The sequence below is a fragment of the Solanum verrucosum genome, unplaced genomic scaffold, assembly GCF_900185275.1.
Source record: "Solanum verrucosum unplaced genomic scaffold, falcon-dt-bn FXZP01000176.1, whole genome shotgun sequence".
NCBI lineage: Eukaryota > Viridiplantae > Streptophyta > Magnoliopsida > Solanales > Solanaceae > Solanum > Solanum verrucosum.
In genome coordinates, this window is record NW_026020412.1 from 2,459,247 (window position 1) to 2,603,425 (window position 144,179).

A 144,179-nucleotide genomic window follows, 5' to 3' on the forward strand; every position below is an offset into this window, starting at 1 on the left:
CACTAACAAAATAATTAAGCATCAACCTGCAGAGCATTTCCTTTTTAGTGTTATGTTAATTAGAAGTTGTGTTTCAAGAACAAATGTTCATGAGGAGAAGCTGGTCCAATTTCTTCTTCCAAACTTCTCAATCCATCAGTTCCATTTCCACAGTTCCTACTTTCTAAATTCTTTGCTTCAACATCTGCGTCCGATACTGAAGACTTTCTTCTCTGAGATGATGCTACACTTGGGAATGTAATCCACGAAGGAGCTCTGAATTCGACATACCTCTGATCCTCAGTTTCTGCAACATCTGTTGTTTCTGACGTTGATCGATTTGATGAGGACTTCTTGTGCATTCTGCTGCTTCCTAGAACAACCTCTGTTGGCAAGATAGGCTGGTCATTGCTTGGACTACCCATCAATTGAGCAAGTGCTCTCTCCAAAGCTGTTGTTACTTTATCCATTGACGGCCTCTCTTTCCCTCTCATCCTCACGCATTTGCTGGCTATATTAGCGATTCTTCTAAGAGCTTCAGCATCAGAAGGTGATTTCAAAACTGGATCCAGTATTGCTTCTATTTCACCAGCTTTGATTAATGGGACTGCCCATTCCACTATGTTCCCTTCATCGTATTGCATGTCAATAGCTTTCCGACCACTCAGAATTTCCAAAAGCAAAACACCAAAGCTATAGACATCAGATTTGGTTGTAAGATAATGTAGTCTGTAGTACTCGGGATCAAGGTACCCAAGTGTCCCTGCTGGTAACTCAGCTAATGGGGAACTGCTATTAGCAGGTCCAAGCAAGGAAAGCCCAAAATCAGCTACTCGAGCATTGTGTTCTTCATCTATAAGGATGTTTGAGGACTTGATGTCTCTGTGAATCACAGGTGGACATGCATAACCATGCAAATATTCGATTCCCCGAGCAGCTTGGACTGCAATGGTTACCCTTCTTATCCAATCCAATTGCTCCTTCTTTTTCCCGTGTAGATGTTCATGCAACGTGCCATTAGCCATGTACTCATAAACTAGAAGTCTCTCTCCACCTTCTTCACAATAACCTAGCAAATTGAGCAAATGAGCATGATTCAACCTGGACAGCAAGTCTAGCTCATTGTGGAACTCCTTTGAATTCTTCTTCATGTCAGATGACATTATAGCCCTCTTGACAGCAACCACAGTACCGTCCTTCAAAACGCCCTTGAACACACACGAAAAGCTACCCTTTCCAACTTGTGATTCTTCTTTGAATCCCTCAGTTGCTCTCTCAAGATCTTCATAAGTAAACATCTGAGCTCTCCTTATTTTAAGATCATCCAAATCAGCCCTATCTTTAGCAATTTCCTTTGGGAAAGTACCATTCTTCCTAGGACTAGGACCTTTCCCTGAACATCTACAGTTCCTTAATTTGTAGCGAACATATACGATCGAAGTTAGAGATACAACACTCACCAAGAATACTGCAAATGCAACCTCAGCAACAATTACTGGTAACTGGAGTGACCAAAATTTAGCGTTCTTCTTTCCAGAAATAGCAGTAGAACAGCTGTTTATGCAGTCAACAGAGATACAACTTGAACAATTATATGTGCACTGACTGTCTGTAGATGAAGTGCATTCAACCTGTTGATACATTTCAGCAGGGCAGCCATTGGTGCAGGGAAGGCAAATGCGAGAATCAGGAAACTTGCAAGTTGCACTTCCGTTGTTAAACTCATAGAAGCCAGATGCACAGGGTCTAGGCTTGCAGACTCCAGGAGAAACAGCGAGTGGTAGCGATGAGGGAAAACCAAACCCCCAACAAACAGGCAAAAGTGAAATTTCTGCAAGGATACCACAAGTGAAGTAGTCACCAGCTGCTATCTCATAAAGCCTAACTCCACTAGGAGGTGGTGTGCTTTTCTCAACTCTGTAACCCCAGCAAACGACATGACGGTCATAGCTCCTAATCCCACAAGCATGAAACTTACCACCAACAACCGATATAATCGGATCACTAGGGGCTGCCAATTCAACATTGAGTTGAGCAACAGAGAATTCTTCTTCAAGGTTCATGCTCCTTCCCCAGCAATACACTTGAGAATTCACCCCTTCTAGGATCCCACAAACATGATATCCCCCAGCTGCAATCTTAATAAATCTCAAATCTTTTGGTGCTAGGGTAATAACCTGGCTACTAGTTTCATCCCCCCAACATAAAACACTTTTATTGACAGAAAACAAAGCACAATTAAACTCAGAACCAGCTGAAATAGAGTGGATCTGACCTTCAAACTCATTGTTTGTAGTCATGTTATAACCCCAGCAATCAACAAGTGAAGTGTTCCTATGCTTCCCCATTAAAGGTTGCCTTAGTCCACACAAATGATTTTCACCTGCAGATATTTCCAAGTATTGAGACCCTTTGATCATAGGCTGAGGCACTCCCATTTGTACAAAATTACTTTTCCCCCAACAATAAGGCTGGTAAGAATCCATCAAAAGTCCACATACAAAGCCATTTCCAGCAGTAAGACCAATAAAAGGGAAATGAGCTGGAGTTGAATATATTATAGAAGAAGTAGAGCCATAGCAACTGACCAAATGAGATCCATCTGACTTCAACCCACAAAAAACAGAACCATATTCACCATATGAAATAGCAATTGAAGACATTGATCCAAACCCTGATACTTTTGAAAATACCACAAGGAGCATAAAAGCTCTTACAAAGTATCTACATTTCCACATCACCACACACCACTTATTAAACACGTCCATTACACAAATTAAAAATTAAACAAAGTACACAAACAGAAAGTCAGTGCTTTCTTTCACCTTTATCCTTTTTGATAGAACCAAAATACCACTCCTCCTTCTCCATAGTAGCTGACTTAATTTATGAAACACACAAAAAAAAAAAAAATAGTTCAAACATACCATGGGTGGGTAGATGAGATCAAAATTCACAACTTTCCTTCATCCCAAATAATTATAATACCCTCGTTATCAATACAACTAAATAAAATTTGTAACCAAGAAGCTGCATATTTCAGTTCAAGAAACACAAAAAAAGAGAAGATAATGACATTTTTTTTAGCCCCTTTTGTGTCAAAGTTATCGGTGCCCTCAAGAATGAAGTGGTGAAAGACAGCATAGGAGAAATAGAGAGAGAAAAGTGAGCATTAAATGCTTCAAAACTACATCTTCTCAAAATAAGAGCAGTGTAGGTGAAAGCATTTAATGAAAAATTTATTGCAAAATTGATATTTCAATGCCTGGATACCTGCACACATGTCCTCCCTTACTTTCTACAAATAACTACTACTTAATTTTATTCAAATTTTCTCTCTTCTTACAGAGTACACCATAATTAACTAAAATTTCCATTATAATTGTACCTACTTAGTACAATCATTATCATAATCCCCCCCTAATCATCCTAAAATTGCTTGCTTTAAAAATTTTGTTTCTACTTCCCCCGTCCAACAATAATTCTCCCTCCGCCTAATTATAGTTATCCATTATATTATTTTGGGATATTCAACAATACTCTATTTATCTAACAATAGTTATCCACTATACTAAAAATAGTTGTCCATCAATATTTGCCCAATCTAGAAAATTAAGAGATATAATTTACCTTTTGTGTTTGTTTTACTCTTGCTATTAAATACTCCCTTTGTTTCTAATTATTTGTCCACTTTTGAATTGACACACCTATTAAGAAATCAATAATTGACATAATGATTTTACCATTTTGCCCCTATTAATTATGAAGTGGATGAATTAAAAACTTAATATTTTCAAGAAGTTCTACTTTTTTTAAAGTAATTAATTGAGGGTATAATAGGTAAAAAAAAAATTGTCCTTTCTTGATTTGTCAAAATGAATAAGTAATTAGGAACAACTAAAAAAAGAAATGTGGACAAGTAATTAGGGACAGGGGGTATTACTTATCATCTAAAACATTTTTCAAAACATTAAATTTAATAAAGGCAAAGGATAATAAAGTAATATTACAATTTACAATATTATTTATTATTTTTTAAGGGGTGTGTCAGATCAATAGTGGACAACTATAATTGGACAGAGAGAGTATTTGTCTACTTTATGAAATCAATAAATAACTTTACACTTAGTTCATAATTTACTCATCATTAATTATAGTTATTTCTCTATTACATTTTTCAAGATATTGCATCTATTACTCCCTTTGTCCCTAATTATTTGTCCACTTTTGAATTGACACACTTATTAAGAAAACAATTATTGACATAGAAGTTTACCATTTTACCCCTATTAATTATGAAGTGGATAAATTAAAAACTTGAGATTTTCAAGAAGCTCTATAGTTTCAAAGTAATTTATTGAGGGTATAATAGGTAAAAAAAAATTTGTTATTTCTTGATTTGTTAAAATTGACAAGTAATTAGGGACAGAGAGAGTATATTCAAAAGGTGATATAGTAAATTACCATTCTATTTATAAATTCATAAAAAATGCGCAAGTGGACAACTATTATTAGATAGAGTGAATATTTATTTTATCCTCTGCGCCAGATTTCAAGAATAGTTCTGCAGACATTTATGTTCTCCTAAAGGAATTAATTTCATTTCACGCTCGGAGAATTAGTGATGATCTAATAGGTTTAATAAGGGTAATGCTAAATGGTCAGAAAATTTAATCAGAATTTGGTCAGAAATTTAAAAAAATTATAATATTTTTTATTTTAAAATAAACTGATCTTTTTTCTATTTTTTAATTAAAAGGTATTAAAGTTAAAAGGGGTAAAAATGTTCAAAAAGGTAAAATAACATAGGTAAAATATTATTCTGGCCAAATTATGGCTAAATTTTTTGGCCAAGAAAATTTTTCCGTTTAATAATTCGTCACTGATGATCTAAAAACACGAAATATGATTGTGGATCTATGTTGACGTGAGTTACATATTTGTTTTAGTGGATTATCTAAAAACACGAAATATATTTGTTAGACTATCTATAAACCAATTCTATTTTGCTCTCTATTTTTTTATATTTAGAGAGTAAAATAAAGAATGGACTCTCCAACCCCTCTTTATTTCACCATCTATCCTTCATTTATAGAGAGGTGAATAGTTGGAGAACTACTATTCACACTCTCTATTTCATTTTTAAAAAAATTATTTTATTAGTATTTCTAATATATTGTAAGTAACATATTATTTTTCATATAAGGTCATTAATTGAATCTCTAATATTTATATTTTTAAAAAATATAATTTAATATTTAAAAAAATATATTATTTAATATATTTTACTTTTATTCCGAGTTAATTATATTTCAATTTTTAAAATTTTCGTCACTTTAATATAATTTAATTTTATTATTAATTTCACTATAAAGAATGGACAAAATTAAATGATCTACAATTGTTCAAAGATCCACATTTTCAAAAGAAGAAATATTTCGTGATGAAACAAGAATCGTGTCAAAAAGATGTTGAACGTGCATGCGGAATTTTGCAATCACGTTTTTGCAATTATTGTAGGACCGTCATGTTTTTGGAGAAAGATGTGCTACATGATATAACGACTACATGTATTATACTACATAACATGATAATCAAGAACGAACATGATTTTAATGCACCAATTCAAGATGTCATAGATGCTCCAAATGCAACGACATAAATGGTGGTAGATGAAAATCTATGATTTGAACAATTTTAGCTAGATATAAGAAAATTAAGGACAAAAATGTTCATTTTGAACTCCATATATACATCAATAGAATATTTATGGGAGCAACGTAAATACGTAATAATCTTAAAAGTTGACTATTCATCTAATGTTTATGTCCTTGTATTTCATTAATGATTTCCCATATATTTGAATTGTCCATTAATTTGTATACTATATAATATTTGCTTGCAATTTATGTTATTTAAAATAAAATAATTTTTCTATTAAAAAAAGAATTGAAAAAATAAAATTTTATATCATACGAAATTATATAAAGTGATTATTGAAAAAAGGAAAGGATTTATATTATGAAATAAGAATGAAATAAAAATAATAATATAATATTGAAGAGAGAGAAGAAGATTCCTTTTTTAGAAAGTAAAAGAGAAAATTGGATTGAAGTTGATTATCTGAAAAAATAGAAAACTTTATATTTGAAGAGTAAAATAGAGTGTAGGGTTGGAGATGTCTGAACTATTAATACTATTAATTTCTTTTACTTCTTCTCCTTAATTTCATTATTAATGTTATTTATATCATTTTTTAAATCACTTCTTTTTATTTGTTTGTTTTTTTAATTATCATTATTATTTTTATTTATTCTTAAAAATTAGTTATTTTAACTTTATATATAAAGTTGTATATGATAATGATGAGTCCAGAGCCAAAATGACCACTTTTTTCTTTCAAAATGCATAAAGGGCTATTGAATTTTTTTTATACTAAAACGGACAACTCACTGCTGGGGCAACGAAATCCTTTCTCAATTTTAACACCGTTAGCAACATCTTTAAATCGATCTTTCTCGCTGCAGCTGCAGTTGAATTTTTTTTCGCAGCGATTTCATCAATTTATTTTTAGATAAAGGTTGATCCGGGGGCAACAATATGCTTATTTTTTAAAATTATGTGTTGTTGAGTAAGACAACATAATGTATTCTATTTATGAAGTAATAAAAACTGCCTATTAATATTGGATACCTTTCTTTAAAGGAAAAAAAAGATATTTTTCTTTAAAAAAAATAACTTAGGACATTATAAACTTGATTATTCATGCAGGCATAATTCAATTATCCTTAATGTCATATGTTTGTAGTAATGTAAATATTGATATATATATTTAAAATCATAATTTTATCATTTTTTTAATTTTAAAAAGCAGTTTTTTTTAAAAAAATAAATTATGTCGATCAATTTATAGCACATAAAATGAAATGCAAAAAATAAACGTATGTTTCTTGCTATATCGGCAGTACAATATAAGTTTCCTTAAAAGAAAAGTACATGTCTATTTTGTTATTATTAGTGCATTAATCATTATTTTTCCTTTGTCCCACAAAATTTTAATTTTAGTTGGAAAAATTTTCTTGACATTACTTAGCTTCATGTCATTGATTTAATTATTCAAAAAGTCTCTCATATACGGTTAAATTTTTTCATACGTTATTTGATTTTTTTTTTAATTAAAATAGAAAATTGTTATTATTGAGAATATAAAATATAATATAACATGAAAAAATTATTTACCAAAAAAATTGATTATTAATATATTGTAATATTATATTATTACAGGGAATGAATATTATAAAAGTAGATTTAAAGTTTGACTACTGACCAAAAAAAACATGTTACAATAAGAAGAAAACAATGCATGCATTTTTTTTTTTTATTTTGGATGAAATCGCTGCCCCTGCAGCGAGAAAGATCAAATTAACGGTGTTAGAATTGAGAAAAGATCTTGTTGCCAAGCAACGAGTTGTCTGTTTTAGTATAAATAAAATTTCAATAGCCCTTTATGTATTTTGAAAGAAAAAAATTGCCCTTGTGGCTTCGAACTCTGATAATGATGATGTGATATCTCTTAAAAGTCATGATTACTATTTATCTAACTTCTCAAATTTTTAGAATCTTTTTTGTCATACTAAATACAATAAAGCATAATTATATTCAATATATTAAGCATTATTTACATTGTAGGAAGGAAGGTTTAATTACAATTTTATTATAATTAAGTAATGAGAAAGATATTATTTCAATATCCTACAATCACATAACCTTAATTTTTTATTATATATATTTCCTTATAAATTATTATTAGTATTTATTACATTTATTCAAATTACTCCTATTAAATAGATTTGTTAAGAATTAGAAATTTATAGTTATTCCATTTATTTATTTCCTTATTAATACAGTATTATTACTTTCTTGGAATCTTTCTATTTTCCTTATGTTATTTTTAGTTTCTTCTTACTAATTAGATAAATTATCTCTCATTTACTTACTTCCTTATTATTATAATATCTGACTCCCCATTTGTCTTAGGTAACTTTCGTTTTCTTTTTACTAATTAGATAGATTAAATATCATCATTATGAGTATAAAAACATGAGAATTTTTTTGTCAATTTTTGCTTACAAATGCAAATGAAAGATACCATATTTCTTCTATCAAATATTGATTTCACTTTTATTTTTTTTGTAATCTCTATATCAACATTTAAGAAAAATAAAGGTTTGCAATGTAATAATAATGTAATAATAACTAAGGAGAGAGAAAATATTATTTTAATATCATAATTCAAAACTTTTGACTTTCTGCTCAATAGATGTTAAATTTGTTAAGCATTTTTTTTTTATCATTTAAAAGCAATTTTCATATATTATTAAAAGAAGTGATACCGATTAGACAATAGAATAAATATAAATTTAATCAAAAAATATTTTTTTACGATCGCGCGAAGTGTGACCAAGTTATCTAATCATAGCATATTATGATTAAATATTAAAACTGGAAAAGTGTTAAGTCAAATGAAGAAAGACCAAAACATCCATAGAAAGATATTAGATATTTTTATCCTTTTAAAAATTAAATAATTATATTTTTTTAATATTTTCCTTTACTGTAATTTATTTTCATTGCACTTAATATCATATGAACTAATGTGTTTTCTTTTCTTTATTTATTTATTATTTTTCTCCTTTATTTATTTTGAATTCATCTTCATGACTCATATTTAATTATTTATTTGATTGCTACTCTTAATATTTACAACTCTCATTCTTTTCATATTTATAACTTCCAATAATTAAGAGATGTTACCTATAAAAGTTCTTAAATACATTATTTGCGTTATAGTCTTTTCGTATTTCAACCTCATTTGTTTTATCCTTTGAGCTTCTACCTGTAATTAGTATTAATAATTATCTATTACTCATCTTTCTTATCTTGCTTGCACTATATAAAGGTGTACAAAAGAATAGTAAATTACGATTCTCTTCTTTCTGAAATTTGTTTATTGTTTTGGATTTTGCTCAATACTATCTGGACAATTTAAGAGCTTATATTTATAAGGTAACATGAAATTAATATTATTATTTACTATTTAGTTCATGTTTTAGTTTGACTCGGTGAAGAAGATTCTTGAATTTTGATTAATTGTGGAAGAAGGTGTGGATAAGAATCCAAAATATTATGTATTGATTTTGTATTTCTTCTTCCATCTATATTGTTATAATCAAAGTCGTAAGAAGGATGTGTATATTGTATTTTTTTTCTTTTATGTTTTTATTTGTTTTTTCTTATTATTAGACTTCTTTAATTTGATTTTCTAAGAATTTTCGAATATCGTAGTTCTGTAATTTTAATCATTTTATCGATCTATAAAAAATTACATGGGACACAAGCACATGTCCAGAGACTAGTATATATATATATATATATATACACACACGCTATGCATCCTTACCACCAAGGAAAAAAAAAAACTTCTCAAGAGTAGGGGTGTACAAAATCGAACCGAAAATTGAACCAAACCGCAAATCGAGTCAACCCGAAAAAAAACCCAACTAGTGGTTTGGTTTGACTTGATTTGGTTTTGAAAAAAAAACCCGACTATATTTGGGTTGGTTTGGTTTTAACTAAAAAAAACCAACCCGAAACCAAACCAACCCGAATTTATATATATAATTTTAAAATTTTATTTTATACATAAAAATATTTACTTTGATATAATTTTTAAATATTTCTTATACTTTTCCATAGTTTTTATCTTTTAATATATTATTTCAAGTTTGAAACTTAGAATTATGAATGAGCCAATAAAGATTATAGTCCACAGATGTTGGTAATTATAATAAAGCTTAAATCAAAATCAAATTAATACTAATGCAAAAAGAAAATCAATTCAACACTAAGAATGACAATAATATTGAATATTTGTTCTTTAGTTTTACATTGATTTAGACAATTAAAATACATAATCTAATTAATTTTCTTTAATATTTAGTCATGTAACTAATACTTATTAAACTTAATTTTAGCATGATTTAGTACTTTTAAATTATGATCATTTTCATTATGACTTGTTAATTTGCAATATTTGTTTTACGCGATTTCATTATTATTATTTTTGTTGGATATTTTAGTGTCATTATCATATCATATTGTGTTATATTTTTAAGAAACATCTTAGATAGTTGTATTTTGGTAGGATTAAAAAAATATTTGAAGTACAAGTAAATTATATGTTTGCAGGAATACTTTACTGGAAAAACCCGAAAAAACCCGAGGTTGAAAAACCCGAGTTTTTATTGGTTTGGTTTGGTTTATAAATTTAAAAATCTGACACAAATGGTTTAGTTTAATATTTGAAAAACCTGAACCAACCCGGCTATGTACACCCTTACTCAAGAGTAACAAGGAATGAGTTGACATCAAAGATGCCAAACATAACGTCTATAAAAACGAAAAAGAAAAAACTTCACTGAGCACCATCAGACCAAGTCCATCACAATAATAATCTGATCTTTCAAATTCAAAAATATCCAAAAATCATGCATCTACATAACAATTTTGCAGCGACACAAAAATAAGAATACTGCAGCAACTTTTAGATTCCAAAGAGCCCTTGTCCACCTGGTGCTTCTTGTTCCTAATGTAACTCCTTTTAAACTTAACTTTGCCACCCTAGTGCATGGAGTATTTAACGGCAAGTCAGCAGCGCGTGAACCAAGGTTCAGGTGCAACGATTGTCCCATCTTTCAAGGACGTGGAGAATTTCCAGGAATATTGATATCAAATTCTACTGCCATTCAAGTGTGCAACAGAATTCACTGCATCGGGAGAGTATGGCGACAAACGACATCATCTTGCATTTAGTTCTTCTAACCCTGTCCGATTAATTATTGTACATATCACAACATACCTACTTGTCTTGACGTTCCAAGGTGCCATTAGGTACTAGCTACCATCTGAGTTAAACACATTTGTGCAAGGATGCCCAAGCTCTCCCACAATTTTTCTGTAGATATTGAAGTGTGGAACACCATTAGGCAGATAATTTCGCTTCATCTCTTGCTAGGCCTGACAAGCCCATTAGTCACCTGGAAATGTGAGTTTTAACAGGGCCAAAAAACATTGAAAACTAATCAACTCTAGGTTCTTGCATGTTGTTACTAATGCCTTAGAGATAACATATTCAAAAGCTTGAATAGGTGTTGCAAACATAGATACAGACATAGCCAACTATGAATCATATTGTTCAAGGAAATGATACATCTATGACCAAATCATGACAAGTACTATATGTTGTCCCTCGGAGGATAATACCTGGAGATGAGATAACAAACCTTCCACACTCATATCTGACCTTCCGTCCTGAATATGTGAAATAAGATCTAAAGTTCAACAGATTGGATCATGGATGTTGAGACAATCTCAACACTCATTGTTGATTGTGTTTTGATTATCACACTATTTTGTTGTTGTTTTTGCTTTCTTCTGGTAGACCTTGCAATGTTTCCTTGTTACCTGCTATGTTTTCTTCACTTCACTGTCTCTTTCTTCTTTGTACCTAGATTTGCTGCACTTGAGCCAAGGGTCTTTCAGAAACAACCTATCTACCTTCATGAGGTAATGGTAAGGTTTGCGTACATTCTACCCTCCCCAGACCCCGCTTGTGGGATTTCACCGGGTATGTTGTTGTTCTCTACACTCGTTTCTCCATGTAAATAACATTACTACAATCTGACTAAAGTTGTATGTCATATTTGCTTCAATAAATTTAATGATTCATGAATAACACCAGATGTCCAATTGCTGAAGTGTCTAGCTTGGTCACTTTTAAAGAAGACTAACAGATGCAAAAAACTATGTGTCAACAAAATCGAAAAGCCAGAAAGTCAAAATGCAAGCGTAGTATATCAAAGGAATATGAACCAAAGTATATGTAGAGACCCTGAAAATTTCATAAGGTTCTAGAACTATAAAGTGCGCTAACGAGTAATAAAAATAATGTTGTGTGCCAAAGGTGACTTGGACTAGTATAATATCACTCAGTCATAATAATAAGTATACAAAGTGTATTAGAAGTGACTTAGGGTCTAATGAAAGCCCTAGGCCCAAGCTAAGTAGAATACCGCACAATGAACTAATGTTTCATACGAGCACCAATGGTCTTAACTTCAAATGAGATACCTATTCTTCTTTTCAGCTATCCCATTCAGCTGAGGGGTGTAGGAACAAGATGTCTGAATCAATAATTCCTTGGTGAGTCATAAACTCTTGAAACTGGGAGGATAAGTATTCTAAGACGTTAACACTATAAAAAGTATGAATGGAAACACCAATTGATTTTGTTTTTCTACACAAACTTTTGAATATAGAACAACTCAGAATGATCTTTCATTAAGAAAATCCAAGTACATCTTGAATAATCATCAATGAAACTAACAATATAACGACATTCTAAGGTGGAACAGACTCTACTAGTACCCCAAATATCAAAATGAACTAATGAAAAATAGACTCTAAACCCTCAGCACTACGTGAAAATGTAGTGTGGGTGTGTTTCCCAAGTTGACACAGCTCACAATACAATGTGGATAGACTAGACAAACTAGGCCCCATCTTATGTAGGACTCGGATGTCCCAAACGTTTGTGAATTAGGTCCGGGGGATCCGTAATGGAGCATGTTGTGGAGGAATTTGAAGAGGTAAGATAGTAAAGGCCTTGTAATTCATATCCTGTGTCAATCGTTTGTCCCATACTGCGGTCCTGCATGAGAAAAACATCGTCAAAAAATGTTATGGCATAGGGTAGGGCTTGTGTCAAATGACTAACAAATGCAAGATTAAAAGGACAACCAGGGACATAAAGAACAGAGTTTAGAATGACGAAGATAGGGGTTTGGCTTGTCCAACTCCATTTGGTTTTGTTTGGATCCCATTAGCTAAAGTAATAGCAGGAAGAGATTATGAATAATAAAATACCATACAAAGTGATTTATTACCATAAATATGATCAGAAAGCGTCTGAGTCCACAACTCATGATCCAAGTGTACTAGATTGTGAAACACAAGCAAAGGAATTACTAGCAACAGAAGCATCAAGCTGAGCAACTTAGGCTACTTGTGACGTATGCTTACTTGCTCGATACAGAAGGAACTCATCATATTGTGTCTAAGCAATATGAACATTATTGGATTGTTGACCAGGCTAAGAAACAAAGGCTACGAGTGGAGATGTCTACTTACTTGCTCGATACTAAAAGGAACTCATTATATTCCTTTTGAGCAATAGGATCATTATTAGGTTGTTGACCATGCAGAGTATAACATATGTTATGAGTGTGTCCAAACATATGGCAACAACTACACTTAGATTGAGATCTTCCAAAACGACCTCCTCCTCGTCGATTCTCCATAGATTGAGATTTTTCGTTTTTCTATGGTTTGAGATGCGAAGTCAATGGGGGTGATGGAGCCACTATGTGACTGGGAGGCGCGATAAGAAAAAGTAGACGAGAGAATAATTCATCAATTATAGGAACTATAGGACTAGCTAAAATCTTATCACGCACTGAATCACGGTTAGTAGGAAGTCCAGCAAGGGTAAGTACTAGAATCAATGCCCGTCTAAGACTCAATGTTGTTGTTGGTTATCCTTCGTTGTGACAAGCACCAACATTTCAAATTCCTCCATGACTGCCTATACCTGTCCCAAGTAGGCAGACATATGGGATTCTTGTTTCTTTAAGTTGGTCATCCGATATATCACATCATAGAAACGAGATATGTCACTAGTGTTTAACGCACGAGTTTTTTTCCAAACTGAATAACACATCAGGAATCGGCAAAACAAGGACATCAACTTGGAATCAACAGATCGCCAAAGAAGACTACATAATTGAGCGTCAATCTTCTCCCATTGAGTTTGCTTTTTTCATCTACCACACAAGCATTATTGGTTAAGTGGTCTTGGAAACCTTGACCCTTGTACCCTTGTACCTCAACTCAACTGAAAAAGCCCAAGCCAAATAGTTTAAGTTCCCAATAACGGTTTCAGAGTGATCATAGGGCTTAAACTTTTAATTCTTGTAATTTTGGAGCCAAAAATATCAACTTTGAAAGACATCTTGTGAAATCATAATTTTGTTGCCTAAAATCTGACAAAAATATAGAACCGTTGTCGGAATCATAAGAAAAACTTGTTTTTGTTGCTAGAAAAACAGATTTGACCACCCGAAAGTGGTCAAAATAAGGAAAAAACTATATGGGTAGGGTCGGAATGTTGGGCGACCCTACTGTATCTGCCAAAAAAGTGGCCAAATATTAACCGGGAATCGCCGAAAACAGTGGTTGGAGTACCATATTAGGGTTTCGGCGATCAAATATTAGCAATAACTTGATATTCTGGCTTGGAACATCCTCATGATCTCTAGTAAGCCAAATCTACAATAAAAAATTCACAAAAATCACCCTCAGGCACCAACGTGTGGATTTGACGCGTCGACGGTGTCGCAGCTTCAAGTAGCACATGGGATGTGCAGTGCCGGAGCGGTTAACTGGTTTGGTCAAAGGAGAGTGGGGACACTGTGGTAGTGTTGGTTTTCGCACAACACCGACGAAAGATGAAGAGAAAATAGTCACCAAAAATTTAAGGCACAGTGACTAGTGACTGACTGTGACTTTGTTTTCTTTCCTCATTGCTCTAATACCATGTGAAAAATATAACAGAAAAATATCATTGAATTGTCTATCTACATTATTACATTGATACCTACAATCCTTTTCCAAGTAGGATTTTATATATGATTCATGTTCCTAGTCCAATTCTAACGATGACCTTAACAAAGCCATTGAATCATTTGTAGCTAAATGAGAGGCAAACAACTAAGAATTTACTCGAATAGATGATGAGTGGTAGATTCCCACTCATTTGAGGCCTTTTTAGTTCAACAATTAGTGTCCTCAATGCCTAATTATGTCCTATTTTGATGATATTTTGATGTTTTGCAACTATGAAGGCTAAAGGACAAGGCAAGGATGAATACATGAAAAAATGCCAAAAACATTGAAAGAAGTATAAACTCCCAACTAGTAGTCGCCTAACCAAAAGGGGCGGATCGCCCAATTGGCCTAACCTCACCCAAAGTGACAGTGTGCACAATTGAAAATATTCAAGGCAGGTCGGCGGATTGAAGATGAAACGGCGATTCACAGAAGCTGAAAGGGCGAACTAGTAGACCATCGCCGAAGGTGACAATTCTAAGCAAAAATGAAAGATGAAAGGGCAAACAAAGTGGTAATTGGAGATCCGCCAAATGTGAAAGGCAGACCCAATTGAGTCCGTCAATTGAGGTTCAAACACCTGAAGCCTGAAACAAATAAAGGGCGAGCTGAGGAACAAATGGCGATCCGCCAAACATGTTTGGCGAGCCCGACTAATGTCGTCGAATTGTTCACGCATTGAATTTTGGGCCAAATTTTGGGAAACTACAAATAGTCCAAAAGAGAGATAAAATGCATCAGATATTTTTTTAGAAGACTTTTGGGATCACTTTTTAGATATCACCTTAGTATTACCTTTTAGAAAATACTCTTAGTTTTGGGGTTTTGTGAACAACCTTGTAATTGACAATTGAAGGTTCAAATTGAAATATGTCTTGAAGATTATTGCTTAATTTCAATTCCCTATGGCTGAAATCCTAATGGGTATACTTTCTTTTCCTTTTATGATGCTTGGCTAAAACCCAAATCTAGGGGTGTGATTATGGGGTTGGGTGTTGATTTATTGTAATGGGTTTTGTGTCTTGCTCTGTTTTATTGTTGTAGATTCATGGATTTAAGCTAATTAACATGGGCTTAATTCATGGGTTAGGGTTGCAAACTTAATCCTAGCCTAGATATTCGATTGATGTTGGAAAGAGATTATTTGAAGTGCGTAATTAGTTTAATGCCTGCAATTCAGATTTGTTTACTATAGTTTGCTTGAAAGAGAAATTGCGGTTCAATTCTAGTTGTCAAATCTACTCGAAAGAGAGATTCTAGTAAGGTTTTGGGTTGATTTGTGATTCACATAGATGAGACTGAAAGGAGATTCTATGATTTAATGCTATGACATCGAAAGAAAATTAGTGTTATTTAAGATTATTCAGCCTATCCATGATTTTTTAGTGATAATGAGCAAGCACAAGTACCCCTACTTGATATTGATACAAATCCACACACCCCTAGATCGTCTTTTACTTGTTTGAAATCCAAATTTTAGTTTAATTGTGCTACTTGATACCAAAATCCTTTGCGTAATTTTGGTGGAATCATCCAATCTCTTTTAGTTGTTACAAATGAATTGGTTTACACTCTTGATTTCTTAATTGAATTCCTTGCATTATATCACTCACTTCGGGATTCCACACCGACTCTTTTTGGGTAATTTTATTGCTAACGACCATGTATTCTCTTACTTGTTTTGAGGGTAACTTAAGCGTTATAAATAGAACATTTTGGTTGTTGGAGGCATATGAGATGAAATAGAGAGAAATGCAAGAAAAGTTGAGAATTAAACTGTTATGAGTTCATATTAACAAGGAGTTTTTGAATGAAGAGAGAAGGTGCTTAACTAAGATGTCACCAACATGGAAGGATTATGGAAATGTCGAATTTGAGCTTAAGTGTAAAATACTTTGTTGAACTAATTATTGCTGATGAACGTATATTTAATCATGTTGTTTGATTGGGTTGGAGATGTTTGGTCGTCAATTGAGTAGTTGGAGCTAACGGTGGTCATAAAAGGGAAACATTGAGGTATATTAGGTGTTTACCCTCCAGGTGAGCTTTGAACCATCTTATGAGGTTTTCTAATCTGTTTTTTCATTGGATGTTTCCGAAGGGAATAAGAGGTTTTCTAACAAACCTTACAAATTTTCAAATTAATGTTTTGAGTGAGAACCCATGTGCATGAGCGACAAGCTCGCATAGTTTGCTTCATTTCTTTAAATACATTGTATAAATTACTCAAGTGTTGACCTTGTAAAATTTTATGTTTTTGGTTATAACTGTTGGTGTCCGAGCAACTTGAGCAAACCTCAACTAATTCCACGATTCTTTATCCTTTCAAAGACAAGATTTTCAAATCTAATAATTTACGATCAATTCATTCAACATTTCCTTTTTTAGAAGACAATTTTTCACATCTAAATTTTGTATTAGATATACTAATACTCTACCCCTTTCATCTGGAAGTCTTGGTTCATACTCTTTGCGATTAAGTAAAAGATGCCTCTTCTTTACATTTAGAACGATTCTTTCTCCTCGAATATTGTAATTTGAATAGTCTTATCACTTCAAAGAAGCCCGGTTGATACCTGCTATCTCCCGCTAGTATAGGTACCGAGTAACTCTATCCATCAAGGCTTGGACAAATGGGAACAAATCACCTAGTGTCTTTGCGTTTGTTGGGATTAGAACTTGAGACATCATGGTGTTCAACCCACTTCATTGACTACTAGTTCATACACTTAGTGCTTTGTAAAATTTATGTTAAAAGAACTATTAAGGTTTGTGCAACACACTATGATTCTTAAATGATTTTTTGTACCTGCTACCTCGCACCAGTATAGGTAGTGGGTAACTCTGTGCATCACGGCTTGGACAAATGGAAACAAATCACCTAATGCTTTAGCCTCCGCTGGGATTTGAACCTAGACATCAGGTTCTCAACCCACTTCATTGACTAGTAGGCTACACTTTTGGTGCTTTGTAAAATTTATGTTCTTATAAGAACTAAATAAGGTTTGTGAAATGCACTATGATTCTTCAATAATTTTTTATTGAATTTGTTTTAGCTAAAAGTACAAGATGAGGGCTTTTGTACTAGTCGACTTCCAATTACTTTTGGGAGCTATCTCCCTCCTCTTTTTAGCTCCATTCCAGAAGAGGGGGAAGGAACATCGGCAGCTCCTCATGCGCCAATTCACCTTGACGCTTTTGGACCAATGGGTACAACTCCGGTGGTACGTCGTCTTCAATTCTCCACGATGACATTGGCTTCTGAAACGCCGGAGGAGAAACCAATTTTCAAAGAGCACAGGCTGCCTCAAAGGGGGAAGACGCTTGAGTACATTGCTCCTAGTTCTAATCAAGGGAAGCGTGTGGTAACACTTGTTGAAGCAGATCTCAAGCCCCAAGAGGACTATTAGAAGAATGCAATTATAGGGTCTGTGATGGGAGATACCCCTAATCGTAGAAACATGGAGCTCTTCATAACGAATGCATGGAGATTTTCCAAAAGCCACAGATTCTTGCTCATGATGACGGGTATTTCATTTTTTGGTTTGATTCAAGGGATGATTGTGACAAAGTTCTGATAGGGGGACTTACACGTATCGGAATAAGTCGTTTATGCTTCAGGTTCGGAAACGCGATTTTGAATTCAACCCAGACTACATCATAATTGTTCCACTATGGGTCACCATAACTAGCTTGCCAATAGGGTTCTGGTCCAACTAAGTTTTGGGTAAGATTACAAATGCACTAGGTAAACCCCTGTCTACTGATAGGGTTACGGAGACCATGAAGCGATTTCCTATGCTCGAGTATTGGTGGAAATTGATGTTGGCCAATTATTACATTAAAGACCCTATTTGCAGACACTACATTAGATTCCTTTTCCAACTAGGACACTACATTACAATCTTTTCCAATTAGGATTTTATATACTATTCCTATTCATATTCTAAATTGTATATATTATTCTTGTACCTATCCCTATTCTTATTCTAACAATGCTTATCATAATTGTTAGGCCATGGAGGGCAATTTTCTCAGTTTGAAACTCCATGTTTTGGGAAAGCTAATGAAACTGATGATACTTTATCTTTGTAAAAGATATTACACATGCTATGTTTAAAATGATATTGTTTTCATAACTGAAATAGTATATGGTGCATGAGGGCATGACTTGGGTAGAATTTTATATATTCACTTGGTGCACGTTAACGGCATCGGTTGTCTGCCACATCTCAATCGGGTGTCACAGTATAGCCATTAATAGATTTAAAAAGAACCAAGAAAAGAAAAGCCTAGAGATACTTCAAACGAGTTTACCTAGTTCCATATGGATGGGTTTCTAAACTGAGATGACATGGCCTCTAATAGAAACTTGATGAGGTTTCCTCTCTCCACTTCTTTTTCCTTCTTGAGCTCAAGATGTCGGACCTGGTCACATATGAATAGGAAAAAGTAAATCATTTTGGAGGTGGAAATGTAGGCTGTAAGAACGGTTACTCAGAATAGAGTTTCTGAAAATTAATGTTCCCTCAAAGGAAAAGTAGTGCTTTCTCCAAATAGACGATTATTCCTACATGAAATGATCTCTGAAAACTTCATCATTGTGCTAAGTCTTAAGCAACTAAGTAGAAGATATATCTTGGTAGGGAGTTCCACAATATTCCATCATTTGGAATGTCATTTCAAAATAAACATCCTTACATTCGGAAGCAATACCAGTAAGCATTTGAAAATTATTTCACCTCATTAGACATGATGGAACACGCTAAACAACTAAATCTGCTACATGTGTTAAGAATTACGATCATGAAGTGCAGAGATATTCCTGAACAGTCACTTTCCATCAAATATCAGTATTTCCCCTAGGATAAGTTCTATTCCCTATGCATCATTTTCTTTCACAACAGCTCTATATCTGAATATCCTCAGTCATTGTGGGAGACAACCATGGAAAGAGATAGTCGGGATTGCCATCTTACTGTTAGGTGGAGGCATTCACCAGAATAATGCATTTCAGTATTTGGCAACTTAACTAAGATCATCGAAGCAGAGAGTAGTTTAAACATATAATAGAGTCCTACCTTCACTGAATCCTTTTGGGATACACCAGTGTCAGTGATGATGACAAGGCATTTGATGTCATGCTCATTAGCATATTCATACTGTTCTGTAAGGCTTGGATCACATAGAGGAACAAATTCAGCCTGTAGAATGTTCAAAACTTAGTTCACATATCAAACACATTCAGGCAGAAGAGTGGTAATTGAACAGCTAACCCTGATATTTTCTTCCCAAAGCTCTGCCAAAAGTTCCATCCGCTCTGTTAACAGACCACCACCTCCTCTTGAACAAACAAGAACATTCGTGACAACATCATATCTGCATGTTATTACTGTAATTTTAGGTAACTTGCTGATTGGAAAGTGAGGAAGTAGGAATTAAGGGTAACGACAAAATAGTATCAATTTCATATTTCTACTTGATGAAAAGATGGAGAAAACAGCACCTGTGAGGTCTGCTATCCAGAGAAGCATGTTGCAAAATCGTCTCTAAGGCAAGACTGCTCCCTGCAGCTCCTGGAGGATTTGATTTCTGGAAATATTCATGCAGAAAATTACAAATTGAGACAGAAAAAGAATGACTCAAAATTAATAAGTCATAAAACCCTAGGAATTTGGAAAATTACGATGACACCACTTCATCTAGCTTATTCTATTAGACACAATTTGGCTACAGAATATGTTAAATAAATTACCTTTCACAAGATAGAATTAGAAGAATCAGACACAGGCATTTTAAAGTTTGACAAAGCAAACTCGTTTGATGCCATTGTTGGAATAGTTATTGCACTAAAGGTTCAAAAAATAGGAGACATGACATCCTTCATTACATGGACGGTCATCCTTGAACAGTAAACTGGTAAAGGATGTTGAAGAATGAAGAAAAACAAACAATTTTAAGACACCAAGAATTTTAGATTATAGAGAGAGAATCTCTCACCTCCCACTAAGATTTTTTAAAGATTTTATTACCGTTGGGACTTCGGCTCCGATCCATTTTCCTCACGGTGGACCTCCCAGCCCTCCGTGACCCACCGCTGAAGCATCATCCCCCAGATAGCCAAATGTAATCTTATTCAAATCTCTCCCAGAGCTAATTTCTCCCTCTTCCAATCCCAAAGTTCTGTTGGTCTTTTCCCCCTCCATGGAACCCTAACAATGCTCAAATCTCAGAAATCCCAAATGATAAAGAGATAATACAGAGGCCCTCAAGCTCTGTTCCGAAGCTTCTCTACCCCGTTGCGGAAGACCCAGTACCCTTTTCTTATGCTAATGCTACCGTCAATAGACTGGCAGGACAAAATCACAAAATCGAGTTCGATTAGCTATATGACCTACAAGATGGTAAACCAGTGGTGGTTTTTGTGAGAAATATATACGAAAAATATTATTGAATTGTGTATCTAAATAGTTACATTGAGACCCTATTTATAGACACTACATTGGAATCCTTTTCCAACTAGGATTCCTATTCTTATTCCTATTCCTATTCCTATTCTTATTTCTATTCTAAGTAGGAAATACTTATTTCTATTCTAACACTCCCCCTCAAGCTGGTGCATACAAATCATATGTACCTAGCTTGTTACAGATGTAATTAATACGAGGACATGTGAGGGACTTGGTGAAGATATCTGTAAGCTGATCATTTGACTTCACAAATTTCGTAACAATATCTCCCGAGAGTATCTTTTCTCTGACAAAGTGACAGTCAATCTCAATGTGCTTAGTCCTTTCATGAAACACTGGATTTGATGCGATATGAAGAGCCGCTTGATTATCACACACAAGTTCCATCTGATCAACTTTGCCAAATTTTAGTTCTCCCAGCAACTGTTTGATCCAAACTAGCTCACAAGTTGCTGTCGCCATTGCTCGATATTCTGATTCTGCACTAGTTCGAGCAACCACATTTTGTTTCTTACTCTTCCACGACACCAAATTACCTCCTACTAAAACACAATATCCGGATGTCGAACGTCTGTCAGAGGGTGATCCTGCCCAATCAGCGTCTGTATATCCAATGATATGCTCATGGCCTTGATCCTCAAAGAGTAGTCCTTTACCGGGAGCTGACTTTATATATCGCAGAATACGAACAACTGCTTCCCAATGACTATCACAAGGGGAAGTCATAAACTGACTTACAACACTCACAGGAAAAGAGATGTCAGGTCTAGTCACTGTGAGATAATTCAACTTTCCAACAAGTCGTCTATACCTTTCAGGATTACTAAGTGGCTCCCCCTGTCCTGGAAGGAGTTTAACATTCGGATCCATAGGAGTGTCAACAGGTCTACATCCCATCATTCCTGTCTCCTCAAGAATGTCTAAGGCATACTTGCGTTGAGAAATAACAATACCTGATCTAGACTGAGCAACCTCAATACCTAGAAAATACTTCAATCTGCCAAGGTCTTTAGTTTGGAAGTGCTTAAAGAGATGTTGCTTCAAATCGGTGATACCATCTTGATCATTACCGGTGATAACAATATCATCAACGTAAACAACCAAATAGATACATCGACTTGGTGCAGAATGCCGATAAAACACAGAGTGATCAGCTCCACTACGAGTCATGCCAAACTCCTGAATTACTGTGCTGAACTTCCCGAACCAAGCTCGAGGAGACTGTTTTAGACCATAGAGTGACCTGCGCAATCGACATACAAGGCTACTAGACTCCCCCTGAGCAACAAAACCAGGTGGTTGCTCCATATAGACTTCTTCCTCAAGATCACCATGCAGAAAAGCATTCTTAATGTCCAACTGATGAAGAGGCCAATGACGAACAGCAGCAGCCATAGATAGAAAAAGACGAACAGATGCAATTTTAGCCACAGGAGCGAAAGTGTCACTATAATCTAGCCCAAATATCTGAGTATACCCTTTGGCAACAAGGCGAGCCTTAAGTCGATCAACCTGACCGTCTGGACCAATTTTGACTGCATAAACCCAACGACAACCAACAGTAGATTTACCTGCAGGAAGGGAGACAAGCTCCCAAGTACCACTCTTATGTAAAGCAGACATTTCATCAACCATAGCCTGCCTCCATCCAGAATGAGAAAGTGCTTCACCTGTAGTCTTAGGAATGGAAATAGAGGACAAAGACGACACAAATGCATAATGGGGTGATGATAGACGATGATAACTTAAGAAGGTATAATGTGGGTTAGTATTTCGAGTGGATCGTATACCTTTTTGAAGTGCAAGCGGTTGGCTAGGAGGAGGCAAGTCCGCAGTAGGAGCAGGGTCCGGCGCATGACATGAATCATCTGGGACTAGGGTTGGACGTGGACGATGATGATAAGTTAGTAGTGGTGGCACTACAACTGGAGATGTAGAAGTAACCGTAGATTCCTCAAAGGTTGGCACAGGTAAAACCTGAGGTATGGGTAAGACCATAGAGACATCAGGATGATCAGAAGATGTATAGTAAGGCTGAGACTCAAAAAATGTAACATCAGCGGACATAAGGTATCGATGAAGATCATGTGAATAACAACGATACCCTTTTTGGACTCGAGAGTAACCAAGAAAGACACATTTGAGGGCACGAGGAGCTAATTTATCTTTTCCTGGGGCTAAGTTATGAACAAAGCATGTGCTCCCAAAGACACGAGGAGGGATAGGATAGAGATGTGACTGAGGAAACAGTATGGAATTGGGAACCTGATTCTGAATAGAAGAAGAGGGCATTCTATTTATCAAATAACAAGACGTAAGAACTGCATCTCCCCAAAAACGTAGTGGAACATTGGATTCAAGGAGAAGAGTACGAGCGGTCTCAATAAGATGCCGATTTTTTCTTTCAGCTACACCATTTTGTTGAGGGGTGTATGGACAAGTAGTCTGGTGAATAATGCCTTGGTGAGTCATAAACTCCTGAAATTGGGAGGATAAGTATTCTAAGGCATTATCACTACGAAAAGTACGAATAGAAACACCAAACTGATTTTGTATTTCAGCAAAGAAACTTTTGAAAATAGAAAATAACTCAGAACGATCTTTCATTAAGAAAACCCAAGTACATTTTGAATAATCATCAATGAAACTAACAAAATAACGAAATCCTAAGGTGGAACTGACTCTACTAGGACCCCAAATATCAGAATGAACTAATGAAAAAATAGACACTGAACGACCCTCAGTACTACGAGAAAACGTAGCACGAGTGTGTTTCCCAAGTTGACACGACTCACAATCTAATGTGGATAAACTAGACAAACTAGGCACCATCTTTTGCAGTTTGGATAGACTCGGATGTCCCAAACGTTTGTGAATTAGATCTGGGGAATCTGTAACAGAGCATGCTGCTAAGGAATTTGAAGAGGTAAGATAGTAAAGGCCTTGTGATTCATGTCCTGTTCCAATCATCTGTCCCGTACTGCGGTCCTGCATGAGAAAAAAATCATCGAAAAAAGTTATGCTACAATGTAGGGCTTTCGTCAAACGACTAACAGATGCTAGATTAAAAGGAGAACCAGGGACATAAAGAACAGAGTCTAGGGTGACAGAAGATAGGGGTTTGGCTTTTCCAACCCCTTTTGGTTTTGTTTGGATCCCATTGGCTAAAGTAATAGCTGGAAGAGATTGTGAATAAACAATATCGGATAAAAGTGATTTATTACCAGAGATATGATCAGAAGCCCCAGAGTCCATGACCCATGTTCCAAGAGTACTAGATTGCGACACACAAGCAAAAGAATTACTCGCAACAGAGACATCAGGTTGTGCAACCGAAACTACTTGTGGAGACGTTTGCTTATTTGCACGATACTGAAGGAACTCATCATATTCTGTCTGGGCAATATGAGCATTAGTGGATGGTTGATTAGGTTGAGCACCATATGCTACTGGTGGAGATGTCTGTTTACTTGCGCGATTTCGAAGGAACTCATTATATTCCTTTAGAACAATAGGATCATAACTGGGTGGTGGACCATGCAAAATATAACATATATCACGAGTGTGTCCAGGCTTATGACAATGACTACACTTGGATCGAGGTTTCCCAAAACGCCCTCCCCCTCGCCGATTCTCCATAGATTGATATGTACGCTTTTCAAAGGTTTGAGATGCGAGAATAGATGAGTCAACAGTGGGTGATGAAACTACCTTGTGACTGGGAGGTGCCGCAAGACGAAGGAGACGAGAGAATAATTCATCGATTGTAGGAACTGTAGGGCTAGCTAAAATCTGATCACGTATAGAATCATGATCAGGAGGAAGTCCAGCAAGAGTAAGAACTAGAAACAATGTTTGTCTGTGTTCTTGTTGTTTTTCCACGTTCGTAGTAACTGGCATTAATGTGTCAAATTCCTCCATGACTGCCTGTACCTGTCCCAAGTAAGTAGACATATCGGATTCTTGTTTCTTTAAGTTGGTCAATCGAGATATCACATCATAGAATCGAGATATGTCATTAGTGTATAAAGCACGAGCCTTTTCCCAAACTGTATAACACGTCTGGAATGGGCGAAACAAGGGCATCAACTTGGAATCAATAGAACGCCATAGGAGACTACATAATTGAGCATCTACTTTCTCCCATTGTGCTTTGGCTTTTGCATTTTCCTCACTAGTCTTTGCCTTTACATCTACCACATAAGCCTTGTTCGTTAAGTGATCTTGGACACCTTGACCCTTGCACCAAAGCTCAACCGAGGAAGCCCAAGATAAATAGTTTGAACTTCCCAATAAAAGTTCTGAAGTGATTATAGGGCTAGAACTTCCAATTCCCATATTTTTGGAACCAAAAACATCACACCCAAAAGACATTATGTTAAATTTGTCTCGGAAAATTCAAATCTTGAAGAAAAGTCGTCGGAAACTGCCTGGAAATAGCCGGAACCCTAATTCCGGCGATCGGATCTGGTCAAAAATAGTATGGGCCTGGTCGGAATGGCTGGACGACCCCAACTGTCAAAAAAAAGTTCAAAAAATATGCATAGAAAAGCCCTCACGCGCCGGCGCGTGAGACAGATCTCGCCGGAAAGTACCACCTCTGATCGGCGCGTGAGAGCGCGTGGGGTGGTGTTTTCCGGTGGTTTTGGCTGGGGTTTGGTCGCGGGGGCTTTCCGAGCCTCGTGGTGGTGTTGGTTTTCGCACAACACCCACAGAAAGAAAAAAGAATAACAAAATCAGACCCAATAGTCACCGGTAATTGACATAGACATACGGTGACTTGTTTGTTCTCACCAATGCTCTGATACCATGTGAGAAATATATACGAAAAATATTATTGAATTGTGTATCTAAATAGTTACATTGAGACCCTATTTATAGACACTACATTGGAATCCGTTTCCAACTAGGATTCCTATTCTTATTCCTATTCCTATTCTTATTCCTATTCTTATTTCTATTCTAAGTAGGAAATACTTATTTCTATTCTAACAGTTTTCACCACTCAAGAAAATGACCTGCTTGCTCAACCTGCAAATGGACTATTGTAGGTAAATTCTCGCACATCAGGCCTTCTATTGACATTACCTGAAAGGGATTTGCTAAAACGATTACTAGTAAAGGATGTGTTAAGATTGAGGCGTATGATATGCGTCATGTTTTTTTTGAATTTCGATAATGTGGATGATCATTTTATTGCGTACTCCAAGAATTTTCTTGCTTTCGGTGCGAATCACATCATGAAAATCCACAGATGGACATCTAATTTCAACCAGAAGTAGAAACCACCCTAGCCCCTATCTGGATTAATCTCCCCGACCTTCCTTGGCACTATTATGAATGGGATGCCATTTGCCGTATCTGTAAACATATTGGTACCCCTCTTGTCATGGACAAAGACACAATCTCCAAAACCAGACCTGCCACCACCAAAATTAGGACTAAAATTGACCTTACTAGGCCTCTTGTTAATGAGATCCTGGTTAAAATTAGGAATGATGAGGGTAATGCAGGGGTTTTTATCCAGAAGGCCGAATATGAAACTATACCAGCTTTCTTCTTCCACTGCATGATACAGGGGCACAGGGAAGACAAGTGTAGGAAACTACACCCGGAGTTGAGAAACGGTCAATGGAAGAACGACAAAAAGGGCAAGCAAGGGCAACAGAATAATACTATGCCAAATGATCACCAGAAGAACCAGGTAACAAATAAGGAGAAAGCAGGAAATATGAAGAAGACAAACCCAATTCCTGACTGCAACATACAAAATACAAAGAGAGCGGTAGAAACCTCTGGACAGAAAAGCCAATCAGATGATTGGTAAACAGTTGGAAAAAGGAAAGGGAATCACAAAAACAACTCTACTTCTCAAAGAACCAATCTGCACAAGAATGGAGTTGAGAATCCTGATGAAGCTGTTCAATTCTCAAAACCAACAATGGACAGAGCACAGTGACTATTACTCATAATATCAACAATGAAGAAAGTAGAATGGAGACGTTTGCAACCATAGCTGATACTGATCAACAAAGACAGATAAGTGAAGCTCCATTACTTCCGAATGTCCCTGAACTTAAGATGCATTTCCAACACTCCCCTGTATGTTTATTCTGGAGCAGCGGAAAGACTCAAAATTCAATATCATTTCCCCTGTTTATTCAAGAACCTATTGTCAACGAGAGAACTGATAAATTCAAAAGATTTCTGGGGTTTCATCACCGTGCTCACAACGTTTCCAATAAAATTCGGATATTTTGGTCAAATGACTACAACCTGGATATCTTGGAGGACAGGAAACAATAAACTCTAATTCATATCTCTCATACGCATCCATCTCTCTCTTTCCATCTCACTATTATTTATGCCAAGTGTGATGAACAATTGAAAAGAGAGCTTTGGGATGAATCGAGAACCACTGGGTGACTTCAATGTCATCACCAAACATGAGGAGAATCAGGTGGTCGACCTTACAGAATTGAATGAAAGTCTAGATTTCTTATCTTGCTTGTCGGATTGCAATGTACAAGGTGGGGTTATGTGGGCTCTAGGTTCACATGGAGTGATGATAGAGACCCTCCTAACATCATTTGGAGAAGACTTGACAGACTGGTTTGATATATTGGGGTACTACAGTCACCCACTTGTCCAGAACTTGCTCAGATCATGCTCCTCTTCTCATGCTAACCAATCTGGTCATATTAAGTATTTTAAATCTCGGAATTTATGGACCGACCATGAAGACTATTTATCTATTATGCAGCAGGCATGGTCTGATCCCCAAGCTGGCAATCCTTTTTATTCTTTGCAGCAGAACATTAAGAAAGTATGTCATAGTCTAAGCGTTTGGTCTAGAACAACTTTCGGGGTTATCTTTGATAAACCCAAAAAGTTGGAGATTCTTATTAAAATTTTTGAGGAAGCTGCAGTGGTTAATAATAGCCAGGAGAACAGAAAGATCCTGGCTAAAGCCAGAACAAACTTCACCAAGTACATTAAACTGCAAGACAATGTGGTAAGGCATAAAGCTGGCTCCAGGGGATGCCAACATTGCATTCTTCCATAGCATCATGAAAGACAAGAGAAAGAGGATTTCTATCCAAAAGTTAAAGGTGGTGAGGGTAACTGGGTGGAGGGTAATTCTAATATTGCCAATGTTGATTTTTTTGAGAAACTATTTAGTGCTGAAGATATTCTAGAGAACGATTCTATTTTTTGATATAGTCCACAGGGTAGTTAGTGATGAAGATAATATCTCCATTACTGCTACTCCTTTACAGGAGGTTAAAGACAGTGTTTTCTATAGATCCTAATAGTGCACCTGGACCTGATAGTCATAGTGGCAAATTCTATCAAAGTGCCTGGTCTATAATTTTTTATGATCTTCTCAAGGCTGTGGTGTCTTTCTTTCAAGGAGCTTCCCTCCCTAAATTCTATACCCACAACTGTGTGGTTATGCTCCCAAAAATAGATTGTCCTCAAGATTTCTCTGATCTCAGACCCATTAGTTTATGCAATGTGTTCAGCAAAATCATTGCTAAGTTCCTCAATGCTAGACTTAGTAATATTCTCCCCAAGATTATATGTCAAAATCAGTGTCGTGAAAGGTGCTCGCCTTTCGCCTTTGGCGACACGGCGAGGCGAGGCGAAGCACTATTGCCTATCTGCAGCGAGGCGAGGCGATTTGAAAATGGTGAGCTATGGCGACGAAAAGGCGATGGCGAGGCGAGGCGACTAGCTTCGCCTTTTGTTATTATTATTTTTTAAGGTCTGATTTGATAATTAAAAACCAAAATTAGGGTTTTTTTTGGGTATTTTTGCAAACTTTCACCTTCGCAACCTGCGCTCTTCTTCTCCTCAATCGCGACTCTCGAGCTTCTTCGCGACTGCTGCTCCTTCGTGATTGCTGCCATGTACGAGACGGGACCTCCTCTTTTCTTCTTCAGTTCTTCTTCTTCTCTTCTAGTTTTTTTTTTTTTTTTTTTTATGACAAGGGAAACCTGCAGCCGCTACCCTTTGGGTGCGCACAGGGTAAAACCCCCGCTCCTATGCAATAGCTCGCAAACCACATAGGAGAGGTAACCCGCACTAGGCAAGCCCGGTGCGACGAGCTCGACCTAGAAGGCAAACCCCTTGCTTTCGCTGGCAAGGGGTTTCGAACTTAAGACCTCCAACATGGAAGTCCCAAGCCCAAACCACTTCTTCTTCTCTTCTTCTTCGCAACCTCCTTTTCACTGTGCTCTGTTTACCAGTGGTAATGTAGTAGTGACCTGAGTCCTCTGTTTTCAGTTGTAGTGATAGAGTGCACTGTTCTGTTGCAGTGTTCACTGCTCACTGAAATCTGCCTATATTTTTTTTTTAAAGAAATTTAATCCTTCTATAATTATTTCTTCCCTACTTAATTTAGTTTTATACTAATTAATCTAATATTTAGAGTTCTAGTATTGCTTTTAGAGTTTCAGAGTTCTAGCATTGCTTGTCAATTGTCTTATGTATTATTGAGCGATTCAAGTTCTAGACTTTTAGTATCTACTATTAGTTTTTGAATTGAAATATTTGCTAATATAGGTTATTGCTATTAAGAATTTGGATATTTATATATGCAATTAAAATTTTAAATTTTTGGTATTAATTGGCGCCTTAATTCAAAAAGGCGAGCGCCTCGCCGCTTGCCTCGCCACGTGGCGAGGCAAGCCCTTGTCGCCTTTTGCCGTCTAAAACACTGGTCAAAATGGAAGTGGTTCTGTCAAGGGGAGAACTATTACTGACAATATAATGCTCACTCAAGAAACTGTCAATAATATTAAGAAATTTGTTCTTCATTCAAAACACATATTACTGATTCGCCTGATCTATTATATAGACGATTGGGACATCCTAGTTTATCAAAGCTTCAAAAATGGCATCTGACTTGTCTATTTTATAATATGAGTCGTCTTAGCTGGTAAGCATACTCATTCCTGGGTAATTGATCATAGTCTATTTTTTTCTTAGTTAATTCAGACATTCGAGGTCCTAGTCGAGCCAGTTCTATTTTGAAATTTCACAAATTTGTCAATTTCATTCATGATCATTCAAGGTGCACTTGGATATTCTTGATTACAAAATCAATTTGAATTGTTTCCCATTTTCCATACCTTATATGTTGTAATCCAAACAAATTAGGGGTTCCTATCCGCATTATTCGGAGTGCATGATAATGCACCAGAACATTTATCTGACTTTAGCAGTTCATGAACTCTTATGGGATCATTCCTTGTATATCATGCCCTTGGACCTCTCAACAAAATGGGATTGCTGAGAGGAAGGATAGACATTTCATTAAAACAGATCAAACCTTACTCATACAATCTCATGCTTCGTTACAGTTTTGGAAGATGCAGTTCTAGCATCCTGTTATCTTGTTAATCATGTCTTGCTTAAATTATTTTGAGATATGTATTATCGTTGCTTTTGACGGTTCTTAATCAATGGAGCATACCACATGCTGATAGCAACATGTAGAAAATAACAGGAGCTGCAATTGGCTAATGTTAGTATTTTCCTTTTTACCATTTTTGCAACTTTATGATTTATATAATGCGCAACACATAGGATGATGAGTACAAAACGCTCTGAACCTCAGTATATCTTAGTTAGTCCCTATTTTAGAAAGAAATTCACCGATAACAAGACAAGGTGCCAGTTCGCGATTACGAAGGTACCTGCATCACTTTCTCAAATAATTAGAAGTAGCAGGCAATTAATTCTACCCCAATCGTTGTGTACCCAGAGCAGAAAAGAGAGACATCAACAACTGCCCAAGGATTTCGATTTAATCTTTGGGAAAGAGCCAAAAATGATGATTCTGTCATACCAAAAGTACAGTATGTACCTAATATATGCAGACATGCAAAATCCTGTCCAATAAAAAGGGAAAAGAATTTTCTCTGCGCCCTATTATGGCAGAACATAAGTCCAGCCTAGAGAAATAAACATAGGAGTTCACCTTATCAAAAAAGAAAGAAAGAAAGAAGTATACATATGAGTTCATGTGCTGTATAAGATAGAAAGAAATAAATGCTGAGACAACTTTCCAGAAGCCTACTTACATATTCCAAATCTCCACTTTGGTGGAGCAGGTAGTCATATCGACCACCTACTGCAAGCAATGTTCCTTCCATTAGTGATCCAGGATTGTCATCTTTTCTTAAATATATCTACACAAATAAAACATTGCAATGAGTAGATGAAATATTGCAAGGAGCTCAGAGATTATTTTTGTTTTCTGGGAGGGTTTCATACATATAGATAGAGCTTCGTGAAAATTTTAAAATTCATAGAATTGCTATAACATATTTGCACATTGCAATTCAACAGAAGAGCTTGTGAACCATTGTGTCAGAAATACAAGTATTTATACAATTATAAGAGGCTTTATCAAAGGTACCAAAATGCTGATTGTGTTGATTAATAGGCATGTGTAGATCTTATTATTTTCTTTTCCAAGCGTAATTATAGGAACAGATTATTTCCTTTTATTGTTGATAGTCTTTCCTTAATTAGTTAGGATTCACTTGTCTAATAACCCTTCTCGTGGGATGTAAAGACATACGGAAATACAAAGAAGCCTTTTCTTCTTCCTCAAATTCGACATGGTATTAGAGTCATTGCTGCCTTTTGAGGTGAGTTATCCCCTCTGCAACACTAGGGTTCCTATTATATCAAAGAGGTCATGTTTTTTCTCCCTCCTGGTGGGTTGTCCGCAACTCAGACCTTTTCCAGTAGTTATTTTTAGAAAACTAACACTACCACAGGGTCCAGCAATCTCCAGAGACTAAACCAATCAAGTAGCACTGGCTGGCCGCCCGTCATGCGCATCCTAAAGTTTTGGGGCCGGCGACACATCAAACCCACGCACCGGCATGTCAAGCTCTTTTCGGCCATCTTTTGAAGAATTCCTTTGTAGTCTTCCAATTATTCCGTGCCTACTCACCAAGTTTCAAATTTTTCCAATCACCGGAACTAGGGTTCCAGCAAGGCAAACCTGGTTTTTTGACAGACAGATCTTCAAACAGAGATTCAACACCAGAATAAGTCAGAACTGAAAAGACGATGCTTAAGTTGTTAGACAGAGCACATTGTTATTTACTTAATTGTATCTCCAATACGCCCCTCGTGTGCGGGCTTTTTTATTTTCCATTAGCCAAACACGTGTGTGGGAAATATAGGAGAAAATATTATTGAATTATGCATCTACATTATTACACAAAGACCCTCTTTATAGACACTATAATACAATCCTTTACCAAGTAGGATTCGATATACTATTCTTATTCCTACTCCTATTCTAAGTGGGATTGTATATATTATTCTTGTTCTTATTCCAATCTAGCACTCCCCCTCAAGCAGGTGCATACAAGTCATACGTACCTAGCTTGTTACAAATGTAATTAATTTAAGGACCGGTGAGGGACTTGGTGAAGATATGTGCAAGTAGATCACTTGACTTCACAAATTTTGAAACAATATCTCCGAGTATCTTTTCTTAGACAACGTGTCAATCAATCTCAATGTGCTTAGTCCTCTCATGGAACATTGGATTTGATGTGATATGAAGGCATCTTGACTATAACACACAAGTTCCATTTGATCGATTTCTCCAAATTTTAGTTCTCTCAGCAACTGTTAGATCCAAACTAGCTCACAACTTGCTACAATCATTGCTCGATATTCTGCTTCTACACTAGATCGAGCAACCACACTTTGTTTCTTACTCTTCCACGACACCAAATTACCCCCTACTAAAAGAAAATATCTAGATGTAGAACGTCTTATCAAAGGGTGATCCTACCTAATCAGCATCTATATATCCACTGATATGCTCATGGCTTTACGGAAAAGATCAAGACATGGAGGCCGAGTTATAAGGTACATGGAAACCCACACTTCATCCTAGTACAAAAATTGAAGTTACTGAATAAAGACCTCATAAATTGGAAAAGGAGGTCTTGGGGAAGGTAGAAGCAAGAAGTACAAGGCTTTGGAAGACTTACTGGATCTACAACAGTCCATAAAAGGGAGAGTTAAATCAATGTAAGAGAAACAAAAGTTCTTGAGTCTACAGCTGGAGATTCCAAATATGGCAAAATCAGAAGAAGTTTGATAGAGGAAAAAATCCAGATGCCTTTGGTTGAAAGAAGGGGGTAAGAATACAAAGTTCTTTTGGCAGATGGCAAGCTCCAACAGAAGAGTATAGTGTACTCATGGATTGAAGGTTGGAGATGAAATAATTGAAAATAAAGATTTAATCTGGGGAAAATCTTAAGCTTCCACCAGCAGCTATACATTGTGAGGAATATATGAGAAGAATATTATTGAATTGTGTATCTACATTATTACACGGAGATCCTATTTATAGACACTACAATACATTTCTTTACCAAGTAGGAAACTACATACTATTCTTATTCCTTTTCCAAGTAGGATTGTATATATCTATTCTCATTCCAACACCCTCCCCTCAAGCTGGTGCATTCAAATCATATGTACCTAGCTTGTTACAAATGTAATTAATACGAGGACCGATCAGGGGCTTGGTCAGATACTTGCAAGTTGATCACTTGACTTCACAAAATTGACAGTCAATCTCAACGTGTTTAGTCTTCTCATGAAATACTAGATTTGATCCAGAATGCCGATAAAACACAAAGCAGTCAACTCCATTATGAGTCATGCCAAATTTCTAAATTATTGTGTTGAACTTCCCTTACCAAGCTTGAGAAAATTGTTTCAAACTAAAGAGTGACTTACGTAATCGACATACAAGGCTAATAAACTCCCCCTGAGCAACAAAATCAGGTGATTGCTCTGTATAGACCTCACAGTGCAGCGATCGCTAGAAAGTGCACAAAATTTGGTATAACATATATGGATCGCCTTGGAAGATGAGGTAATACTAAACAAGAAAGTCACTGAAAAATTAATCAAAACACGCTCATGCGTTGCGAGTATTAGATTTTATGGCTGAAAGTGCCCACAATATGAGAAATAGAATTATATGGGTAGGGTCGAAATGATGGCATGACCCTATTGGAAATATAAATTATATGGGTAGGATCAGATTGACGGCACGACCCAACTGAAAAAGAGAAATTATATGGATAGGGTCAGAATGATGGCACAACCCTACACAGATAAGAAAGTAGTCACCATAAAGAACAGTGCTACACAAATTAGATATGAAAAAGCAATCACCGAAAAGATGCACGGTGCTAGACAAATTGGATATGAGAAAGTAGTCACCGAAAAAATGGCACGGTGCTACACAAATAAAATATGACAAAGTAGTCACTGGAATAATGCAAATTGTTACGCAAATCGAATATGAGAAAGTTATTATCGGAAAGATGGCACAGTGTTACACAAATTAGCTATGAGAAAAGTCATTGAAAATATACACAATGACCCAACTTTTGTTAACATAATCATTGGCTAAATAGGCGACATATATGGGTAATAGCCACCCGCCGGCAGCGGAAACTCCTTGATTCTCCACCAAGATCGTAGAGGCTCATATACCACTTGTTAGGACCGAAATAATTAGGTGTCATGCGGAAGCTAGCAAAGCAAATCTCGAAAGATCATGAGTAAGAAGATCAACGAGAAATAAACCAAAAGAGACAAACATTTAACGTGGTTCGGTCAAACGACCTACATCCACAAGAAGAGATGAGCAATTCACTATATAAATATGACAGTACAAAAAATTGAGAGAAGTAACCTCACACAATTCACTCGGAATAAAAAGAGGTTCACACAAGTGATAACATATCATTCGTGTCTCAGCGTTTCTTCCCCTACACAACTCTCAAAGCCCCCTAGGACTATATTGTGAATGCTACCAAGTTAGAAGGAATGAGTGTGTATTAATAATGTCATAAACCTTTCCTTAAAAAAAAGAACTACTCAAATATGGAGACTTTTTGTTTTCCTTTTCCTAAAAGGAAAACCCAATTATGGTAAGAAACTCAGGGCAAATACCTAATAAATCTCCCCCTTAGCCTGAATTTCTAACGAAACAAAAAATTTGCTCTACCTTCTTCGCATAATCTTCAACAGGTTGCATCTCCATCTTACTAATCTCCTCCATTAAATCTGTCTTCACATAGAGTAACACTCCGATAAAATTTCTCCACCAAAAATCTTCATTACCGTCAAATAGGTTGCGGCTAGAACTGAATTTGCCAAGATGAACACCTATTTTTAACCTAGTTCAACCATTGGATCATTAGACCTAGCTCTGATATCATGTGAGAAATATATGAGAAGAATATTATTGAATTGTGTATCTACATTATTGCACACATATCGTATTTATAGAAACTACAATACAATCTTTTACCAAGCAGGAAACTATATACTATTCTTATTCTTATTCCTTTTCTTATTCTAAGTAAGATTGTATATACCTATTCCTATTCTAACAAGAATGAAACTTGGAGACCATCAGCTAGTTTTGAAGATGTAGCTTCAATCACATTGGAGGAAAAAGATTGGCAAAAAGAGACTTTGAAACAGAGGTCCCGACAGTCATAAAAGCAAGTGCCCCCTATGAAGCTCCGAGCCTGAATGGATATACGATAGCATATTTTAATGCTTTGGATTTGATCAAGTAAGACATTATGGAAGCTATTCATCACTTCCATCAAGCAGGACAATTGGTTAAATCGTGTAATGCATCATTCATAGCTCTTATCCCAAAAAAGAAAGGAATTGTGGAACTTAAGGACTATAGACTAATTAGCCTAATTGGTAGTTTCTATAAAGTTGTCCAAAGTCTTAGTTGAAAGACCGTAGGGGTGATCGGGAAGTTGGTTTCAGGACATCAAAATGCCTTTATAAAAACAAGACAGATCATTGATGCAACCTTGTTAGCTAATGAAGTCTTGGATTCTTGTTCAAGCTTGACATTGAGAAAGACATTTGACCAATTGAATTGGCCATACCTTATCAATATACTCGGGAAAATGGGGTTCGTGGAAGGTTGGATATGGTGGATCAAAACTGTATAACCACCATAAAGTATTCTATTTTGATCAATGGTGGACCTGTAGGTTTTTTCTTACCACAGAAAGGACTCAGACAAGGCGATATCACCATTTCTGTTTATTCTTGCAACGGAAGGCCACAACAGTATGTTAAATAAGGACAACCAACTTCACTAAAGTAGGGAGTACAGTAACTATTTCTCATTTACTGTATGTTGAGGCTAGGCGAAGCGCAGCTCTCTCGGGTTTTTCTGGCAAGGCGAGACTTAGGCAGAAAAGCAACCCTGAGGCAGTGAGGTGACGAGGTGGTAGCGAGAAGAAGTGTTGCTTTTTAAAGAAAAGAAAAAGACACTCTTCTTGCTTCTCCTGTCTTCTTTCTGTTTCTTCATCCCACTGTTTTCGTCCTCTCCTCTGTTACAGCTTCTTTGTTCTACCTCTGTTTCTGTTACAGTTTTTTAATTTCAATTGATTTTCGAGTTCTAGACATTCAATATCAACTATCTATTTTAAGTTTTTGAAATATTTACTAATGTGTTATTGCCATTGAGGTTTTTGTTATTTATATGTGCAAATTTAATATTTTAACTTTTTGTATTGCTTTGTGTTTCACTTCAATAAGACGAGGACTTCGCTTCTCACCTCAGTGAAGCAGGCTGTCATCGCTTTTTGTCACCCCTCACCTTCCAAAACACTGCAATGCAGCCTCTGAACTGGAGGAATTAGCTGAGCTGATGTGCTTCAATGTGGGGGCTTTCCCACTACTTATCGCCTTCCCTTGCGAGTAAAATACAAAAATCATGAGATCTGGAATTGTGTAACTGAGAAATTTGAAAAAAGGTTGGCATCATGGCAGAAACAGTCCCTATCCTTTTTGGGGCAGGTTAATTCCTATAATAGTGTGTTGGTCTGTTGGACAGCATTCCAAAATACTTTACGTCCCTTTCCCCCATTCCCAGACAATGTTTAGAAGAGACTTCTTATGGGAAGGTAATAGTAAGAGTCACAAATTTCACCTGATCAAGTAGCCTAGGCTGATACTACCAAAGGAATATGGAGGACTGGGTATACAAGACTGAAACTACACAACAAGAGCAAGATAATGAAATTGCATTGAAGATACTACATGGGAGCCCAGGGCTGTGGAAATCAGTGATTATAACAGTATATGGGGAAAATAGCAAATGATGCTTCAGATAAAGCAACATATGTCATGGAACAGGTCCTTAGAAACACATTTCTAAACCATGGAAAGAAGTGTATCTCAACTCCTAATTCAAGCTAGGGATGGATCGCATATTTCATTTTGGAAAGACATGGTTGCACTCAAGTGGTTTTGAAAGAGGAATTTCTTAATATGTACACACTGGGCAACTAAGATTCCAAGGTAGAGCACAACTGGAAGAACAACTCTTAGAACCCACAACTCATGAGAAATATTCAACACAGGTAGATGAACAAGCAATTGGAACTGCTTTCAAAGTTAGCTGGGGCTGCTGTCAATCCACAGGCAGAGGACAAGTTACTGTGGTGTGGTTCAGATAGGGAGAGCATCACTGTGAAGAAATGTTATTCTCATCTATGCTCCAACAAGAAGGTGATAGAAAGTTGGCCTTGGAAGCTTCATTCTGATCGCGACTTGGAAAAAGACAGAAGAGAAGGAACTTATCTGGAGAACTAAATTACCTACTAAAGTGATATGCTATAGCTGAGTAGCATTGTATGAAGTGTTAACACACCTCCAGACAGTCAACAAGTGTTACATGTGTCAAACAGAGTTGAAAAGTGTTAACACACCTCCTACTACATTGTTCAGTTGCAGCAGATATGTAGCACATGTTCCTCTCTATTTTGTCTAGCCTGGGTAATGCAATTCAGTATCAAAGAAGCATATGAAAGTTGGAGTTCATGAAGAGTTGGTAAATCCATCAAAAAACTTGGTTATTGGTGCCTGCTTCTATTTTTTGGTGCATCTGGAATGAGAGGAATTGTAGGTGTTTTGATGGGAATCCAACTCCAGTTCATGTTCTGAAGCTAAGTGCTTGCTTATTTTATTTAGCTGGCAAAGCCAGACCCCTGTACCTAGTTGTGAAGCTTTTTTGGAATGTGTCAGCTCCTTAGTTATAGACTACCCTTTGTACATAAGCAGACACATTTTCTTCCCCTGTATTCTTTTGTTGCATCTCCGTGATGCTTTTGAATTCGTCTACTCTTACTTCAACAAAGAAACAATTAAAAAAAACATCAAGTTCAGTTCACTGACTAAAAACAAAGAACTAGCATACTGCGCATTAACTATTCCGCTTATATATGCAATTATGGATTGCGCCAATAAAAGGATAGCTCAACTTTCCCGGAGTCTCAATTGACTCATGTTTAACTGATTGCCCTACATTATTTTGAAAGATGGAAGTCCAAAAGACAGTCAGCCTTATCAGCCTAACCCCCACCCCACCCTCAAAAGAAAACCTAAAAAGGGCCAGAGACTATCTTCACCAACCTCCTCTGTGGGAACATATACGCCTGACTCATAAAATGCACCACTCTCTGTGGGCACAGATACGCATGACTGATACAAATTACCATCACTTCTTCAGTATTCACTTAGAAATTCCTAATGTAAAAAGCATGGCCTGATGTCCATATCCTCCTTTTTTCCCTAGAAAATACTGGCATAAAATGTAGAATCAAATACAAATCTCCGAACACAGTAAAATAGCCATTGTTACTCTTCTTCCCTCTTTTCTAGTTGCAGGTTGGGGTTTGACCGTTTAACTTAATAAGCTAAAGATGACTGGGAAACAGAAAGTCCCAGAAACAAAGAAGGGACAGATACCTGGAAAAACAAGTTCCTGTGGTAACTCTCAGTTGGTGGCATAAGGGCATCTACATAGACACGTCGATCAAGTCTCCAAACTCGTAGGTAGTTAAAAAGTTCCGACAAATCATCAAGTGCCTTGCGGGTGGTTTTATCTGCATTAGTTAACCCAAAATTAAGTCTCCATATGCAACTAAAAGAAGAGGTAAACATGGCAATGAACGGCAATGTACCAGGAGGAAGAGCTCCCCTTAAACGAGGAAGAGCCTGGTCTGCAACTCCACAGAACCTCAACCCCACAGTTTGTAATCTATTTACAGCAGTTTCTGCAAGATTAAGTTCCTGAAAATACAAAGATTGGGGACCAATGTTCCAATCAAAGATCCAAATAAAATTCCAGCATGTATAAAATCCCCGTGAACTTGCTCATTCACTAGAGAACAAAGATTTATGTAATTTTCCCTTAAGTTAGTGACAGGATATTGAAGTTTTAATAGTCTATCCTAATTCATAATCCTATGAATAAGGAATGTAATTTGTTTGGAAAATATTTACTTGAATAACACTTTACTTCATGAATAATACCTTATGATCTCTCTCTCTCTCTCTATATATATATATATGTGTATATATATATTTTTTTTATTATTTTTTTTTATTTTTTTTGTCTTATTGTTTGATATCATTTCTCTATTCCTCTCCCGTTGCACCCTTCCCTCTTCTAGTGCTACATTACTGTAACGATCCGATCCACCGTTACTCAAGGGCATCTCGTGCGGAATCCAAAAATTCTGGAAATACGGTGCCAAATTTAAAAATTTGAACACACAAAGAAACTGGCTTATTTTAAAAATTGATTGAGCTTACGTCTGTCCGCCATAGCGGGAAGCCTCCCCCTATAGCGCATGCATGGCCGCTATAACAGGCTGAAGGGAAATCAAACCCTAGTTATACGACTTCTTTTATTTTCCTCCCACATTTGGAAGAGAGAAAATAGACGAGGGTTGCTCGAAAAACCCTCCCAAGGCACCCGGGGAATGGGAGCAATGGAGGGGAGAGATTACAACGCAAGGGAGGTGAAAACCCAAGGAATTTTGATCCTCATTCGTCACAGTTTTCTCTCACGGGGTCGAAAGTTCATAGGCTTGATTCAGGCTAGATTTTCTTTAATTGAGTAACTAGACTCGTTCTTAATGCATTATATCTTGTGGATTTTTGGAGATTGCATGGATAGGCCTTCGGGCACGACGTCTGGACGGTTAGGTTAGCGGCTAAGGTGGTTAGGGTGATAGTGGTTGTTAGCTAAAATGGTGGTTGTTCTATGGTATGACTGGGTGTTGTATGGGAACGGAATTGTGGGCAAGTTTAGAATTATCAGGAATTGGCTAGAGGTTACCTTTCGGTAAGCGACGGTTGTACGCTTTCCAATTTATGTATGTATGCATGTCTACTCCTTTATAGTATCATTCGTGCAATACATGTTGGGGAAATAAAAGGATATGAAATGACACCATGTTAATAATCTCATACAATGAACCTGTTTACTTTACTTATAGTTTCAAGTGTTACTGTTCATTGTGATTGTGCATCTTGTTTGTGATTGTTGGTTTGCTCGGGTACCACGCCGGTACAAGAATACTAACGGTTGGCTCGGATACCACGCCTGATATGAATACTTACATTGGTTGGCTCGAGAACCATGTTGGTACACTAACAAATTGTGTGTGGGTTCTATGAGAGGACAAAATTTACATGTTGGTTCCATTAGTGAACTGGGTTTACCTTTTCATAATGTGATCAATGCATGTTGGTCCATAAGTGGCTGGGATTTCTGTTTAAATGCTGGGATGGTTCTTGTATAGACTGGAATTGCATGTTAAACACTATAGATGATGTCTAAAGGATCCTGGAGTGGTCTGATTACTTGAAAGGTGAGTTGGACTCAGGTATGGGTTTGTGTGTGATCATGTGGGGCATGTGAAAGTTAATTCTGGGTGAGGACCTGGAGTCTGGGCTATGTTATACTTGTGATTATAATTGTAGGTTATTTGTTTTCCTAAGTTGTGGTTGTTAGGTCAGGCTGATAATCGAGGGTCTAGTGCATATTTTAAATGTTGGGACTAGATATGGTCGTTTAGTGTTTAGAACGCATCTAATAAGGGGGATTTGAGTCAAGGTGGTTTGCTAAAAATTCTTGCATGTGGTTTACTAGAATGGGTCAAAGGTCAGGGTGTTGGCATGAGAACTTGAGGGAGATTAATAGGTTGGTTAACATAGTTGGTCATGGTTCTGTGTTCGGGAAATCTCTATGTGATAAAAGGGTTAGGTTATGATCTGATATGAGGGTGGCATAACAGGTAGGCTTGGGAAGCCTTAGGGTGGCATAAAGGTAGGCTAGGGAAGCCTTAGAGTGGCCTAGATGGTGGAGTTGGCAGTGGAAGTAGGTGGGATGACTTGAGATAGAATGTATGAGTTCCAAGAAGTGTTGTCATATTAAGCATGGTAAATGGGTGGCTCAGGGTTGTAGTTAAATATAAGTTTCATGTTTCTTGATTATTTGCATTATATTATATGGTACGTTCGGGTCGACCGATGATGCCTACCCGTACATGTTTGTACTAATACTACTCTTGTTATGCCACTTGACATAGTCTGATTGCAGGATTCAATGATGTTTCGTAGGTGAAGACGAAGATGATCTCCGACAACTTCTACTCTTCCTTCCTTATGGGAGAGTTGTCTTATTTCTTTCATAAATTGTACTCTTTAGAAGCTCTTGTACCTGTTTAGACTAGTTCCTTGGGGGAGGGATCAATGTATTTTCTTTACAAAGGTATTTTAATTTGATGAATTGTGAGTATTTCAATATATAAATAGGTTGTTCAGATTATGTTTTATTTATTTTTCCGCATGTCATGATAGTTTTGGGGGTTGAGGGTTCTCCTATCTAGGTGTTAGAGTAGGTGCTCGCACGGCCCGGTGGGTTGGGTCGTGACAATTACTAATGTTGTCAAAGGCGCGCTTAAGCCCTAAATGAAGGCTCAAGGCGTGTTGAGTGCATCGCCTCGCTTAATGTGCGCTTCAGTATTGTCATCAAGGTTCTAAAGCATACTTTATCCTTGCCAATGAGGCTCATCTGAAGAGACAACACTAAACAATTTATTTTACACTTTATCGTATTTTTTTCAATTTCATTGTTCATATATTTATTCTTGCTTATAGTTATTAGTCTTCGACTAAACATATATAGTTGTATTTATTCTCCCTTTGTGCCTTTTATCAATAAAGCCCACGCTTTACTTGCGCTTTGCTCGTAAAGCCCCAACGGACCTTAGAGCTTTTTTGCACTTTTTGCTCTTGATAATAATAATGTATCTTGAGGGTTCATTATATCTACTTAATATATAAGAAATAATGTCTTTTACTATAGGTCCTCAACCCAGCTCATAAGAACAGGCTGATTCTTTCTTAGGACCAAGCACCTAAAAACATGTTGAGGGTAGGTGGGCGAAAGACAGACCCAAGGTCTTTATGTACTACAAACCATGTTAAGTTGTATAGTTCCAATTTTTTTGAGAGTTTAATTGCCATAGAGGTAAGAGCTTCATATATTTTAGAAGGTCTTTAACAGATTTTTGGGATTAAACCATAGTGGTGGAAACCTGTGAATTCATATGGATCAACCAATTTTCATAGACCTGAAACTTAGAAAGATCAGATGGACCTAATGTGCAATTATCACATTGCTCTTCATACTCCACCGAATCTGGCTTCACATGAAGTTCCACGCTCATAAAAATGATTTTTTCTAAGAAATTGATTGGCATTTTTCTCATAAGAAGATACTGTCATAAAATATTATCATAAAGTCATATAATCCTCTCATACATACATTCACCAAATTACTTTTAAGTCCTACAACTAGTTATATATGTAGCAAGTTTGATAAATACAATTCATATGCACCATTATTGTACTCCTATTTTAATACATGTGTATCACTATTTAAGTTTGTTGAATACAGCAGGGTAGCGGGCATGCAGCCCAGAACATCTAACAACATAGCATACTATGGGTACATCCCAACATTAACCCCCCAATAGCTTGAAGGCATAATCAAACTATGGATTCACTTATTCTTTCCCACGTATCTCATTTCTCAAAAAAGCAATACCTAAAGCAACAAGAGTTCCAGCATCTTATAAAAAAGCAGTGCTCTATGACAAAATTAACCACTTGTAAGTTCACATTCAGAAACTTAACTCAGACCTGTCGAAGTTGTCGCCTGATGACCACCCATTTCGTCTTTCTTTCAGAAGATTGAGGGCGCAAAGAACCCAAAAGGGAAAGAAGCTTCAAAATGGGAACAAGAGATCAATACATGCTCCAAAGTGAGTTCAGAGACACAATAAGCTATGCCACTCGACATGGCACTTCGATTCAATACCTCTGCAACTTTTTGTCTGTGCTCTGGTCTGATTCCAGCCCAAGTCCAAATTGCATCCAAAAGATCCGCATGATTCAAATGAATATCACATGATTCAGATTGAAAGTAATGAAGGATAATGTCCATCGTGGCCTGTGATTAAAGGGAAACTAAGTAGAATACAGATTGTACTTGTATTACAATGCTAGCTAGAATGAAGTGCAAGACAAGGGCAGATCAGGGAAAGTAAAGGATCTTGGTGACAAAGCAGTACCCATCAAGTGACTCAACATAGCAATATCAACCATGAAAATGTAGGAAATATCTTTACACCATCTCTGGTTAGGAATTTGGGATTCTTTGTCATCAGAAAAAATGAATCTTCTGAGGCTTTGGAAATGAGTATGGAGAAATTGGTCATGTTTCACAAGATTGAGACTAACAACACAAATGCTAAGATGAGTGTCTTACCTTAATTATCTCTGCTTCAGTTAGAGCCGTTTCCCCTCCAATAATATCAAAATCCCCCTACAGGTAATTTAATAACAAACTATAAAATTATGAGCTAAAATATCATCATTTCTCTATTCAGTCAAAGGAAACTGTTGAACGAAGTTAAAACCTGCAGATACCGGTTTGGGGGTGAATGACCAATCGCTCGCCTGTATACGTATGCAATTTCATAGCGTTTAAAGAATGATCTCTGAGGAGGATGAAGATTTAAAATATGTAAGTAGATGCTTATCTTTAACCACAAAAGATATTCTAAATTTCCATTATTCTTTTCAAATTTGAATGTCCAATATGAACACGTTGATGGAAACTAAAAAAGTGTCATATCAAAATGATGGACTCACTCCATCAGAAACGGAGGTTTTTTCACTTGGCACCGGTATGACGATAAGAGTTCAAGATGTGTACCACTTATTGTTAACCAAGGGAACATGTAGGGCATATTAATAACTTTCACTTATTTAAAAAATAACTGTGCAAGTGTACCAACAATAACTAAACCTTGATCCCGACTAGATGATTTCACCTATATGGCTACTTCGCTTCCAAAAGTATGAGACTTTACGGAAAAGATAGGAAAAAAGAAAATGCTTCCACAATTTATAAGAGAACCGAACATAAGCAAGAGAAGTTATGAATATGGAATACAATTCTATAAATAGAGATCTGTCAATGAGCTGATGACTTACCCGATTGGCAACGATCCATTTCACTAAAGGCAGTCGAAGTTCATGGCAAAGCTCAACCATGTCTCCTCCATGAGTCAAAAGCTTAACAGAGTTCCTTTCTCGACTGAACCAGCAGAGAGAAATTGAGAAAGAGAGAAGCAAATGTCAACCCATAAAATTAAAAATATAAAAAAGAAGGGTAAAATTATACTAAGTTAATGAGCAGGAAAACAGTGAAATGGACACCTATTTGGCAGTGGACATTCACCCAGCATTCGCACAGGTATAATCTCCAAATGCTTTGCACAATGTCGTCTGAAAACTTCTGTGGCAATCTCGATGACATGATCACGACTCTCAGTCTGTAGATCAGTGAACAGAATACACGAGGTATCCCTTCCAGACACCTTCGAACTTTCAAGATTTGTGTTATGGCCTTTTGTGTTTAAAGTGTCTTCATTGAAAACGGCATTTACAATTTTATCATAAACACCAGTGTCATCTGAAGTGTGAATTGTCCTAAGAATATCTGCAAGTACAGGAAAAGAAATTTACGCAAAGAAGAAAGCAACACTGTTAAACAAAATAGAGTTTAACCTAGTTCATAGTCTATACAGAAACAATTATGGGTCACACTTAAAAGAAAAAGAAGAGAGTGAAAGCTGGAAATATGGGAAACCTAGACTTCATCCAAGTATATGATCCACTCGTAATACTAACGCCATTTATACCTTTTGAAGTTATCATCGTCTATCATCACCCATTTATGCCTTTGTAGTTTGTATCATCTTTGTCCTCTGTTTCCATGCCCATCAATAAAATCACTTTTCGAGAAAATACGAGACATCTATGTCATAAAAGTAAAGAGATTTATTCATTTTTAAGGGGATACGGGATTGGATTGAATGATAAAATAGAATCCTGGGTCGCGAACAATGATTTGATTGAGGATGAATAATCCATCCCTAAATCTACGGGTAAACGACTTTCTCATCCTAGATGGTGAGAGACTATGACGGACGAGATGTTTGATTGACATGTGAGTGGTACTTGGGAGCTTATTCCAATTCTTTCATGTAAATCTATTGTCAGTATTTGTTGGTTTTATGAAGTCAAAGTTGGTCCGAATGGTCAAGTTGATAGGCTTAAGGCTCAACTTGTTGCCAAGGGCTACACTCAGATATTCAGGCTTTCAGACTTCATGACAGTGATACTTTCTCTCCCGTGGCTAAAATGTCATATGTCTGTCTTTTTCTATCCATGGTTGTTGTCCGTCATTGGCCTCTTTATCAGTTGGATATTGAGAATGTTTATCTCCACAGTCACCTTGAAAATGAAGTTAATATGGAGCAACCACCGAGTTTGGCTGCTTTGGGAAAGTCAATGAGCCTTTTAAGTTGATTGTGTCGGTCACTCTATGGTCTGAAACAGTATCCTCGAGGCCTGGTTTGGGAAGTTTAGCACAATAATTCGGGAGTTGACATGACTCCTTGTGATGCTGATCACTCAATGTTTTATTAGCTTTCTGCTCCAAATTTGTGTATTTATTTGGTGGTCTATGCCGACGATATTGATATCACTGACAATAATCAGGATGGTATCACTAATTTGAAGCAACATCTCTTTCAACACTTCAAGACTAAAGATCTCAGCCGACTGAACTATTTTGTCCAAATCAGGCATTGTTATTTCACAATGAAAGTATGTCTTCAGACACATTTCTTGAGGAAACATGAATGACGGGATGTAGATCCATTGACACTTCTATGGATCCAAAGGCTAAACACTTACAAGGACAGGAGAGTAACTTAGTGATCCTAGAATATATAAGAAGCCGGCAAGTAAGTTGAATTATCTCACAGTGACTAGACCTGACATTTCTTTTCCCATGGGCCATGAGTGTTGTAAATCAATTGAAATGTCCCATGGGCCATGAGTGTTGTAAATCAATTCATAGATTCTCCCTGTAATAGTCATTGGGATGCAGTTGTCCACATTCTACGACATATAAAGTGAGCTTCACGAAAAGGGACTCTACAGGGATCAAGGTCATGAGCAGATCGTTGGATATACAGACATTGATTGGGCAAGATCACCTTCTGATAAATGTTCTATATCTCGATATTGTGCTTTAGTAAGAGGTAAATTGATGTCATGGAAGAATAAGAAACAAAATGGGGTTGCTCGATCTAGCGGGCAAGTAGAATATCCAGCAATGGTTAGCAACTTGTGAGCTAGTCTCGGTCAAACAGTTGCTTAGAGAATTGAAATTTGGGGTAAACTGACAGATGGAACTTATGTGTAATAATCAAGCGGCCTTTCATATTGCGTCAAATCCGGCATTTCATGAGAGGATAAAGATTGAAATAAGCCTATTTTTCTCCAAATTTGACCAGTGAATTGAACAGTGATCAAGTTTTTCATTTCATAAAGTAAAAATGTGGTTCTAACCTTTAAACCTTTCAAGGTACATTATTGCATGTAAATGAATTGTGAAGCAAAAATATTCTTAGGAGATACTATTTAAAAATTGTGACGTCAAATGATCAGCTGACAAATATTTCCGTCAAGCCCTCACTAGTCCTCATTTTAGTTAGATCGTTAACAAGCTTGGTACATATGACTTATATGGACTGACTTGAGGGTGTGTGTTAGTATATTAATATATATAGTGTTTGATATGGAAAATGATAATGTATACAGTGTCCCACATGGAAAAGGATTACTATGTATTGTGTAGAATATAACTACAAATAGGGTTCAGTGTAATGATGTAGATACACATCTTAATAATATTTTCCCCATGTCTTTACTTCTCACAGTGTATATGGTGTGTGCTAATCCTTGTGCAGATGGGAGGAGTGGAGTGAAAAAGTGAAAGAAAATTGAAAATTTTGAAACTAAGTGAAAAAATGGCGATTCATCATAGAAATTCTGAGGTGACACTGATGTGTCATCTACATCAGCACGTTTCAGAAACACGCGATGTTCAAGAAGTTTAAGAAAGTAGTTTTGGCATCTGAATGAAACCCCATGGGGAACCGGAATGACAAAACGATACAAGTAGACGTGTCTATTATTCAAATATATAAAACTGTCCACAAAGTGTAACTGGTCATGCATTATCCTAATAGCTTTACAGGCCAAATCTCAAACAGATTGAATAGCAGAACACACATAGAGATATATAAAAATACTTAATATCACCCATTGTTTAGCTCAATGTGCTTAAGACCATCTCCAACCCCCCTCTATTTTATTCTCTATATTTGGAGAGTAAAATAGACAATACCCTCTCCAACCACACTCTATTTTAGACTCTACTCTCTATTTATAGAAAGGGTGAATAGTAGTTCTCCAAATTTAGAGAACTACTATTCATACTCTCTATTTCACTTTTTGATTATTTTATTATTATTTCTATTATATAATATTCGTAATTAACATATTACAAATCATATAAGACCATTAATTAAATCCTTAATATTCATAAATTATTTTTTAATTTTATATAACATTTTAAAAAATATATTATTTTTTATATACTACTTTCATATCGAAATAATAATATTTCAATTTTTTTAAATTTTCGTCACACAAAATATATAATTTAAAATTATAACTCCCTCCGTCCCATTTTATATGAGTTATTTTGACTTGCCGCGGAGTAAGAAAGAAATGAAGACTTTTGAAACTAGTGGTCAAAATAAGTGATAGATATTTGTGTAGTTGTAAATCACTTCATTATGGTAAAATGGGCATTGTAAAGTTAAATTGTTACATAATATAGAAATGTGTCATTCTTTTTGGAATTGACTAAAAAGGAAAGTAAGTCATATAAATTGGGATAAGGGAGTATTATTTTCTACTATGAAGAATGCACAAAATTTAAATGATAAGATGAAATCTTAATTTAAAAATACAATACATAACATAATAATTAAGGAAAAATGCTCATTTTGAACTCCGTAATGCAATATTAGAGCATTTATGGGAGCAACGTAATAATTTTGAATGTTGAGTATTTATGTAATGTTTATGTAATTGTATTTCATTAATGATTCCACTTTTTGAATTGTCATAAATATGTATAATATATAATATTTGCTTGCAATTTATGTTATTTAGAAATTTAGAATAAAATATAATTTTATATTAAATAAAAATTTGAAAAGAATAAAATTTTATATTACATGAAGATTATATAGGGTGATTATTTGAAAAAAGAAGAAAAGATTTATATTATGAAATAAGAAAATAAAAGTGAAATAGAAATAATAATATAATATCGATGAGAGAGAAGAAGATTCTTTTTTAGAGAGTAAAATAGAGAACTGGGTTGGAATTGGTTGTCCTGATCTCTATATTTGGAGAGTAAATAGAGAATAGGGTTTTAGAGAGAAACAGAGAACTAGGTTGGAGTTGATTGTCTTGATCTCTATATTTGGAGAGTAAATAGAGAATAGGGTTGGAGATGCCCTAAGTCTGTCAAAAATTAGATATTTTTTGTCTTCCAAAACTCTCGTCGTCTTCACACCTACTTTACGGACAATCTCCAATCATTTCTTTTGTTATCACTCCTTAGATCAGTGTACTTAGAAAAAGCAAGCTGGGGGATACACTCTACAAAAGAGCATTTTTTGAGTTTTGCTTATTTGATGCCGATTAAATATGCAACAACACACAACCATAGCATAATTCCTCTGTTGCTTTGTTTTATCTCATTTCAGATGTCAACTGTGAACTTATCTACTTAGAAGGAAGTCATAGAGGAGGAAATAAGAGTCAAAGAAAGCTATATCAACTACTTACTATCCAGCATCTCATACTCCATTCGAGGAGGAAAGGCATTTTGAAGAAGTTCGTCGGCTGATGGACGGTCTGATGGACTTGGAGACATTAAGCGGCTTAACAAGGATGCCTGCTCTGGAAATTCAGCAGCCCATGCAGGAGGAACCTCTCCTTTTTGTTTTAAATCAGAAAGAACGATATGTCGCTCCATTGCAGTGTCAAAAGGATGCCACAACTCAAAGAAAACAACTCCTAAACTGTACATATCAGCCTGAGGACTATGGAGTCAGAAGCAAACTAGTATGCTTTTTGTTAAGATCAAGCAAAACTTGCTCAAAGAAAAAAAATCTGACCTTCTCATTAATCTTTGGCCACATTTGCTCTATTTCAGGTGCAGTATAGAAATATGTACCAACTTGACCAGTGCCATCAACAGAAACTCCTATCATCTCGGAAGCATCCACATCCTGGTCCAGCTGCTCTAGTTTCAAGAATTTGGCTGAAATTTCAAAGAGTAAATACACCATATGTTTCAATTCAGATTCCTGCAACCAAGCAAAATAGAAGGACTACCAGGAATACCAGATATTTGTAGGACACTAGAGCAAATCGCAGTAACTGTAGATTGGTTGAACAGGGTAAAAGTTGTTGGTTGATTCAGAAAATACCCCAGAATATAAATTAATACAATAAAGGCATGGTCAATTTGTCTTACATACTGAACATAAAAGACACCCTATATACATGGGAAAAGATACCAGAACACTATAGAAAATTTCATTCCATGTCCAGACATGGATTTTCAAATTAGTGGAAAAGTTAGTGGTATCTCTCAGTGATCAAAAGTAACTTTACATCCAATTATAATCTCATGTGAGAGTCTGTATCAGTGTTATCAAAGGAGCGCTTTAAGCGCGCTTAAGCCCTAAAGCGAGGCTCAAAACGTGTTAAGCGCTTCGCCTCGCTTTATGTGCGCTTCAGTGCCGTCATCAAAGTTCTAAGACAAACTTTTCCTTGTCAATGAGCCTCTTATGAAGAAGTGACACTAAACAATTGATATTTCACTTTATCATTAAAAAAATTCAATTTCTTTGGTCACATATTTGTCATTCATGTTTATAATTATTAGTTTTGGACTAAACATACACATTTTATTTTTTTCTCCCTTTGCACCTTTTTTCATTAAAGCCCACGCTTTATTTGCACTTTGCACTTAAAGCCCCCATGGACCTTAGAGCTTTTTTGCGCTTTTCGCTTTTAATAACACTGGTCTGTATTAAGTGCAAAACTCGCATGCCTTATATTCTGAACAAATTTCAGATTTTCCTCTTGGGATCTGATAATAAGTAACCAGAATCAAAGATGGACACTTTCCACATTACTCACATGTCATATTTGCATATAAGGTTCTAGCAGAGCTTTTGGCTACTTCAGATTGGACAGAAAGAGTTTCACGAGGGAAGAGATTTTTTCGAAGTCAATCTTAGATGTAATTGTAAGAGTAATTTCACAGAAATGATATGATTGTAAGAATATTATCTGGCACCAATATGATGTGATAACACATTATATTATTTGTTGCTTGGCGATAAAAATATATCCACTTAATTTTTGTATCAATCTCTGATTCTAATGAAAAGATTTAGGGAATTCCTTTTGCTTCTTGATTAAAGAGCACAGATGCTTGAACATCGTCGTATAAATCATGAAGCAAAAGATAAATACCTGGTGAAACCAAAAAAGAAATACTTTTACAAGTTAAGAATATGAAGCAAATGCTTACCAAGACCAAAATCCCCGATTTTAATGTCGTTGCGAGCGTCAAAAAATATATTATTAGGTGTCAAGTCCCGATGAATAATGCCTTGTCCATGGATATGTGTCAAGCCTTCTACAATTTGTCGGAACAAATGCCATGCAAGTTCCCTGTCTAAATGACTATATGATTCAAACATTTGGCGGAGAGTCCTTCAAAAACATACATGAAGTCAGTTACTTCTGGCTGGGAAGAAAGGAATGACAGAAAGAGGAGAGAGAGAAATGTAGAGTAATGGTTATTTCCTCTATTTAGTAAGGAGAAAACAAGGGAGAAAGAGAACTCATGGAATTCTATGATTCAAACATCTAACTGGACTCCAAATGGAAATCTAAACATAGATTTGGGCTCGTGGGGTTATGGGTAACCAAATTTCAAATTTGTTTCGGGGTTTGACTGAGTTAAGTTAGGGTTGACTTTGACTTTGATTGAGTCTTAAATTATGGAATTGAGTTCAATGGCATTTTGATACCATTGAGTATTCTGTTTTTTTAAGAAAGCTAACAGTAGTATTGTAAAATCTCCAGTGGTTTGGGATTGGGACTTCCATGTTGGAGGTCTCAAGTTCGAAACCCCCTGCCAACGAAAGCAAGGGATTTGCCTTCTGGGTTGGGTGTGCAATTGCGGGTTTCCCTTGTCATCAAAAAAATAAATCTCCAGCGCAACAATATTTACAGTTCAAAAAGCAAACCAAAAGTGATCCTTAATCTTCTTACAGGGATTCGATAATGTCTAATAAAGATTCTGCTACTTCCGCGATTTCTTCTTTACACCAAAACTAAAACAAAAGAAACAATTCATGTTGATTTTCTGGATCAGGCTACTACTTTCTTCAAAACATCTTAAGTTCCTTCCCTTCCAAATTGTCCACCAAATACATGCAGGTACAGCTCCCCATCATAGTTTCTGCTACACAGTTCCTCCCATGTTGTTCCAACCAGATAGCAATTCTCCAGTGTCTTTGGGATATGCCATATGATCCCTTTCATACCTAAGAGCAATTTCTATAGTTGATCCGTGACTTTGCAGTGTAAAAATAAATGGTTGGTGTTCTCTGCATCCTTTTCACAAAGGTAACATTTTGAGCAAAGTTGCAAACCCCTCCTCCTCAAGTTATCTTGGGTTAGATATGCATCTTTAACCACCAGCCACAAGAAACAATCCACCTCGTATGGTATTTTGACCTTCCAAATGTGCTTCCAAGGCCAGATGATTTGTTGTCCAGTGTCACTTAGAGCTATGATGTTAATCATTACATTATGATCGGAAGAAGAATATAGTGGATCCAATCATCATATAATGACTACTTGTTAATCATTAATGATGATTGGATGAAGTAAAGATTGCAAAAGTAACAAGTTTCAGCCAAATGACGTAAGGATTGAAAATTAGAAGAGAAACACTAAGGCGATGTGCACGTTTGGCACAAGAAAGGCGCCAGTTGCCTGAACCAGGGAAAACCCGCAAACCCGATATGCACGCTTGGAGCAGGCATAGGGCCAATGTCAGGAATTTTTGGAGTAAAATGCATCCAATGTCGAGGCAAAGCGCCAAGAAAGGCCAGGAAGTCTGGAAATGTCATTTATTTTGCATGGCCCGGGGCTCTTCCAATTCGATTTTGGATTGACTTAGGACGTGTCTTACACCTATAAATATGCTCAAAACACGAGCTCTAAGAAACTTTTGATGCTGGGAGAGCAAGGAACAGCCGTGGAGCTTCATTGTTCATATTTTCTTCCGTCAAACTAGTTATTTTATGTTTCCTTGGATGAATTTTCGTTTTGCTACCATGTCTATGTGGAGCTAAACTTCACGTTCAGGGTTGTGGTTCTTTCATGATCATTGTTATTAAGATTGATTTTGGTTGATTAATTTATCGTAATTGAGTTATTTTTTCTCTTTTGATCTTAATTATTTGATCACCAATTGAACACTATCCATGACTCATTAGAACTTGAGAAAGGGAATTTTTTTTATTTTATTTTTTTATGACAAGGGAAACTCGCAGCCGCTACTCTTTGGGTGCGCACAGGGTAAAACTCCCGCTCCTATGCAATAGCTCGCAAACCACATAGGAGAGGTAACCCGCACTAGGCAAGCCTGGTGCGACGAGCTCGACCCAGAAGGCAAACCCCTTGCTTTTGCTGGCAAGGGGTTTCGAACTTGAGACCTCCAACATGGAAGTCCCAAGCACAATAAGAGTGCATAGAGCTTGTTCATGAACATACGCATCAGGGAATCGTTTGGAGTTTGAGGATAGAATATACCCTTTAGACTTGAATGTGTTCTGCTATTTTTTGACGACCATGGAAATATAGGCATTAGAGTAGTTTGAACAGACTTCTACACGATTCAGAAGATACTCATAAGTTGATAATAACATGCTGGAACAACCTCTTTCTCAAATATTCAATGGTATACATGGTTGTTATCCAATGATACTGACGGATACAATTATCATATGAAGTCAACAAGATTGAGAATGAAAGATGCGAGTAACAAGTTTGAGTTTGCTAGGCTCATTGTTGATAAATTTTTGGAGGTGGCCAGCATAGCCCTTAATGCTGAGGAATACAAATTACCAAGTAATGGTGTTTGTTAGAGAGAGCACACTTTTATTATTTAATTGTATTATCAACACACCCTCTCACGTGCGGGACTAATTCTTTTTCATGAGCCATGCATGTGGAAATTCTTTTTGAAATAGATGACAGTGAGATTCGATCTCAAGACCTGCATACTCTGATACCAAGTTGAAGTGTGTGACCATCTCATCTAAAAGCTTAAGCTGTTAGAGAGAGCACACTTATATTATTTAATTGTATTATCAATAGTAACCTTAGAGGAACCGTGAACATGGGAGAATGGGAGCAGAGTCAGTTCTTTGCAGAATCTGATAATTCTCTGCCTTTAAGTTGTAACTTTTATTTCTTTCCCAGATTTGTTTGTAGCATTTGTCCATTCTCTGGCTTTAAGATGTAACTTATTTCAATTTTCCCAGGTTTGTTGTGATACTAACGAGCATGACACTTGTGAGACCAACTTTATCTTCTTTATGAAAAATAGATCTCTAGTGGTTGCACGTACTATAGGCAAAAAAAGGCAGAGCTTAGCTAAAATGAGGAAGTCACTTGCTCTATTCAAGAAACAATAAGAATCCCAGAGAAAGGATATGAAAAGGCAGGAGATATAATTAAATCCTGCAAATGGAAGACAAGCAACACCATCTAAGTTAAAGAAAATAAGAGAAGGCGATGAGTACTGGAAGATTAGATGAAAATTCAAAAGAAAAACAAATGATTTGAAGGATTAAGGAAGATTACGAAGTAAAAACAGTACGCGTAGGCTCTCCCAGTTTTTTCTTAGTTTAACTCGGGTAGGCTCTTGATTCTCATCCCTTTAACTTTTTTTGGCTGATTTTAAGATAAGCGGACCTTTCCTTTAGAAAAGAAGGAAATGGGGAGGGGATGCAGAAAATCTAATAGATAAGAAAGGAAAGAAAGAACCTTGGGCAGTATTCCATTTGGATATATAGGTAAGTCGACTCAAGCTTATTCTCCTGTCCAAGATGGTCCGACACACTCCCATCCACATAGGTGAAACTAGAGCTTACTACTGTTCTGGAACCACAGCTAGAATCATCACAGGAGACAGTGATGCCTGTTTCAAACCATGCCTGAAATGTTTGAGTAATAGATCATTTAAACATCATAGGAGCCATTGAAATCGAACAATGGATTCCAAACGCTTGCACAAGATGAATTCTTTTATATCAGATACCTGGTAATAACGAACAATGTGTTGATGCTGCAACCGGGAAAGTGTGGCAACTTCCCTGAATAAATGAAAGGAGAAACTTCTTGAAATAACACAATGTCAAGTAATTAGCGAAAAAAAAAGATTTTGATTTTGGTATTCAGTAAAAGGAACTCTGCAACAAGCAGTTTCTACTGACATATAGAGCATGTGATGGACAACGATAAATACTGACAATGGCTAACATGAAACATCAAAGAGGATTATGTGAACATGCAGAAGGAATAAGATACAAAATAAGAACAAGAATCATATCAGAAAGTAATGTGGGTACTACCACATGCTTATTCATGATCACGAAACCATCTCATCAATAATCCCTTGGGAAATGGAAATGCATAAGAAAATCCGCATAGGGCTCATTGCTTATATTGCACAGTTAATACACCAAGAAGCACAAAAGCTTTTTCTTTTTTTCCCCTCACATACCAAGTCACAGCCAAAGTATCAAATTAATCATGAAGAGACTATGTAACAAACCTTGCTTTGCAAGTATAACGGAAACAAATGAAAAGTTGTAGGAACACTAGATTGTACGAAAGAAGAGAAGAAAGATATGGAAGAGAGTGTGCTTGTGTGTGTGTAAACATGAAACTGAAGATATAACCAAGATGGAAAAAGAAAATCAGCATAGCAGGAGCCATGTAGGTTATAGGAGGAACAGTCCCAGAAATGTTAAATTAGATAAGGCCAACTAGCTTCCAAGTACAAGCACTGCTGAGCTGTGTAAGAACAAAAGCAGACTAATCTATCTTCTATCTATATCTATCTATCTATCTATCTATCTATCTATATTATCTTAAAGGCATGAACTCCCTAACTTGAATGTTAAATTACTAGAACACCCCAACTTAAAACACCAAATTAGTATATCTTGTATATTGTATATTGTATTACATTTATTTATTTATTTATATTATAAAATATATTAAAAGCAGACACGTTTTCATATTGAAGGGTTATGACTTTTTTTAAAGGCTGTAACCTTTTCAAAAAGTTGTGACTTTTTCAATGAGTTGTGACTTTTCTGTAGGGTTGTGCCTTTTCTGATTAGGAACAATAAGCACTTATTCATACTACCCTTTATTGCTTATAAATAGAGGGGTTCCCTCACATTTTTAAACTACGAATTTCCTAAGTTTTCTATTCTTCTTCTTCAAACACACAATTTAGTACATCTTCTATATTTCATATCATATTATATTTATTTATTATATATTTATATTATATTAAAAGAAGACACCTTTTCACATTAAAGGGTTGTGACTTTTCCAAAGGATTTTCATTTTTCCAAAGAGTTGTGACTTTTTCGATGAGTTTTGACCTTTCTGAAGAGCTGTGACTTTTCTAAAGGTTTATGACTTTTTTGAGAACATGTTCATACTAACGACAAATTTTCTAAGTTTTCTACTCTTCTTAAAACACCCAATTTAGTACATATTCTATATTTCATACTATATTTATTTATATTATAAAATATATTTAAATAAGACACATTTTCACATTGAAGGATTGTGATTTTTCTGAAGGGTTGTGACCTTTTTAAAAGGTTGTGACTTTTCTGATGTATTCTGATTTTTTCAAAGCGTTGTGAATTTTCCAAAGGGTTGTGCCTTTCATGATAAGTCATAATAAGCACATATTCATACTATTCTTTGTTTTCTATAAACAGAGGGGTTCCCTCACTTTTTTAAACTACGAATTTCCTATTCTTCTTCTTAAAACACCCAATTTAGCACATCTTTTATATATATATATATATATATATATATATCAAAAGCATGCATCTTTTCACATTGAAGGTTGTGACTTCTAAAGAGTTGTCACTTTTTCGAAGGGTTGTATTTTTTTAAAGAGTTGTGACTTTTTCGAATTGTAACCTTTCTGAAGGGTTGTGACTTCTCCGAATGATTGTGATTTTTCTTAACACATGTTCATACTACCATTTGTTGGCTATAAATAGAGGGGTTCTCTCACAGAAATATCTAAGTTTTCTATTCTTCCTCTTCTTAAAACACCCAATTTTGCACATATTCTATATTTCATACTATATTTATTTATTTATATATTATATTATAACATATATTAAAAGAAAACATGTTTTCACATTGAAGGAATGTGATTTTTTCCAAGAGTTGTGACTTTTCTGACGGGTTCTAACTTTTCCGAAGAGTTGTGATTTTTTCAAAAAAATTTGACTTTTATGAAGGGTTGTTACTTTTACAAAGAGTTGTGACTTTTCCGAAGGCTTGTAACTTTTCAGAAAAGTTGTGACTTTTTCGAAGGGTTGAGGCTTTTCCTAAGAGTTGTGACTTTTCCGAAGAGTTATGACTTTTCCGAAGAGTTATAACTTTTCCAAAGAGTTATGACTTTTCCAATGAGTTATGATCTAGCTAAAGGGTTGGGACTTTTCTGAGGCACACTAATCACATGTTCATCCTATTCTATGTTGGTTACAAATAGAGGGATTCTCTCACATTTTTAAACTACAAATTTTCTAAGTTTTCTATTTTTCTTCTTCTTCTTAAAACACTAAATTCAATCATATTCTATATTGCATATTACATTTTTTATTTATATTATATATATTATATTAAACGAAGACACCTTTTCACGTTGAAGGGGTATGACTTTTCCAAAAGGTTGTGACATTTTTAAAGAGTTGTGACTTTTTTGAAGGATTGTCACTTTTCAAAGAGTTGTGACTTTTTCTATGAATTGTGACATTTCTGAAGGGTCGTGACTTTTCTGATAAGGCACAATAAGCACATGTTCATTCTACTCTTTGTTGGCTATAAATAGAGGGTGCCCTCACATTTTTAAACTACGAACTTTCTAAGTTTTCTATTCTTCTTCTAAAAACACCAAATTTAGTACATATACTATATTTCATATTAGATTATATTTATTTATTTATATATTATATTATATTACATTAAAAACAGACACCTTTTTACATTGAAGGGTTGTGACTTTTCCAAAGGGTTATAACTTGTGACATTTCCAAAAGATTGTGACTTTTTTTATAAGGCGTAATTAGCACATGTTTGTACTACTCTTTTGGCTATAAATTCAAGGGTTTCCTCACATTTTTAAACTATGAATTTGCTCAGATTTCTATTCTTATTCAAGTGTTATTTGTAGTTGTTCAGTGAGTTAAAAGTTCAGTGGAATTGGAACACCCCCTAACTTGAATGTTAAATTAATATAGTACTCAAACTGAAGACACTCAATTTATTATACTTTTATATTTTATATTTATATTTATATTTATTTATATTGTACTAAAAGTTGGAACTCCAATAATACAACAATAACTAAGCAATGAATTATGGGGAGGGAGGAGAAGGTATATTTAATAGGTGTAATTAAGAGATTGTAAGTCTCTTTTTTTATTTTTACACATCACAATTGATTTTAAAATGAGAAAACTGTCAAAAAGAAGGAAATGTAATTGGAGGTTATAGAAAACTGTCACGTCACCTTATTTATATCTAAGTTTTATATTATATTTAATTAATATTATAAATAGAATAGATATAAATGTTATTGGGATATTGATTTCACAAATTTCATTATGGACACACTTAGTAATCATAAGAAAGTTTACATCAATTATTCATATAAACTTATACTTTTTATCTCATTTATAATTGTTTACTTAAATAATTGGTTTAATAATATTGACATTATTTTAAAAATAATGTACTACATGCAATGCACGTGTATCAAAACTAGTATAAAAGAAAACAGACAGTCAAGAAGTAAGTGATTGACACCTATAAAGCTCACTTAACCTACCTAAAACCAAGCATTGGGGGATGCTCCCAAACAACCGATACCATCATATATAAACCATTCATGTGATCGATAGCTAAGAAGTGAGATACTAAAACTTGGAGCCTACAAGCCTTTCACCTCCAGTAAGTTCTTTCAGAGAATTTCTTAATACTTTATTCAAATTGTCTATTTAAAAAAGCTAATTTATGATTTTTTTTTATGACGAGGGAAACCCGCAGCCGCTACCCTTTGGGTGCGCACAGGTAATTTATGATGTCATATATAAAATATTTAATTAGTTTGTTAATCTATGTAAAATATGTATAAAACAATACTATACGTAGGACTCAAATTTTCCTCATTTGTGAGAATGACTCACCTCTTTATGTAATATTTTTATAGATTGACCATGCTAGTTGAATATTGAAAGTTTTCCATCAAGTCTTTATGCTCGGAAGGATATGAAGTAACTGGAGATCGAACCCTCTAATTTTGTTCCCTTCAAAATGCATATTTCCAAGTATTTGATGAAATGCACAAAAATATTTTTCAAGTGTTTGGTGACCTTTTGCAAATTGTATGTGGGGACAAGCATGTGCTTGCATTGCTTAGTTATGAATATTATCAAATGATATGTTGACTATGCAAATTACATTCTTTAGACTACTTTATGTTTTTCTGACGTTAATTTGATTTCGAAAGTGATTTTTTACATGTGTACACATGTTTATAAATAATTTAAAATGCTTATGTGTAAACAAAAGGTTAAATGAATGTTGGACGGCCCAAAGCCTTATAAAATTATGTTTTTTCAGGAGATACTATAGGTATCTAAGTTAGGTGTTCGCCTTCTGTTGAAGGACACTTTCATCCCCGAATCTGCTATGGCTGTTATTTTGATTTTCCAATCATAAAATTGTAATATTTTCTTAAAGCTTGTTAGTTATGAAAATTGCGCAAAGTTTTCTACTTATGGTTGAAGTCTGGCAAGAACTTGTGGCTGGCAATCCAATGTGCATATTACATCAGAACCTTTAAAGGACTATCAAAAGAATGAGTGTTTGGACTTTGGTCAAGACAGACATTTGGAGATACATATGAGGAGCCTAAGAGGGTGGAGAAACAGATTGCTGATTTGGAAATGGCTCTGATATCCAATAATTTTCTTGGTCAAACGGCTGCCTTGAATGAGGCTAAGGCCAAATATGTTCACTTCCTGAAGTTGCAAGATTCAGTCCTCAGACAGAAGGCTAAGGCAAGTTGGCTGAAGGATGGTGACAAAAAAGAAGGAAACAGATCGGGTGTGTGGGGTTTTGTTATTAAATTCGGGTTTAGATCTTGTGGTAGGTTGGATCTTTAGATAGATGTGGGTGGGTCATTTGATTTGATATTTGGTTAACGAAGGGCATTTTTAACCAAATCCAATATATCAGGGGCAGTTTTGGGATTTTCCATTTTATTTTAAATCGTCAGTTAGGCTTTAGGGCATTTTCAGGCCAAAAAAAGGGCAAGGGCATTTTTGGCTCAATAGGTGAACAGAGAACATTTTTATACCAAACCCAATAGATCCGAGGCAGTTTTGGCCCTTTTCGGTAATTTAAAAAAGCAGTTGTAAAGTAATTAATCAAAAGTTAATCAATTTCCACTAACTGAAAAATTGATTATCTACTAAAACAGTTTTTGTTCCTAACATAAACAGCAGTTCAATTATAATTACGATAATATAAATACCAGTTCAATTATAATAACGATTTAATCAGAATTACTGATCAAATCAGGTAAAAAAAAACTCAAAACAAGCCGTAAAAATAACAATTGCATTTGTAGAAAGGAATAAGCATGTAAACGAGCAATGACAATAACAAAGATGAAGCACAGTACTAACTTTCCAGCACCAAGGTTTAACATTGAATGCTAGTTAGTTTTCTGCACAAAAAGTCAGACTAATTTCAACAGAACAAACGTCGGATACAGACCTCACTATACGGTCATTTAAAGGCAGAATCTTGTCCTTTAATCGAATCTTCTTCATGGCATATTGCCTCCCATCAAGCTTATTCTTGCATAGCACAACGTGACCAAACCCACCCTGACCTAGAATGTAAATAATGAGGAGAACATTTTTATACCAGCACAAGTACGCACATGAAAGAATTGAATGGTTATTACGCATTTCAAACCAAGCAGCCTCAGAACTTTGAGTGTGCAACAACGCTGTGAATGATATTGTTAACTAAATCAAGTTATCCCAAACTCGACTCATTGCAGGCCACTATCTTTTGGTCCAGGTCTAAGCCTATTCCATTTGATATGATAAATGGGTATGAAATACCAAAAGGGACCTCATTCCCAAGTTTATTAAAAAAAATATTGTTGCAGAGACAAACTATTATTGGTGAAGCTTAACCAATCCTCTATACAAGGATGAATGTGCTTCTAAATCAAGGAAAAAGCAGACTACCAACATTCTGTTTTAGAATTACAAAAGAAACTGTACAACCCAGTCATGTATCCATCATTTAGTAGTGTCGAAAAAAAGGGTCTCTATGTAATAATGTAGATACAACAATCCAATAATATTTTTATCCTATATTTCTCACAACACAATTAAAGGAGGAAGATGAAAAGATTTCCGTTTCCAAAACTTTTCAAGTATCAAGAACTATTGATTTTTAAGACCTTTTAATAGGTCGCCGGTTCGAGCCCCAGCAGGGCCACTGGAGGCATTACAAACCGGCCGCGTCTCCAGGGCCCCGTGGAACTAACCGTGGTGGACCCGCCTTGAAACAGCGGGACCCGGTGGGTACAGCTAGTCGGGTTCGCAAAGCGACGCCCGGAAACCACGGTAAAAAAAAAAAAAAAAAAAAAAAAAGACCTTTTAATAAAGGACCATGTTAGTCTTGCAATGCATAAGGTAATTTATTGAGAATGTATTCGTCAACTCTTTTGGGATTCACAAATAGATATTATGCCATAGTAATTTGGCAGTTATAGTTCCTTCTTCCAAAACAAGATAGTAGTAGTGTATGTATATATATATATATATATGGGGAGACAACATGGTGAAGGTTGGGGAAGAAATGAATAGAAAGTCAACGATTATTTCGATCAACTTCTAAATTACTAGATGGATCAATCGTTGGATACTATTTCGTGAAAACATTCTTTATTTCTTTTTAATATTTTATTTATTAAATGAGTTGTATGGATGGTTTTGGATGTGTGTTCTCAGAAGGCACACTCATGCAATAAATTGAATGTGCCAATTAAGAAGAAATGGAGAGGGAAAGTGGATACATGCAAAAAGAAAAATAAAGAGGTAGAACCTCATATGACTAGAAGCAGTGGCGTAGTCAGGAATTTCACGAAGGGTGTTCATATTTTGAATCAGTAACAAAAAAATAATGCTTAGGTTTATCGAAAATTTATAAATCAAACTACTCAATACAAGTAAATTTTATTTTTTTTGAAATGGGTGCACCGAAATTTTTTTAAATCAAACTACACAATATTTAACTTTAATTATCATTAAAAAGAACGCAAAAACTATTCATATTTAATTTTAAATGAAGAGAACGTACATAGCCAAAAAAAATTACAGAGAAATTGACCTAGAATTGAATCACTTTTAGGTTTTACGCTTTCATCGGCCTCCATCAATGACAACACTAACAACAAGACACATAGAATGGAGAGTAGAACCAAAACATTATTCATGAGAGCTTTTTAGCTAACGATTTTGGTAAAATTGTTGAGAGCTTTGAGAATTTGCTTATAATTAACTTCAAATGAAACATTTGCTTTTAAGTTTTTGGTTTTTTTTTTTAAGAAAAAGTCAAAGATACGGGGAATCCAATTGGACATTGTGATTTTGATTTTTAAAAGGAAAAAAGTGGACTGGCTATACAGCCTTATAATTATAAGAATAGAACCTAAAAAAATTGCAACTACGGATCGAACCCGCGTCAAGCCCGCTCGTTTGCTGGCGATTGATAGCAATTTCTGAACACCCTCAACCACTAGGCTACCTCACCTAATCTTGTCCAGGGTGTTCAAAACGTAGTATATGTCCATCTAGAATAAGATTTTTATCTATATACACGGTACAATTTTTCGTCGAAGGGTGTTTGCCTGACCACCCTTAGAAGTTAGAACAATGTAGCTCCACCTCTAACTAGAAGAAATCTTCAGACACAATTTGACCTTCTGAGAATGAGACTGATGGTGATTATGGAAGTACAACATGGAGAAAACCTCCATTAGAGTTAGAGGAATCGATGTAGATATATGGATGGACATTTCTCTAACAGAAATAGTAGGCTTAGGACTTTGAGTCTGCTTATCATATGTTAAGATTGGAGAAGTGATAAAAGCAAGAAAACTAAGAGGTAAAGAGTGTTATCATTAACCAATGTTTTCTCTTGCCTTATGATTTTTATCAGTATTATTTTGCGTTTTTATGCAAGTATGTTTGCTTAGTGCTTTAGCAATCAGCAGTATGTTCATATGCTTGTAGCGTTCTTTAACCCTTCCTAATACTTTCTGAATAATTTCAACTATCAGCTGCAACAGAAGGAGATTGAAGAGACAGACAGTGATACAAGCGAAAAGGTTTTGTGGTATCATCCAACGGACATACCATCTCACACAGATATTTTTGTTACAGAAAGGCATTAAATTATTGTCCATTCATAACTGTAATGTACTAATGTTCCTCACATTGAAGATATTGTTGAATGTTCTTAGAGCTGTGCAGGCTTCTCTTTACAAATTGTTTCACAAAGAAGTCTCAAAGTCAATGAAGAAGTAAAATATTGTTCCGGGTGATGAGAATATAAGTCAACATGTTGTATCTATTCTGTCTGGACTCTGGACTTTTAAAACAAATACAAACCATATAACTAAATTGCAATATAGCATCTCCAAGGACTTCTGTGGGGCAGGATTTCTTCTTTCTCAACCTAGGACTAGAACTCATCAATTTCGGGAAATTACTTTTTATTATATAATATAATAACTAATATCTATGTCACTTTTAAAATTTTATAATCAGTGGTATAACGTCCATACACAAGGCAGTGTGCCCAGAGACTAATTAAATAATAAAAGTGCTGGCGAGTTGTTAGCTAGGATAGATCAACAAACTGGTTTTACAATCTAACCTCTAGAACATTTCTTATCATACTTGTAAGTTAGCATAACAATTAACTTGCCTATTTGGCATAACATGAGTTCCTTGTCTCCATATAACTTCTGTTACTGAGCTCCTATTCTTATTCTCAGAAAGTGTTTTTTTCTCTACTGCACAAAGTTGACAGTGGTTACGTTTTCCGCACACTTGGTTAGTCTTCAGATTTAAATAACTACTGTCATGTCATTCTAGCAATAGGCTTCCCTCATATAAAATGCAACACAATGCATACTAGGATGTCTATTAGGCATTTTTTATTGAAGACATCAATTGTAGAATGAGACTGCAGCTGTGCAGCAAATCGAATAAATATTTAAAGAAGATAAACAAGGGGAAATCACATGAGCGGGATTCTGAAAAAAAAAATACTCACCTAGGGGTTGGAGCTCCTCAAAGTCATTTAAATATCGTGAGTTTTGAGGAGGTGAAGAATTCTGCCCTTCGAATTCAGATGAAGCTTTCCAAAATTGTGACAGCTTTGATGACACCTATTTAATTCATTGTTTGAAATTATTATTACTGTCAATCACATGGGCGATCAACTGAAGCAGAAAAAAGCCACTCAAGAAAAGAACAATAAACCCTTACCTTATATGCTTGAAAAATATTATCAAAAGTCCCATCAAAGATTGAAGGTTTGGTTGCCAGATCTTGTACACGTTTGGAGACAATCTAAAAGATAAAATCATTTGCAGAGGCATCCATTTTTTCTATCAGATCTAATTGAGGTAGTAATGACCTAGTGACACAAAATTAAATGAGGAACAAAAAGTAAGCATAGAATAATAACAAAGAACTAGATTAAGATGATCATACACCAAGGTCAAAGAGCTCTGATGTTATTTCTGGCAAAGCATCGGATAGTGGTCCTTTAGGGCCGCAGGCAAGCCGAAGCAAGTGTGCCTTCAGAAGCAATGTTTAGAGCATTGTTATAGTTTATGTTGAAAGACTTCATAAAAAGCGGAAGACAGCTCAGGAAGAGAAGTTTAAACCAGGATCTTTTCATACTCTACCAAACCAAGAGTCAAATGTACTACCTATATTCCATTCTGTCCTGTTATCTTCCAAACCAAAACCATAAAATAACTAAAGATACTTTAGTTTTGTTTCCAGCTTTCAAAAATTCTCACCTGTACTATCAAAAGAATGCTAAGTAACTATTTAGAGGGAAGTACCAGAATGAGGTCTTTTTCTAGGGTGTTGGGCAAATGGTCATAAACCAGAGATCCAGAGGCCACCAGTTCTGACGGTTCAGGTTCAGTTTCCCGCTGAGCATCACCACAGTCTGATAGATTCCCTTCCAGAAAAATATTCTGTAAGACAGTCAGATGTTAGAGGGAAGATCCTTCAAGATGAACAAAATCTCCCTAACGTCAGCAATAGATTGAGCTAGCCCATAAAAATAAAATAGCTAGAAATGGATATTAGTACATTGATATCAAGAGATAGAAAAAGGAAAAAAGACTAATATGTCGGTGGTTTGAGCTGATTCTGTACAATCCTGAAAAAAACTATTCTGTCACTAATATGGATGAAATTTTCCATTTCAAAAATGAAACTTCTTTATTAATTTTACCTTGCACATGACATGGTCTTCGATTGATTCATCCGTATGACTTTTACTCAAATCACTACAACATTTACTTTCGCCTTCACTCTCCTCTTCAAGAGCATCTAATTTCATTTCAGCTTTACGCAAAGATTCTTGCTTAGCTGCTTGATTCAATGCTGGCTTCACAATTTGGTCAATTTTCTTCGGCTGATTGTCATATTCATGGTTGAGACCTGCTGATACATGCCACGACTCACCTGAGCCACTAAAAAGATCGACAAAGCCATATACAAATGGTCCACCAAAAGAACAGGTATCACCGGATGAAACTGTCCCATCCTTATACGTCAATTGGCTGGTAATATCTGCCGTCTGGCATGAAACCTAAAACAAATAAAATGCACTTGGTCAAATTCCAAGTATCTCTAGGATAATGGTATCAACCTTTTACGCATAATGAATTTCCAACTACAACGGAGTTGCATCAATAGGACCATCAGCTTATACAGCTAAAACAAACAGGAGAGAAGCTATGTTGCTTCCCATGCTCCTCTACTTTGGGGCAGTTATTAAAGGAATGCTGAAAGCAAGAAAGCTCACAGATCCATGCAGATGTTCCTGTGGAACAATTTCAGACAAGAATTCTTGAGCAGCTTCAACCAAATTGTAGATCATTACACGCCCTTCTCGAGCATTAGAACTGGCCTGGATAGTTTAAAAGTTATCAGTGACGTTCGTGCTCTGAAAGGTAAAACCGTTAAAAAGCATTCCAGATCCATTGAGACTTTAACCACTATTGAAGTGTGAGTTTTAGTTAACAAAGGCGCAACGAAGAAAAATTTCAAATACATAGGTAATGCAAGAAAAAAGTAACATCTTCATTCACAAGGATTTCCTTAACAACTAATATATCATTTTGCCAATCTTATGTAATGTTTAGTACCGCTCTAATGAAGATAGAACGTATGGGCAATGCGGCGCACACTTTAGTACCTTGCCTACACTGAAGCACAGCCTAAGCGAGGTCAAGCGCCTACCCTGAGCTTCAGGGCTTAACTCTTAAGCGCACCTTAAATGCACCCTTGACAACACTGAGTGAGATAACACAGAAGTTTTTAGGTATTAACCAAGCAACTCAGTGTATAATTAGAATAAAGGCCATAGAAAAAACATGAGCACGTCAAATACTTGTTAGTAGCCAACATTACTTTAGTAAAGCAAGAAAATTATTATTTACTTTAACCATGTATGTGAGTATAGGCCAGTAGAACATTCTGCATGAAATGATTCACAGAAAGTCACAAAGTCCATTATGCATTTGACTAAAGGGGACAATAAGTAGAGGGAAAGGTAACTGTAATAAAACATCCAGACTCATTGATCTACAAGCAGGAGTTTCACAGATTTAAGTACAGGAATGTTGTATAGAAATCTGTCAGTTGATATACTGAGAAAGGAATCTCCTTGGACCAATGAGAAACTAACCTTCACTAAGACAAATGTGAGCAATGAGAAACACCGGAATTGTGTCTATCCTACACAACACCATTTTTAGAACTGCATGATGTCTATGACTCTATGTTACGAGTAATAGAGTTCATGCTTCTCATTAAGTCTACTTTTTGTGATAACTGTGCTTATTATTGAGGCTACACAGCAATAGAAAATAGATCAAAGATTATCATCCTTGTTGATTTGTGAATATATGACTATGAATCAGATCTGATTTTGTAGGATCTAAATTGATCTGATATGCTATTAAATTGTTTAGGAAATTAGATCAAACAAAATCATCCCTTGATTCTCAAATCTCCTAGAATCAAAAACTTTGATTGCTAGTTTGTTTGTTTCTCTCTACTATAAATTTGTACTTCTACAGATGAATAAGACTGTACAATTTTGGTACCAAAACTTACAATCCTAATACAACCAACACATACCTAGAACAAGTACAAACACAGAAAAACATAGAATTGACACAATTAAGAAGCCACATTCAGTAGTCCTACAAAAAATGATATTAGCCTTAGAACCTAGACTGGTCGTGAGCACATAATATCACGATAAATTATCTCAAAATATTTTCATCAGAGTCGAAGTTTTCTTCGGAATTATAGTGACATTTGTACTAGGAAAGCCCGCGAAGAGGAGAGAAAGAAACCAGTCATCCAAATACAGACTAGAGAGAAAGCAATCAATCATCAGCTATAAGGTATGGTTGTTCTAGTTAGACTTAGATCATAAGTGGTAAGAAAGATGGACTTTGGGTCTAATTCTATCCCAAAAGCGAGCCTAGTGTGTGAGGATTGCTCTAAACCATATAAGACGACAACAGCTCATTTCCTCCACCAATGAGGGATACTTAACACCCTCACACCCAGGATTGGACATTTGGAGAAAACAACAACATACCCGATGAAATCCCACCAATAGGGTCTGAGGTGGGTAGAGTGTACGCATGTCTTACCACTACCTCGTGGAGGTAGAGAGATTGTTTCCAAAAAGACCTCGGAACAAGTGCAGCAAATCTAGGTATAAAGAAGAAGAAAACATAACAACTAATAAGAGAAGCAGTGTAAAGCCTACATGAAAGGACTACGAACAACAAAAAAAGTAGTGCAATAACCGAAACACAATAAATAGATGATGATAGATATCAAAAGCAAGAACTACAAGAATAAGGCTAGTACAACGACAGACACCAACAAGCCTAAACCCTTGAAAAGCAAGGCAACACTCCACTACCTACTAACCTTCTACCTAATACGCTACTAAAAACACCCTCCTATCTAAGGTCATGTCCTCGGTGATATGTAGTAGGCTCAGACCTAATCGACAAAGCCAAGTCTGGATATCGTTAAGAAAATATCCTATATTTTTAAAAAAAATGAAAGGTAAATATTTGAATAAGAACACGTGTGTTCTGCTAGAAAGAGAGGGCTTTGATTAAAAATAACGAAAAGAAAGACCTTTTCTGATTTGGAAAACCTTTTTTAAGTCTTTTTTTTTTGCTTATAATCGATGGAATCAGCCATTTCTTTACATAAGTCATTCCTCAAAATGACAAACCTCAACCAAAGTCCCTCAAATGTATCTTCTTGAGGTACTCCATAGGGCTACAAGTGCCTACAACTGTTATGATCCTACTACACATAAGTACATTGTCTCAGCAACTGTAATCTTTTCCAAGAAATCCTTACACATTTCACCAAGTACACTATATCAAAATGTCATCTTCACAGTTCATCCTATTCCGACTCTTTCAATTCCAAATCCTCCCAGTCCAGCACCTCCTCTTCAAGTCTACTCCAAACAATTCAAGCAAACCCTCCACTAACTAATTCAGTTGATGTGTGTGGTCATGATACAAGTACACAAAGTTCGCCAATGATTCATTGCCAACAGCAAAGATATCTCCTACTTCGGTTGAGCACTCATCAAATGAAATTGATCATCATGTTACTTTTCAAAAGGGTATTAGGACTACTCACAACACACATCATGTCTGTAACATCACGAGTTATCACTGTTTGTTGCCATCATATCATCCCTTTTATTAGCTACTTAACAACTCTCAAAGTATTTACAATTCTGAGTTGGTATCAGGCTATGATTGAGGAAATAATTACTTTACTGCCAATCAAAACAATAGTTGAAAGTCGTTACACTATCAAGATGGGTGTTGATGTGAAGATTGATTGTCTCAAAGCTAGTGTTAGGGGACAAGGTAAAACTAAAACAGATAGAAGAAAATTATCACAGAAGTCCTAAAATCTATAGAAATAAAAACAAAAATAGTGCAAAAGATCTGTATATGTGATACTAACTAGTCGAGATTAAGGTTTAGCTATTGTTGTTACACTTACATTACGTCTAAGGTTTGCATCCGAGGCGGCTCAATGTAATTGGGGGCCTAAAGCGAAATTTCAATTCGAAGCCTAAAATATAAGCAAACTTCATATTCTTTTTTTTTTTTGGTGTAAAGGTGGGCAAGAGCCCATTTCTTATTAACATAAAAGGAGCCAACAACAGGCCCAACTGAGATCCAGTCCAGCAAAACACTAAAGCAAAAAGAACCTAAACTAAATAAAGAAACTAAGAAGAAACCAAGTCTACACAAAAATCTGAGGCTTGATGCTTGTCGGAGCAGGTCGATTCGAGAGTTCGTTGAAGATAAGCTTAGGGAAGCGGATCCATTCTGGTAAGCTCAAGCATAAACCTCTTCTACTACAGCTTTGTCTAACCCTGATTCTCTATGCAACAGCCTCTCCATGACAAGCCAATGAACTGACGCATATCCCAAGTTGATTCCTAGAGGTAAGTAAATCAGAAAAACTTCTTTAAGGACTTCTTATCTAGTAATTATCAATTCCTGCTTTCTACAATCAGAAAAAAGGGGCTCGATCAACCTAGCTAATATTAGTAATCCCTCCCCTTCAATCCATATCTGATGGATTGAACCCCACATAGGATTAATACCACCATCTAGATTTGGATCTATGAGAAAAGATACTAAATGTACGAGATTGAATCTGAGCCTAAAACTGTATAGCACCAACACCAGACTCATATGTGATCAGCAGCACAATTGGGAGTCGGAATGTCCAGCTAAACTCACAGGTGAACTGGTCAATAAACTATCTAGCAGAACAGAAGTTAATACAAATTCACTCGTCCTGGTTTATTATCATAAGAGACACCTCAAAGCTCTCAAAGTCTCACCAGTTGCATGATACATAACCAATAGAATCTAATTCAGACGAGATGAAGAGTACATAACCAACTACTAAATGAATTTATTGACAACCATTGAACCTTCAGAGGTATAGAGTGAGCTAAAACAGGCTTAAATATACATCTTTATTCAAAATTTATTTTTCTTACACTATTTAGATTAAAATTATTATTTAATATTATTTTTTCAATTATTAGTTTGAGGTAAGATTTTATCAACTCAACATTGAAAAACATCCTTTTAGTGAGGCAAATATTTTATGAATTGTAACATAATTCTATAAGTAATAAGTTGACAAATTTTAAATGAAGATAAGATTTAGAACCATAGAATTTGATTCAAGAAGTTGATGGCTTGGTATACCCCATTTTAATATGCTTGTTGTAATGCTTGAAACTAAAATTTAAAAAGAAATAAAAAAAGAATTTGTAATTCACTTTGTTCAACACTTTTCACTATTAATTCTTATTTTTAACAAAGTACAAAAACTGTTAAAGTGGGTAAAATAATAGATTTTAAAAAATTATACTTTTTATCATAAATAATCAATTTTTCTACAAAAATTTAACACATAACTTATTCTTGATAAAAATTTGGGGCCCCAAAATTTGGAGGCCTAAGGCAAAAGCCTTAATTTCCTAAGCATAGAGTCAGCCCTGTTTGCATGTCATTGTAGAAATAAATGAGATTTAGAGAATCATTAATACAGAGAGAACCCTTTCAAAAAACAAATTATTTGTAAGAAAAGTAGCATTTTTTGAAGAATCTATTCCAATCCAGCAGATTCAGCTTCCATTTTAACAATTAACCAAGTTAACCTTTCAACTATGCACTACTATTCAAATTCGTTTGAACAAATAAATTGGAATGGTAACAGAGAATTCATGTAGTCAATCCCAACTTTATTAGGAGTTGTGGGGTAGTTTATCAATTCGGTTGATTGATCGTAGCTCACAGAACCTACAGCCCTTGAGCTCCCATTTTTTGGCATCTACTACGTCTATTCAGTAGAATATCGTCATGCAACCTATACTTATCTTTAGCTGCACAACTTAATAAAGTATAAACTCTAAGCCTATTAAATATGCCAATCATCAGCTTATTTCCACCTAGCTGGGAGTTGCAGTTTGAAATTCCTAACTGCAACAACTCCCAAGTAAGCATAGAAGAAAGGAGTCGGACTGAATCAACAATAACAAGGATAGTATAGGAGTGGCAAATATCATAGTGCTAGTACTACATTAAAAGTCATTCTCTACCTGATCATAAAGCAATGATAAAAGGTTGCTAGCATCAGCTTTGGATAAACCTTTTTCTGGTATTATCTGAAGCTTTGGGCACTTGTACGGATACCCTGGCAAACACCTAAAATGCAAAGGATGCAGACAGGATGAAATTAGGAGAAATGAATACCCAGAGAAGAATAGTCTATAGACAACAGAGCAACAAAAAGGTGCATAAAACTGCGGCCTGCTAACCTCACTGAAAGAAGAGCCGACACATCGGAATCTTCATAGCCAGCATCCTTAGAGTATGGCCTGTTAATTCATGTCTATAACTTTGGTATAAAATAAAGAAAGATAGTACAGAGGAGTTTTATCAGTATTTCTGATGTCCAAAAACCTGAGCTTGATATGAATCTGTGAAGGTGACTTTGAAACAATTTCACAATCTTCTTGAAATATGGCACACCTAAACATTTTATGAATCAATGAGATGCAAATTAAAACTTCTCTAGAATAATTATCAATTGAAGAATGGTTAGTGTTAAATATGGTAAAAGTATATACTATGTAAATAGTATTTATAGAATGATTCTCATATCCCGTTATTAGATAAATTAGAAAATTTTTTAGGAATGTAATTATAACCTAATATTTTCTTACTTTATGCATAATTCCTGTCAAGGTTATTTAAACCCCAATGGCTTGAGGGAATAATCAAGGAACATATCCTCATATTCTCTTCTTTTCTTATTTTACATGGTATCAAAGCTAGGATTTTAGTCTCTTCTCTAATTCTCCCTTTCTTTTCCAGACAAAAGAAGACAGTCTAATATCTGGTTGCTCAGATCGGCCATATCAAACTACTTCTAAATCACACCTCCCACTTGAATAGCGTACCCACCGACAGGCAACCCAAACTCACTGAAAAGGATGTCGAACGTGCCTCCACGCGCCGACAAGTCTGCAGTTTCCGGCGGCGCATTAGTTCATGCTCCTAGCGTGTCACGTTTGGGGAAATTTCCAGACACTTTTCAGCAAATATTTTCTTCTCTGGTTCGTCTCGTCAGCCCGACATCATCCATCAAACTTCTGTTGCATTCCAACCACCAAAGCACTATCCCAATGGGATTAGATCACTGTTCCGGTGAGATACACTGTTCCAGCAAAAATTTTCTGGTTTTTCTGGTTGCTGGTTACCTCTTCACACCTATTCTAGTACTCTGAAGATTTATTTCTGATTTCTCTAGTTTCTTCAAAGTGAGTTGGTTTCTGGTTTCTCTGCCTAGTTTACTCACTCATTTTATAAAGGATAAGTACTTTTCTTTTGTAATGGGTAAAAATAAGATAGTTGAAAATCATATTAAAGGAAAGTCAATCTTTTCTTCCACACCATCACCAACAATTACTACAATGAAATTAGATAGTAGTGCCAATTATGCTTTTGGGCGAATTATATACAATTTTGGTTTATAGGTCAAGGTTATGAAGATCACTTGGTCAAAAACAAAACCATACTGATATTGGATCATCTGATAGACCATCTTGGATTAAAATTGATGCGCAACTATGTAGCCTTCTACAGAATTCTCTTGACCCAAAGTTAATGTCCTTCCGTACATGTTGCAGAGTTTCAGTAAAATTGATACCCTAAAGTTCATCTCTTTTACATTATTGCTTGCTTGCATAGTTTTATATCATTTGCAGTTCGTTCCTTTTAGGTTACATTCAGTCCCACCATGGATAATATTCCCTCTTAAATAATCCTTATAAAAAAGTCAGACTAGCCGTGTGGTAAAATAACTACTCTTTGTTACATGACGACCACTGCACTTTCTAGGGCATTTAAGCCACATCAGAAAGACACTTGTTTATGTCCTAATACTACAGTTTTAATTCTTATAAAGGTATTGTTTTCAATAGGTCTATTCATTAGCAACCTTTAAGAACAGGTGATACATGTGATATTGACAAATTTACATGAGTGGAGTTTGGAATGTCGAAAAAGCTAGTTCAAAAGAAATATCATTAATTACAATCATTCCCTTTGATAATTGAGTTTGGTATACCAAAAATTTTTACATGATCATTGAGGAGTAACTACTAGAAGTTGTCCTACCCAAAATTACAAAATTCATTCTAAGGTTCATGGGGATTCATATATGAAGAATTCCATACTCATATATTTGATAGAAAAAATATCAAATCATTGACAATAATACACTCATGTATTTTACATCTATATTGCATGAACTTTTCCTTTGCCCTGATAGACCCATGTCATGTGTATAGGTACTCAGTGAAGATGTTTTAAAATACACTAGAAACTTATTGAAACATGAATATGTCTATACCAGATGCTAACCCCATATATTCACACCACATACAGACCCACAGTACCCATGTCCATGACTAGAAAGATGGCAATTACTGTAAATTGAATTAAATAGAGTGAAGTTGAAGAATGACTTACAATGCAGTGAGCTCTTCGGCCACCAATTCAGAATTATCTTCATCAATCGAGTTGTGATCTTTGGATGAAGTTCTTCCCTTGCTGCGCCGCCCCGCTCCAGTCTTCTTCTTCTTCTTTGAACTTTGCCCCATTCTTCTTCGCGCTTAAAACGATCACTCCTAAAACGAGCTGAAACTAAATTCGCCTAGATTTGATCCCAAAAAAAACTATTCAATCGGGCAGATAGGCAATCGGTAGCCCTTTCAATTTGTATGCCCTTCTTCTGAGATTTTGCATAGAAGGAAATGGGGGCGCGAGACAAACTAGAATGAAACCGTGAAAGAATGAGCAATTTTTAAAAAATTACAGAAAAGGGCCTAAAATTGCTTTAGACTATTTGAATTCATACAAAATTACTATTCATTCACCGTTTGGCTCAAATATCTAAATTTTAACTTTTTGGCTTAAAAATGCTCGTATTTCTAATAGCTCACACTTACAAGGTGAATGAAGTGTAAGTTTATATCAAGTATAACTTACATAAATTACATACGGTAAAGAATAAATTACATTATATCTCTACTTTTTTTCTAATTACAATAATCTCTTAAAATTTATACCTTTCGGATACATAAGTCACCATCCGAATACATTAATTATAATACAAGAAGAATCTTTCTGTTGAGCTAAATGGGGAATTAAATCTAAAAATCTAATTAAATCTCATAAATTACGTTTACGTTTCTTCTTACTCTCAATCATACAGAGGCAAATCCACAACGAAAAAATTTCAAATTTCAAATTGCTCCCCTCTATTCAGCGAATAAACCTTTCAGATTTGATTCAAAAACTGTTTTCCAAATTTTGGAATTGTTATAAAGGATACAAAAGTGATGGAATTGTTGTTGGACAAACGATTTCCTTTTGAATCTTCAAGTTCATCGAAGATCCTTTCCATTTTGATTCAAGTTGTTTGGATTTGTTATGTATATCCACTGCTTTTAAATTTTTGAATTTGTATATTCATATATAAGTCGTGATACATTACTGATTACAAATTGATACATTACTAGTTTGATGTATATGTAATGTGTTTTTAGATCCCAAAATTCTTCTTTCCATTCTTCCAAAAAAAATTTAAATTTTTGAATCAAACTTGTCGATAAATTGTATGGATACACCATGAACATGTCGATCTTGTTGAGACATTCCCGTATCTGAGAACGTGAGGTGGCATATGAACGATACAAAAAAGTGATGGAATTGTTGTTGGTCGAAATATTGGTTTGTGAATCTCAAATCAGTCATTGCAACTGAATTAGAGATCGATGAATTGAGGAAAAAATTGGATATCTGATACATCGTTGAGGTGAAGAAACAAGAGTTTGGATTTTTAATGTATATGTTATGCATTGATACAACAAACAAAAAGGCTAAAGAGATGCATAGCTTTGATGGATCATTCATACATTTTATAATGTTGTGTAATCGTTTTTTGAATTTCGTTTTCGAGATGGATAATTGTGTATTTGTTCATACATGATTTAATATATGTATTAATGTGCTCTATATTTATTGTATCAAATACATAGCTGCAAGATCTTCACATTTTGCGTTAAACAAAACAAACTTTTGATAATAACATTTATGTGTCACCATTTTATGAATTTGATACATATTTGTGTGACACTTTAATGCATCACATAAGTTAATAAGTTTCAGATGCATTGTTGTGTGTCAAAATCGCTATTATGTAGTCATGACATGCTGTTACGTATCAATTTTTTAATCATTTTTTTAGATGTCTATCTATAATAGAAAAAGGCAGTATCAACAAATTCAAATATGAATTTTTTTACTACACATGTTTAGCTATGAAAATAGTAAGGTTTATGTATCACACATATGATTTGGTACTGTGTACGGATACATATCCTTCTAAATTTGAATAAGGTAGAAGATACATTTTCACACCTAGATACATGATAAATGATACATTTGGTAGTAGTTTTGTATCAAGTATTAAAACTAATTAAGTTTATGTATCAAAACTAATATTTGAACATGATACACTATGCATGATAAAATTGTAATGTATCGCAGTGTTGAAACAAAAGCATTATACATTAATTAAGAAATAAAATTAATTAGATACATTAAAATCTAGTTAATGTATCCCAAACTATAGTCGTAAGATAATTTAGTAATTTGAACACAATACATTGTACATGATAAAATTGTAATGTATCATAATGTTGAAACAAAAGCATTATACATTAATTTAAGAAACAAAAACAACTAGATACATTAAAATTCTGAACACATATATATCAAAAAAGGATGAACAAGAAAAGATCGAAAAAAAAAATTCAAGAATTTGATCTGCTTTGACTTCTCCTTCTCAACATTAACTTTAGAACTTTAGAAGACAAATGTACATCCTTCTCCTCCTTATCCTTCTCAATGTTCACTCTTGTATTTCTTTTCACGGTTAACAATGACATCATCCATGAATCTCGATCACCAGAGCCACCAGTAGTTTGGCTTTTTCCGTTTTTTTGAGCGTTTTCCACAGTCGATTTAAAAGTCGAAGATGTTTCCTTCTTCGACTAATTGGGTAAGCCCAATATTGAAATATGGACCTTCATCCATATGTATCAACGATTTTTGAAGATGAAAAACTAAAAAAAAAAGCTGAAAACTGAAAACTGAAGTTATGGGAAAAGATCTACCTCTTGAATAACTTGAAATCATTAATTGGAAAGAGAAAAGATTTGAATTCAAAAATGGATTAATGGGGTAACTGTGGAGAGATTTGTGGCATGAAAAAGGGAGAAAAAATAGTGGAAATTATGTATCCGGCAGTTTTGTTGTCATGACCCAGGGTACCCCTTAGATGTAACACGACACATAGAACCCCGAAAGGCACCATGTAAGTCACTTAGCATATCATAACATAAAACATTAGAACAATAAAAGTAAAACATATTTCAAGTTTTAAAAAGTTTTTCATAAAGGCAAAGCGGAAGTCTAGACTTGTCTCAATATAGCCATCTATTACAATACTTGAATAAAAAATAGAGACACAGCCCATACTACATAATTCGAAAGGAAAATACATGAATGAAGCTACTAGGATAACATCCATCCTCGAATCATAAGGACTCACCAACAAGCAAGGAGAAATGATCAATTCCAAGCTCTATCCACAATGGGGACCACCTTGATAACCGGACCCTACACTTGGGGGAAAATGTAGGATAATATGGATTAGTATAAAGATGCACTAAGTATGATAGACATGCATAAAAACCTTAAAAACATGCTAAATGGGATATTTCATTTGAATGCATGCACTTTGCTGAGTTAAATCATCATTTTGAAAATAGTGGAAAAACACAAGTCATAAGCATAAGAGACATCATAATAAGACATAGGCTATAACATGGTAAACAATAATCATAACTAGTGAGCATAAGAGATATCATCATAGACATAGGCATAATAAATGCAATCTAGTTCAACATAACATAAGCGAAACACTTCATGAGCCACCTCAAGGCAAGCTTGTGCAATATATAGATAAAATCTCACAATCCCACCCATGCTAAGCTAGTCACTTTAGGTCTTCATTCATGTTTACCATCTTTTGATCTCATTCTTAGCTTAGTTCTCATAGACAAAAGAACATTCACTTTTAGTCAATCATATCAAGGAAAGCAACTTATAGCAACAACCCAAGTTAAGCATCCATCATTACAAGTAGCCCTCATATCAAACATACTTAACAATGGAGCCATAAGCATATTCACTACATAAATCATCATAACATAAGAGGAACATACCATAGATACCCTCAAAGCATACTTGTGCAATGCATGAATAAGATCCCATACTCTCACCCATACTAAGTAAAGTTTCTTAAATAACCATAGTTCATATTTCATATTCTTGTCATAGTGGGAAATTAGCCTTAACCGACATAGACCATGTGAGCTTAACATGTAATTCGGTGTCTACCCCACACCAAAAAGGGGTTGTCCTACTTGCCTAAGGTAGAACCATACTCTTAGTTTAGGTGGATCCACTAGCTAAATACCTATGAGAGCACATAGTTTATGAGATAAGGAGATTGCTACTAGAAACCCGGCCATACTAGGGAGAGCTTCCACCTCACACAATATTCACTCGGTTCTAAGCATTAAATTCCCACGGAATGTTAATTCTCTATTAACATCATTACTTATGAAAGGGTGCCCTTGGCTTACCGATTCAAGGTACATCATTAGAATAACTCATTGACTCCTTATGAAAGGGGTGCCATTGGCCTACCGATTCAAGACAGAGCCTTAGAATACTTCATTAGTCACTCATGAAAGGGTACCCTTAGCCTACCGATTCAAGGTATATCAATTAAGACAACTCTTTAGATCATGCATGAGCAACTATCACCATCCATGACCATTCTTATTCTTAGATTCATTTAGGTGAGAAAAGTCTTTCAACCTTAGAATCATCATTATGTGAGAAAACCTTTCACAACATATCATATTCATATATAGGTATGTAATTGAGAATAATCTTTCAACAACACTCAACAAGATCATAATCATAATCACTTTACTCTCAAAGTGTTCTTAAAGCATATACATTAACATCATAATCATGCATAATTCTTATACTTTGCCCTTCAAGAACCATAGATCATATTCAATTTACACATCTAGAATTACTACATTAGACATGAAAAATAACATTATTCAAATAACTCAATTACTACAAGCAAAATCTCATAATATCCTTCTTTCACCAATTCACCCACATCATAAGTCATAAATTGGGAATATGGAGATTTCATGGACTCTTGGGAGATTTCATCATAAAAACCATAATAATCATCAATTCAATCATAATATAAAGTAATTAAATCATTAAAATCGTTTTTGGAAAAGAATCCATGACTTGGACTCAAAATCCTAGCTTTTTAGGAATTTCTAACTTTGAAATTGGAAGTTTGAGGGGCTCCATGGATGAAAGATATCATGGATGAAAGACTACCATACCTTAGTTATGAATCTCCAAAGAAATTGAATAGAAAAACTTGATCCTTCAAACCCTAGCTTCAACTTCTTCTTCTTTGGAGTTCTAGAGAGGGGATTTTGGAGAGGATGAGTTCTTCTGGGATTTTAGAAATAATGATTTGGATGAGTTAGTTTAAGGGTCTAAAAGCCTTATATAGGTGTTTAAAAATAGGCTAAAACGACCTCACTTAATATTAATTAAAAATGGAAAACCCCAAAGTACCTCTAGACTTAACTACCAAAAGGTAGTTTCCAGGCCCCATCCACGACCCTCACTGACGGACCGTGGTTGGACCCACGACCCGTGCTGGTGAGGTGTGGGTTGAGTTATTGGAACTTGAAACTTGGCCCTTGACCCACGGGGTGTGGGTCCTGTCATAGGTCATGGTCTTGGGCCGTTTTCTCTTAGTCCTCCTCAAGGACCCACAGTTGGTCCCTTGGGGTTGGAACATTGACGTTCTAACACGAAAACATTTATTTTAAGTTACGGGAAGGTACATTCAAGGCTCTAACCCTAACGTCAAGCTCTAATTTAGTCTACTAGTTTTCGGGATGTTACATTTGTGTTGCGCTAAAAAATAAGGGATTTTGAAAAAATTTAGAACTTTTAGGGAATAATAAAATTTATGGGAAATATATAGGTAATTTTCCCTTATATCAAATCTCACAGTTTAAGGGCATTTTATGCCCTTCTATGTTAATTTTTTTTTTAAATTACTTAATTTATGGGATCGTATGATTAGCCTGATTTTGGATTTCATGGTAAATTAAAAACAAAAAAAAAGTAATCATCTACCGTCTACACTGATCTCCCCCCCCCCCTCCCTCTCTCTCTTCCACTTTTCTTCTTCTTGATTGTCCACCATTTTAAATTAAATTTGTTTTCAAGTAATGACGAATTAAACAAGGGAGAAAAAAATGACGACATTCATTTATAAATATTTAGCTCAATAGTAGGTGATTTAACCAAGCAACTATGTACATATAATACATTTTTTCTTTTGTTTGTATCCAAAATTCAAAACAAAAGAAAGAAAATAATTTATTTTCATAGCTCCACCCACCATACAAATTAAAATAATATGAATATGTAAGTCCATTTCAAGTTTAAATCCTTGATATCCTAATTAAGAATAAGAGACTGGGAAAAAAAAGAAATGAAAAAGGCAAATGTGTAATTGAAAGAAAAAATTATATTAATAAAAAATAATAATTTTTTTTTTGATTGACAATCATGCGGGGGCGTGTATCAATTTTAGTTAGCTCTCCAGTTATGAATTGTGTTATAATAAATTGAGATTGATTTAAAATAAGTCACTAGTAAGATATCATGAAATTAATATTTCTTTAACTATTATTTTCAAGCATATTGTGTCAAAATATGAATCATGTGTAGTTTTTATTATTTATTTGAGAAGGGTTTAAATTTAAACCAATCAGATTAGACAATGTAATAAATAAATATTTAATAATTTTACTTTAGAGGAGCTGTTAAAAATAAGGACAAATATTAGCCAAAAGTTTATATCAAGAATATTTTTGAGCCAAAAGGTTAACGTTAGGGATATTTGAGGGGCGAAAGGTGGATGGAGGATAATTTTGTACCAATTCAAATAATTGAGGAGCAATTTAGACCATTCTCCATCAATATATTTTTAGTGGTATTTTTTTACAAGAAATTTGAATATATATATATATATATATATATATATATATATATATATATATTTTAATTATAACACATAAATTCTTAATAAAAATAAAAATTCGGAGGGCTGAAGCAAAAACCTTATTTTTCAAAGCATAGAGTCGACCCTGATCATTGCCATAAACATAGTTGTTCATATATATATATATTTTTTTTTTATTTTTTTTTATTTTTTTTTATTTTTTTTATTTTTTTTAATTATAACACATAAATTCTTAATAAAAATAAAAATTCGGAGGGCTGAAGCAAAAACCTTATTTTTCAAAGCATAGAGTCGACCCTGATCATTGCCATAAACGTAGTTGTTCATGAAAAAAAAAGAAGAAACGTAGCCAACTATAAGAAATTTGACCAAAATAAATTTTGACTTTTGAGATAATTAAAAAGATATATAGATAATATTCCTGTTTTATATACTTAAATATAAATATATTTCCTAACAATACCATATCTATTTTGGGATAAGACTAATGAGGTCATTTGTAGTTTAGACACCCCAAGAGAATAACAAAAAGTTACTTGTGCTTTGGGGTTGCTTGGGGCCAAGAACTGTTCCGCTTTGACCTTATGTATTTGAACTTTGACGCATTTGAATTCAATCTGGCCCCACTCCAAAGCTAGTCCAATATACTATTATTTTGGAATGTCCATTTTATTAAATTAATGGATAATTTTACACTTAGTTTTTAATTTGTTACTTTCATTAATTATAGTTATTTTTTATTGCATTTTCAAGACATTGTATTTATTATATTCAAAGGATGATATAGTAAAATTATCCTTCTATGAGAAAGTAATATTTTATTTATTTTAGTTTGTTCTTTATGTTAAATTTTATTTTAAAAGATATTTATTTTCTTATTTTAATACTAATTTATCAATTTCAATTTTCCACATGACGTATTTAAAGTGATAAATTTAAAAATATTTAAATACATTCTACATTCTTCCTCCGTTCCTATTTAATCCTTTTCATTTTAGATTTGACGTCCCTTAAGAAACTAAATAAGTTTATTATTGTACTATTATTTAGTGTTTTCTTAAAATCAAGTTTTCAATCAATAGACATGAATTAGTTACTTAATTTTTCTACGTTGATCAAATGCATATAAATACATAGAATAATCTCATTTATAAATGAATTTTATGAAAAAACAAATATTTTTAATAAAAACAAAGAGTACACTCATTTTTTTTTATTTTGTTAGAATTTGCGTGAAATCAAAATAGTCATAATAACGGGAACGTGAAAGCCGGTGAGATTAGATTCCGTGTGTGTGAAATCAAGTCTGTGAAAGCGGCGTACCTAAGGCAGGTTTATTCCTTTTAAAATGAATGAAGAAGGATGTATAGTGGAGAAGCATGTTGGGTACTTAATAGGCTTCTTGTATGATATGTACTATAAGAATCTCATGGCCTGATTGATACATTTTTGCACTTATCCACTATGATGTGAATTATTCAAGTTGGATTTGAGTGTAAAGTGTGTATATATAGTTGAGGTCTTCAATCTATTACAATGTTCCAACAGATTGGATCCACAGTGGGTTCTTGGACTCACAAGAAGATCGTCGATCCTCTTCTCCAAATCCTCCGCAGGTAACCTTTCCTTTTCAACTGATAAGCCCTCTCATTATAATTTGATCTATCACAACATTTGCATTGACTTGCTGATTTATAGTTGATTTGCTTGTTTTTGGAAGGGGTGCAGAGCCAAAACAATTGGCATTCTCTGGGGCTCTTGGTGCTACATTGGGTCTCTTTCCCATCTGTGGTATGTTTTATTCACCAACATCTACTAATGGTATTATTTTGTCATGTTTTCATTATCACATTAACCTATTACTAACATACCGTGTCAAGTCAAACACTATCATACAAGGGAGACAGTAATAAATTTTGTCAAGATTGATGAAATGGAGTTGCTCTTTAATATCCCAGTTTTTTTTCCGCTGTTTCTATGAAAGCTTTACATTTTTACTACCTTGGGCTCAATTCGTTAGGATGTGAAGTTGCAAGAGGGGGACACAAAGATGTTCATAATGTTGTTGAGATGGATTGCCTCAGTTTGTTGACATTAGATGTATAGAATGCCAATTCAAAATCTACATTTGGTGCTTTACAAATCAAAACATGTCAAAAGTTGGACTTTGGTTGGGTCTTGAGCTCATATACTCGGTATAGTTGAATTGCTTTTGTATTAGACTTCTGATTTTTCTTAAGTTTCAGAGGTTTTTCAAAATAATTTTAAAACTAATTGTGAAGGAAAATATTAGTGATGGTGGTATTGGATATGACAATGCAGCTACCAACAGACACGAAGCAACATATGATCATTTATCAGCCGCACCTTTATCTCTCTAAATCAAGGGATGACATCAGGTCCTCCCAGGCTGTGTTGCTCGGACTCTTCAAAAATGTCGATGGGTGTGTATCGGATCCTCCAAAAATAGTGTATTTTCAAGGATCCAGCACGGGTGTGGCAACATCTTTCGAGCAACTTAGCTCCTGATATTGTCTACAAGTCAATTAAAAGCTTCCTTTTGCTTCATTAGTTAATGATATCCCTTTAAAATAAAGTTAGAATCTATGTGAAAATCTACATACAAAACAGAAGGATTTAGTAGTAATAGATCTTTGGAGTTGGGTGTGAAAATGGAGTCAAACGTGACCTTAGGAAAGATTTGGTAACAAATACTATCATCTACAGATGAGTAGTGGAAATTGCAACAGATGGGGATGCATGTGTAAATTTGAGTTATTCAAAGTTTCATTGCGTAAATCTAATTACTCATCAAGACGAAAGGACCTCAATGATGTCGACCTGTCAACGGAACCAACATAACCGATTTTAAGCATTAATATTGCAAGTTCTGATTGGTTTCTTAGCTTTCTGGCTAGAGGCTGTAAGTGATTAACTGGAATATCTTTTTTTGCTATGGTAGCCTGTCCTACAATCTACTTTACTTTGACAGGGGTTGCTGTGTTTCTATGTGGCGTAGCTATTGCAGTACTTGGATCCTTGTGTCATGCACCAACTGTGTTGTTGGTCAACTTCATTGTAACTCCCATTGAGCTCAGGTACTTAATAGAGGGGCTTTGTCTAATACATCTTTCTTTGGTCACAGAGACTGATGTACCCTCCCCCTCCTCCCTCCCCTCCTCAAACTTTAAAAAGTCAGTATCAAAGTACCTTTGATGATTGGACAGATATTCACCGAGCCTCAAATATTATGAAATACGGATTCCTATCGTGATTTGATTAATTGGTTATTCCATAGATGTTCTTGTTGCTCAGACTTCTTTTCATCATTTTCTGAGTTGATAGATACAAAAGAGTTCTGTGTTATCTAAGAGATTGAGGAATAAAATAAGAGAACTGGTATGTGCTGAAATGTTGCAAGTTTTGCTTCTGTTTCTGTTGGTTCATGCTTGAATGGAGAATCTGTTACTGTTCTTCATTAATATTCTATTTAGTAAAATGCAATATGCTGTTTTCATTTATATGAATTTAGCAAACACTTCAAGTTCAGAAGTGTTGGCATCTGTTCTAATTATTATATTTGATTCAGCAGTGAACCTGTATAATGGTGGGTGACAGAGAAGAAAGGACTTCTCATTAAATATACAAATGCCATAAATAACATGTATGAAGGAGTTATCACTACCGTGAGAACATTAGTAGGAGATACCAAAGAGTTTTTTTATAACAGTGGGTCTACACCAGGAATTGGCATTGAGTCCCTGCTTGTTTACCCTAGTTATGGATGAGCTAACTAATACGATACAAATGATGTCTTGCGGTGTATGCTATTTGTTGACAGTATTATGCTAATTGACGAAACCAACGAGTGTGTCAACCACACGCTGGAATTTTGGAGAAGCACCTTAGAGAGTATGAGTATTAGGATAAATAAAAGTAAGATCAATACATTTTTTTTTGATAATGGTAACTGTATATTCACACCAAAAGGTCCATCAGTTAAAAGCTGACGGGGTGGGATTTACAACTCTAGAGGGTATAATTAAGACCAAAGTCCAGATAGGAACTTTATAATTGTCCTATGAAATCAACTAGGCTATCTATCCCCGCCACTATATCTTGTTTACACCAAAAGTACAAAAAAACTTATACTCTTCATCTTGATCTTCTGGAGACTGCTCACTTTCCCATCATGGCTTCTTTCGTTTCTTTCTTTCTATAAGGTCCACCAAACACTTTCTCCACCAATCTTCTTGTGATCCTCTTCTCCCCACTTCTTCCCAACTTTGCAGCATTTCAAATGAGGTCCTTGGCATTACCCAGCTTATCCCAATTATACACAAGAACATGTTCCACAAATTTGCAGCTGTTTTGCCATGCATGAATAAATGACTATTTATCTCTGCCTCTTGCTCACACATAAAACACCTTGAGCAAATCCGGATACCTCTTCTCTGTACTACTTCGTGGGGTAAATAAGTTCTCTTAATCACCAACCAGATGAAGCATGAAACTTTATGTGATATTTTAACTTTCCAGACCAATTTCCATGGCCATTTTGCATTGCAAGTTTAGTTAGTATGAGAAGAGCGAAGTTGAGATGAGATTAGAAGGGTTGCAGCACTAACTGCAAACGATTTTGATAACTAGGCTTGTTGTTTTAAGAAATTGAATGATAGATGAAGATGTTACTTATACAATTAAAATCGGATGGTTGAAATGGAAAACTTTTATTGGGGCATTATGTGATAGAAGGATGCCTATCAAGGTGAAAGATGGGTTCTGCAAAATAGTTATAAGACCGACAATGTTATATGTAGTGAATGTTGCACTGCTAAAGTGTAATGTATCCACAATACGAGTGTTGCAGAGATACAAAGATACAAATACAGATATGGATGTGCGGCCATATAAGATCAGATAAAATTAAAAGTGACTACATATACCAAAAGGTGCTAATAGTACACATCGAGGATAAATGAGAGAACGTCGTTTGAGATGATTTGGTCATGTCCTGCTCGATTTACAGATGCACCATTTTATAGGTGTGAAACTATGATGAGTAGAGATGTTAAAAGGGAACGAGGTAGACCTAAAATTATATGGAAGAAAGTTGTCTTAAAAGAGCTTTAATTTTTTGGGAATCAATGTAGACTTGATTAAAGATAGGACACAATGGATGAAGAAGATTCATATATGTGATATCTACTACTCCCTCTATCCCATTTATGTGGCATAGTTGAGATTTAGAGATCAAACTTCTAAACTTTGACTGTGAATTCGAACATAGAATCGTTAACTTATTATGAGATAAAATTTTATATTTGACTAATTAATGACTTCAAATATTCATATAAAGAAATTTCGATCAAAGAAAAACTTAATTGACTCTCAAAATTCCAATTGTGCCACATAATTTGGGATGGAGAGAGTAGTTGAGAAAAAGTTTTAGTCTTGTTAGTTGGTTGATTTTGGACCTGTTGCTTTTATAGGAGTATTTTGGCCTTATTATAGATTTATATGAAAAGTAAAAATATAGAAATTTATTATTATTATTATTATTTTTACTATTATTTATATATATATTTAACATATCTTTGACTTTTATTATTTTATCTGGTAATGAGTTGAATTTAGATGAAAAAACATGTTCAATGAGGATTCAAATTCCCCGAATTACTTTGGGACTGTGGCATAGTTGTTATTGATGCAATATTGAACCAATTTGAGCTCCAACCTATCAAATCGAAAACAAATCTGAGCATTTAAGTGCGCTAACAAAGAAATTTGAGCATAGACATTCTGTACGTTCTCTCATTGTATATTAAGTTGTTACCTGTTTGCCAATAAAATTTGCACGCCGAAAAAGTTAAAGGGACAAAAATGTATAGATCTCTTTTTCTTGACTTGGGTGGAGGGATCAATATTTCCTGCCTATGATGTTTACAATCACGTTTTGTTCTCAAAAGCCTGAACCTGTGATGACTTCTTCAGCAGAACTTTTGGGGTTGGAGGGGAGGGAGATTCTTCCATCAGGGTAGATGCACGTTTACGTGCACACATTAGGTCTGCCTGTATGGGACAATAGCTGGTGTTAGTTTGAGGTCCACTCAGGAAAGGATTGCTTTTTAGCTTGTAGTACAATTAGGTTATGTTGAAGGGTTGTTTAACTGAGTAGTGAATTGTTATTTGCTTTCATCTGATTCTCGGTCTTCCTCTCACCATGTGTTGTCTATAATTAATATCATCATTTCTTTATGTGCCTCCCATTTTTGCAGTTTGGTGATTCCTTTCCTACGTTTAGGTGAATATGTGAGTGGTGGACCTCATTTTGCTTTGACCTCAGATGCATTAAAGAAGGTCTTCACTGGTAAAGCTTCGTGGGAAGTCTTGCTCAGCATTTACCATGCGGTGGGTAAACCAGTTCTCTCATTTGAAGCATCTTTTCCTCACTGTCTTTCTCTTATTCGTATTATCTTCTGATTGTTGCACTGTGATGGTCTACTTATTGAGACTTAAATCCATAGTGTAATAGTTCTAAGAAAGGATGTGCTAGGAAGTGGCAGTAATTATAACTTGCCAATGGATAACATGCAAATTTATCAGCATCTTTATGGCTGTGAATTTTACGCGATTACGCTGCATCCAAGAAAATATTACTGCAGTCAATTATTAGACAGGGTCTCTGCTGTAATCCCATGTTGCTTTCCCGTGTATTCCTTCGTATTTTTCCTCATTATTTGTAGATTAAGTGAGAGGCAAGATAGCATATGTTCTTTTACTGATTCTTCAATAGTGAACTATTTTACAGTTGTTGGGCTGGCTTGTTGCTGTACCATTCATCCTGGCAGGGCTTTATATACTATTTTTGCCATGTTTTACAATCTTGGTTCGTAAATTCAGTAGCCTTCCGCCAAGCAAAATCACAAGTGTTCCTTCAAGCCCCAAGAGAGCTGTTCCTCCAAGCCCAAGAAAAGTTGTTCAACCCCTTACAGAAGTCAGGGTTAAAGTGAGGGATGTTTAATGGACATAGAAATCAGTTTATTCTTAAATGGTAAATGAAACTTCAACGATTCCGGCATTTCTGTACATGTATCAAGTTCAGAGAAATTGACAGTGCAAACTGCTGCAAGTTATATCAAAATTATGTTTCTCTTATACAATTACCCTTCTACAGCAGGCAAGTATTTTCTTTGAATTTGGCAATATATTTGACAAGCATTTCTTGTCGTCGGTACAATTTGAAGAGATACATGCAATTTGGATCTAAGTTTTATTTATGATATTTGAATAGAACTTCAACTACAACTTGAAATTTTGATTTAAAATCCCAAGTTCACCTAAAAGAAGATCGATTCCAAGTTTTTTTCATTTTAATTTTTCTAAAATTTGAAACTTGATATACAAAAGAAGGCTCATGCTTGACATGAAGAGAATGTATCATGTGGGAGGATTATATAAAACAATAGCTAATTGGTACTGTTGTTCAGTTATTGGATCAATGAATCTTTGTAAAATTATGTGTATTTGAAAGTTTGTGATAACAGTAGAGTTGTTATTTGCCAAAACCGCACCAAAACCCTAAATTTAATTACCTTCTCCAGTGTGCATAGCTGCTATGGCCGTTGGACAGCCTCCGTCGGAGGCTACTCAACCACGAACAGTCACCAACAATCTACCATGCAACTACCTACTATCACATACGCCTCTGCACTATAATTCCCAGCACCACAATCTAAATCTGTTCTTTTGAAACCAATGTTATGTTTAAATGAAAGTGTTAGCATTTTGCCTTGATTTTCTCACTTTATTTGAAATTTATTTTTCTGTTGAAGAAAAATCAAAGTATTATCATAAATGTTTTAACTTTTCCCGAAAGGAAAATATAATTTTCTATTTACCAAGAGGAAAAGTTTGAAGATCTATAAATTGAAGATCCATATTCTCATAACATAACACAGGAACATCCACAATGTAATTCAATAAAGAGTTTTGTTTATGGAGAGATTTTCTCCTTTAACATAATTATGTTTTTCAATATTAGTTTTATAATATGTAGGTCGTTTGACCAAACTATATTAATAATATGTCTTTAGTATACTTTTATTTGTTGTTTGTCAATCATATGATTTGCAATTGTAAGCTTCCGCATGATGCCCTTTTGAACCCAACAAAAAGTTGTTTGGAAAGAGGAAGAAGTGTCCCAGATGATCATCAACAAAGACCTGCAGTATGTTGTAGTAGGGAAATTTGTATGGTTTACCTGATATTCAAGAGCTAGGTAAGTTGGATTCCAAACAATATGAATTAAAATGGGAGGTTAACATAGGATTTTTAAATAATCGCTACATGCATATTACAAGACTAAGTTAATCTATTGTCCAAACCACTTGTTTTACTTCACACATAAGTAATAAGAGCCCTTAAATGAGGAAGAAACTATGATTGCAATTGCTTGGATCTCATTCCCATCTTTGCCTCCAAATTTGTTATGGATGCATTATTCTCATTGGCATCGGTGATAGAAAGCCTTTGTAGGTTGATATGGCGACTCACAACAAAACAAGACCTAGTTGTGCTAGGGTTAGAGATAAAAGTGAATTTGCTAAGTGAATTTCCAAAACGCGTTAATGTTAGGAATGGAAGAGTAAATAAGGGAGAATTAATAAAAATCAACTATGACTACACCCAACTATTGCAAGAATTGTAAGTTGCAACGGCATTTTTCTTGCTTTATATTCATTATGTCTCATCATTATAGATAGTGATTCATTTCATTATTATTTTGTTCGTAAGATCTAACTCATGTGTCCTTAAACCACCTAACAAATTCAATTATATCATTTTCTGAGTGAACTTACAGGACATCAGAATAGGTATGGAACACTTCAATGCAAAATTTAGAGAAGTTGAGTCTTATACATTTTAGGGTGTCTCAATAACTTATACATTTTATAGGATGTAAGTGATTATCTTCAGATACGCCATTACAAGTCGTGTGATGTTTAGGTCAGCTTGTGCACACCCCGGTCAATACCACAGGATACATGTCAATCCCACCACCAACATGTACCAAATAATTGTTCACCAAAACAGAACAGATGAGAAGGTATTACCTAGTATTTTATTTTTTTTTATCTCTGGTATGATTTGAATATGAGACCTATGTGTCTAGTAGTAGTTGATTGAATCCTCTTGGTCTCTTTTTTAACTTACTTCAAACTACTCATTATACATATCATTCACTTGCCAAATATTCTACATCAACCATCAAGGTTCCATCTGCTCCAAAAATGCCCGCATTTTGTGGTAGTACAGAACCTTTCATAGTGTAAGTGCCCATTTAGATTAGCTTATTTTTAGATGTTTTTTGACTTTTAAGCACTTTTTTTAATTTTGGAAAGATTAAAAAGTGCTTTTAAGCAAAAAAAGGTTAAAAAAATAAATCAAAAGCCAAAAGTAGGATACCCTCTATATGACTTAGAAGTTACTTTTTATAAACCCATCCAAATAAGCCCCAAGTCTATTTTCCCAAAGAGTTGAAGTTCTATACATTAATAGTCAATTGAAAAATAGTAGTTATTCATAATTAAGGAAATTAGTAATATGAAAGATAAGACCAATAAGACAAGTAACCTGCTATTATAGGATAAATAAAACACTCTGATATATGAGTTAAATCCTCCCCAGAAAAAGCCGTTCATCTACTAATTTAGGAATAAGAAGAGGAACTGATAGATAAAAAAATATCCTTCATAATAATTCTGATAAAAAGATGAACTAGAAATCAAGTGCATAGCTTACCAAGAACTGGCATAATTTGCTTAAACAACATAGTCAGAGGCAGAGCTAGGTAGGGTTCATGGGTTCGTACGAACATAGTAGCTTTTTTGTGGCCCTATATTTGTACTAGAAAATAATTAAATATATATGTATATTAATTTGTGAACCCCTAACAAGATTGATAGACCGTTATTAACGAAATTTAGAACCCCCAAACTCTTAATCCTGGCTTCGCCTCTGATTATATAGTAGTACAACAATAATCTCCTTTACAGCAATAACACTGGCTGATCTAAGGCCCAGTCTGTCAGGAACTTATACTAACGCCAACCTTTTTCATTAGTGAACTTCAAATTGCTGCCTGCAAACAGTCTAAAATTAACATTTCACGAAGCCATTTTAACAATATCTATCAGCAATCTCTCCCGAAGCTTCAATCCTGCAATATATTCCAGCATCGATCCACATGTAGCGGTCAAATGTGGCGCTACTTCAACATGTAAAGATGATAACGCGAGAAAAGAACACTTAATGTTGTATTCGTTAGCTGATGGGTGTTGTTATCCTATGTCCGTCCTTCTATGTCTTCTAAAACCAACTATTTAGGCAAATGATTTATTGGATATGTAAAACTCAGGCCTCTTCTCGCTTGCAATCCTTGGTTTACTTTTCCCATTCCACTAGCAGAGCTCAAATTTTTTCAGTTGACCTATTTTTTGAATAATATAACTTGTCCTCAAGGGGACAAAGAAAAACCTTCCGCGAGGCATTGTGTCCTCACGTCTTGCATAAGGCGTTGAAGTAAAGAAGGACTGCTTGTAACAATAGCATCCACCCGCTCAAATAACATTTTCTTCATGGAGTCCTCATCATCAACAGTCCATGCATAAACCTTTTTATTCCTCCTGTTGCAATTAAGAAAAGCATAAATCATAAAGGTTAGATAACTGCATTTGTGCATCAAGAGCAAGTGCTGTTATGATGCATCATGCACCATGTAACTGATTAAGTTCATACCCCTGGAGAATTTTCATGAGAGGCTCGTCAATTAAAGGATGGTAAACACCAACAACTGCAGCACCTCTCATTCTTAATAACTTCATCCTAGTTCCTGTTGAAGGGTCTATCATGACAATGTAACCTACCTGCAGAACTACCACACATCACCCTCACATAAAACAAGCTACAATCAGTTCCAACTTATCTAGAACAGAATATATAGGGATAACACTTCAGCCTGCAAGTTTATGATGCAACAGGAGTTTGTAAACCTACACCAAATTTAGTGTATGCTAGTCAAACCACTGTTTTAGTTTTAAGCTTTAGATCAGCCAAAGTATTACTCTGTCCCAAATTAAGTCTTAATTTCTACTTCCAGTTGTCCCAAAATCAACTCCACCTTCATGGAGGTTTTTCCTGTCATTGACAATACTTTTTCTTCATACAATTATCCAAAAGACACCATGGGATTCACTTTCGTTCTAAAAGTACTCAATGTTTTCGAAAAATCAACTTTACCTAACTTTTGGAAACCCAACCCCCCACCCCCACTTCATTCAACTAGGATATTACATCCAATTTGTTTCTTAATAGTCGTTTCCAAACCACATAAGACACCTAATTTGGAATGGAGAGTACTATTTTAAGGAATAGCAATCGACTCTATGCAAAACAATTTCTGATTTAGTATTAAGTTAAACAGAGAGCAACCATAGACACGCCCCTCTATTTTTCCAAATTGATAGTTTTGAAAAAAAGAAGAGATTTTCCAATTAAAGTGACATTTTGAAAAGGGATTATTTATTATACAGAGTCGCCACTTGAAATTCAGTTTTGGTGTTCCAAGTCACTTTTGAACCCCTATTCAAAAGGAAATTGACTCTATTTTTATTGGTCTGCGAACTGAGAGTCTAGGTAAGGAATTCTGTTAACCGAGAGGAAGGTGTCAGGCACCCCTCGAGTCCCGTGGTTTTAACACAGTTGCTTTATTGACTTAAGATAATTTTGAATACATTATATTTATTAGCTTAATATTAAAAAAAAGTTATTTATCCTTCTTCTCTAATAAAAAGAACTCATTAAAAACTGTCTTATTTAATTTACATGTGGTGTATTGGTAGCAATGTTTTCCAACCTTGCCACAAATTGTTTGTATCTTGCATCTTTAACACATTTACGAAACATTTTCATTTTTCCAAACTTAAAAAAATATTTAGTTTTAGGTCATTTATTCATCTCTTGTCAATTCGACACAATTAAACTTATCTAATTTATTTTATGCTATTTATTCTTTAAAAAAAACTTTCTTTTCATTTTTTTTAAACAATGGAACTTGAGTTACAAAAATATGTGACCTTAAAGATTTAAAACTTAGATAAAACCAATAAAATATATATTCAAACCCATCAAAGCGCAATTAAATGAAGTTAATATCACAAATATTTAACAAGGTACTCGAATTTATTAAAATCGCAAGCGAAATCGTAACTGAGCTAAAAGCAAAGGATTAAACGAGACATGACATTAAGTTGGTTGTTGTCCTGTGAGATAGTCTTCATTTACAATATCAAAATTATAAACATAATTACAATTTTTTTATCCAGATTTAATCAATTACTAAAAAAATCAAGTTTTTCTTTGTCATAAAATTTTTTGCAAGACACTCATAACATATACATTTTTTATTCACAGCCTAATCAATTCTTACAAAGAATAATAAATTATTATACACATAGTGAAACTAGTTTTTTTTTATAAGTGGGTGATAAATTAATACAAGAAAATAAGAAAGACAAATCAGTAAGATTGAAATATTTATCCAAACTTAATTGCTTCAGCAAAGGGCTTTTCCATTGCGGCAAGCAGGTAATATAAGTAGTTGGGCACTTGAGTTTGGAGGAAAACATCAATTCATGATCTTTCATTCGCGGTTTGACTCTAGTTGCTTGCTCTCTCCATTTTATGGCATATTCCCTAAAGCTTCCCGTTTCTTCATATTAGTGAGAGAGTTGCGATCTAGAACAATGTCAATATTATATTGAAATTACTGGACAAAATCATGAGACATGTCGTCCCAAACATGCCAATAAGAAATATCTTGATCGGTGAACCATTTTGAGGCCACCCCTGTTTCTCCAAAGTAAGCCATAAGGAGTTCTTCTTTCCCTCCTGCTCCCCTTAGTTGATTACAAAATCTCTTCAGATGAGCTACTGGGTCACCATGATCGCTATACTTGTTGAACTTTGGTGTTTTGAACCCAATAGGTAGGTGACTATGCATAAGTCCTTAAATGAGACACTCATGTGCCCTCTTAGTCCTTATATTTTGCTCCATACTCCATCTTTTTAGCAATTTCTTCATGTTACTCGTTCATAGTAGTTTTCTCAACCTCGACAGGGAATTGTACTGATTAGTGTGGTGGTAGAGTAAGGAATTTTAAGAGTCAACTTAGAGGCATAACCTTGATCTTTGGATGGAGGATCATCGTTGGGTTTTGGTACCAGTGTTGGTTGGGGGATTGTATTAGTCTGTGTATTATGCATGAAAAGTGGATTGTTCATCATGGGCGGATTCAACAGGCGTACTGCGGAAGTTCCAACAGTACTGGACGTGTTAACAAATGGGCCAAATCCAGGTGGATAAACTGGGTCACTTGGATATGAAATGACATATTTGCATTCAGATATTCACGAATTGAAGATGGAGAAGCTTGTCCATTCATCCAAGCTTCGTACATTTCAGCCATTTGTTGTCTCAACATCCTTACTTCTTCTAAGGATATCGATTCTTGTGAAACCATCTCATTGTCCGACTCTATTCCGTCTTTGCGGGTCATTTTCGATTTTCCTTTTGTAGTATGGATGAGATGTCAGCTTAAACACAAACCAACCACCTTTAAACTCTCTTTATAAACAAAAACTAACGTGTTAGGGTTTTGCAAATATTAATCACACGTATGTTATGCACCTAAATTATTCCATAATGAGTTTCAGAAGGCTTTTCTGTTTCATCCGGGCTTTAGATGAATTTATTTTAACGACTCTCTTATGTCTTTTAATCGCATAATTTACTCATTTGGGTATCTTGAAAGTATTTCGATCGAACCCGTTGAGGTCCTACGTATCATGTTGAACATGAACTATCATTACGTAGTTCATGGAGGAAAAGTGTTTGAGCACAACATTTATTTAACTAGAAGAAAACATCATTCAAATCCAAAGTATTCTTAAAACAAATAACCAAAATAAAAACACTTAAAATTGCAACAAACTCGACGAAATGGAAATAAAAGAATAACAATAATAAAAAGAGGCCATCTCTAGGAGTTCTGGATCATCAATTTCCTCCTAGGCTCGAATAGACTTTGAACAAGGCTTTCGGCAGATGTGGGGCTAGTGCACGCCCATGTCGACCCAGACTCTCATCACTCCGATGGAGATAACCACCATAGACATCAATTAAGTTCTCTGTGAGTTGGAGCACTTGTCCTTTGGCTTCCTCCATATTCTCATATGACAGTTTCGCAACCAATCTTGAGTAGTATTGACCGCATGGTTCAAATTCTCTTCTTGTGCCTGAAGCTCTTCAATTTAGTCATGAAGCTCGTCTTGCTCTCCCATCCATTGGTTTCTTTCGATCGCAACTTTTGCTTGATATAATGTGAAATGCTTCGCTATGTCCCTTTTAATTGATTTTGCAACCTAGACTGTGTGTACATTAATAGGGTCTTCTCTTTTTTAAACTTATCCTCTGTCGCTCCATAGCGCCTATGACAATGCCCAAATCCTCATGTAATGTTTGAATGGTGGAACGATGTTCTCTCTCAACCCATTGCTGAACCATCCTTGCTCTAGCTTCAGATTATGCATCATATTGGGTCAACTCTTCTCTAACATTCTCAAGGTCATTAGTCAGGACATCTAGAGTAGCCTTGTAATTCCTTCAACCTCGAGTCGAGCTTGTTTGATTCTAACCTCAACTTCTACCTCTCTTTCTATGGCTCCCTTTCCCAACCTTTCTGGCATAACCTTAAGTGGGGGTTGATCATAAAACCATCCCAAGTATGAGTGGTCCACCTCACCCTTGTTGCGATCCTCCACCCTGTCAGAGGGACTTGAGAGTATGCATCCTCCCCAAATCTTAAGTATTTCTGAACTTCCAAGAGGGATGTTGGGGCGAAACTCATACCTAAAGATTTTGGGAGGATGTATACTCTCAAGTCCCTTTGACAGGGTGGAGGATCGCAACAAGGATGAGGTGGACTAGTCATACTTATGATGGTTTCATGATCAACCCCCACTTAAGGTTATGCCAGAAAGGCCGGGGAAGGGAGCCATAGATCGAGAGGCAGAAGTCAAGGCCAGAATCAAACAAGCTCGACTCGAGGTTGAAGGCAATTACAAGGCTACTCTAGATGTCCTGACTAATGACCTTGAGAATGTTAGAGAAGAGTTGGCCCAATATGATGCAAGATCTAAAGCTAGAGTAAGGATGATTTAGCAACGGATTGAGAGAGAACATCGTTCCACCATTCAAACATTACATGAGGATTTGGGCATTGTCACAGGCGCTATGGAGCGACAAGAGGATGAGTTTATAAAAGAGAAAACCCTATTAATGTACACACAATCTAGGTTGCAGAATCAATTAAAAGTTTTGATGGAACGAGAAAGGGATAATATAGCGAATCATTTCACATTATATCAAGCAGAAGTTGCGACCGAAAGAAACCAATGGATGGGAGAGCGAGACGAGCTTCATGACCAAATCGAAGAGCTTCAGGCACAAGAAGAGAATTTGAACCACACGATCGATACTACTCAAGATTGGTTGCGAAACTGTCATAATATGGAGGAAGCCAAAGGACAAGTGCTCCAACTCACAGAGAACTTAACTGATGTCTATGGTGGTTATCTCCATCGGAGTGATGAGAGTCTATGTCGACATACGCGTGCACTAGCCCACATCTATTGAAAGCCTTGTTCAAAGTCTATTCGAGCCTAGGAGGAAATTGATGATCCAGAACTCCTAGAGAGGGCCTCTTTTTATTGTTATTTCTTTTATTTTCATTTCGTCGAGTTTGTTGCAATTTTAAGTGTTTTTATTTTGGTTATTTGTTTTAAGAATACTTTGGATTTGAATAATGTTTTCTTCTAGTTAAATAAATGTTGTGCTCAAACACTTTCCCTCCATGAACTACGTAATGATCTGATTCATGTTCAACATGATACGTAGGCAAGCCTCAACGGGTTCGATCGAAATACTTTCAAGGTACCCAAATAAGTAAATTATGAGACTAAAAGACCTAAGAGAGTCGTTAAAATAAATTCATCTAAAGACGGGATGAAACATAAAAGCCTTCTGAAACTCATTATAGAAATGGAAATAATTTAGGTGCATTAACATACGTGTGATTAATATTTGCAAAGCACTAAACCCTAACACGTTTGTTTTTTTTTTTATAAAGAGAGTTTAAAGGTGGTTGGTTTGTGTTTAAGTTGGCATCTCATCCATACTACACAAGGTTAAAAGGAAAAGTGAAAATGACCCGCAAAGACAGAATAGAGTCAGATAATGAGGAAGTCCAAAATCAGATGGTTTCACAAATATCAGTATCGGTAGAAGAAGGATGTTGAGACGACAAAGGGATGAACTGTACGAAGCTTGGATGAATGGACAAGCTCCTTCATCTTCAATTTGTGAATATCTGAATGCAAATATGTCATTTCTTATCCAAGTCTCGGCAAGTGACCCAGTTTATTACACCTGGATTTGGCCCATATGTTAACACGTCCAGAACTGCTGGAACTTCCGCGGTATGCCCGTTGAATCCGTCCATGATGAATAATCTACTTTTTATGCATACTACACAGACTAATACAATCCCCCAGCCAATACTGGTAACAAAACCAAACGATGATCCTCCATCCAAAGATCAACAAGACCAAAGTAATGCCTCTAAGTTGACTCTTAAAATTCCTCAGTCTTACCACCACACTAATCAGTATAGTTCTTCCCCTGTTGAGGTTTAGGAAACTACTAAGAACAAGGAACATGGAGAAATTGCTAAAAAGATGAGGAGTCTAGAGCAAAATATAAAGACTAGGAGGGCACAAGAGTGTCTCATTTAAGGACTTATGCATGTTCACCTACCTATTGGGTTCAAAACACCCAAGTTCGACAAGTATAATGGTCATGGTGACCTAGTAGCTCATCTGAAGAGATTTTGTAATCAACTAAGGGGAGCAGGAGGAAAAGAAGAACTCCTTATGGCTTGCTTTGGAGAAAGACTGATAGGGTGGCCTCAGAATGGTTCATCGATCAAGATATTTCTCATTGGCATGTCTTGGACGACATGGCTCAGGATTTTGTCCAACAATTGCAATATAATATTGACATTGTTCTGGATTGCAATTCTCTCGCTAATATGAAGAAAAAATCAACTGAAAGCTTTAGGGAATATTCCATAAAATAAAGAGAGCAGGCAGCTAGAGTCAAACCGCCAATGAGAGATTATGAATTTTTTGATGTTTTCATCCAAAGTCAAGTGCTCGACTACTTTCATTACCTGCTTGCATAAATGGGAAAGTCCGTCGCTGAAGCAATTAAGTTTGGAGAAATGTTTCAATCTTACTGATTTGTCTTTCGTATTTTCTTGTATTAATTTATCACCCGCTTGACCCCACTTGGTGGGATTTCACTGGGTATGTTGTTGTTGTTGTAATTTATCACCCGCTTATAAAAAAAATAGTTTCACTATGTCTATAATAATTTATTATTCTTGTAGGAATTTATTAGGCTGCGAATAAAAATTGTATTATGTTATGCGTGTCTTGCAAAAAATTTAATGATAAAGAAAAACATGTCAAAACTTGATTTTTTTAGTAATTGATTAAATTTGGATAAAAAAAATTGTAACTATGTTTAGATTTTTTGATATTGTAAATGAAGACTATCTCACAGAACAACAACCAAAGATTTAATATCATGTCTCGTTTAATCCTTTGATTTTAACTCAGTTACGATTTCCCTTGCAATTTTAATAAATTTGAGTACCTTGTTAAATATTGTAACACCAAAACTTAATTTCCAATAAGGTGACTTGGAACACCAAAACGTAATTTCAAGTGGTGACTCTGAAATAAAATAATCCCTTTTCAAAATAGTCACTTTTAACCCTTCGGGGTGGCCCAGTGGTTTGAGCTTGGGACTTCCATGTTGGAGGTCTCAAGTTCGAAACCCCTTGCTTGCGAAAGCAAAGGGTTTGCCTTCTGGGTCGAGCTCGTCGCACCAGGCTTGCCTAGTGTGGGTTATCTCTCCTGTGTGGTTTGCGAGTTATTGCATAGGAGCGGGGGTTACCCTGGGCGCACCCAAAGGGTAGTGGCAGCAGGTTTCCCTTGTCATAAAAAAAAAATAAAAAAAAATAGTCACTTTAATTAGAAAACCATTTTTTCAAAACTTTCATTTGGGAAAAATAGGGGTGTGACACATAGCGCTCACTGAAAAGATGCTTTAGAAACTCATTGAACTTGTTCCTTGGATTGCCACCTCTCCTACCGCACTCAGGGTGCAAGTACGGCTGGATTGAGCTAACCCAGCATTCTTTCACAGGTTAAAGCGAAATTTAGCAAAATAAGGTCAAGAAAATGAGATTTTAGATACAGTTTCCTCTATTTGCATGACAAGGAAAAGCATCACCACAGACCAGTATTATCAATTGCCAAAGCCACTTATAAAATGGGTGACATGCAAGGAACTGAGAAGTTGTGTTCTTCAAAACAGAAGAAGAAAACTAGATATTACCATAACATCTGATGACAGTTTCATTACATCTCTTGAAAAACTGTCACTTTTAGCCCATACAAGGCAATTTCTACAGCCTGTATTGTCAACCTGTAAAAGTTTGATAAAAGAGTGAGAGCACAAACACAAACCTCAGTAACATAAAAATAAAACATTACATTTAAGTTGAAATGGTCAGGGGTGGTAAGTGGGTTACAGGAGCTTCGAGGCTAAGAGTAGTATCTTGGAACATAGGGTCGTTAACATAAAAGTCCATAGAAATAGTGAAGATTCTCATGAAGAGGAGGATTAGTATAGCTTGTGTCCAAGAAACCACATGGGTAGGAACTAAGGCTCGGGATGTGAATGGGTATGAGTTGTGGTACTCAGGAAGTGCAAGGAATAGGAATGGAGTAGGCATTCTGGTAGATAGGGAGCTAGTTGAGGAGTTGAGGGAGCAAGTGGTAGAGGTCAGGAGGGTCAACAGCAGGATGATGGCGGTTCAGTTAGTCCCAAATGGTAGAGGCTAGGAGGAACAACATAATGATGGCAGTTAAGTTAGTCATTTAGTCATTTGAGGATTCACTTGGAACATTATTAACAATTACACGCCACATGCGGGCTTGAACAAGGAGGACAAGAAACACTTTTGGGAAGATTTGAACGAGATGATCAGGGGTATGTCGCGCATGGGGAAGCTTTTCGAAAGAGGAGATTTTAACAGACACATCGGGTCAACCCCAAGGAGTTGCGACAATGTGCAAGGATGTTTTAGTTCCAGGGATAGGAATGTAGGAGGAGTTGCAGTTTTGAATTTTGCAAAAGCTTTTGGGTTAGTGGTAGCCAAATTGAGTTTCGCGAAGGAGGAGCATTTGGCAACTTTTCATAGTGCAGTGGCTATAAATCAGAAAGATTACTTGCTCTAATATGATAGTGGTCTTTGTAAAGACTGCAAGGTTATCTTGAGTAAGAATCTCACAATTCAACACAAGTTCTAGGAGATGGATTTGGAGATCAAGAGGACGAAGAAGAGCAGGGTCGTGGATGAATGGTCAAGGATCAAATAAGGTAGCTTGACAATGGCCAATGACTAGGAGTTGGAGAAGAAGTTGTTGGCAATGGGGGAGGACTGAGGATGTGAATGGTATGTGGGATAGGATTGGTAGTTGCATTTGGATAGCAACTAAAGAGGTGTTTGGAGTCTCCCAAGGTAACTTTGGTAGGCATCAAGGGGATTAGTGGTAGAATAAGGATGGGAAAGTGAAAGCAAAAGAATTGGCTTATGTGAAGTTGGTAGAGAGTCAGGACAAGAAGAAGAAATGAATGAATAAGGAAAGGTATAGGATGATGAGAAAGGAGGCAAAGTTCGCGGTTTCAATGACAAAAACAACAGGTTTTGAATGTTTATATGTAGAGCTTGAGGACAAAGGGCGAAGATAAGAAGTTGTATAGGCTAGTCACGACGAGGGAGGGTAAAGACTTGTGTTAGGAGATTTGGAACATTTCGAAAGGTGTTGCGATTTTGGGTATTGTAGGTGTATACAGGTTGAAAAGGTTAATGGTGTTATTCATAGGATGCGCAGGGGGGAGAGTGATCGGACCATATGAGATTACCGTAGAATTTTGGAAAAGTGCAAACAGGGAAGGTATGGAATGGCTGACTAAGTTGTTTAATATCATTTTAAGGACATCAAAAATACCAAAAAAATGGAGGTGGAGTACAATGATCCCATTGTACAAGAACAAGGGAAACATTTAAAATTGCATCAACGGTAGGAGTATCAAACAACTAAGCCACACTATGAGGGTTTGGGAGAGGGTGGTGGAGATGAAGGTGAAGAGGCGCGTGTCTAGATTGAAAACCTATTCAGTTTCATGTCGAGGCGTTAAACTACAGAAGCCATTCATCTAGTTAGGAGACTAGTGCAGCAATATAGGGAGAGGAAGAGGGACCTTCACATGGTGTTCATCGACCTAAAAAAAGCTTATGACAAGGTTACAAGGAGGTTTTATGGAAGCGCCCGAGGCTAAAGGAGTTCCTATGACATATACTAGAGCGATTAAGGACATGTACAATGGAGTCAAGACCCAGATAGACAATGGGTGGGGACTCAAAAAACTTCCCAATTGTGATAAGGTTGCAATCAACTCTTAGCCCTTTTTTATTTGCCTCGGTGAGGATGAATTGACTCAGCGTATCCAAGGTGAGGTGCCATGGTGTATATTATTTGCAGATGACATAGTTTTGATCGATGAGACTCACAACGAAGTTAACACTAAGCTTGAGGCTTGGCGACAAACCTTGTAGTCTAAAGGGTTTAGGTTGAGCAAGACCAAGATAGAATATTTGAAGTGCAAATTCAATGAAGTAACACATGAGAATGTTGTGGAAGTGAGGCTTGGTTCACATGTCATCCATAAGAAAGGATGTTTCAAGTATCTTGGGTCTATAACCCAAAGTAATAGGAAAATCGACGAGGATATCACACGCATCGTATTAGTGCAGGGTGGATAGAACGGAGGCTCGCATTCAAAGTCTTATGTGATAAAAAGGTGCCACAAAAAATTAAAGGCCAGTTCCACATAGTAATGATTAGACCGGCTATGTTGTATGGAGCAAAATATTGGCCAGTCAAGAACTCCCACGCTCAAAAGTTGAAAAAGTTGTAGAAATGAGGATGTTGAGTTGGATGTGTGGGCACACTAAGAGAGATAAGATTAGAAATGAAGATATTCAGAATAAGGTAGGAGTGACGTCGATGGAGGATAAGATGCAAGAAGCGAAACTTAAATGGTTCAAGCATGTAAGGAGGAGATGCAAGGATGCACCAGTGCAGAGGTGTGAGAGGTTGGCTATGGATGGTTATAGGAAAGATAGATGTAGATCGAAGGAGTATTGGGGAGAGATAAATAGACAAGACATGATACAGCTCCAGTTTAATAGGACATGACCTCAAATAGAAGATTATGGAGAACACAAATTAGCGTAAAGGGTTAGTTAGGTAATTGAGAGTTGTCTTGCTTAGTCTTTCATTAGTATTACTCTAGGAGAATCTTGTTATTCATTTCTATTACTACATATTGTTTCTAGCACTTCGATTATCGTATTATTTTGTGGTAGTGATTGTTATGTTTTAGTATGATTTTCATGCTTTCTTTAGCTTGTTTTCTTGGCTTCTTCATTCATGTTGTTTTCTTTATTCAAACTACTTTGTACTACTTTAACTTGAGCCTACGGTCTATCAAAAACAACATCTCAACCTTAAGGTCTGCATACACACTACCCTTCCAAGACCCCACTTGTGGGATTACACTGGGTATGTTAGTTTTGTTGCTAAGTTGCAATTCTAGACAACACAGTCGGTGGCATACACCATCCTATAATTCGTACCAATAACAACAATTGAAGCATGTACTAGCTTGTCTTTTTTTAGAACCACATGTAATCAATTAGCAGTCTTCAAAAGTCAGAATGCTAATTAACCCTTTCTGAAAAGTAAGTGAGCAGTTTATATGAATAAAGTAGGACAAAGATTGTGCAATGGGTAAATCAGGATCCGCACAAGTTTTTCAGTTTCTATATTCTAGGAACCTTCCGAAAGAACTCAGCTCCTATCTACTCCAGTCTGAGAAATAACTGAAAAAAATCTAAAAAGCTGTCTATGTCATATACATTCTCCATGTTGCACCAAACGGCTAAGAGAGACAAGATATTGAACTTCTGCTTGTGTGTGTTCTCTCTAGACAGAATGTTAATAAACTCCCAGTTACAGGTAAACTGATCATGCATGGTGACTAGCCAAATATTTTTGACTTTTCTAGTGGGATGACATCCATAGAAAAGCATGAAATTCCTCCTACTCGCAAGTTAAAGGTAACAAGACAGACCATATTACATGTCTCAATCAGTTGGTCCTACAGAAGAAGTAGAAATGAACTTCTTCATCTTCTTTCTCAGCTCAAAAGATAAGAGAAAAAAACAGAAGAAGAAAGAAGTGAAGTAGAAATGAACTTTTTGGATTAACAGCTGGGTTGCAAGTCTCCATCTTATATAGATTCACAACTAGGCTGTGAAGAGTCCCACATCGAGGGTAAAAAAGGTATGGGTGGTGTCTTTATATGTCTTGGAAAATCCTCACCTCTGAAGCTAGCTTTAGGGGTTGAGTTAGACCCAATATCATAACACAGTATTAGAGTGAAGAGTCCTACATCGAGGGTAAAAGGGATGGGTGAGTCTTTGTATGGCTTGGACAATCCTCACCACTTGAGCTAGCTTTTGGTTGAATTAGGCCCAAGATCTATTTTCCTAACATAGGTTAATGTTTCCACCAACAAGAGAAACCATATCATACATGTTCAAGCAAACTTGTTGGCCAGTATGGTAACTATCTGGAAGAATGAGATTAATAAACTTACAACAGAAAGAAGATCCTTTGCAAACTCTCTCTCATACAACGGTGGACCAACTTTTGCATCAAGAATTACTTGTCGGACGGAACCTGATATCAACTAAAGGAAATTAAAGCCAAGTTATTAAACAAATAGTGGGAAAGCCTTTTTACTGGAAACAACAAAAGGAATTTTATGCAGCTATTATATTGTTATAACAATAAAATTCAATGGACAACATGAACATCTCTAATAGCTTCTACAAATATTACACACTAGTGGGAGATAAAATAGTGACTTTTATTTCTTGAGAGACGAGAATGAAAGAAGGGGCCTGAATCATGAGAACACTATTCAAGCTTGGATATTCCGAGTACCTTTAATGCATCTTCAAGTGTTGGAACAGTTAGATCATGATGCTCCAACTTAAGCTGATGAACTGCATCTAGATCTTTAATCTACAAGTACAAAGTAAAGATAATCCCATTCAACATCAACTTTAATAGGATGTATGCCAGCTTGTTGGACAGAAGCAAAATAAAAAATGCAATAGAGCTATTAAATTACGAGGTGTTACTAAATCAAATATTTGAAACACATGGACATGGAGAAATAACAATCTACTACTTGCTTCAGACTTAAGTAAATAAAAAATTGAGCACCTATCAGTTCCCACCTCCTTTGAGCTAAGGTATGAAACTTTAGAATTGTTGTTCCCAGTTATCCATTGCAAATCCCTGCCTGCGACATGTGAAAATCAATGCTCCAGACAACTAAAACAGTGAAACAGTTGTTATAATAAAATTACAAATGAATGTCGTGAATTATGTGTCATCTTATCTTCTTGCAGGAAATGGCTCTAAACTATGAAGCATTGAACCAAATCTTAGGTTGTATAGCCAGCTTTGACCCAAAATATGCAAGGAAAATCCAAAAAAAACACGTATTTCGAGGAAAAACACATGTTTCGAGTAGAGGACAATTTATGCAATGAAGCTCAATTTTAATGTGGTAGAAAATATCAACTTCCATTTTTATAAGAAAATACCAACTTAACGGGCCTCTTAAACATGCAAGGTTCCTACCACTAGCCAGCATGTATTCGTCCTACTCTACTTCACATTTACAGATACTTTTACAACTTCAAACTATGTTTCTCATGGGAATTCTTGGATTGAATAAGGTAGATCTTTTGTCCAAAAAATCATTTGCTTTCATCATGTGACCTTTCTCCACATAAAATAAATATTTATAGTAGCAATACTTATTTGGGAAAAACATTTGATCGGTCAACCCTTTTGGCACCACCTTTACCTCATGGCTCAATGCATATATTAACTACTAAAGTTTTGTCACAAATGGTATCCCTGAGTTTTAAGCCCACATACCGGTCATGGAGGGCAAACAATACACCATCTGAAGAACGAGAAACATCAATTTCAATACAGTCAGCCTGAGAATCAAGAGCAATTCGGTATGCAGCCATCTACATGAACAATACAATAATCAGAATTCCAAATAATGAAGTTGGGAATAATTTTGCATACAGAATTCCTACAGTGTTGGGGAAGGCCTTGGACGAATCACCACCATGAGCACAGACCAGAGGAAGACTCCGTAGCCAACTGCATTTCTGTGATTGCATCTGCACAATTATGTAAGGTTTGAAATAGTTAGGGAACAAAAATTGCACACCCAAAAATGTAGAAAGAAAGAGTAGGATATACCTTCTGAAATGTTCGGAGACGAAGATGGAAGTAAATAGGGGGAGGAATGGCGATGAAGGCGAGGACAATGAGGAGAGATCTGAAGACCTTTCTGGAAGTGAAAACTCTGAGCTTTGGGCTAAACTTTCGGGACAAGAGGCCATGCCTCTCCAACAGGAGTCGGCGCTGTTGCCGCCTCTCCATTTTTCTATTCAACAAATTCCCCTTCTCAATATCTGTTGGTTGATGCACAAAAATGCCGTCCTCTTCTACAGAAATTGCAAATCCACCGGCAGTGAAACTCGTTTGGCCTGACTTTTTTATTTATTTATTGGTTCATATTATTGTAGCTTTACTTTCCTTCTACTGTAGAGACATTTTTTATTACTATCAATTTTTTATTTTGTATCCGATATTTGTATTAAAATTTGATAAGGGCTTTGTTCGAAGAGATATATTGTCTATCAAGAATTTTTCATACTCATAGCTTGAACTCGAAACCTCTAGTTAAGCGAAAAACAACAACATCCTTTGCCCCATCATTTACTTGAGGAAAAACCTAAATTGGTGTGTCGAAAAATTTAAATTAATTTTTTTATATTTGTTAATTAATTAGTATTGTTATATTATCATTATTTTTAATTATTTATATGCATGTGTAATTATAACTCAACCACTTTCTTCAATTTCTTAAAACTCATCCAAAAAATTAAATTTAAATTTTTTGACATATCCATTTTGGTTTTTCCTCAAATAAATAATGGGACAGAGGATGATGTTGCTTCTCGCTTAACTAGAGATTTCGAGTTCAAATTTTGAGTATGGAAAATTCTTGATAGGCAATATATCTCTCTAAACAAAGTCTACACAATGCAAATTTGAAATAATCAAATTTTATTGTAAATATTGAATGCAAAATAAAAAAAAAATATTATACAAAAGTAAAATTATATTAAGAGTTAACATAACAAGTAAAAGAAATGCAAGAAAGAGTTGTGAGGAAAAAGAAAAAGTAGAAAAAAGGATAAAATGGATGAGAAAAGACAAACTCTAACTCCCCTTATCCTAACATCAGTGTAGGATTTCTGACAATTCTGCACCGTCTTCAACCTCTCTTGAATCACTTTCACCTTCTCTATAGCTTGATGAACTAAATCTGGTCTTATCAACCCAGCTTCACCAACTTCAAACCATCCAATAGGAGATCTGCATCTTCTCCCATAAAGAGCTTCATAAGGAGCCATTTGGATGCTAGAGTGGTAACTATAATTGTAAGCAAACTCGATGAGAGGTAGGTGATCATCCTAATTACCTTTGAAATCGATCACGCACGCCCTCAACATATCCTCTAAGGTCTGAATAGTGTGCTCTGCTTTCCCATCAGTCTGAGGATGAAATGTGGTACTTAAGTTCACCTTTGAACCCAAGCCTTTTTGGAATGACTTCCAAAATTGTGTAGTAAATTACACACCTCGGTCTGAAGTAATGGAGACCAGAACCCCATGAAGTCTTACCACATCTTGAAGATACAACTTAGCATAGTCTTCTACTACTGAATGGGTAGTCTTTACCGGTAAAAAGTGGGCCGATTTTGTCAATCTGTCGACAATCACCCAAATAGAATCATGCTGCCTGCGAGACCTCCCACTTCCATTTTAGAAGTTCTATATTTTGAGCCAAACCACCGGGCCTTTGATGTTCTACTTTAACTTGTTGGCAATTCGGCCACTTAGCAACAAACTCTGCAATGCCCTTCTTCATGCTACTCCACCGATAAACCTCTCTCAAATCGCGATACATCTTTGTGGAACCCGGATGAATGGAATATCTGGAGCTATGAGCTTTCTCCATGATCCTCTCTTGGAGTTCATCCACCCTTGGTACACACAATTTGCTTTGATACTTCAATACACTATCTCTCCCTTGTTCAAAAGCCATAACTTTCTGCTTATGAACATTTGCCTTTAATTTAAGCAAAATGGGATCTTGGTCCTGCTTCTCTTTTACTTTTGACACTAATGATGATTCATCCCCATTCATCACCCCTACCTCTCCTTCTGTGGAATCCATTAGTCAAACTCCCAAGTATGCAAGTCTATGCACATCTTTCGCTAACTCTCTCTTTTCTTCCTCAACATAGGTTGTACTACCCATAGACAACCTGCTTAAAGCATCAGCAACAACATTAGCCTTACCTGGGTGATAAAGAATACTCATGTCATAATCCTTGAGTAATTCTAACCACCTCCTTTGTCTGAGATTAAGCTTTTTCTGAGTGAACACCTATTGAAGGCTCTTGTGATCATTGAATACATCAACATGAACACCATACAAATAATGACATCATTTCTTCAAAGCAAATACTACTACAACCAACTCTAAGTCATGGGTTGGGTAATTCTTCTCATGAACTTTCAACTATCTGGAGGCATAAGTTATAACCTTGCCATTCTGCATTAATACACAACCAAAACCAACTCTAGATGCATCACAATACAACACAAAATCTTGAGTACCTTCTAGTAAGGTCAAAATTGGGGCAGTAGTCAACCTCTTTTTCAATTCCTGAAAGCTTTTCTCACAAGCTTCAGACCATTGAAACTTCACTGTCTTCTGAGTTAACTTGGTCAAAGAGGATGAAATGGATGAGAGCCTGTCTACGAACCTTCTATAATAGCCAGCCAAACCCAAGAAACTCCTAATATCAGTTGGAGATGTGGGTCTAGGCCAATTCTGCACTGCCTCTATTTTCTGAGTATCAATTTTAATTCCCTCTCCAGACACAATGTGGCCTAAGAATGCCACAGACTCAAGCCAAAAGTCACACTTAGAGAACTTGGCATACAACTCTCTATCCTTTAGAGTTTGGAGAACTATTCTGAGATGACTAGCATGATCTTCTTCATTCCATGAATAGATTAGTATGTCATCAATGAAGACAATAACAAACATATCTAAATAAGGCTTGAATACTTTATTCATAAGGTCCATGAATGCTGCAGGCGCATTGGTCAAACCAAAGGACATAACCAGGAACTCATAATGACCATAACGGGTCCTGAAAGCTGTCTTTGGAATATCACATTCCCTTACTCTTAACTGATGGTAGCTTGATCTGAGGTTTATCTTAGAGAAGCAAGTGGCACCCTGAAGTTGATTGAAAAGATCATCAATCTTTGGAAAAAGATATTTATTCTTTATGGTAACCTTGTTCAATTGACGGTAATCTATACACATCCTAAGGGAACCATCCTTCTTTCTCACAAACAAGACCGGAGCGCCCCAAGGTGAGGCACTTGGCTGAATGAAACCTTTCTCTAAGAGATCTTTCAACTACTCTTTAAGCTATTTCAACTCTGTTGGTGCCATTCTATATGGCGGAATAGATATAGGACAAGTATCTGGAAGAATGTCTATATCGAAGTCTATTTCTCTCTTAGGAGGGACTATGGGAAGATCATCAGGAAAGACTTTTAGAAACTCTCTTACTACTGAAACTGACTGAATAAAAAGTATATCAACACTAGAGTCATTAACCCGGACTAAGTGATAGACACACACCTTGGAAACTAACTTTCTTGCCTTAAGGTACGAAATAAAATGACCCTTAGGCACTGCTGAACTACTTTTCCACTCTAAGACTGGCTCATTAGGAATTTGGAACTTGACAACTCGAGTTCTACAATCAATGGAATGAAGCCAGTACATACCTAGAATGACGTCGAAGTCTACCATGTCTAACTCAATTAAGTCAGCCATGGTGTCTTTGTGATTGATGGAAACGGGACAATCACAATAGACTCTTTCTACTAGAATAGACTCACCAACAAGTGTGGAAACACTGAAGGGATTGCTAAGTTGCTCGGGTATAACATCGAAATTCATAGCAACATAAGGAGTTACAAATGATAAACTTGCTCCTAGGTCTAGTAAAGCATAAACATTAAAGTTAAAGACTTGGATCATACCAGCGATAACATCTGGTGAATCCTTTTGCTCTTGCCGACTAGTGACAGCATAAAGACAGTTTCCTCCTCCGCCTGCCTCTAAAGTAGCTTCTCTAGATGCAACTTTGTTTGGCGGAGCAACTGAAGAAGACTGGGATTCCCATTACCTTTCTAGTTCTTTGAACATTCTCGCATGAAATGACAATTCTGGCCACTCTTGAAACATCTAGTGGAGCCATCACGACACATACCTGAGTGGTTCCTACCACACTTAGCACATACAGGAATCTTAGTACCCCCTTGTGCCATACTACCTTGTGACTGTGCAGGTCTAGCTCTGAAATTCTCGAAATTCTGACTATTATACTCACCTTTGTTTCTAGGTGCAAGTGCACTAGCAGATGATGGAGCAGGTCCCTTTTGCTTATGTTAGAAACAAGACCGGTTCACATTACTCTTTTGTTGCCCGGACTCATTCCCTGATATCTTAGCCGTCTTATTCTTAAACTCTTCTCTATCCCTCAGCTTGTCCCCTTCAATTTGTTGCACATGGATCATTAGCCTTCTCTTTTTAACATCACTTCACTACTAATAGACTTCTGAAAAGATATCTCCCATACTTTTTGGGACTCATTACTATCTTATTCTCAAGCACTTGACTTGATTTCTCATCTCGTCATCTCCCCCTTAGGTCTAAAGCTGACACTTGAACCTGTGAAGCTTGGATGATTCATCCTAAAGAACTCATGAACTCTAGAAGTATCAGCCACTTCCTGATGATTCTCTCTCCGTTGCCCAGCTTGGTTGGTCACAACTTGGCTCAACATCTGAATGGCCTCACGGAACTCAACACTGGTGACCTCTCCTTGGGTTTGCACTTCTGGTGCATTAGGTACCCTTTTTTCCTGTGGTTCAACATACCTTCTAGCCGAATGACCTTTGACAATTCTTCGTGGAGGCATGATCTGAAAGACACACGCAAGCACGAATTGGAAGAAACTTTATAGAGATTAACTCTATCACACGAAATGAATGTGAAAGAAGTGAGAAATTTTCTTAAGTGTTGCAGCCTCTTAATTATAGATGTGGCGCGCTTTGCACCAATAACTAGGACTCTACACACATGACTTCATAGGCTCCCAAGGACTCTTGAACTCTGTGCTCTGATACTAAGTTTGTCACGCCCCGAGCCTACACCCCGGACGTGGCTGGCACTCGAGAATCATTGTTGGCCCCAAGCGAACCCTTGGCCTGACTTACTTACTCAGTGGAAGACTCTAAGCATTATTGCAATGATCAAATGCACTTATTCAATTGTTAAATAAAATTACTTAGAATGTTTAAAAGTCAACATTCAACTTGGCCAAAATGGTAGCTCAAAACTTAACATATGAAATGATAATGTAAAGACAACTGAACTACTAACTGTCTATGAAGCCTCTAAAACAAAGAGGAATGTCGGGACAAGACCTCCGATCATCCTAACAATGAAATACTGAAATCAAAGCAAAAGGAGTCCTCCGGAATGCAAGGAGGCTCGCCAATTGACTCTGAGTGCTTAACTGGATCAACGAGGCGCTGTGTGATAATCCTAGTTATCCACGTCTGCATCATAAGAAGATGCAGGCCAACTGGCATCAGTACATTAAATGTATGAGTATGCGAGTTGGAATGCTAAACACAACATAGGCTTGAAAAGAATCTGAAAGGAACACTTACCTTGACTTTACTCAACTCTTGAATAACTTAACTCATTATTAAGCAATAAAGCATATGCAATATATAGAAAGCTTGTAAAAATAGTGGAAAACAACTTAGTTCGTTAAAGAAAATGCAATAACAAACTCAACTTTACTCATAAAATAAAGTAATATAGTTTCTGTGTGAGTTTTTCTAACCGACAACCACCACTATGAGCCCAAGTGGTGATACAACGTCTTGCCCACGTTGTCAGAACTGTCTTATACTCTATTGTCATAAAGAACGCTTAACTAAGTTGATCCACTAGTTTATGCTAAAAACACACTTAAAGATTCATCTAAAAAGTATGATCTTTACTACCCATGATGGCTACATGGTTTATGGAGACTTGAGTTAATATGAACTCGTAACCCCATATCGGTGCTCAATACTACTCCCAAAATATACTTAACTCATATGTTTTTAAAACAAACTTCTTTCTTTGGTTTGAGATAATTACTCAAAACTTAGCTTAAAAGCTCTCTTGGAATCGATGTTCCCTTTCTTGCTTAATGTGAAAACATTTTAAAACTCTTTGGGAATACATATTCCCCATATACTTCTTTGAAGAAATGAACTTCAATCTTTACTATTTACTCAACTTGAACTTTAAGTCTTAAAACAAAGTTAAAATGTTTGTGAAAGACTTTTGAAAACTTTATAAACTTCTCTTTGACTTGCTTCTTAACTTCTAGACTTGACTCTTAACTTTCCTTGAATTGAATTATGGATTCAAGGTTCATGATCTCATGTTTATGGATGATTTCATGATATTTATATGTACCTAAGAGAGTTGGAATCAACTAGAAAACATAGGTACATTGCTAAGGAACTAGTACGGAATGTTGGGGAAGAAATAGGAAGAACTGGCGTCCTTGGCGCTCTGAGAGGCGCGGGGCGCCCCAGCCCTTGAAATTCAGAGACCAAGTTGGGGCGCTCTGGATGGCGCGGCGCTTTAGAGCCCAGCATTCAGGGACTGTTTTGGGGCGCACTGAGAGGCGCGACGCCCCAACCCCTTTCCTAGAAAATCCTGAATTTTCTTCTTCGCTTTTCATCTCTAAACACTCTAATTTCACTTAGTTTTTTCCCTAAATACTTAGAATCGATCATACCCTCAATATATACCAGATTCAACTCGAAATTACACCCAAAAACATGAATCAAATCTCAAGAAAACTCCAACAACACAACCCACAAGAATTCAAACGAATTTCATCAAGAACTCAAAGGATTTACTTTCAAATCTAAAATACTTCGCTGAATTGTATCATGATTGACACGTGGGTGAACTAAACCAATGCTATGTGATCTCACATACCTCGTAAGGATCACCCCTTGACGAAATCCACAAGCGAAATTCTTACGAACGACGATCTTGGCTTTTTTCTCCTTTCTTCTCCTCTTGCGTTCTTTCCCCAAAAACCCTAACTCTAATTTCAAAAGCGTAAACTGACCAATTTCAATTGAGACCCTTAGAAATATTACCAAAAACGAATTAATTAAATTGGGTATGAAAAAGACCAAACTACCCTTCCAAATCCGGATTGGACTTTCCTTATTCAAACAACCCAACTTCCAAAAGTCATATCTCTCTCATACGAACTCGGAATCGCGCAAAATCGGCGGCGTTGAAAAGATTATTCCAAGAGATTTCATACCATATCTGGAAGTACACCTAACTCATCTTGAGTTAGGAGTTATGGCCGTTTGAAGTTGTCCAAAACTCAACTTATTCTAACTTAACAAAATTTCCAAATTTTCATTCTTTCCAAAAACGACTATTTCCAATTATTAACTCCTTCCTAGTTATTTCAATTTGCGAGATGTTACATCTACCTTGTACCCTACTTTTCTCGTAGGTTTATCATTCAAATTATGAATATGTGACATTATGTAACGATGACAAATGACACAATCTATTTAAACACTATATTCATTAGAAGAGAATATAGTACGATATGATACAACATAATACAATACAATACAATACATTATGAAACAATACATAACAATCATCCAACAAAGTGTTATACTTTACTGGGTTCTATTAACTCCTGAATTATTTAAAATTGAAATTATCACCTCCTTAAAATGTCATAACCACATTTATGTTGATTGGTGAAATCCACGTGTTTGACATGTGTAATTTTTTTTAACTCTTTCTCCTTTTTGATTTATTTTTTTATCCTATTTTTCTTTTGTTTTCTTCTCTTCCTCTTCTTTACTTCCTCTTCTTTACTTCAATTCCAGAATATACCACATACCTTGATAGTCTTTTTCTTTCACTCATCTTTCTTTCTTTCCTTAAATACCTGAGCATACCCATATGCCAACTTTTTTTCTTTCCTTTTTTCTTATTAATTCACCAAATCTAAAATTATTATTGAATTTATGATTATGCAAGAAGCATAAGTGCATAAATGATAGGATTCACCCAAAAAATGAGTTTTGCTTGTCAAAAATCTTTTTTTTTTGGTGAAGATATTTTGATTTTTTTTTGTTTAGGAATCTCCATCGTTATGAAGTTGTTTGAATAAGTTTTTTAAACTGAAAAAAATTCGTTACATTTGTTAGAAAACTTTAAAGAATTCACCCAAATCATAAGTAAATCATTAGACAGAGATAATAATTTATAAGAATGAAAACTGAACTAACCTAAACCTTGAAAATTGCTTTTATTGTGTTCTATTTTTTAGATGGAGAGAGAGAAAATCAACGTATCTTCTGATTTATGGACCAAATTCTTTTAAAGTATTCTAAAGTGTCTTTTTAGATATAAATGGTACCTTTTCAATAAGTAATCATCATACATAAGAAAATGTTCATTTGTTTTCACTTTATCTAAAATAAACTCATATGAATAGATATTTACTTTTAAATCCCCAAACTTTAATACTTTATTAGATCATACAATGGACTACTATAATGATAGTATATCTACATATAATATATTAATATGTGAGTCCACAAAATAGAAATTACTAACAACATTAGCTTTAAAGTGGTGTTTCAATGGTGTTTTGATGGCTAATCGTTGATTTTGACAATGCGTGTAAAATATTTTACTTGATAGTTCCTGATTGTGGAGAGTTGGAGTGGGATTTCTATCTACGTCTTATGGTGTGATGATTGACGTAGTGATTGTGGTGGTTTCAGGATGGTGAGTGGTGATGAAATTTGATGGCTTGCATGGATGCTCTACTAAGTTGCTATGAAGAAGAAAAGAAAATAGAAATAAGATAAAAACACATATATTTATGAAAAGAAAAATAAAGTTAAGTTTTAATATTTTTGACAGCGTGAAATAGTCAAGTGTGTAGTTAGAAATTCGATAATAAGTGTCATTCGGCTATTTTCTCATATTTTTTCTTACATTCCTGTAAAATTTTATTACTTAATGGCTTGATTGAACCACATATTGTTTTACTACTACTTTACATTTTTCTTTTTCTGCAATCATGAAGCAAAGTTCATTGATGTGATTATCCAGGAGGTATTGAGTAAAGTAAACCACAAATATATGGACATTGCAAGGTATCCAGAAGGAATTAATTATCGTGTCAGTGAACTAATAAATAAGTTGTCATGGACTGTGTCAAGCAATGCCATATATGTTGGAATCTAGGGCATGGGAGGTATTGGTAAAACCAACTTAGCAAAATCCATCTTCAACCAAATTTCTCCAAATTTCGATGGTAGCTCCTTTCTTAGTGTTGGATCACTAGGTTCAAGGGGGATAGCGGCATGGCTGCTTTGCAAGAAAAGCTTCTCAAGGATACTCTCAGGAAAAAAATTGAAGTCAGTTGTGTCGACCATGGAACACAATTGATTAAACAAAGGCTTCAATAAAAAAAAAAGAGTTCTCATTGTCCTTGATGAGGTTAATGATGTTGGAAATGTATAGTCATTAGTGGGAGGGAAGCACTGATTTGGTCATGGCAGTAGAATTATCATTACCACCAGGGAGGAACACTTGCTGAAATGTTCTACAGGTGATGTAAAATATGAGGTCAAGTGTATGACCAAACGTGAACGTCTACAACTTTTCTGTTGGCATGCTTTCGAGAATCCCCTCCCTATAGAAGACTTTGTGGAGATCTTTGAAAGTTTGGTAACATATGCACAAGGGCTTCCATTAGCACTTGAAGTTTGGGGATCCTTTTTATATAGAATGAGCATGGTAGAGTGGAAAGTTTCATTGGGAGATTGAAGCAAATCCCTCATGATTCAATAATAGAGAAATTGAAAATAAGTTATGATGGGCTCCATGATCATACAACTAAAGAAGCATTCCTTGATATTGTATGTTTCTTGGAAAGATGGGACACGGAAGATATTTCCAAAGTCCTCAGCAATTGTGGTTTCTTCCCTGAAATCGGAATTAATGTCTTGATCGAGAAGAGGTTAGCAACAATAAATGAATCCAATCAATTGAGCTTGCAAAATCTGATTAGAGATATGGGAAGAGAAATTGTTCGTAGAGAATCGAAAGATTCAGGTGAAAGTAACAGATTGTATTTGTGGGATCCCAATGATATTCTTGATATAATTACTAGACACAAGGTAATGGTTCATTCGGCTTTGAAGCCTGACCTATACTTTCCAAAGATTAGAAAACAAGGTCTCCTTAAAATTTATTTTAGAAAAAATTCTTAAGCACTACCTTAATAAGTAGTTTACCAATGGAAACTTGCTTTACTTTTCAGTTAGTCAATTTGGCACACATAACTTTATTAGTACGTCTTAAGTAATTTTTATTAATATAATGTTATTATATATTTTTTTAAATGTCAACAAAAAAAATCATGCGTACACTACTGCTACCCATACTTCACTTTTGTTGTAGGTTTATCATCCAAATTATGGATGTGTAACATTATGTAAAGACGGAAAATGATACAATCTATCCAAACACTGTATTCATTAAAACAATACAATGCTATACAATACAACACGCCACAATACAATACAATACATAACAACCATTAGAGACACCACATAGCTCAGAGTTAAAAATAATAATTTATGCCTCATGGACAATACTATTCCAAAACTACGATATTCTTCTCTATAAACTACTTTGTCAATTAGATATTAACATACATCATTTTTCCTACATTAGATAAGCGATCAATTTCTATTACAAATGTTGTTAATTAACTAGAAAATAGAACTCTTAAGATTACTTACATGTCAAAGAAAGAAGATTTTATTTGCGGATTATCAACTTTTGATTCATTAGCAAAAAATAATAAGAGTTAGGGTGTGTTTGGTATGAAGGAAAATGTTTTCCATGAAAAATATTTTCCTAGAAAATGTTTTCATGGAAAACAAATAGATTTCTAACTTATTTTCTCATGTATGGTTGGTGAATAGAATTTTTTTTTTCTAATGTTTGGTTGGTGAATGAAAAATATTTTTCAGAAAATATATTTTATTTTTGGCTTGAGACTAAAAAATACTCTTTAGAAAGATAATTCTTGATACGAAAATCAACCCCGACAATTGATTTAGGACCCGACCCCAACTCCCAAACTAGACACCACCCCGATGACCGTTCCAAAATCCGACCCTGAGATTTGACCCAGGACCCGACCCAGCAAATTTTTTTATATTTGAAATATTTCTCAAAAATAATTTTTGTTTTAAAAAAACTTTGATGGGAATGGCCTGAGTAGGGGGTGACATAAAAATGAAAAAAATTTAAATTTGAAATATTTTTCAAAAAAATAATTGACCGGCATGGGTTGGGGGGGGGGGTAGGGGGTGTAATAAAAAATGATTTTTTTTTAAAATTTGAAATATTTTTCAAAAATAATTTTTTAAATAATTTTTTGACGGGGTGGCTTGAGTGGGCATGGCTCCCGGGGGGTTGGGGGTAGGCGTGGGGTGGCATAAAAAATGAATTTGTTTCTAAATTTGAAATGTTTCCCAAAAATAATTTCTTCTTAAATATTTTTTTTGACGAGAATGGTTTGGGTGGGGGTGGTGGGGGAGGGGGGGTGGAATTTGGGGGTAGGGGTTGAGTGGTGTAAAAAATGATTTTAAAAAAAATTTGAAATGTTTCCCAAAAACAATTTTTTCTTAAACATTTTTTTCGACGAGAGTGGTTTGGATGGGGGTGGTGGGGGAGGGGGTTGCTTGGGTGGGGGTGGCGGAGTGTCATGACCCGATTTCTCGAGTCATGATGACACCTACTATAACCCACAGTAGGTAAGTCAACCCGTAACCCGGAACAACAAGTAATGGGTCTGAGGGCATAAACTAAACAAGGCAATTAAGATAACAATATAAACAAGTGGAACCAAACCAAGACAACTATATACAAATAAAGATCCCTCCCAGAAACAGGAAGTCACTAGTACAGAGCTACCAACAAAACAAGTACAAGTCCCAAAAGTGGACCACAAAAATCGGATTGTCTCAAAAGGCAAAAGACAAGTCTATATATACAGATGGAGACTGAAATAGTACAAAACGACGTGTGCTCATCCCCCGTCTTCGGATTAGACTACTCCAAGCTCGATATCAATGCCGACCACTGGTGCTCGAACCTGTATCACGAAAACAGATGCAGAGCGTAACATGGGTACCAAAACAACAGGTACCTAGTAGGCATCATAGGCCGACTGCGCTTGAAAAGTAAAGGCAATATGAAAAGAAGGAATAGCACAAACAGAGGTCAAGAACGGAAGCCTAAGTAAACAATGAAATGCACACGAGTGTAGAAAGAACTAACTAAAGTAATCTATAATCTAACTACACCTAACTGGACCCCCACAAGCCCAGAAGGTACACTCCTGCGCAAGTTTAAATAAGAATCCGAACGGACCCCCATAAGCCCGACGATTACACAAAATAACTATAACTAAAGAAAACTGTATCTGAGAACCCAAGACCGGAGAACATTGAACCAGAACCTCAACCCCAATAATAGAATCTGACAGTACGGAGGCCGGACCTCGAACTTGATGCTTACTAGAAGTACCCAAGTAGCCAATCACAAGTATCAAGTAACTGAGGTCGGGCCTCTAACCGGATGCTCTCCAGAAGTACCAATCACAAGTATCAAGTAACTGAGGCCAGATCTCTAACCGGATGCTCTCCAGAAGTATCCAAGTAACCAATCACAAGTATCAAGTAACTGAGGCCAGGTCTCTAACCGGATGCTCTCCAGAAGTACCCAAGTAACCCAAGTAACCAATCAAAAATATCAAGTAACTGAGGCCGTTTTCCTGATGAACTGACTAAAAGTCATTTTTCAAGCTTCAAGGCCTCTAAAACATGGAAAGCTGCACAAAATCCAAACGAACGACCAGGGGACCGAATTGTCAGTGCCAATAAGTCATAAATGACTTGGGGTCGCTGTAGGAAAGCTCTAACTAACGAAAAGAAGGCAAGTACACATAAATGACCTGGAGGCTCATTACAACATCCACTACTAAAAGAACTTTCGTGTGTGAAAGTAAGGTTATGGATATACCTGAGGGCTCAAATAAGCTAGGGAACTGCTCCCGCATCTCCTGCTCGGTCTCCCAGGTAGCCTCCTCGACTGGACGGTGTCACCACTGGACCTTAACTACAGGAACTGAGTCAACTGAAGGGCCCTCCCTACTCACATCACGCACATAGGCCAAATAAGCTAAACACCTAGAAGCAACCAACCGCCTAGCCCGCATAAAGAGATGATGACCCTCCAGGTCATTTCTCGGAGGGAGTGGCGTAAAAATTAAAATAAATTGAAATATTTTAAAATAATTTTTTTTTGGGGTGGAGGGGGGGGGGGGCTGGTTTGGTGGTAGAGATAAAAATATATTTGAAATTTAAAATTTTTAGCGTTTTTGAATGGGGAGGGTCGGATACGAGGGGTAAGGTAAGAAAAAAAAATTAAAGGATAAAATAGAGTTTTGGAAAATGTTTTCCTTAATTTTGGAAGGGAAGTCATTTACTTTAAATTTGAGGAAAATGAGTTGATTTGGAAAACATTTTCCAAACATTTAAAGGAAAAGAAAAGAGAAGATTTTCTTGTTCTTTTGAAAAGATAACTAGTAAATGAAAGGAAAATAAAGAAAGAGAAGAATGAAAAAAATACAAGTTGAGAAAGAAAGAAAAAAAGGAAAATAAAAGAGAATTTTTACAATTATTTTAATAAAATAAAAATAAAGTAATTGAAAATGAAAATAAAAATTTGAGAGGCAATTGAACATGAAAACCTGTTTATGAACATTTGAGGTGTAAATGCGCCAAAATATATTTGTTCAATACATAAAAAGAAAGAAAGATTAGTATTTAAAGAATTTTTACGGGAACAGAAATTCAAGATTGAGAACTTGTGTAATTTTGTGAATGAAATATACTACTCCTTTGTTCGAATTTATTTGTTAATTTTGACATGACATATAGTGAGACATCATTTTAACTCTATTAATTGATAAGATCTTATACATATATATACTCAGTACATTTAAAAAAAATATTAATTCAAAACAAATAAATTAAGAGTATAATAGAAAAAAAAATTCTTCAAAAATAACAAATAAAAACAAAAATAAAATTATGAAATACTTGCCAAGTAAAAATGAGAGAGAATACGGGCCTATCTACTCAGGTTCATATAAAAAGCCGAACAGTTGGTATCTTTCCCTCCAAGGCAGAATATTCACTTCTAGCTCAACAGTCTCTGAAACTTCAAAATTTTTGCCTTCAAAATCTAGCGAATTCTGTACAAAATCTGCAGCTCATAGCTCTGCGAATTGAGTTTTCTGCAAAAATGGAAGAATATTTGCAGTGCATGAAGACTCTGCGCACTCAAATGAGTGGTACGCATCTCTCCGATCTCCAAAACTATCAACATTCAGATTTTCTCATCATTCTAGGGCTATTTTGTTTCCGTCGAAATTTTGTACTCAAATCTATAATTTATGTTCACGTCTGTGTATATGTACTACGTTTATGTATCTGTATACTTGCACCTTTTCAATTTTGTATCACGGTGTGTATAGTGTGCGTGTGGAGACTGAAATTGAATTGATGAACTTTCAGATGTGGAGGATGAAGCAGTTAAGATAACAGCCGAGGAGCAAATGCAAATCACTACACTGCAAAATCTCGAAGATGAAATTAACTCAGGTTTAACACTTGCTTCCTATATCTTTGCAGAAACAGAAAATTCTGAACTTCTTTTCCTTTTGATTTTGTGAAAAATTTATGCAATTTGAGAGTATGTATAGCCTTGTGAGTGAGCAACTTCGTTGTTGCCAAGTTGTGTTGTGTTTTTGACATTTTCATAATATGGATCGTAGCCTTCTTACTTATGTTTCATGTTTACTAGAAGAAGTAAGAGTGCATATGGTGAAGTTATGCTATTGCTGGCTCTAGTGCCAACTTTAGTTTGAATATTATTGGTTGGCCGAGTTAGACGTTTCATTTGGTGAAGTTATGCTATTGCTGGCTCTTATTATTTATTCTGGTTTTCTAGTTCAAGTTGTACAATCTGTTGCCAAGTTCATCTGAGATCAAGACTGTGGACATTACCTACAGTAATCATGTGCTTTGGTCATTTGTCTAGGGCTCCTTAAACAAGGATTTCCACGGCCTTTTCCATCTTTCTTTCTACCACTGTTATTTTTTATTTATTTATAACTGAGAAATCCCAAACGGTTAATGATGCAGGTTAGAAACTAGGCAGATAATGGGCCGTCACACTACCCCTCTATCACTGTTTTTTTAAAGCTATGGTCATAATGCATGATAAAATGAACTCTTTGAGGCATGCATCAGATCTAGAAAGACTAAGAAGACCAACTGATGAGATTCAATTGCATATTCATCAAATCCTGATAGAGGGAGAATGACACAGTCCTGCAATGGTTAAAGCACATTTCCCTTCTTTTTTGGCTTATCCATGTGCAGTATCCTTTGCAATCTTGTGTTTTTTTCTTCTGCAGAGAATTTTGTTCACAGGTGTTTAGTTTCAAAGATGGAATAGGATACCTGTTTATTTTCACTCCCGGGAAACATCAGTCCATCATGTCCGACTTTTGTTGCTAAATTTTTTCTTGTTCCTTTTGTCTTTTTTCTTCTTTGATGTGGGCTGTGGCTGGACACTTCCAGAAATCTATATTATTTTCACAAGGTTGAAACCATTAGATTTTATCTTGACCTTGCTTCACTTTCTGCTTCATCTCTTACAATTTGGTCTATTACATGAAAATTGCATATTGTGGAGCTCTGAATCTTAATAATACTTTCTACCTTAGACATTATTGATTTCTCTTTTCCCTCATGTTTTTCTAATAATCAAATAACTTTCCCTGTGGAATAGCAGAACTCTGCAACACCTAAACCTTAAACTGCTATACAATGCAGTGAAATGTCAGACAAGCCAACTCAGAGAGGAAATTGCCAGGATACTGGAGAAAAGGGGGCAGATCTGTTCCATGATTTTGGAAAAACAAAGAAAAATTGCTTCTTTAGGAGCTGATTCTTCCACCCTCAACCAGGTAAAACTAAGAGCTGGCATCAATTAACTTTGAAATGGAGCTGAAACTAAAAGCCTCACATCGCCCTTGATGGATAGGATTGGTGATGTTTCTAAATTTGGTACATGAAACCAGATATATGTACTCTATCTGTTCTCTGCTTCACAACCGTAATGGCATAATCCAACTAGACATGGGTTCTCAAACAGAAGTTTAGAAGTAAATGTGTTTTGACATAAAGATTAGTCTAGTTATGATTCTGTAATTTTCAGAAGTGGGGGATGAAAATTATGTAAAGATAGAAAATTTGGTCTCGTCTTTTCTCCAGAAACATACTGTTGAAAGAAGGATGAAGTAATGCATATTACGGAAGCAGTCTATTATTTGACTGTCGAGCTATAAACTGCAAATTCTTGAAGTACTTAAACGAAGCACAATCTTGGAGTTCAAATTCTTAGCATTGTTTGCATAGAAGGGAGAAATAATTTTGGTTATTTAGGAGATAGGTTTGCAAGTTTTTACTTGACATAAACTTATCTTTTGATAAAGGAAAGTTGGGTTAGTCTTTGGGAATCATGTGATATAGCATATATTCTTTGATCCTTGTTTGTCAAACAGACATCAGAGCTCCTTCAACAAGAAAGAAACAACATGTCAGCAAAACTTCTACAGAAAAGGTAACTTGGAAAGCATATATCGGAGATTTCTGATGGACAGTACATAATGCTAAGTGCATGTGGTTGTCATAACAGTGACTATTATGCTAAAACTGTTGAAGAAGTAACTGCTCAGTTAGGAGAACAACAGGTTTTTTTTTCATGTTCCCTTCTCTGTTGCTTTCCGCTTAGATTGTTCAACTATATAAGCTTTCTTTTGATCACAAGCAAGGGTTCCTACTTTTAGGGTTGGATCAAAGATTGCAAACAGAACTTGTGGGTTGGAGATAATGGCCAGGTATTTGTACTAAGTCATAATGTTTTATTTTCCCTGAATTTTGGTGCTCTTTTCTATAAATTGTCTTGGAATTATAAATTTCCAACAGATAAACCAAGTAAGATTTTTAAATATTTGTGTATATAAAACCCAATGAAGGGAAAAACAAATGCTCAAAAAGCCAGGTCAAAGGTAATTACAAGAGGTGTATTCTAACATAATGAAATGCATACATTCTATTTCAAGCTGTGAAAGAACATAAGATTCTACGTAGTATCAGAAATTACCGAGAATAGTATGATTACAGTTAAAATTATGTTATTTTATGTTATGCTTATCTTTTCAAGTGCAATAATTGAATATGTTGTGGGTTTACAGATTTTCTGAATTTTTCAAGTGCAATTATCAAAGTAACTTGATATTTATGAAGCCCAAGGCTTTGGCCGAGACAAGCTGCTTAGATTCAATTTTTTATTCAGTCAAGTTAACTACTTCTGCATCCTCCCTATAAGAATTCTTGTCCATTAGCTTTGAAGATATAGTGGTTTTGGACTTGATGTACTTTGATTTGGCAATACTTATAGTTTCTTGTGATTCTCAAATGACACATTTCTGGAAAACTTTGAGGTATGAGTCATTGCTTGGTGATTTGACATTTCAAATTTGAGCATAAACTAACTGGTGATATGATGTTTCCTGCATTAACCCAGCTTTGTAAAAACTCCATAAACTATTATAGTACTTGCCATTCCTCTGCCAGTATGATACCAGTAGAGTAACTACTTGCTGCCTAGACAGTCAGTCTTTCTACCACCAAAAAAAGGGATAGAATGGCTTATCTGAATTAGATTCTTACTCTTATCATAAATATATACTGCTGGAACTGATGGCTAAAGCATTCAGGTGATGGACAAAGTTGGTGAGAAAACTGGTGAAATTGAAGGTATGACCTAGCATGTTAGTTTATATTCTCATTTCATGATGTTGATGGGTTAATGCAAATGATAAAAATGACCATTTAGCAACAGTTGCATCTCAATATGCTACAAGCTAATTTGGAATCACCTGTAGACAATATATTCACCTCTGCCTTAAATTCGTTTTCTCTCTTATCCTTTTTCTCTTTCCTGTTCATCCTGTTTGAGGCAATTTCATATTGATTTACAGAAAATCAGGATAATTTGGCAGAAATTCTAAAGATGAATTTGGCAGACGCTAAAACAAAGCTAAACCAGATGAGTGAGCTGAAGTCCAAACTTGTCACAGAGAACAGCCAGGTTTGGTTAAACAATTCTGACCATTCCGTTTTTGTGTGGTGACTGGCCCTTTCCCTTGGGCACTGAAAACGAATAAAGACCCCAAAAATATATTGCTATTACCATTAGTTGTTTGATGAACAATTGAAGTATATCCTTCAGTCTAGACACATTCTCCTGCTGAGTAGATGTTGGTATGTCGTATGGAGGTCAGAGATCTTCAATGTTCCTTGAAGTTTGTCTTCCTTTCCTAGTTCCAACATTTGAAGGTAGAGTTGACCCTTACCCATCAGATTCTTGTATTTTAAAGCAGAATTATTACAGGGTTATCATTCCCCCTGTATTGTCCTTGCTACTGAAGTTGACTTTCTTAATTAACCAGTACAGTAGTTGCAACATTTTTTCCTCTTCCATGAAAGCCTTTGGTGCTTTAATGGTTATTTATGTACTCTTAATCCACACTAAGATCTATGGTTTATCAATACCTAAATTCCCCTATCCTGACTCCTGGACAGAAGAAAGGAAAATCTCTAATTGAAAATGGAAAACTGAGTCCTATTGTTCAAATCTTTGTAAGGGAAATCAACGTCTGAGATTTTCTTTGTTGCTCATTCAAATACATTTTCAGTTTCAGTTCAAATACAAGAATCTGAAAGGCATCTTGCTTTGACAGGTAAGGAGATCTATTGAGCTTGTGAAGTCAAAAATGAATGATTTCAAGGTCAGTTACAATCTGTATTACATAAATTCAGTCTTAGCTCAAAACATTTCTCTTTTGATAATAATAACAACTGCTTGTTAAATCCATCTTGGTATTTGCAATTACACAACAAACAGTTGCTTTGGATAGTTGACCAGAAAAATGCATCAAATTTAACTTATTGGGAAATCAGAAAGTTGAACTTGTGAATTTGAGGAAAAAGAAGATGTTCGTAACTTCTAATTTTTTAATCAAAATAATTGAAAGAAAATATACTTGCTACAGTTCAGAGCATCAGCCTCCAAAAGTCTATGATCAACCATCATGCATTATTCTGCAGGCACAACTCGGGGATATGGATAGCAAATCCTTGCAAGAGGAGTACCAAGCACTTCTCTCAGACAAAGCTGGAGAGGCAGAGTATCTGCACTCTTTACAACTCCAGATTGCAAAACTGATGGTATTGAGAAATATTTACTCTTTATTGCACTTTGACATGTCATTCAACTTGTGGTATCAATGTTAAATTTTAAAGAGATTCAAAATATCCCAATTGATGGAGTTAAATCATCAATTTATTTTTCCATTTCACTCACAATTAGTAATTTTTGCTTTCAGATAATTTCCCACAGTATCAAATGTTCTTGTGGAAATGAGTTCAAGATAGACATGGATCTTTGTGGATGAAAATGACCAGGGTCAGGCAAGTACTTCAACTAGCAAGTGGTGGAATTTCTTCATTACTTATCAGGTATGTATGCAAATAATGGTCGAGATAGTTTGAGAAAAATGGGGAAGATAATGCAGGGAAGCTGTTGCAGTTGTTGAGATGGCATAAGAATGTGGCTTGTACTTTGTTGCTGTAGCATCTGTATTCTATGTAAAAGACAATTTTAAATGCTAGTAGAGTTCTGCTTGAATGAATAACATACGCGCGACTGAACTTAAGCTGAGCCTTTCTCGTATTGAAAATTGGACATTTCATTACACGTGTGCTAACTCTATGATTTATCAGAAAACAAAGTCTAATAGAGTACTATAGAACTTTGTCATCTATCATTTCAGCTCAGATTACTACATTTATGGAGGTGTGCATTTGGTTCAACACATTCAAGCACGTGCAGACTACATGAGATAAATTGGACGATGATCGTGATTTCTGTAGTATATAGTACACTAAAATTGAAGATTATCAAAATGCAGTCCTTTAATAGATATCAGATAAAACTAGATGTTATATATGTTCAGTGTGTTTTCAACTCTTGTTGTATTATGAACTTGTATATGTAACTTGATATTTTTACAAAGTATAAGATTGAAACCCAGACTTTTAATCGCGTGCTCACTTTTTTGACTGAAGTTTTGTCTGTGATATTGCAAAGGAAATAGTCAAATAGAAACATCATCGGAAACTTTACATGACCCCTAGCTTCTCCAAGGCTGCAGAGATATCCTGGGGTTCATATCCTTCAGCTGCACATATGTTTGTGCTCTCTAGAGGTACTATATCATCTGTGTTGAAGCTGTCTTCATTGTGAAGAAGCTTCTCGCTGGCATATTCCACACTTCGTTTCAGAATCACAGTCTTGTGAAGGCCCACAAGCAGGCCTTCATAGTCTGTATCTCCCTTTTCCCCCACAAAAACAACCACACTGGAAAGATCAACTCCCCATCTAACTGAGAGATACCTGCATTTTTAGAGAAAAGGAGTGACTGTGACAAATTTTATGTTGAATTGATCTTTCCTAGTATCTGCTAATCAAAGAACAGAAGTATCATTAGACCATATATTAGTAAAAGAATGAAAGGATTTACCTAAGTGCTTGGGATCTCGATGCAAATAACGGTGTCACGTTCAACCTTGATGCAGCATGTGTGTAGACAACATTGCAACGGAAGCCTCTCATGCGGAGCCTCTGACGAAGGTCATTAACTTTCCTTACCTGTCACATGTAATTTATTATCAGGATACAAATAGGAAAACCAATTTGTATATTTCTATTTGTATTGTCTAACTTAGAACATCAAGAGTAGCTTAGCAATCTTACTCCGGCTCCTGGCTTGATGCTATATGAGTAGCATTGAAAGCTAGATGCACTAGGGCATTGTGCAATGTCATGCTCAGAACCTTCTTCGATTTTACCAAGCCTCATCACTGCTGATTTAATGTTCTCACCTGGCCACCGGTACTCAATGTGGGCTTCATAGTCGTCATCTAGTCCTAAGTCCTTCCATGGGTAGTATATTTCACTTCCACTGCTGCAAATCAATGCATCAAAATCTTCTAAATTTGTTGGGCAGCTGTTTACCACTTCTTTAGTCTCTTGCAGACTCAAGCCTGTCAGAAAAACTAAACCTATTTGGCTGGACCTGGATCTTGCAACTTGCATTATATTCTTGACCGTTAGAGATAAGGTCTCAGTAGGAGATCCGTTGCTGTTGTAACAGTCAGTTGCCACTACATATAGGACCTGCCTTCTCCCAGGAGAGTAGCTAACAATAGGCTTGCTGATTGAATTAGCTTTCCGTGAGAGTATCTCAACAAGTTCATGCTGCCTTCTTGCCATATCCAGCTCTCCATTGGCCTTGAAATCCACATCAATGGAAAATTTTAGAGAAAGGTCTTCAACATCTCTTAGTGATTCACTCATAGGTTCTTCAGGAACTGGCTTCATGACCTCAAGACAATTGGCAGGGTGGCGATTTCTGCAGTGTTGAACATGGGAGAGGTAATTACGACAGTGCTCTGGCCATGAGAAGCGGTGGATATTCTTTAGGCCATTCTTACGGCACTCCAGCCATAGGTTCTTGTCAGCAACAAGCTTTAGAAGAGCATCTTCTATTGCTTTTTGATCATGTGGATCAATGAGTAGCCCATTGTTTAGTGCCTGATTGAACATTATGTTCCACACATCCATAAATTACAGTAAGTCACCACTTTGAGGTGTATATGGAATTAAAAAGATAACTATTTGAAAAAAGACGGGGAAGTTTGCAACAGAAAGCTTGGGGCATCACTTTTCGGAAGTTCCTAAAAGTCATGTGCTGCATGAAGTGTTTGTTATCACGATTTTGTGCACTTCTCTATAATTCTACTCCAATTTTTATCTTGCAAAATTTAGGTTTCCAATGGATAACTTATATAAAAAATATCTTCAAGACTTGTGCATCAACGTTAATGTTTAAACCAGCTAGTGTTTACCTTGAGTATATCTACTGGCCCTCCATTTTTTGTAGCAACTATCGGCAAACCATAAGCAGCTGCCTGCAGAAAGAAGAGTATAACGTTTTTCATACATAGCATCAGCTGCTAAAACTTCATGTGATGTAATTTAGAAGTTACCTCAATAAGAGTGAGGCCAAAAGGCTCAACAAGAGCTGGATTGATGAACACTCCCTTCAAGGATAAATCACCATTTAAGAGTTATTGGCAGTCATAGCATGGAATTGAATAATTTTTGTTAAAGCAAAAGAATGGGATGAAAGCTTCAACTACATCAAACAGATAGCTTTACAAAGGGTCGGATCAGACCACACTCCTATTGCATTGCTGGGGGGAGTGTGGAACCAAAACAAAAATTATTTCAAGTTTGAAAACTGGTGGTTTGACATACAAGGGTTCACAAACAGAATCAAGGAATGGTGGGACACTTTCAGCTTCTCTGGGAGACCGGATTTCATACTTGCTTCAAAACTTAAGGCATTAAAAGAAAAACTTGAGTTTTGGAGCAGGAGTGATCAAGCGAACCTCAAGCGAACCTGGGAGCTAAAAGGATGAACTTACTCAAAGAAGTGGCTGGTTTTGATGAAGTTAGTAAGGGTAGAGCACTAATAGAGGATGAGGTAACAAGGAAGAATTCTAGATTACTGGAGTTCGAGGAATTCCTCAAATATGAAGAAATTTCATGGAGACAAAAATCAAGATCACTATGGTTAAAAGAAGGGGACAGGAACACTAAGTTTTTCCACAAAATGGCCAATGCACACAAGAGGTACAACAACATTGATGAACTAGTAATCCAAGGAGAACTAACCCAAGATCCTGCCAGAATTGAAGAAGAGATAGTAGATTTCTACAAGAAGCTATATACTGAGACTACTAACTAGAGACCTGCCTATACTGATGCTAATTGCCCCGGGTTAACAGAGGAGGAAAAGGAGAATCTGCGAAGGAACTTTGAGGAGAGTGAAGTCCTAAAATGTCTGAAAATGTGTGAAATTGATAAAGTACCTGGACCTGACGGATTCATCATAGGTTTCTTCTTAAGATGCTGGGAGGTGGTAAAGGAGGACATCATGAAAGCTTTCCAAAACTTCTATGAGTAGGAAGTGTTTGAAAGAAATTTGAATGCAACATTTATTACTCTCATCCCAAGAAGAAGGGGGCTAAGGAATTGAGAGATTTCAGATCCATCAGCTTAATAGGCAGCATCTACAAACTTTTTGCTAAAGTTCTGACAGAGAGAATGAAAGGGGTAATGGCTGAACTTGTGGATTCCCGACAAATGGCTTTTATCTAAGGAAGACAAATCATGGATGCAGTGTTGATAGCTAATGAGGCAGTGGATTCCAGACAAAAGCAAAAGAAACCAGGAATACTTGTAAGCTAGACATGGAGAAAGCCTATGACCATGTTAATTGGGTATCTTTTGAGCACAATGGGGAGATTGGGATTTGGGATTAAGTGGATCCAGTGGATCAAACATTGTATCACCACTGTGAGATTCTCAGTACTTATAAATGGATTCCCTGTTGGTTTCTTTAGTGCAGAGAGGGGACTGAGGCAGGGAGACCCTTTGTCTCCTTTCCTTTTCCTACTTGCTATGGAAGGGCTGAACAATATGATCAAATCAGCTAAAGTGAGGGGATGGCTCAGAGGTTTTTAGGTCAGCAGACCTGAAGTAGATAATGTGAAAATTACCCATCTACAATATGCTGATGACACCTTGATATTATGTGATGCTGATGAAGGCCAACTAAAGATGTTGAGGGTGATCCTCCGGCCTACACATCAATTGGAGGAAAAGCCACCTCTATCCAATTAATGAAGTACACAACATGGAAGCTTTAAATGTTGTTCTGGGAGCGGAAATTGGAGCACTGCCTACATCATATCTTGGGATGCCTTTGGGGGCCAAATCTCAGTCATATGAAATCTAGAACAATGTGGTTGAGAAATGTGAAATGAAGTTAGCAAAATGGAAATCACAGCATCTCTCCAGGGGTGGCAGGTTGACCTTGATTAATTCTGTTCTTGATTCACTACCAACCTATATGATGTCAGTATTCCCAATTCCCAAAAGTGTAATCACTAGGTTGGATAAAATCAGAAGAAAATTTCTCTGGCAAGGAAACAGCGAGAGAAAAGGCTACAACTTGGTTAAATGGGATGTTGTGATAGTGGGAAAGAAGCATGGAGGTCTCGGAATAAAGAATTTGATGAATCAGAGCAAAGCCCTTATGATGAAATGGTTGTGGAAGTTCAATAATGAAGAACAGTCCTACTGGAAGGAAGTCATTAAGGCAAAATATGAAGAGGAAGATAACTGGATGACCAAAGAAGTGACTACACCATATAGGGTTAGTGTATGGGCGATCCATTGGATCTCTCTGGTCTGAGTTTAAGGTTAACACAAAGATCAAAGTGAGGAATGGAGAGAAAACAAAATTTTGGAAGAATGTTTGGCATGAGGCAGGTAGGCTAGAGGTCTTGTATCCTGACAGAAGACCATAGTAGATCACTGGACTCCTCAAGGGTGGAGCTTCATCTTTAGAAGACAATTAAATGATTGCGAGATTCAAAGGGTAGTAGATTTTTTCAACACCATTGGGCAATTTAATGGACTGGAAAGGGGTCAAGACATTTTGTGGTGGAAAGGCAATCGAAAAGGCAGTTTTAAGGTGGGTTGTATATACAACTGGTTGAACCACACAAATCAGCCTCAAAGTCACTGGCCATGGAGAGGAATCTGGAAGTAAAAAATTCCACTCAAAGTGGCATGTTTTGTCTGGTTTTTAACCAAAGAGGCTGTACTGACTCAAGACAACTTAAAGAGAAGGCGGATACCATTATGTTCTAGATGTTCCTTTTGGGGGGAAAATGCTGGGAGAGTTAACTATCTTTTTCTACACTGCAAGATTACTGGCCAACTATGGAGGTTATTCCTGAATCTTAAGGGTATGTCATGGACCATGCCTGCCAAGATCATAGAAGCAAATCAGAGTTGGGAGGACGCAGGAAAGCAATCCAAGAATAGAGACAGATGGAGAATTGTCCCAGCTAGTATATGGTGGGCAATATGGAAGGAAAGGAACTCTAGAGCTTTTGATAGTATTGAGAATAGTATGCAAAAAGTCAAACTAAATTGTCATATGCTACTATGTTTTTGGTGTAATCAATTATACTCAAATGATACTATCTCCATAATTGATGTACTAGACCCAATTTAGTAAAAGATAGTAGGATTTGATGTACATGTTGTAAATACTGACCAGTACAGTTTTAGTACTGACTTTTGAGGAATAGACAAAGTTACCAATTTTTTTAAAAAAGTGTCATTTCTATAGTTCATCTGCTTTTAAAGCATGGAAGAAAATGAATAATAACGGGTCACTGAAATAGCTCTATCCTGCTGTCCATCTCTATTATGAACAAGGCATGGACAATGACTACAAACCCATGAGACATAGATACACTGTTCTTTCGTGGGAAAATCCTCAAGTCCAGACACTTGATTATATATTATTTCTCTGAGTTACCTTAGTTTTTGCAGCCAGGCGATATATATCAGGAACCTCTGGTTGCTTATGATGCTTTGGATATGCCACCTGCCCATACAAATTGTACTTGTCAATGAGCTTTATTACTGTTGTGAGTACTGCAGAGCTGCTACTGGACATGTCATCAATGTCATCTCTGTTACCTAGGATCAGAGTCTGCAACACAATTAACAATAAAATCAGACTCTGCACTAGTCGACTAGATCTGTTAATAGTTGAAGGAGGTTGTATATAAACTTAGCCCTACTAAGTTGGCTAGTTCTCGAAGAGCTTGACATTCTCCAAAAGCCCTGAGCAAAGTAGTTACATTCTTCTTAGGATCTGGACGTGACAGTGCAAGTATCATTGGCTTGTGAGGGTTAACGAAGAATCGCATGATCTGCATTCATGAAGATACAAGAGATATTGACTAAAAACATTTATAGGAAACCCCAGACCAACAAAGCATTATTAATCAGTTGTCATCAATTATTTCAATCTAGTCTACATCTTGTTGCTTCTCTCTTGTTATCCATTTTGACGCGTTTGTAAATTTTTTGGTATGTGCTTCAAGAAAGGGTTAAGAAAGTCTGCTACATAAATGAGGACATCCAACCTCAGACCATATATGTGGTATAGGTCTCTTTTGACTTTTGTCTGCACCAATCAATGACTTGAGATCTCCATCTCCTTCCAGTGAATCTTGTGCGTTCATGTTACTGAAGTCCATCCCCGGCGGTATAACCTGGTTTTCATAATCATCAGAAACAGACTTAATATCAATTTTCTTCATATCTTGATAAGAAGACATTTGGCTTTGTGTGAACAAGAACTAGCTAGTTGAGTTAGTGCATACCACCATCCTCGGCATGTATCTCCCGAGGCAACTCACTCCTCTCCGTCTCCTAACTCTGAGTTTCCTTTCCAGCTGAATATCAAAACCATCATACAAACCCCATTGTTCATCAATCTCTTGTCTTGTGCTAGTTATCACCATTTCAGCAGTATCTAGTCCCAACTCTTCTGCTTCTATTCTCCTCATTATCTTGTAGGTGGTATTGATGTCCCCCTTAGTGAGTCTCCCCTGTTTAAGCAATTGCTCGAACTTGTTTCTTCCTAGTGAGTGTCCTGTTAACACCATTGGTACGTTTAAGGTTCCAGATAAGCGGGCTGCTACCTCTCCTGCATCAGCATAGTGCCCATGAATTACATAAGGCCACACTGCTTTTCCAGCATTGACTTGCTCCCCTATAGCCCTTGCCATATTCACAATGTGGCTTAATGCTCCATCAACAAATTCTGGTATGTAAGGCCAGAGTGTTTCTTTTGGAATATACCTGCCACAAAGATAATGCCAAAATATGGAAGATTGAACCAAATAGCTAGACAAGTATGATAAGTGATTAGTGGTTTTGAACCACTATAGAATAGCATCATTACTTGTCACCTGGTCCGCAGGGGATCCGAATTATGTAGGCACCACAGCAGCCAAAAGCATCAGATGGGCATGAGAGCATCTCAATTGGCTCACCATAGCTAGAGTCAACCTCTGGGGATGTGATCTGCCGAGTCAAGAGATCAACTCGGTGAACTCCTTTCATGTTTGCAAGTGCTCGAGCAAGCTCTACTACATACTTCACCTGATTAATCATTAAACAAAACACAGTTGCATGAAAGTTGTTGTGTCCAGTCTTATTGCTAGCTCACAAGTGTCAATTTTCTGCTATTTGGATTAACATTTTCAAACTTTCTTCTTGTGTGTGTTTCAGTTGAACATGTTCTCTAGAATAGAAGATTTAGAGGCAATAGTTTTATTGATTAAAACAAAGATGACAGGTAATATGACTACCTGACCACCAGTGTCTGAATCTCGTCCAAGTTCCATGTTTTCTCCACGCACCAACCCATGGATACTACAAAAAAACAGTAAACATAGCATAAAACTTGTTTGATTGTTGTTTGATGCCATGTATCTGTCGTATTCTTGCTCTTGATGATGTGTTTTTTTATCGTGCACTAGCAACTGTAACAATGTGAATGTACCTGATCAAGACAATGTAGAGTTGGCTTGGTTTATCTTCATCAGACCATATCTGTGTATCCGAGTTAATTCTTGATATGACATGGTGAGACTCTGATGTATTTATATCTCCTTTCTCCTTCTCACCTTCTGAAAGTTCAGAAAGATCTTCTGCTGCATCAAAACGACCTTTCTCTAGTTCAACTCGCCGTTTTACTAGTTTTTGTGCATCATCCCAAGCTATCTGCAATTTCTCAGTGTCACAAGAAATTATCTTCAACCTGCTAAGTAGTATACTTTTTACTTTAACGTTATTTTTTTTAGCTGTATTGTTTAAAAAATTAAATACTAATTGTTGACATGACACTGACAAAAATTTATCACTCAACAGTTGAGACGTTTTTCACTTCTCTGTTAACTCTAGACATTTAGGCGTTTGTTTTAGAGTTTGCAAACTCAGTTTTTTATTTGTGGAACAAGTGTTTGTTTGAACCTTTTTAAAAAAAATAATAATTTAAAAGTGACTTTTCTTTTTGTTAAAAGATAATTAGAATATTTGGCAAAATATATTTGAAGTTGACCAAGTAGACAAATTCCATCAAAGAAATGAGACTGTTTATTCCTTGCTTTTAACATGTTTGTTTACATTAATCAGTTTCTTCATTTCAAGTAGAAAGGAATGGTATATGTAGTTTAGGGAGTAGTACATAATTAATACTACTATTTTCGTTTCAAATTTTGATTTGACACACCTATGAAGAAAATATTGATTGATATAATGAGTTTACTATTTTACTCCTATTAATGGATAGGATCTTAAATATATTTACTCACTACAATTTTCAAAAACATTAACTCAATGTTAATAAATTAAGGATATAATAAGAAAAAATATGTCAAAAATAACAAGTACATCGAGAGATGGAAGGAGTAATAAATAAATGAAGAGAAAGTACCTGTTTCTTCTTGCGGGTAAGATGCCAGATGCGCCAGCACATATTCTCGAGCCTATTATTCCTCTCACGAGAATTCCTTGTTGCCACTACCTGCAATCTCCTTTTCTTAGTTTCCATCAATTTCTCTTTATCATAACTATATACTTTTTTCTTTTCTTTTGCATAATAGAATATAGAACCAATAAAGAAGTGTGTCTGTGCATGTCTTCCCTTTTTCTCTTCTTTAATTTTCTCAACTATTACTCTAAACATCATCAAACCTTCACTTAACCCATAAAGTGAAATCCTTTAAAGCTAAATTGAGTACGCTTGCATTAATAATGCTCTATTAGTTATACTTGTATTAATTTAAGTTATTTCTTATGTATTGTTTGATTTTGTCTAGTAAAAATAACATGCATTCCATAAAAATATCCTCCACAATTATGGTGGAAATTAAAAGAAATTTTGAGGGGTGATTGAGTCTTTAATCATTCTAATGCAGGTATTAAATCCATTTGTTCTATTAATACCTAGAAATTTATGATATTAATACTTCATTCCTCAATACACAATATAGTATAGCATATAAGTAACTAATATAGCATGAAAAAAGTGTATTAAGGAAGACACTACTAATACATAGAGTTAATACCTGAATTATTTTTACTAAACGTCTCGACAAGTAATATTGCTTGTTGGCATTTGTGGTTTACCAAATGAGTAAAGAGAGAGAAGCAAATTAAAGGTTAAAGTTGGTAAAATTATGAAGGAAAGTAACAATAAATAAGAGATTAAAGATAATTAAAGTTTAATTTGTGAAGTAACCTTGATCCAAGTTCTGTGGAGGTCAGACTCATCAAAGCTGTTGACAACTTCTTCAACAAAGTACTTAGTAGGACTAAACAGCTTCTCTTTGTGGATTTCTAACCTCAAATTTTCTTCCATATTATTATGCTTGAAGTTGTTGCTACTCTCTTCAATACTAATTGGTTTCTTTTGTCTTGGCCCATTTCTTTCACTTCCTACATCCAATATTGCCTCCAAATACCCATTTAACCATTCATTCTCTGCCATGGATCACTTATTCAATACACAAAAAGAGACTTCCTTGTTTGAAGAAACAAGAGCAACCCTTATATATAGGCCTACTAAGGAATATAACGACTACACTTTATTGTAAAAGTTTCATGAGGTGTCTTATTCTTTTGCTCAATATTCGTCATAATATTTTATATTATTTTTGCATGAATACACAATATTTAGGCACACACATATGCTTTACTTTGTATTTAGGCGCACACGTATGAAACTTTAATCAATTATAACATGTTTTTTCAGTAATATATGGTTGAGCACAAATGAAACTTTAGTCAATTAAACATGTTTTTCAGTAATATATGGTTGAGCACAATCATAAATGAAAAAAATTAGAAGAGTGCTAAATGATCAATTGTTAGATTTTTATTATTTGATATTGAGGATTAAGACTTGTTCTTTTTATGAAACATGAAATGCTTCGGAGCCAGACCTATCTCAATTTGTTGTTCACTGTTGGTGGGCCCCTATTTAGAAGTGTTCACGCTCCAGTTGAGGTCTGGGCGTGTGGGGGAGTGATAGGATATCCCACATCGGTAGAGGGATATGAATTTGGTCTCGTTATATGGAATTGAACAAACCTCCCCTCATGAGCTATCTTTTAGGGTGTGAGTTAGGCGTATGACCTAATTTCACATGGTATCAGAACAGACAGAGGTCCTGAGATTGAATCTCACCGCCACCCATATCAAAAAGAACTTTCACGTGCTTAACCCATGAAAAAAAATCAGGCCCGCATGTGAGGGAGCGTGTTGAGAATATAATTAACTAATAAAAGTGTGGTCTCTCTAATAACTTAAGCTTTTAGATGAGATAGTCACTCACTTTGACATAGTATTAGAGCAGGCCCATGCATCTCACCCAATGTTGGGGATCCCAAAATAAAAAATTTCCCATGCATTAGATGCTAAGCACTGGGCGTGAGGTACATTGGTGGTTAATGACAGTGACGGATCCAGGATTTTTGTTGAGGGGGCTCGAAGTATAAAGAAATAAACACGTCAAAATTACATTATTATATGATGAAAAGTAGAGCGAGATGAGAGGAATTTTAATCTGCTAAATTTAACTTATATTGTCATGTTGTGTTTAGGTTCTTTCTACTTTTACCATGCTCCATCGAGCTTTAAAATTTTTTAGTGTTTTTTTTTCTTTTATTTTGTGGTATTCTACTTTTTTTGAACTTTTTCTGAAATTTGAATTAGTGTCCATTCAATCATATGTTACTTTAAAAAATAAAAACCATCAAGATTCTTTAGAAAAGTGTAAAAATCGAGTTACTAATATTATAGTGCATATTTAGAAGATAAGTAAATGACATCGTCGATTTTTTTGATTCATTTGGTTCAATTTACTAGGTTAATCATTTGTAAAAAAATAATAATTATGAATGAACCAATCAAATAAGTTTAGTTTAGTTTTCATCTCTTTAGAATCGACTTGAAAATAGTAAAAAAGAGATACTTTGAAATTAAGATGAAGAAAAATTCAATTAAATAGAGTTTATTAAAAGAATATTCACAACTTTTTAGTTTTTCCATTCGATTAATCTTAATTTATTTTATTTAATATAATAGTTTTTAAATTTAATAACCATTCATCATTTTCTCAAAGAGTTTCTTTGAGTTAGTACATGAGAAGAGAGTTATGTAGATTTAAAATGAGTTATATAAATAAGAAGAATAAAAGATAAAAATATTTTTAAAAATTGGCTCATAAATTTAAACAAAGACAAATTGAGAAAAAGAAATAACATAAAAAGAAAAATAATTAAAAAAAAGAAAAATAATACAATTTAAGATTGAATCCAAATACAGTGAGGCCTTTTATTGGGTATTCTAAGCCCAAAACCGGAGACCATGTCAGCCTTTTCAAAGCCAAAAAAAAAAGTTTGAAAAAAGCAGCACCTAGCGAGAATCAAACTCAAAACGTTTAGGTCTACAATGATCACCCTGGCCATTGAGCCACGATCCTCTTTAATTGTTCAAGGGGTTTATTTTTCTATATATACGCTTAAAATCAGAAGTATACTTTATATATAAGGTGTAATTTTTCTACGAAGGGGGTTCGGGTGAACCCCCTAAGCTCCACGTAGGTCCGCCCCTGGTTAATGAGATGGGTGAGGTGGACTCCTTATAAGGTTTGGTCAATCCTTCTCCCTTTGAGCTAGCTTTTGGGGTGTGAGTTGGGCCAAGACCTAATTTAACATATTTTTTGTCACTTTGGGTCGATTCTTGCTCTATTTTGACCTGAAAAGTACGTGAATTCATTCTCGAAACATAGCTAAACTATGTGTAAAATGCGACACTTGGGTGTAGAAATACGCCCAAGATCTATAGGTGATCTTAACAGCTGTTCAGAATTTCCGAAGTCTTGGTAGTTGCTTGATTTTCTGCAATGTCCATATTTCTTATATTTATGTTTATTCCTGATTTTCTCATACTTTTTCTTTTGTTTCTCATCCGGTGTCCGGTGCTCACATTGGAGCTTCGATTAAATTCAAATCGCGGCTCCCAACAAGATTTTTTCCATACCCAAGACTTGAACCCGAGACCTCTAGTTAAGGATGAAACACTCCCACCAATGCACTACAACCCATGTTGGTGATTTTCTCATACTTAGTATAATACTTGTTCTCAATTCTCATACTTTGAGATTTTTAGTGGTGTGTACATGTGTCACCAGATTTCAGGGTGTTGTTATTATTGTTCCCACGCTTAATTTGTATCCTACTTCAATTTTTATGAAAAGTTTATTTAAAGACTTACTTTTATTTTGAATATATCTAATTAATTACACAATTTCTATCTTTTTTAAATCTAAGGGTTAAGATTGGGTTAGGCGTCATCACAGTCTTAAATTTTAGTTCATAAATTCTCACCAATAAAATAAAAGTTTAGATAAACAACTAAGTGAATTGTTAAGATCATCCTCTTTAACCTCCTCTATTTTGTGTGGTTTATGCGTTTATCTCACAAATATCCTTATTCTCATATCACTAATTCACAAAAGCACCCATTGTTGGCAATTGGCATGGACTCATTTTGATGATTCCTTTTCTTTCTTCACTTTTTCTTATATCTTTTCAGAAGCAACACTAGTACCTAGTACCTACTTCTTCTTTTTAAAAGAATATTGTGCATTCCATAAGTTCTTCAAAAATAAGATGTCGTTTGGAAAAGACTATATATTGGCTAGTTAAAATTTTGTATTTTAGTAACTATATAAAGGTGGTTAAGTATATATATTGTATTTGATCTTTGAATGCAATATGCCGTCTCAACAAATTTGGATACAAGTGAAGTCTCGAGAAGATACAATATATGCAGTGGCGATCTAGGATTTTTATTGAGGTTTGAAAAATAAAATATAAACGTGTGAAAAAAACAACAATACACAATTCCAAAGAAATAGTAATCTATAGTTTATGGATACAAAAAGTTAGTTCTTTTTAGCTGAAATTATATGAAGAGAAGCTAAAAAAGGTAATGTTCACATTGGAATTTGAACCCTAGATGTGAGGGTCAACTTTAAAGGAGTTTATCACTATGCTACAATTTGCTTCTTGTTCATGAGGAGGCTCAAAATCAATATATTTACATAAATACTTAAATTTACTTTATATATACGGCGTAATTTTTTTACCGGGGAGGTTTGGGTGAACCCCTGGAAGCCACGTGGGTCCGCCCCTGAATATATGTAGAATTAATGAAGTAAGAATGCAAACAATGAAAATTTTCAATGAAAAAAATATAATATAAAGTTAGAATAATTAAACTTGACTCAAAACTTCAAAATTTATATAATGATATTGAAATAGTTGCGTTGAATTTGATATTAAAATAGTATTGATTTGTTGCAGTGCTTGAAATTAAAAGAATACTTCAAAAAATAAATTTGGTCATTTTATAAACACACAATAATATATTTTGCATACTACAAAAGACTTTACTGTTTGGTAGATTTTAGATATTCAATACTGAGGGAATGAAAATACTAATAAGAGGAATAAAAAAGGTAATGCATGTAAGAATAATAATGTGGGTTCATGATATCGTCAAGACTCAAGATATAAATAAATATAAAATAAGTAGCCACGTAAAAAAGATATTATAATTAACTAAACATTGTTCTGTTTCTTTATTATTATTATTATGTGAGGCCCTACAAAATTAGAGGTCCAAGCGATTGCTTTAGTCACCTTATGATTGAGATACCTGGAATGCAATATAGATGATGTGCCATTTTGGTCTCAATCACGAGAGTGGGAATATCTTTTTGTTTTTCTTTTCTTTTTCTCTAAGAAAACTCTAATTACTAACAAGTGGCCACATATAAAAAAAAGAAGGCAACATGTACCTTTAGATGTATTTATTGAAGAATATTCAGTAGCATTGACTTTTATTCTCAAAGAACACTTTTATGATTTGGTTGTAGTAATATCCCAAGCTTATTCTTCATTTTCCTTTTATTCTTTTCTACAACTTGTTAGTAAAGCATAATCAAATGGGTTGTGGTTCACTGGTGGGAGTGCTTCACCCCTTAACCAGAGGTTTCGGGTTCGAGCCCTGGTATGGAGAAAATTCTGTTGGGAGCGCCACCCTCGAATGAGCCCTGCAGAGTGCGATCCAGATTTAGTCAGAGCTCCAATGTGGACTCCGAACACCAGGTGGAAAACCAAAAAAAATACTATATTCCATCTCTAATTTCCAGAATAAATGGCCAAATGAAGAAAAACAAATACTTATTAATTTGCAATTTTTATGTTTTTCTTACACTGATGAAATATTGGAGGCATCAAATAACAAATTATATTTTCCCATAATATTTACTGTTCCTTTCGTTTTATATTATTTAACTACTTTATCGTACATCTTTTAAGAAATCATAAATAAAAAAAAGTATTTTTACTAATTTAATTTTTATCTTTTTTAATACACTCTATTTATGAGTTTTATCCATCAATATCAAAATTAGCAATGAGAGAACTTTTTTTTGGAACTTTACAATATTTATGTTTTAAAAAATAATTAATTTTAAGGGTAAAATTGGAAAACAAAGTAATTATATCTTAATTTTGTAAAAGTGAAATAATTTTGGTAATGTTGGAAGATAATATAAAATGGAGAGAGTGCTATTTCTTTTTATCTTATACAATATTCCTTCTTCTTTAATTAGATCTTTATATCGATACACAATTTCAACCTTTTATTTTGTATCATCATTTTATAATATAAAAATACAATGACTTTTTCACAAATTTAAAACTCGTGCTCATTAAAATACTTCTACATGAAATATAACAAATGGAGTTTACTTTTCTTTTACGGAGTCAAACAAAGTGAGTTAGGAATAACATTTTAGAATATATTCTTTTGTTCTCATACAAGGAAAATTATAATTTATAATAATTTTTATATAGCTTTTGAATATCTAATTTTAAGAGTTGTTGATTCAATTAGTTCGATTACTTTCTGCTTAAATTCAATTTTTTTTATTGATTTTTAAAATTAAAATTCAACATCAAACCAAACAAAAGATGACAGATTTCTTCTTCGTTTTGACTCTTGTTGATTTAGTTTGATTTTTTGTGAACACCCCTAATTTGTATGTAGATATTAGGGGCATATAAAATCGAACCAAAAATCGAATCAAAATGTAAATTGAAAAAAAAATTGACTAATGGTTTGGTTTGACTCGGTTTGATGTTGAAAAAGAAAATCCGACTATACTTGAGTTGGTTTGGTTTTAACTAATAAAAGTCAACTCAAGACCAAACCATCCCGACATTATATATATAATTTTTAAAATTTATTTTATACATAAAAGTATTTACTTTGATGTAATTTCTAAATATTACTTATACGTTTTCATAATTTTTATCTCTAAACATATTTTTTCAAGTTTTTTGAGATTTAGAATTTTGAATGGTCCAATAAAGGTCATAATCCATAGATATTATTGGAAAACTTACATAAATATACAACATTACAAAAATATTTATCATTTATAGCAATAACATTTTTTTCTCATTTGATCACTTTTAATACATTTATAATACAATTTTAATACATATTACAAAGAACAATTTATTATTCACATATAATACAAGTTTTATTGATGAATAATACATTTATCACATATTTTAATACACTTATAATACAATGTGTCAATTTCTTACCAAACAAGCATAATATATTTTAAAAAATAATTATAATACATATATATTGCATACATAATTCACTTTTAATACATATTGCAGTTTTAACATAATATTGTTAAAAAATGGTAATAAATAAAAAGTATTGCTAAAATCAGTAATTATTTATTAAAAGGTACCATTCGAGTAATTTTTCCTTATTAGTAACTCTAATAAAGCTCAATTCAAAATCAAGTCAATACTAATGCTAACAAAATAAATTAATTCAACACTAGAATGACAATAATGTTGAATATTTGTTCTTTAGTTTTACATTGATTTAGACATTTAAAATACATAACCTAATTTTAATTTTTCTTTAATGTTTTATCATGTAATTAATACTTATTAGACTTATTTTAGCATGATTTAGTATTTTTAAATTCTGATCATTTTAATTATGACTTATCAAATATTCATTTTATGCGATTTCATTATTATTTTTTATTGAATATTTTAGTGTCATCATCACTCATCTCATATTTTGTGTTATTTTCTTAAAAACACCTTAGATAGTTGTGTTTTGGTTGAACTAAAGAAATAGTTGGAGCACAAGTTAATTATATGTTTGTATGAATACTTTACCGGAAAAATTCAAAAATTCCAATTTTTTTTTGAGGTTTATTAGTTTGGTTTGGTTTAAAAATTTGAAAATTCGACACAAATGGTAATTTGGTTTGGTATTTGAAAAATCTGAACCAGCCCGAAAAAATCCAAGGTTGAAAAATCCGAACAAACCCGAGTTTTATTAGTTTGATTTGGTTTATAAATTTAAAAATTTGACACAAATAATTTGATATTTGAAAAATTCGAACCAATCCAGTCGTGTACACCCCTAAATTAGACATATGTTTCATGGCAGAAGTTGAAACTTGCTGAGAAATTAAAAAAAATAACAATAGGAAGAGTTGGACGCGGTGTAGACATCAAAATTTTGTAGGATTCTATAAAATGAGTCTAATCTTTGTTAGGATTCTTAGAGGCTATTTTAACTTTAAATTTTAGTTCACGCTTATATAACGGATATATATTTTCTTGAAGAGGGATCTCGAAATTGCAATGAATTCTTGAGATATTTACAAAGAGATCAAGACATTAAATATTGTCTTTTCCAACGTAAAATATTGTATACATCGCAAGTATGTCCAAATCATTCTTTATTTGAGAAATATGCTTCTACAAACCCTCAAAAAATAAAAAAAATTCAGAGAGAAAAATCAAAGGAGAGACATAATTATACTTACAAATGTTCATCAATAAAATCTCTATTTCTTCATATATTATTTGTGATTGCGGGTTATATTTCATCACTTTAAAATTTATTACAAACAAATTGGCATGTGCAGTGGATCATATCTACCCTTCATCACTTTTCTCATAAAGCAGATCTGTAGATCTAGAGCCACAAAACTGCAAAGATGGAAGATTCATTTTTTATGGGTACTCCAAGTCTCATCTTTGAGTTTTATGAATTCTACACTTTGGCAAGCCTTAAAGTATCGCATTTGTAGACATCACTAACATACGTACCTTGAATAGACATTACGAAGTTTCATAAACTCTTGAAATATTTATAAAGAGATCGAGATATCAAATAATGTCTACTCTATCCCAAACCCTAGCTCATGCCTATGTATGAGTAACATATTCCCTTGAAGAGACACTCGAAATCTCTTAAACCCTTGAGATAATCAAAAGGAGATCAAGACATCAAATGTTGTCTTTCTCAAAGCTGCCACCCGATGTTTTCAGCGATCAAATACATCGCAGGAAAGTCCAATCATCTTATTTTCGAGAACTACACAACAAATAACCCTCAAACCATGAAGAAAAATATGAGAGAAGCATCAAGGAGAGAACAAAATTATGCCCACAAATATACATTAATTAAATCTTTATTTCATCATACAGTATTTGTGACCGCAGTTTATTTTTATTACTTTAAAATTATTGCAAAAAAATTGACACATCTAGTGGGACCAAGTCTCCCATATGGGGAATTTATTGACATAAAAAATTTGTGGGACTCTACAAGACGATTTCAATCTTTGTTAGGGTTCTTAGAGGATACTCTACCCTAAATTCTAATTCGTGATGCCTACATAAAGAGTAGCATATTTCCTTGAAGAGACATCTTGAAATCCAATAAAATCTTTGAATATCATTAATAGGAGCATTTCAACAATCTGAAACGTTAGGTGAGACCAAATTTGTTCTTCATCTCTTCTCTCACAAATCACATTTGTAAATGCAGCAAATTTGGAGTCACAATACCGCAAAAATGGAAAGTCCATTTTATGGGTACTTCAAACTTTGAGTTTCATCAAGTCTACTCTCTCACAAATCTAAAAGTAAGGGACATTCGTAGACATCAAAATTTTATGAAATTCTACAAGATGAACCTGCTCTCTGTTAAGTTCTTGGTGCTACTCTACCTTAAATCCCAGCTCACGCTTATATAGTAGGTAGATGAACCTACTCTCTGTTAAGTTCTTGGTGCTACTCTACCTTAAATCCCAGCTCACGCTTATATAGCAAGTAACATATTTCCTTAAAGCGACATCTCAAACTCCCAATAAACTCTTGTAGTATTCATAAATAGATCAAGACATATTAAATCTATCTTAAAGAAAAATATT

At 35.4% G+C, this 144,179-nt stretch overlaps 6 protein-coding genes across 11 annotated transcripts in view; 2 read left to right on the plus strand and 4 right to left on the minus strand.

Annotated features, from left to right (window-relative positions):
- Window positions 1–2,762, minus strand: part of LOC125840637 (serine/threonine-protein kinase-like protein ACR4) — a 2,897-nt gene extending 135 nt beyond the window's left edge. The window contains exon 1 of the mRNA XM_049519611.1: window positions 1–2,762. This exon is cut by the window's left edge and continues 135 nt beyond it. Coding sequence (XP_049375568.1) covers window positions 60–2,747 — 2,688 coding nt within the window. The 5' untranslated portion in view covers window positions 2,748–2,762 and the 3' untranslated portion in view covers window positions 1–59.
- An 8,207-nt stretch (window positions 2,763–10,969) lies between these two features.
- LOC125840633 (eIF-2-alpha kinase GCN2) lies at window positions 10,970–74,371 on the minus strand. Of its 3 annotated transcripts, none has more exons than XM_049519605.1 (30): window positions 74,062–74,370; window positions 71,989–72,057; window positions 71,844–71,903; window positions 71,625–71,730; window positions 66,231–66,335; window positions 65,655–66,014; window positions 65,254–65,391; window positions 64,895–64,981; window positions 64,667–64,750; window positions 64,452–64,566; window positions 60,864–60,981; window positions 55,072–55,126; window positions 54,798–54,967; window positions 51,259–51,443; window positions 49,829–49,974; window positions 49,497–49,746; window positions 44,931–45,213; window positions 44,706–44,808; window positions 44,126–44,206; window positions 43,975–44,031; window positions 43,525–43,656; window positions 43,347–43,430; window positions 39,311–39,419; window positions 39,096–39,232; window positions 31,325–31,432; window positions 20,270–20,355; window positions 20,040–20,142; window positions 19,845–19,967; window positions 19,081–19,191; window positions 10,971–11,075 (listed from the first exon to the last, which is right to left on the minus strand). In XM_049519605.1, the coding sequence occupies exons 1-29, from the start codon at window positions 74,190–74,192 to the stop codon at window positions 19,081–19,083; spliced, it is 3,696 nt and encodes a 1,231-aa protein (XP_049375562.1). In that variant the 5' UTR covers window positions 74,193–74,370; the 3' UTR covers window positions 10,971–11,075. The 3 variants fall into 3 exon arrangements, with proteins under 3 accessions (XP_049375564.1, XP_049375562.1, XP_049375563.1); XM_049519606.1 differs by having other exon boundaries at window positions 11,037–11,055; XM_049519607.1 differs by lacking the exon at window positions 31,325–31,432 and having other exon boundaries at window positions 10,970–11,075; window positions 74,062–74,371.
- A 7,822-nt stretch (window positions 74,372–82,193) lies between these two features.
- Window positions 82,194–87,966, plus strand: LOC125840648 (uncharacterized). The gene is made up of 5 exons (XM_049519626.1): window positions 82,194–82,428; window positions 82,533–82,603; window positions 83,805–83,910; window positions 87,091–87,223; window positions 87,624–87,966. Exons 1-5 carry the CDS (start codon window positions 82,349–82,351, stop codon window positions 87,834–87,836), a joined length of 603 nt encoding a protein of 200 aa, XP_049375583.1. The 5' UTR covers window positions 82,194–82,348; the 3' UTR covers window positions 87,837–87,966.
- Window positions 87,967–90,850: 2,884 nt separating this feature from the next.
- Window positions 90,851–105,707, minus strand: LOC125840644 (glycerophosphodiester phosphodiesterase GDPD4). 2 transcript variants are annotated; one of them, XM_049519620.1, is made up of 9 exons: window positions 105,494–105,707; window positions 105,325–105,411; window positions 105,155–105,252; window positions 104,443–104,503; window positions 104,144–104,224; window positions 103,794–103,886; window positions 99,399–99,488; window positions 91,613–91,740; window positions 90,851–91,500 (listed from the first exon to the last, which is right to left on the minus strand). In XM_049519620.1, exons 1-9 carry the CDS (start codon window positions 105,674–105,676, stop codon window positions 91,332–91,334), a joined length of 990 nt encoding a protein of 329 aa, XP_049375577.1. In that variant the 5' UTR covers window positions 105,677–105,707; the 3' UTR covers window positions 90,851–91,331. The 2 variants fall into 2 exon arrangements, with proteins under 2 accessions (XP_049375577.1, XP_049375578.1); XM_049519621.1 differs by having other exon boundaries at window positions 104,443–104,507.
- A 14,180-nt stretch (window positions 105,708–119,887) lies between these two features.
- On the plus strand, window positions 119,888–125,482 carry LOC125840646 (uncharacterized). 3 transcript variants are annotated; one of them, XR_007443756.1, is made up of 11 exons: window positions 119,888–119,978; window positions 120,202–120,288; window positions 121,528–121,661; window positions 122,259–122,317; window positions 122,393–122,447; window positions 122,544–122,594; window positions 123,477–123,516; window positions 123,741–123,850; window positions 123,980–124,098; window positions 124,503–124,550; window positions 124,870–124,925. XR_007443756.1 is itself a non-coding variant. In XM_049519624.1 (11 exons), the coding sequence occupies exons 1-11, from the start codon at window positions 119,930–119,932 to the stop codon at window positions 125,214–125,216; spliced, it is 822 nt and encodes a 273-aa protein (XP_049375581.1). In that variant the 5' UTR covers window positions 119,888–119,929; the 3' UTR covers window positions 125,217–125,482. The 3 variants fall into 3 exon arrangements, 2 of the variants coding, with proteins under 2 accessions (XP_049375581.1, XP_049375582.1); XM_049519624.1 differs by lacking the exon at window positions 123,980–124,098 and adding an exon at window positions 125,148–125,482 and having other exon boundaries at window positions 124,870–124,989; XM_049519625.1 differs by lacking the exons at window positions 119,888–119,978; window positions 123,980–124,098 and adding exons at window positions 120,832–121,028; window positions 125,148–125,482 and having other exon boundaries at window positions 124,870–124,989.
- Window positions 125,483–125,838: 356 nt separating this feature from the next.
- On the minus strand, window positions 125,839–135,367 carry LOC125840636 (sucrose-phosphate synthase 4). The gene is made up of 14 exons (XM_049519609.1): window positions 135,072–135,367; window positions 134,265–134,354; window positions 133,332–133,552; window positions 133,138–133,201; window positions 132,729–132,928; window positions 132,145–132,625; window positions 131,905–132,033; window positions 131,557–131,688; window positions 131,289–131,465; window positions 127,873–127,926; window positions 127,732–127,794; window positions 126,578–127,417; window positions 126,345–126,472; window positions 125,839–126,217 (listed from the first exon to the last, which is right to left on the minus strand). The coding sequence occupies exons 1-14, from the start codon at window positions 135,318–135,320 to the stop codon at window positions 125,944–125,946; spliced, it is 3,102 nt and encodes a 1,033-aa protein (XP_049375566.1). The 5' UTR covers window positions 135,321–135,367; the 3' UTR covers window positions 125,839–125,943.
- Window positions 135,368–144,179: the final 8,812 nt, after the last annotated feature.

Coding starts and splice junctions, on each gene's coding strand:
- LOC125840633 (XM_049519605.1), bottom strand. CDS start 74,192: ATGGGGCAAAGTTCAAAGAAGAAGAAGAAGACTGGAGCGGGGCGGCGC. Junction 60,982..64,451: donor TGAGGAGCTCCAACCCCTAG/GTGAGTATTTTT, acceptor TTTACATTCTAG/GTCAGGGTGGGTTTGGTCAC. Junction 39,420..43,346: donor TCAGGCGACAACTTCGACAG/GTCTGAGTTAAG, acceptor TTGTATTTTCAG/GAACTTAATCTTGCAGAAAC.
- LOC125840648 (XM_049519626.1), top strand. CDS start 82,349: ATGTTCCAACAGATTGGATCCACAGTGGGTTCTTGGACTCACAAGAAG. Junction 82,604..83,804: donor GGGTCTCTTTCCCATCTGTG/GTATGTTTTATT, acceptor TTACTTTGACAG/GGGTTGCTGTGTTTCTATGT. Junction 83,911..87,090: donor GTAACTCCCATTGAGCTCAG/GTACTTAATAGA, acceptor CCATTTTTGCAG/TTTGGTGATTCCTTTCCTAC.
- LOC125840644 (XM_049519620.1), bottom strand. CDS start 105,676: ATGGAGAGGCGGCAACAGCGCCGACTCCTGTTGGAGAGGCATGGCCTC. Junction 104,504..105,154: donor TTGTTTGCCCTCCATGACCG/GTATGTGGGCTT, acceptor TGTCGCAGGCAG/GGATTTGCAATGGATAACTG. Junction 104,225..104,442: donor CATACCTTAGCTCAAAGGAG/GTGGGAACTGAT, acceptor TTGTACTTGTAG/ATTAAAGATCTAGATGCAGT.
- LOC125840646 (XM_049519624.1), top strand. CDS start 119,930: ATGGAAGAATATTTGCAGTGCATGAAGACTCTGCGCACTCAAATGAGT. Junction 121,662..122,258: donor ATTCTTCCACCCTCAACCAG/GTAAAACTAAGA, acceptor TTTGTCAAACAG/ACATCAGAGCTCCTTCAACA. Junction 123,851..124,502: donor TTGTCACAGAGAACAGCCAG/GTTTGGTTAAAC, acceptor TTGCTTTGACAG/GTAAGGAGATCTATTGAGCT.
- LOC125840636 (XM_049519609.1), bottom strand. CDS start 135,320: ATGGCAGAGAATGAATGGTTAAATGGGTATTTGGAGGCAATATTGGAT. Junction 132,034..132,144: donor GATACATGCCGAGGATGGTG/GTATGCACTAAC, acceptor TATGAAAACCAG/GTTATACCGCCGGGGATGGA. Junction 126,473..126,577: donor GCATCAAGCCAGGAGCCGGA/GTAAGATTGCTA, acceptor TACATGTGACAG/GTAAGGAAAGTTAATGACCT.